The 144,179-nt window shown below is 48.1% G+C and overlaps 1 pseudogene; it reads right to left on the reverse strand.

Annotated features, from left to right (window-relative positions):
* Nucleotides 1-21,710: 21,710 nt before the first annotated feature.
* LOC140485513 (heat shock 70 kDa protein-like) lies at nt 21,711-108,900 on the reverse strand (annotated as a pseudogene).
* Nucleotides 108,901-144,179: the final 35,279 nt, after the last annotated feature.

Below are 144,179 nucleotides of genomic sequence, written 5' to 3' on the forward strand. Positions count from 1 at the left end.
GAGACAAGTGAAATAACCAGAATGACTAATTGTGATTGGATATCGATAACCATAAAATAAGTGTATGTTTTTCATTGGTCTGTGGAAAGCATGCTGACTATTGTATGAATTTATAAAGCAGATGAAATATATTGTTAGAGGAGTCTGTCCCCATGGGAAATGCCTTCGGAACACATGCAAGAAGAAACACTGGGTAAAAGGTTTCTGAGATTCGTCTGCTCGGTAACAGGAAGCTGGGAGTTGAATGACTGAAAGTTCCTGTAACGTGGAGCTGAGAAAACCATCATTTCACCTCCAAACGTATTGAATGTTGGAGCATGTTTGAAGTACTGAATGGCCTCATGATGGATTTCAATTGTGTGTGATTTGAAAAATGTACATCTCTACTCCATCCTCTTACATGTCACACACTGGGGCACAACCGCTTTACTGAAACTGGGAATAAGTTGGAATATGATCTGGAAAATTCCATAATTGGCATTCTCCAGAATATTCTATAAATCTGTGGGGGGCATTAGAGATGCAGAGAGAACGAGAGGGATGATACTGTATGCAGTAGTGAGAGTGGTAGAGCATGAGCCTTGTTTGGGAACCGGTGCTATAACAGACATACAGTGAGTGTGAGGGAGCAGAGAGAATATGGTGACCCTTATCCTAACAGAGTGGGGAAGGTTATTGAAGCTTGTCCTGTTTTGCTGGATATTTACTCAGACCGCAGATACTGCACTGAGCTGGGTGGTGAGCTCAGACCAGGCTCGGTGGGTCTGGTGGTGTGATCCCTCTGGGAAGAGAATGGTCCCCTTTTATACTAGCCCATCCACCAGGACCTCCGTGCCCCTGTCGAAAACCGTGATGTATTTTCCCCTTATCTGCCATGCTCAGGGTAAACTGTGCAGGGCAGCTGCAAACTGAGAAAGCTCAACCATGTGCCCCTTAGCCTTTTAAAGATGGCCCCAGTGTCAGGGGTCATGGAATATCCAGGTGCATCCGGGCGATTTTGAGTACCTCCAGTCATGATGGGTGGGAGAATCTAGCGGGCATTGTATGAGAGGGACACAATGGAGTGGGGTGGGTAGTTAATGAGATGGGTTTGGTAATATAGCACCAGGAAAGTAGTTCAGCCTCGTGCAGACAATCCCTGTCACACTTAATGAAAATGTCACTGAGACAGTTTTTTGTTAGATTCAGCTCAGTGAGGCGAAGACTCTGCTGTCCTCACTCCTAGTTACAAAGCTGCAGAACAAATGCTCATCCAAAAGTCTCCATTGCCTGAACTCACAGCAATATCCCTTTCACTCATCATTCTTCAAAGTACTGACCCGTGTTGCATGATACTATCGAAATGTCTTCATTTCAGCATTCTGAAACCTGTGAACATATCCTTCAATGACATTTTTTCTCAGTCTCCCCCACTCTGTTTCCACTCCAAAACACACTCATTTACAGTCATATTGCACGAGACTCCCAGTATGACTGGACCATGGCAACCAGAATGTCCATCCAGATTCACCCCATTCCCCTGCCCTTATTCTGTATCCCTCTAATCATTACCTATTTGTCCAAATGCCTTTTCAATGTTGTTATTGTACCCACCTCATTCACTTCCACTGGCAGCTCAGTCTGTATGCATACCACACTCTATGTAAAAACGTTACCCCTCAGATTCCTTTTTATATACTTTTTTTTCCTTTCCAAACATTAATGGATGTCCTCTCGTCCTCGATTCCCCAACCTTGGGAAAAAAATTGAAGTATTCACCCCATGCACGTGTCTCATAATTTTATAAGAGTTACACTTAAATAAGAACCCCCTCGGTATCCGACGCTGAAAAGAAATAAGTTCTAACATGTCCAACCTCTGCCTATAACTTAGAGCCTTTAGCCCAGGAAACATCTTTGGAAATTTGTTCTACGCTCTTTCTCATTCAATAATATCCTTTCTAGAGCAAGGTGAACAAAACTGAATACAATACTCCAACTGCAGCCTCACCAACATCCTGTACAACTGCAATATAACGTCCCAACGTCTATACCTAATGCGCTGATGAAGGCCAGTGTGCCAAGAGCCTTCTTCACTGTCCTGTGTATCTGTGACTCAAATTTCAGACAACCGTGCACCTGATCTCCAGCATCCTTTTGTGCCACTACACTCCTTAAGGCCCTCTCATTCATCATTAAATTCCTACATGGATTTGACTTTCCAAAATATAAGACGTCACACTTATCTGTATTAAACTTAAATTGCTCTTTCTGAGCCCACATCCTCAGCTGACAAAGGTACTGCTGCAATTTCTCATAATGTTTCTCATTGTAAATGATGCCTCCTAATTTCGAGTCATGTGCAAACTTACTAACCTTGTGTTGTGCACTCTGGTCCAAATCATTGGTATAAGACAACGAACAGCAATGGGCCCACGACCGAACACTGAGGCTGTTGCTGTGTAACTGGATACTGGTGCAGCATGGCCTACTCTGGGTCCAGTGTTATAGGCTCGAATGGCTGATTGACCTCCTTCTGTAAATGTATATCAGACTCCACGGGCTGAATAGCCTCGTCCTGTTTTAGTGTAACAGGCTCAAAGGCCTGAATATCCTTCTGTTGTTCCTGTGTAACAGGCTGGAGAACATAATGGATTCCTCCACTATCTGCGTAATTCGCTTCACTTGTTGACTCCTTCTGTCATCTATGTTGAAATAAGATCATCCTTAATTTTTGTAAACTCCAATGGCTACTGGGTCAACCTGATCATCCTTTCGTTATAAGCTAGCACCTTCATGCAGGAATCATCTCTGAGCTGCTTCCAATATTACAACATCCTTTCTTCATTGAAGAGACTAAATCAGTACACACTATTCCAGATGTGATCTCACTAAGATCCTGTACAGCAGCAGCAACAATTCGCCAGTCTGTTGTAAGGTTCCCACCCAGGTTAGAGTTGTCTCAGCTCTCTGGGGGAACACAGTGTATTGTTGGAAAATCATTGTCCTTCTCCATTCCACAGCATCACGGGAGATCTGGAAAAATTAATGTTTGAGAAGATCATAAATGATGTGGCGAGATGATCGCTACCATTAATCTCCCCAGAGCCCACATCGCTCAGATTCCACAGAATCTAGTAAGGTGGATTGCAAAAACAGCAAGGAGGAGCAAACATTGATAGGAGTTATATATCAAAGTGAAACCTGCAATACAAATGTTGGGCATGTTATTAAACAGGAAATGAGATATACACATTTGTGGGTACTGCAGTAATAATGTACTGTTTAAATTATATCTAAACTGTGTTAACCCAATTGAATGCTAATGCTGGGAAAAATGGATTTCGGGAGCACGTGTGAGATGTTTTACATAAACATTATGTCGAGCACTGAGATCGAGGTCAGGTTATTTAGAAATTGCTGTTGAATGATCAGAAGAGCTAATTGAAAATTTAGCTGTGAAGGACCTTTTGTGAAGAGTGACCACAATGTATTGGTTTTCTTTTATGCTGTTTGAGTACACGACAGTTTTTGTATTATTTAAAGTAACCGTTATAAATCTGAGTCATGCCAGCCATGAAGGTGTGAGGAGAAAGTGGGTCCTACAGATACTGGAGATCAGAGTCGAAGAGTGTGGTGTTGGAAAAGTACAGTCAGGCAGCATACTAAGTGCAGATAAATCGATGTTTCGAGCATAAGCCCTTCATCAGGAATGAAGCTTATGGGCCAAGGGGGCTGAGAGATAAATGAGAAAGAGGTGTGCCAGGAGGGAGGTAGCTGGGATTGTGATAGATAGATGAAGATGATAGGTGACGAAGGGAGACAGAACGCCTCATCTACTGCATCCATTAAACCCGATGTGGTCTTCTCTACATTGGCGAGGCAGGAGGTCAACTTGTGGATCATTTCAGAGAACATCTCTGGGACAGCCACATTGAACGACTCCATTGCCTTGCGGCTGAGCACTGTAACTTCCATTCCCACTCTACCAAGGACATAAGGGTCCTGGACCTGCTCCATTGCCAAACCTGAGCCACCAGAAGCCTGGAGGAAGAAAGCCTCCTCTTCTGACTTGGGACCCTCCAACCAAAGGGGATCATAGTGAATTTCCCCATTTCCCCATTTCCCCTAATCCCACCTTATCCCACTCCAACCTTCCAAGTCAGCACCGCACTTTTGAATGTTCCTATGTGTCCACTTTCCTTCCTATCAATCTGGTCCACCCTTCTCTCCGACTATCACTTTCAACCCCACCTTCATCTACCTATTAGATGAAAGGAGGCAGCTTAGAAAAATACCACGTGTTGCAGTAAGCCAGTGGATTCAGAGAGATGTAGGACCCAGCAAAGGATGATCAAGAAACTGAGAAGAAAATCAGAAAGAGAAAAAGCGTGCAAACGAAAGAAAAACGTAAAGACAGCTAAAAAACGTCTACCAATGTATGAAAAAAAACTAAAAACAAGATCAAATATGGAACAGTTGGTGTGCGTTCAGGATAAATTATTCCAGAGAACAGAGAAATCGCAGGGAAAAGAAACAATTTCTTTGTGGTGTCTATCTTCATGGAAGAATGTCCAGAAATTCTTCCAGAAATACCAAGTGACCATGGGACTTGTGTAAGTAAAGTCTAAGATCATTCTTATCAGTGTTGGGGTCATCTTTGAAAAGAAAGCTGGATTGAGTATTTATAAATCTGACAGACTAGATGCACATCATACAAGAATTTCAACGGAAACAGCAATAGACATGTTGATTGCATCGCAGATTTTCACTTTATTTTCTGACAGATTCCCGAAAGGCATTTAGCCAATCTGGATAAGGCAAAGGTTATAAATATTATCCAACAGTTTAAGAAGAGATGAAGATAGAGAGTGGTGAACTACAGACCAGTTATCTTGTCATCCGCAGTCGGGTGTCTGTTGGACTCGATTACAAAGAACATGTTACTAGATATTTAGAAGGTAATAACATAACTGGGGAGTGTGAGAATGTACCGATGAAATGAAAACCAGAAGTGGAAAGCATTTTTTTGGAATGGTTTGAAGATGATTCTTGTGGACATAGGCAATGAAGAACCAATGTATAACGTAGAGTTGGATATTCATGAGATCTTTTAAAAAAACATCACGCAGTAAGCTCATAAGAAAAGTTAAAGTGAGACGTAATAGGAAGAACATATGCAAATAGGAAAGTAAAAATTAGGTTTACATTCATGTGAATGTAATTGAAATAAAGAGGATGTCGTGCATCAGTTGCATCGAGTGTTCATGACATTACACTTAGAGTTATTTGTATCGTGCGGAGTCCCAATCTAAGAAAGAATATATTGACTACAGAGGAACTGCAAAAGGTATTATCCAGAGTAATGCCTAAAATGGCAAGATTGTCTGACAGGGAAACTCAGCCTGTGATCTCGAGTGTCAAAACATGAGAGGTGATTGCAGTGAAACTTAGAAACATAATGGGGACTGAATAACAGAGGGACATGGAGAAGTACAAGTAGGCGAGATAAGGGAGAATCCCACGATACTCTCCATGGACAAGTAGAACAGAATAATCAACAAACAAATAGTGTCCATTAGAAACCAAAGGGGCAATCTGTGTGTCAAGCTGGAGAACATCGATGGATTGTTACATGAGACCTTTACATCTATGTCTGAAAGTGTTGTATCTTAGTCGGCTGTTGGGGGTCAAGAGAGGAAAGACCATGACTGAATATTTTAATTAGAATCTGACCATAGGGGAGGTGCCAGAGAACTGGAGAACTGCTAATACGATTCCACTTCACAGTAAGGGTGGGAGAGATAGACCAGGGAACTATAGACTAGCGAGTATTAGGTCACTGTTAAGGAAACTAAAGGAGAAAATAGGGAAGGAGAATATCGAACTCCTATCAGAGTCACAAGGTTTGATCAGGTATAATTATCATGACTTTATCAGAAGGAAGTCACAAGTAATGGGTTTGATTGCATTAGTTTGAGCAGGTCGATTATTTTGTTTTGTAGGAAGGCCTTTGAATAGATTTCCACCTGGGAAACTGAAAAATAAAGTAAAACCTCACAATATGAAGCATAACTTGACAAGTAACAACGAAAATTGTCTTAGTGGCAGCACGCAGATAGTGATGAGAGAAGGCTGTTTGTGTGACTGGAGACCAGTGTCCCCTGGTGTGTCTCTTATTTTATTCATAAAAAAAAGATGTGAATATGGAGGGGGCTGGGTGGAGAGTGGGGGAGGTGTGAAAAGTAAGTGTATGTTTGACATAAAGATTGGCTGGGTGGTTAGCAGTGAGGAGGAAGGCATTAAGTTACAGGAAGATGCAGAAGGAATGGTCAGATGGGCAGATCAATGACAGATTGAATGTAACCTTCATAAATATGAGGTGATGCACTTTGGGAGAAGGAACCAGGCAGGGGAGGACTCAATGAATGGCAGCACCCAGGGAAGCTCAGAGGATACTTCTCCACACATCCCTGAATGTGACTGGACAGGTTAATGGACGAGTTACGAATTGGACCTTGGGTGTTGTGTTTCCTAATCAGGGCGTAGATTATAAGAGCTACACAGGGCTTTGGTTCGGCCAAAATGGGGTACTGTATGTGGTTCTGGGAACCACATTCCAGGAAGGATGTGTTTGTACTGGAGAGGGTGCAGAGGAGATTCACCAGGATGTTCCCTGGGATGGAACATATCAGCTATGGAGAGAGGCTGGATAAGCTCAGGTTGTTTACTTTGGAGCAGAGAAAGCTGAGGGGTGCGTGATTCAGAAGGATAAGATTATGAGGGACATGGACAGTGTGGATAGGCAGCAGCTGTCCCTTTTAGTCAGAGGGTCAAGAACAAAGGAGCTCACTTTTAAAGTGAAGAATTTGAGGTTCAGAGAGGATTTAAATATTTTTTTTTCACCAAGTGTGTGTTGGGTTCTGGGATTACTTCCTGAGAGGGGAATTATCACGAGTAAACTCACGATCGTTAAAAAGTACTTGGACGAGCACTTAGAAATATCATAACATTTCAGGCTATGGGCCTGATGTAGAAAAGTGGGAGGAATATAGATCGTGCTGTATTTCTGTTGGCACAGACTCTATGCACCTGTGAGTGGATAGTGTGGAAGGTTGAGCAGTTTACGGCAGGAATTGATGAGTTTCTGAAGAGTATATTCACAAGGGTTATAAGAGTGAACTGTAATCACTTGTTAAATTATGTCAATGTGAGAAATATGAGAAAACAAGTGCAGCTTCCTTACAAACTGAAACCAGAGAATGGCGAATGGAGAATAGGGAAATGGCAGAACTATGAAACCACTACTTCAGTTCTGTCTTCACAGAACTTTCTAACAATACGAGGAAAACCAAGTCTGGTGTGGAAAAATGATGTAGTACATGGACCATAGAACATAATAAGTGAATGGTTCAGGAGAAAATATTGGGAGTAAAAATAATGGACATAGACAACAAACATAGATTTATGAAATGGGAATTAAGTTACAGAAACAGACTAGGAGACAAATGAAAGAGAAGCAATGGATGTAAAACATTTGGATTTTCAGAAAAGTTTTGGTGAAGCTCCAAGCCCAGTTTACAAAATCAAATTTGAGTGGACTGGGGGCGAATATATGGCCATGTTTCTATCATGGGACAGCTGGCAGGAAACAATGAATAGAAATAAACAGACTCGTCAAGACACAGCCTGACATTGTCTGTAAGGTATGATTATGTGAGTATGGCCATGTCCCAGACTCTCCATCACCTTCCTCAGATATCTCCTGTCTCACCAACAGGACAGACACAGCAGAAGTGACGGTACAGTGGGATACAGTTGGAAGGGAATAGCTCTGGGAGTCCTCAAAAGTGATTCCGTATCTCACGAAGTCTCATGGCGTTAGTTTACACATGGGAAAGGAAAGCTCCTGCTGATTACCATGTACCAGCTTCTCTCAGCTGATGAGTCATTACTCCTCCATGCTGATCAACACTTGGAGGAAGCACTGAGGGTTGCAAGGGCGCAAAATGTACTCTGGTTGGGGGATTTAAATGTCCAACACTAAGAGTAGCTCAAATGCAGCATTACTGATTGAGCTGGTCGGGTCCTAAAGGATATAAAGGCTAGGCTGGGTCCACGGCAGGTCATGAAGGAACCAACAAGAGGAAAATACATACTTGACCACATCCTTACTAATCTGCCAGGTGCAGAAGTATCTGCCCATGTCGGTATCAGTAAGAGTGACCTCCTCATAGTCACTGTGAAGACAAAGTCCTACCTTCACACTGAGAGTGACATCTATCATTTTGAGTAGTACTATTACTGTGCTAAATAAGACCAACTTCAAACACATCTTGCAGCTCAAGTCTGGGTTTCCATAAGGTGCTGTGTGTCAGCAATAGCAGCAGGATTGTACTCCAGCGCAACCTCATGGCCTGGCATATCCCAGTCACAGCAATTACCATCAAGCCAGAGGATCAACTTTGATTCAATGGAATGTGCAGGAGGGCAGTAGCAGCACCAGCCATACCTGACAATGAGGTGTTAGCCTGGTGAAGCCACCAAACAGGACTATGTGTGCGCCAAACAGCATAAGCAGTAAGTGATAGACAGAGCTTAGTGATCCCACAAGCAACAGATCAGATCTAAGCTCTGCAGTCCATCTACTTCTAGTTGAGAATAGTTATGGACAATTAATCAAGTCATTGGAGGAGGAGATTCTACAAGTATTCCCACCCTTAATGATGGAATAGCCCAGCACTTCAGTGTATAAGATAAGGTTGATGCATTCTTTCTTCAAAAGGACATCTTCAGTCAAAAGTGCTGAATGGATGAAATATCTCAGCGTCCGACAGTGATCCTCAGCAATTCAGTCACCAGTCATCAGCTAATTCGATTCAGTCCTTGCAATATTCAGAAACAGTTGGAGGCACTGGATACTCCAAAGGGGACACATGCTGACAACATTCTGGCAATAGTACTGAAAACGTGTACTGCAGAACTTGTCACTGACATAGCTAAACTGTTCCAGTGTCGTTACAACAACATGTCCCTGATTACATGGAAAATTACCCAAGTATCCCCTAGACATCAAAAGCAGAACAAATCCAATTCGACCAATTACCACCCCATAAGTCTACTCCCTGTCATCAGTAAAGTGATTTAAGGTGTCAGTGCTTTCAAGCAGAACCTGTCCAGCAATAACCTGGTCAATGACACCCAGTTTGGGCTCCACCAGGGCCACTTAGCTCCTGACCTCATTACCTTGATTCAAACATGAACAAAAGAGCTGAATTCCAGAGGTGGGGTGAGAGTGACAACCCTTTAAAACAAGGCTGCCTTCGACCAAGTGAGGTATCAAGGTGCCTTAGCAAAACTGGAATCAATGGATATCAGGGGCAAACACCCTGCTCGTTCGAATCATACTTGACACGTAGGAAGGTGGTCATGGTTGATAAAGGCCAGTCAACCCAGCTCCAGGACAAGTCTGTAGGAGTCCCTCAGGCAGTGGCCTAGGCCCAAACCTCTTCACGGCTCTTGATCAATGACCTTCCCTCTATTATAAGATCAGAAGTGGGGATGTTTGCCAATGATTGCAGCATGTTCAGCAACATTTGTGGCTCTTCAGATACTAAAGCAATCCATGTCCAAATGTGACAAGATTTGGACAGTATCCAGGCTGACAAGTGGCAAGTAATATTGATGCCGCACAAATGCCAGACCGTGACCATCACCACTAATATGCAATCTAACACGCCCCCTTGGCATTCAATGGTGTTACCATCACTGACTCCACAGTGGACTGCAGTGGTTCAATAAGGCAGCTCAACACCACCTTCTCAAGTGGCAACCAGGGACAGGCAATAATTGCTGGCCCAGCCAGTCACATCCAGATTCACGAAATAAGTAATATTTTTAAAAAAATAACAGAGGAACGTTGCTGAGATATCACAGAGATCGGTGGTCGGGCCCCAGCTGTTCACAATGCCCTTGAAACATTTGGTTGCGGGAATCAAATACGATATATCCCAACCTGCTGATAGAACTAACGGATTTTGGATTGTGAGTGGGTGAGGAGGTTGTAAAAACGCTTCTAGGTGACTAAGACAAGTGGAGTGAATGGGCAAATACGTGGCAGATGGAGAGAAAGTTGGGTAGAGGTGACGGTGTGTCCTTTGATTTGAAGCCTATCGTTTGAAACGGGATTGTTTGAAACGTGTTGATCTACAAAGGTACGAATGCTCCTTTTTCTTGTTTCTTTCTACGCAGCCTCCGAGGTCCCTGCAGCACAGTGAGGTCTGAACCCAGAAGGCAATACTGGGAATGGCATTGGCACGCTACCCAGTGTACATAGACCCACCAAGTGGGGAGCTGTAACATTGCAAAGGATCTGGATCTCCCTGTAGACCAGTCACTGAAAACAATATTGCAGGAGCAGAAAGCAGTTAGGAAGGTAAATGGGCGTTGACCTTCATTTCAGGAGTAAGGGTGTCTACTGCAGCTGTACAGGGCCTCAGTGAGACCCCATCCCGAACATTGTGCAGTATTGTGTGGAGCTTTGGCCTCTGTGCCTAAGAAAGGGCAATCCTGACATTGAGGGAGAGCAGTGAAGGATGACCAGACTGATCTCTGGGATGACAGGCTTGTTGTCGGAGCAGTGTTTGGGGCGACTGGGCCTGTATTCTATGGGCTTTAGGAAAATGAGTGGTGATCTCAGTGAGATATTTAAAACTCTGACAGGGTGAGACAGATTGCAAGCAGGGATGACAATTCCCCAGGCTGTGGTGTCTAAAACAAGGGATCACAGTATTAGATACAGACAGACTATTCTCCATTGAGATGCCAATAAATGTCTGCCCTCAGAGACTGGTGAACCTGAGGAATACACTCGAACCATGACACTGAATATAAATACGGATTTAGAGACAATAGAGATATGAAGGGAGAGCAGGAGTACGGTGTGGTAATAAAGGGTAAGCCATCATTATATTGAATTGGGAGCAAACCCAATGGAAAAAGGGACTACTGCACTTCCTATTTTATAGCTTCCCAAGATTAATCAAATTAACGGATATATTCATTGCGTGGGATAAGTGCATTGCGGAGATATTTGAACATGAATGAAAATGAGGACGGCTCAATGTCTTGTATGGCCTACTACCGTCCCGATGTTTCTGTGCAGTCTGTGGTAAAGCTCTATAAATGCTATCACAAGCTCTCAGATGTTAGGAAGGCGGTCTCAGAAGGGTCAACAGGACCGTGTTCCCGTTCTCTTTTTCTGATACTGAGGCTGGGGCCGGGTGTTCTGTCTGGGTTTATCCTTTAAGACCTCGGCGCAGTTTGATACAATAGAGTGTCTAGCTTGGCCGATTCAGAGATCATTGAAAAGTTTTATCACAAGTATATGTGTCTGCAGTCATAGATAATCAGAGATAATCATAGATAACAGCCTCCAGTCTGACAAGGAGCCTTCCACTAAACCCTCTGCTTCCTACCATAAAGCCAACTGTGTATCCAATTGGCCTGTTCCCCCAGCATTTCACGTGATGTAACCTTCCAGAGCAGCCTGCCATGTGGAACCTTAGCAAAGGCGTTACAGAAATCCATGGAGATTACGTCTACCGCTCTGTCCTCGTCAACCTTCCTCGTAACTTCATCAAAGAACTCTAACATATTTGGCAAGCATGATCTCCCAATCACAATTTTATGCTGACTGCTCCAAATCAAACCCTGTGTCCGTAATGGGCGCAGTCAATGGTATGCTGTCCTTCATTGTAAGATCCGAGTACATAAGTAAAGCCATCTTCCGGCTGTTGTAGAGCCTTGCTGACAGAGCATTTGGGGCACTCTGTACAGATTTTATCTCGTTTGTAAGGAATGACCTCCTTACCACAGACAAGGGTGTTGGTAACATGAGGGTAGAGTGAGTAAGCTGAGTGATTAATCTGTAGAGCTGCGAGAGACGAAGAAATGGTGATGCTGAAACACGAGGAGTGGCAGCGATCACTTATTTCCAAAAGAGACATTGATAGGGTGAGAAATTCCATACTTTACCCAGGATTGATTGGTTTGATTTATTGTCACGTGTACCTCAGTACAGGGAAACAATTTGTTTATGAGCAGTGGAGGAAGATCATAGTAAGCATGGCCAGACAGATCATAGGGTGGAAATAGACTTGGACAGAGTAAGGCATACAGGATACACTGAACAGGACATGCAGTAGACAAGATCAACATGAACAAGATCACCATTATTTGAACTTAGAGAGTCCATTCATCAGTCTAACGTGACCTTCCGAATAGTTTATATGCCTTTACGAACTCTCCCCATGTTATTCTTCAGTCGGCGAGTGAACCCTGTACTGAACGTCATGTTGCTCACAATCCCCAACATCAGCCACAATACCTTCCATCTGAAACAGGTAGCCATTCCCACCAGTTTCCGCCCTACATAGAGAACACCAGGCTGTCTTCTTGGAGATGGAAGGTGCCTTCTTGAGACTTCACACAAGACATATGGCTTCCCTCCTCACCACTAGAAACCACGTTAAAGTCCCACGTGTTTATCATAAGCAACGGAGCCAGGAGGAACAACATGGAGCAGTCTGTCTGTGCAGCCTCTGCCCCACTTGTTCATCATGTTGGAGCATCAATTAGGAGACCCTTAAGACTATCGATGCTGGAGATCAGAGTAGAGCCTCGATTGCTGGAAAAACACAGCGGGTCAGGCAGCATCCAAGAAATAGGAGAATCGATGTTTCGGGCATAAGGCATTCGTCAGGAATCAGCATCAATTACCTCATTCTGCTCCTGTGTAAGTGCTTTGAGGTGTGAATGGCCTCCTTCTGTTGCTATGTAAGTGACTCAAGGGACCGACTAGCTTCTTCCTCGTCCAATTGGACAGGGCCAAGGGCCTGACTGGGTTACTCCTGGTTCCTGTTTAACAGCTCGATGTACTGACACGTGTGACAATGCTGCAGCTTTAAGAGGTCATTTTTATCCTGGTTTCTTTTAAGAGAGAGATTGAACGATCGTTACCAAGCTGGTTAGTTAAGACCACTTGAGTAAACAGCTAGGGAGGCCTTAGGTTTATTTTAATGCAGCCTGAATGGGTGTGGCCAGCTCTCACAGATTAGGATCTCTGGGTTTTAGTTTCTCAGTAACATCAAAAGCTATTGGGGTCTCCACAGAGTTGGAAGCTTCAGGGACTGTCTCCTGACTGCTACTCTCTCTGAATTTTCTCTTGATGCTGTTTTCTATTCCTGAATGTTCCTTTTTGCCAAGGGCTGTGTTTATGGGAATTTCCTAAGTTGGACTAGTTCATTAGTAATTGCTCCTAGATCTATTATTCTGTTTAGTTGCCCAATAGATTACGTTATTCTAAATTCCTCTTTCTTTGGTTTTGTTTTATCTTTCGTGTTTAAGTAGATGGTGTTTTGCTTCACACTGAGTAGTTTGACCAGTCACATTGCATCTGGAACAGACACTTTACATTTCCTTTAAAATAAGAAAACATTAGAGTCTCGGCTACCGACTTCAAATATTTTCTAGGGGCTCTGGTGTGGACCATCACACTAGACTCCTTCTCTTCCTGAGTAATAGGCTGGAGGCACTGAATGTGCTGTCCCAGTTCTACTCTAATACTATCAATGGGCTGAATGGCTTCCTCATATTCCTGTGAAACCAGCGTTAGGTGCTGAATGAACTCTTGTTTAACTGTGACAATGTGCAGTGTCAGGAAGTGCTGTTACATGAATGTTACTGATACTTTAACAGCACACGCCTCAATGGAGTTTGGGTCTTGTTGCACATGGAAACAGACCAGTTCAGGAACTGACGGGGGTTAAAATGTTCTGAACATGGTGGAATCTTCGGTGACCATCCCCACTTCTGATCTTATGGTGGGGAGGATGGCGGTGGTGGTGGTGGCAGGGAGACATTGATGAAGCAGCTGAAGATGTTTGTGAAGAGGAAGCTACCCAGAGGATCTCCCACAGAGCTGACCCAGAACTGAGATGATGAACATCTTCCTTTGTGCCATGTTTGACTCCAAACTCTGGACAGTTTACTCTGATTCTCAGTAAGTCCGGTTTTGTTAAGCTCCTTGATGTCAATAAAAGTCAATCGCTGCCTTGATATTGGGGCCAGTCATTTTTACCTGAACCCTTGAGCCAACCTCTTTTGTTCATATCAATAGGCCATGGTAGAGGAACAACACGTGTTTTCTTCAAACAAATAGGATTGAATGTCAGGGTTTCTCTTCTCAAGAGGGTTGGGGATCTAGATGACTGAATGTATTTGAAGTGGAGGTAGATGGATATTGACCTGTCAGAGAGGTGAAGGCTATGAGGAATTGGGTATGAAAGAGGATTTCAGACTAAGAGCAGATCAGTCACGATCTTAGTGAAGGGCAAGGCAGGCTTGGGGAGTGAGCGACCTGCCCTGTTTCTGATGTTCTCACATTCTATTATTGGAAAGTTAGTGGGTGTTATTTTCATGGATGTTCTGTTATTGAATGTTTCAATCAGGGTGATCAGAGGATTCTGTGAGCCATCTCTGGGTGAGGTATGGGAGCTGTATTCTCAGTGAATTTGGGTCTAGAACATAACAAACAAATGAATCACAAGTTGCAGAGAGCGGAAGCTCTGTAAAGAGAGATGAGGGGCCTCTTTCATACCCAGCCTGGGCTTTACAATTACATTTCCCAAATCATGTCAAACCGTGTGGGACAGTCTTGAAGGGCCGAATGGTCACCTCTGTTTCTGTGCACCAGGTTATAGGAGTAAGTAGCCTCCAACTGCTTCTGTCTAGTAGGTTTGAGGGGCTGAATGGAACACAGGAACATGGGACTGAGGAGCAGGAGTGGGTCATTAGATGCGTTGAGCCTTCTGCATCAGGCACTAAGATTGTGGCTGATCAGGTTGTGGACTCAGCCCCACTTCCCTGTCTATATCCCATTATGCATGACTCACTTCTCTGTCAAATATTTACCTAACGCAGCTTTCAATCAACATGAACATCAAGGCAAGATAAACTCCCAGCAAAGAGAATTATGACTTGAAAGGTCCTTTCAGAATTTTTGTCATCCCTCTTATAGACTCAGAGAGTCATGCAGAACAGAAACAGACCTGTTAGTCCAATCTGTTCACTCCGATCACATATCAAATCTGATCTAGTCCCATTTGCCAGCATTTGGCCAATATCCCTCCTCTCAGATACTTTTTAAATGTGTGATTGTAACCGCCTTCAGCACTTCCTCTAACAGCACTTTCTGTCCACGCACCACTCTCTGTGTGAAACATTTACCTTCAGGTCCCTTCTAAATCATTCGCCCTCTCCCCTTCAACCTATGCCCTCTTGTTTTGGAACTCCCTATCCTGGTGGAGCAGAGTGTGGCTGTTTTAAATATCCATGCCCCTGATGGTTTTATAAACCTCTATAATATCACCCCTCAAACTCTGACACTCCAGGAGAAAGCACCTCAAACTAATCAACCTCTCACGAAAGCTCAAACCTCCAGTCCTGGAACATCGGTGTAAGTTATTTCTAGAGAAAACCGAGTTAGACGCAGTATTCTTAAAGTGGCCTCACCAACATCCTGTACAGATGTAACATGCCACCACAACTCCTATACTCAATGCTCTAACTGATTAAGACAAATGTGCCGAATGTGTTCTGCACCACACTCTACCTGCGATTCCGCATTCAAGGAACAATATACCTGCAGCCCTATGTCCCTTTTTTCCACAACACTCTCCAGGATCTCACCATTATGTGTATAATTTCTGCCCTGATTTGCCTTCCCAAACAGCAAAACCTCGTATTTATCTAAATTAAACTTCATCTGTCCATCCTTGTCCCTTTGTCCCATCTAATTGTGGTCTCGTTATACTCTGAGATAATCTACTACACCACCATTCTGATGCCATCTGTAAACTTACTAATTATGGCCCCAATATTCACATCCAAATCTTTTACATAAATGATGAAATGCAGTGAACTCAGTACTGATTCTTACAGCACACTGCTGCTCACAAGCCTCCAGTCTGAAAAATACCCCTCTTCCTTCAAGCCAATTGTGACTAGCTTCTTCTGTATCCCACGTGACTAAAACTTACTAATCTGTCTACCAAGCAGATTGAAATACTAGCTATGAAGAGAGGCTGAGTAGGTTAGGTTTATTTTCCCTAGAAAAAAGGAGATTGAGGGGGGACCTGATTGAGATTTACAAAATCATGAAATGCATAGACAGGGTGGATAGAGAAAAGCTTTCTCCCGGGGTGAAGGATTCAATAACGAGAGGTCGTGCTTTCAAAGTGAGAGGTGGAAAGTTTAAGGGGGATACACGCGGTAAGTACTTCACACAGAGGGTGGTGGGCGTTTGGAACATGTTGCCAGCAGAGGTGGTAGAGGCCGGCACGGTCGATTCATTTAAGATGCGTCTGGACAGATGCATGAGTAGGTGGGGAGCAGAGGGATACATATGTTTAGGAATTGACCGACAGATTTAGATAGTACACTTGGATAGGTTCAGGCCTGGAGGGCGAAGGGCCTGTTCCTGGGTTGTAAACTTTCTTTGTTCTTTGTTGTTTGAATGCACACCTTGCTGAAGTCCATATAAACAATGTCTACCAAACTGCCTTCATCAATCTTCTTTGTCACCTCTTCAAAAAACACAATCAAATTAATGAGACATGATTTCCCATGCAGAAAGACACATTGTCTACCCCGATCAGCCCTTGCCTTCCCACATGTATGTAAATGCTATCCCTCAGAATCCCCTCCAACAACTTACCTACCACTGACATCAGGCTCACTCATCTATATTTCCCCGGCTTTTTGGGTCACTGTTTCCTTTTCTTATCCCACTCCTCCACTGCTCACAACAAATGTTAAATGTAACCAGGTTGGTGATATGGCCGATGATATCGGTCTCAGATTGGGTCAGGGTCAGTTTTAGGAACATGTCAGGCAAACTGTTTGGGTTTCGCAAATATATAATCAATATTTCTCTTTCTACACACACACACACACACACACACACACACACACACACACACACACACACACACACACACACACACACACACACACAAAATCTCTGCAATTTTAACTTGAAAGAACTTTGTCCAGATATTATTGGAACACGTGACAAAGGAAAAATTGCAAGATTGGCCAAAACGTTATTCTGCTTCTGAAGATATTGTACTCAAACCGCTGCTAGCAATGGGATTTCATCCTGGGAGAGTTGGATTTGGCTGAATTCCCTTTGCTTTAGGCAGTGACGAGATTCCAGTGAATTGTGGTCAGGGATCACCCAAAGGTTAGCACGGTGGTTAGCACTGATGCCTTACAGCACCAGAGACTTGGGTTCAATTCCAGCTTTAGGTGACTGTCTGTGTGGAGTTTGCACATTCTCCCCTTCTCGGTGTGAGCTTCTAAATGGGTGATCTAGTTTCCTACCACAGCTCAAACTGTGTAGGTTCATTTGATTGGTCATGGTAAATTGTCCGTCGTGTTCAGGGATTTCTAGGTTAGATGCATTAGTCAGTGGTAAATACAGGGAAATGGGTTGGGAAGGTTGGTATGGACTTGTTGGGCCGAAGGCCCTGTTTCAACACTGTAGGGATTCCATAAAAATACGAATGGTAACGATGACTTCAGAGTTTTTTTTTTAGGTTGCACATATTACTGGGATGAGGAACAATGAAGGAGAGAGAGTGTAATAGGCCATTCCTTCTCAGGCAGATTACATTTTCTCCCTCTCTGAGTTGAATCACAGAGTAATGTCATTCTCTCCCAAACTGGATCATGTGAGGTCTCCTTGTACATTGTCCAAACTATGTCTCCATCACATTCCCTGTTCCATGGAGGTGCATCATTGCTGCTGTCATACACAGAGCCATACCCTGAGCAGAAAATGGTCTCGGTCGATTTGAAGATATGTTTATATGTCCCTGTGTCAATAAAAAAATTAAAATGTTTAATTTAATCAGAATACCTGTGTTAAAATGAATTCATTTTTTAAAGAAATACAGAAATTGCTGGAAAATCTCGGCAAGTATGTCAGCATCTAGATGCCTTTTACATGCTGTAGTTGTACCAGCCTCCACCACTTCGTCTGGCAGTTCATTCCATACGCACACCACCCTCTGTGTGAAAAGGGGCCCTTTAGGCCTCATCAAAGCCTCTCACTTTCCACCAATGCCCTCTAGTTTTGGATGCCCCTAATCTGGGGAAAACCCCTGACTACTCCCCCTACCCATGACTATTTTGATTTTATAAACCTTTACCGCTGCGAAATGTGACTCCAATCAACACGAATGGCTGTACTTTCAGTCATCCTGGGCCTAAATTCTGAAATGCAATACTGACACCTCTTCCTTCTCTATCAGGTCACAATTCTACAATCAGTTTAATCAGTTTGTTCAGATGTATGCTGAGACACTTCTGTGGGATTTACACCTTGACCTTTGTGCCCAAAAAGAGGCCTCACCAATATCCTGTCCAACCTCAACATGACGTCACCATTCTGATACTCAAAGGTCTTTCCTATGAAGACATGTGTGTTAAACACTTTCTTAACGACACTATCTACATGAGATGTAAATTTTAAAGAATTAAACCTGACAGCCTAGGTTTCTGTACTACAGCACTGTCAAAGGCTCTACTTTTAATTGTATAGGTCCTGCACTTGGTTGATTTACCAAATCGAATACCTCGCATTAATTCAAACTAAACTCCATCTGCCAACCCTCAGACGAGTGTGTGATATGACTGTCACCTCCCCTTAGCATCACTCAGCAATACCCATAAAGCTGTAACATTATTCTCCTGTGTGTTTGTTCATCAGACGGTACTTACATGCTGGGTCATACCTCTGCAACAGGCAGGACTTGAATTACCACACAAGTCAGGAATTGGAATCAAATCCAGAGTTCTGGCTCAGAGACAGGGACACTACCATACCCAGATTTTGGGTCATACTTTAACTGCCTGCTTTCAGCTCGATATGGATTTAGTATAATCAGGTTTCTATTACTTGTGAGAGGTAATTTCGGTTTAAACTTTAAGATGTGCCTGGACCACAGACTGATCTATAATAAAAGACAAAACTTTTGTTTCTTTTCTAAAACATTTTGTATACTCAAAAGTAGAATAGTTTAAATTGTGCAGAATGCTGACAATTTGTGAGCAGAGTAAAAACAAACAGGCCCTTGATTGATGAAACCATTAACACAGGCAGGGAAGAATGAGGCCTTGACTGATAATACTGCAGGGTGAGAGAAACAACTTTGGAGACTCTGAAGACTTTGTGATAAGGGTGCAAATCAAAGAATAATGATGTTTTTAAGAATGTGAACCTCATGGCTCGTTAGAGCCAGGGAGGGGAGGGTCTGGAGACATTTGTTGCAGACTTTGTGATAAGGGTGTAAATCGAAGAATAATGATGTTTTTAAGAATGTGAACCTCATGGCTTGTTAGAGCCAAGGAGGGGAGGGATTTGTACTGTATATAATGAGATACTTTGTAAGCCTCAGCGCGCCTTTTACTCAGAAGGGTGCCCGACTCTGCAGACTTGCTAATAAAACTTTGTTTTCCTGAATTTGTCTAGAGCGATTATTAAGAAGCGATTTTCGTTTCTAACAACTTGGGGGCTCGTTGTCCGGGATCAACACTCCGGCCGCGGGGGGAGCTGAGGAAGGACATCGGAGAAGGTGCACCCTGCTGATTTCAGCAGTCCCTGATTCCTTGCTTGTCGCCCCGCGCGGCTTGAGCGAGTGATATCCGGGAGGCTCAGGAAAACAAAGGAGGGGTGTGGCCGAGGCAGTGGGGACGGTTAACGATCGAGTAATTTCGGTGCACCGAACCCAGGTAAGAAAAAACTTGCGGGGACCGTGTTTCCGGAGGCCTGGGGACCTACGGGGTGCCTGTGGATTTTTCTACAGAGACGTGGGACTCAGGTATCTAGAGACCGGGGCTTGCCTGTGAGGGATTTTGCAGAGACCGTGTTTGCGGAGGAACGTGTACCTACGGGGTGCCTGTGATCTGTTTCACAGAGACGTAGGACACAGGAATCCAAAGACCGGGGGTGCCTGCAAAGGAACCTGGGCGATCACGGGACTGAAGGTCCGGGAATTGGCTAAATTGTGATAGATTATCACGGGAAAATTACGAAGTCCTCGGCAATGGGAAATAAGGGATCTAAGGCGATTAAGGGATGGGCTGGGGTATGTTTTGTTATTTGTAGATAGAATAAGTATAAGTAGCAGGAAATGATCTTGGAAACATATGTTGTAAAATCCATATAAGTGGGAGCTTATAAAAATAATGGGTAAAGATGCTGCTGGGAGTTGTCCACAGACCCATCAACAGTAGCTTTCTTTGGGACAGAATAGTTCAGGGAGAAAATAAGGTGTGTAAAAAAAACAGGCAGTATATTTATCACTGGTGATTTTAATTTTCATGTAGATTGGGAAAATCAAGTTGCCTAAGGAAGTCAGAAGGACACTTTTCTAGAATCATATGTTCTACATCCAAATGGGAATCAAGCTATTTTGCGTCTGATAATATATACTGAGGAAGGTTTAATACATGATCACAAAGTAAAAATAAACTCTAAAGGTTACAGTGACCATAATATGATAGAAGTTAGCATTCATGTTAAGAGTAAGAAACTTGGGTTGAAAACAACTGTGCTATAAACTCGAAGAAGGTAGGCATTGTGCAGAGTTAACTGGAGTGGACTCAGAAAGAAGTTTAATAGAAAAGACAACTAATGAACAACTGCACACTTTTATGAAAATAGTTCATGACTCCCAGTTTCCTCAGTGAGGAAAAATGATTCCAGGAAGGGAATATCAAAGAATGATTAACCAAGGGAAAAAAAAAACAGACAGAGTTGAAAGAAAAGTCATAAAAATGGAAAAGATTGTGAGAGAATCAATGTCTGGAAGGTATCAAAAAAAAACTTAAATTTTGCTGCAAACAAGAAAACATTTATGACAGCAACAGACACACAATGCATGAAAATTGGTCCTATCCACTTAATGATTCAAATGGTTAAACAAGCTTTTGGAGAACACAAAGGACATCATCTGAAAATTGGTTGTGCACGGAGAGAAATTGTATTATTGATAGCCACTGCTCGGATGTTATGCATTTTCCACCAAAGATATTTAATTGTGATTACTTTCCCCAATAATTGCATACAAATTAAGTCTGCAAAGGCTGCCAATTGTTATAACACCACCTTCTTGTGGTCTGTATGAAAATAGAATCTCTGTTGTATACTATTTATTATAAGGGAACACTGTTCCAACTACATGACAGAAAGGATAGCTGGCTTGCTTAACTGTAAGTATAACCTGTCTAAACAATAACTTCTCAGGATTAGTGACAACTGACTGAATTTCTGAATCATACGGTGCATTCTTGTAGTGTGCAGAAAACTGAGAAAGAACTCCATTAGCAGCTAAAAGGGTGTAAACTACTCAATGTATAAAACATACAGGAAACAGTTTGCAGAAAAATTCACCATTGACACGTTTAATTGCTACCATTCAAACACCCAAACTTCAGAAATGTAGGCCATCATTTACCTAACTGTGCAAATGTCCAAATCAACTGGGTTTACAGAAGCCCCGAGAAATTCTAAAGGACTGTTGCAATTTCAGGGAGGTGGGGGGATGGAATGGTGGAGAAGAGAGACCAACTGAAAATGATATTACTTTGAAGAGAGTTAAAGTTTCAATCAACCTCTTCAATTGTTGGTCCACCAGAAGGGTCCTTTCTGACTTGTTCTGAGAATGGCCCTTCGGGCATACCTCCCGGGTAAAGTTTGGCAATGATGGGCTTGCATATTTTTTTTTCAAATCTTTCAACTGCTGCTCAAAGTCCTCCTTCTCTGCTGTTTGGTTTGCCTCCAGCCAGGAGATGGCCTGGTTACACTTTTCGATGACTTTGTTCTTATCTTCCTCACTGATCTTGCCTTTCGTTTTCTCTTCCTCCACTGAACTCTTCATGTTAAATGCGTACGACTCCAGGGAATTCTTGGCTGTAATTTTCTCACGCTGCATATCATCCTGACCTTTGTACCTCTCCGCTTCCTGCACCATCCTCTCGATCTCCTCCTTACTCAACCTGCCCTTGTTATTGGTGATGGTGATTTTGCTCTCTTTGCCAGTGCTCTTGTCCACAGCAGAGACATTCAAGATGCCATTTGCGTCAATATCAAAGGTGACCTCAATCTGTGGTACACCACGTGGCGCAGGAGGGATCCCACTGAGGTCAAATTTGCCCAAGAGAACTCCGGAGGAAAGGTCTCCTGGCTCACACTCCGCCGCTCGACTTCCTCTTGCATAAGGTGGAGCCCGGAGACTGGGTACTTGTTAAGACCTGGAAGGCCGAAAAACTCCAGCCGCGGTGGGAAGGACCGTTCCTGGTTCTGTTAACAACTGAAGCAGCTGTTCGGACGAAAGAAAAAGGGTGGGTCCACGCGTCAAGGATAAAGGGGCCTGTTCCGCCTGAAGGAGAAAGCACTTGGAAATGCGAGCAAGGGGACAAGCCGTTGGTGGTAAAACTGAAAAGACAGCAATAATGAACTCTACTTGGACTGTATTGGTGGGGATATTGATCAGTTTACTCCTGTATGTGGAGGAGGGTGAGGGGAGATGTGACAAATGTCGAACTATAGTAAGACTTGGGATTTGAATCTACTCGGGAACATTGTGTCCCATTCCAATGTGGACGATTGGTGTTACGATGTGAGTGCACGCCATGAATGTTGGGAGGATGGGAGACCCTATTATCAGGTATATAATAAAGGATACGGTGGCAAAATCCGTGGATGCCCTATAAATGACCGCTGGGTGTCTATTAGCAAAACTGGGAGGTGGGACCTATCCTCCGTGTTGCTCAGGGAGCAGGTTGACAGAGTCAAGGAGACCAAGATACAGATCACTGATCGGGGGTTGGGGAAGGAGCAAGACCGTTAGGGAACGGTCGTGCTCCCTAAAGTGCCATCCGTATACGAAGAGGTAGAAGGAAAAATTGAACTCCCTGATGTTACACAAAACCTGTTTATTGATCTCACCTCTAGAATAGCCACTGTTTTAAATGTTAGCAATTGCTGGGTTTGTGGGGGGCCGCATATGACTGAACAATGGCCGTGGTCTGGTCATAGCTTAGATATATGGGAGTTACATCAGTATAATTGGACACATGTCAACGAAAGAAAAGGACAGAGGTGGAGACTGACTAACAGCCCGGAAGGCCAGTTGTGTGTTGAAGGGAAATGGAAGATTGAGGTGGGTATCAGCCCCTGTCAGAGTGTGTTGAATGCAACCACACAAGTCTGGTGGCGCACGGCGTTGCTGGTGGTTGGGGGGGTGTGATGCTTCTCCTCATATTACCCTGCCTAACTCCCTGTATTCAGTTTTTAATTCAGAAAAATATTTCCCGACTCCAGGCAGTGGTGGTTCCACAACATGGGACACGTGAACTTAAAGTGATGTTGCTGCGAAAGACCAAGGATTTCCCGGGCCCTTGAGGAGGGGGGGCTATATTGGTCAGGCACATCTTAAAGAAAGAAAAGGGTGGAATTGTGAGAGGTAATTTCGGTTTAAACTTTAAGATGTGCCTGGACCACAGACTGATCTATAATAAAAGACAAAACTTTTGTTTCTTTTCTAAAACATTTTGTATACTCAAAAGTAGAATAGTTTAAATTGTGCAGAATGCTGACAATTTGTGAGCAGAGTAAAAACAAACAGGCCCTTGATTGATGAAACCATTAACACAGGCAGGGAAGAATGAGGCCTTGACTGATAATACTGCAGGGTGAGAGAAACAACTTTGGAGACTCTGAAGACTTTGTGATAAGGGTGCAAATCAAAGAATAATGATGTTTTTAAGAATGTGAACCTCATGGCTCGTTAGAGCCAGGGAGGGGAGGGTCTGGAGACATTTGTTGCAGACTTTGTGATAAGGGTGTAAATCGAAGAATAATGATGTTTTTAAGAATGTGAACCTCATGGCTTGTTAGAGCCAAGGAGGGGAGGGATTTGTACTGTATATAATGAGAAACTTTGTAAGCCTCAGCGCGCCTTTTACTCAGAAGGGTGCCCGACTCTGCAGACTTGCTAATAAAACTTTGTTTTCCTGAATTTGTCTAGAGCGATTATTAAGAAGCGATTTTCGTTTCTAACATACTGAATCACAAAAAACACTTTGTATTATTAAACAAATGCAAGATATTTGTCTCAACTGTAGGATATTGAGGGTACATGCTGTGCCATCGAAATTAACTATGAACGTCTTTAATCGCTATTATCTGTAATCTGCAATATTAGAGAATGAAATTCTGCAGACACACTCTGCCCAATGAAGAGTCTCAAACAGATATTTATTATCAGAGACGAAGGAAAAGCTTAATTTCTGGTCCCAATACACCCTCGTCCCCAACTCTCACGTGCAACTCCCCTTTTCCTCAAACCATGAAATGATTACTGTCCAGCCTCTCCTCCCCACTGACTGTGTCTGCAATCTGTTCCTCCTCCCCCTAACCACACAAGGCAAACCAAGCTCAGGGTCTTTGTGAAAGTCAAGGCCGGAGTGTGCAGGCTTCCTGGGGAGAGATGGGCATTTTAAAATTGAAAGTAGAGGGTGAGGTGACAGTAATATCACTCACTGGGCTGAGGGGTGGCAGGTGAAGTTTAGTTTAGATTAATGCGAGGTATTAGATTTGGTAAATGAAACAAGAACAGGACCTATACAATTAAAAGCAGGGCCTTTGGCAGTGTTGTAGCACAGAAACCTAGTCCGTCATTATAATTCTATAAAATTTGCATCTCATATAGATAGTGTGGTTATGAAGGTGTTTAACACACTTGTCTTCATTGGTGAGACCTTTGAGTATCGGAATTGGAACGTCAATGTTGTGGTTGTACAGGATATTGGTGTGACCTCTTCTGGAATACTGTGTCCAGTCTGGTCATCCTGCCCGCCCATTCCATCGGCAAATCACCCTCTGGGTGAAACAGCTGCCCATTAGGTCACTTTTAAATGTTTCCCCTCTCACTTTAAGCCTATGTCCTCTAGTTTTGGGCTCCCCGTAAACTAAGAAAATACGTTGACTATTCACTTTGATATTACTGACGTTGATATTATTAAGCTGGAGAGGGTTCAGAAGAGATTAATCTGGATGTTGCTGGGAAAGGAGGGAGTGAGCTATAAGGATAGGCTGGATAGGCTGGGATTTTTTTCACTGAAGAATATGAGATTAAGCGGTAACTTTGTACAGGTTTATAAAATAATGAGGGGTACAGGTAAGCTGAAGGGCTGATGCCTTTTCTCTAGAGTTGGGGATTCAAAACTGAGGGATATTTTAAGGTGCGAGGAAAAAGATTTACAAAAGTCATGAGAGGTAATTATTTTAGACAGAATCTGGCTTGGGTATGGAATGAACTTCCAGAGGAAGTGGTGAAAGCAGGGACAGTTACAACGTTTAAAGGACATTTAGATCAGTCCATGGATAAGACATCAGTTTGGATGGTGCTGTGAGCAGCTGCCCTCCCCCTCCCCCTCTCTGAATGTATCCCTGTTGGTTTTCACCCTCTGCCAATGCCTGTGCAGTGGCGTGTGGAGGCCAGCAGTGGGTAGCATTGCATCACTTCTAACACCACAGAGACTGCCAGACCTGCCCCACACAGAGACACACAGATACACACACAGCAATTGTTAGGACACAACATTGAGCTCATCTGGTACTTTAAACTAAACATAAAGAAATGCTCAATTTGCCTTGTAAACTGTTAAAATATGAGTGACAGAGATCTCCCAAATTCCACTGTTTAAATAAAAACATCAATTTATTTTTTTAACTCTGAAACTGAACATTTTACATCAACTATTCACAACTCTGAGACCCCCTTTCTCTTAACTGCTTATTACCCCACTCCAACTCTATAGCAAGATACTGTTTCAAAAAGACACTTATTAAAATTACATAAACGTTATTTCAAAACCACACTTCAGCTGACCTCACACCAATATCCCTTTTTCCCATCTTTCCTGGGAAGACTGGCTCATGTTACAGGATGCTATCGAAGTGTCTACATTTCAGCATTCTGCAACCTGGGAACACATCCTTCCATGATACTGTCTCTCAGTCTCCACCTCTCTGTCTATACCCCAAACCCCTCCCATGTGGTGATATTTAAACTGATTCCCCCGCCATCGCTCTCTGACAGTGATGTTCACACCCATAGCACCCTCTTGTCAGGGCAACAATGGAGATATGGAGCTGTAGATGGGTGGGAGCAGTACATTCTGTCATTTCCAGCATGGGCTGCAAGTTTCCCCACACTGGGCAGGGATCTAACATAGTGTTACTGAGCAACGCACAGGGGTGGTGTACACAGTACTCCATGCTGGGAGGGTAACTGCTCCTGGGTTACAGATGAATTCATGGGTGATCACTGTACAGGTTGCTGTGCTGGTCAGACTATCTGGTTGAGGTTTATCGATACTGCAATGATGTGGTCAGTGCAGCTCCCCATGGTGGATGGCTATTTGTTTCAGGTTAACACATTTGTGCCCTGCTGTGGTCTGCACAGCTCCCCGTGCTGGACAGATATCTAGTCTGGGTTTATAGATCAATGAATGGATGTGGTCTGCATTGCTTCCCATGCTGAATACTTGCTGCAGGAACACAGCAATCCAGGAAGCATCAGGAAGTATAGAATTTGATGTTTCAGGTGTAGCCCTCCTTCAGGATTCTTACAGAACGGTTACAACCGAAATGTCGACTTCTCCACGTCCTGATTGTGTCTGGATTGCAGTGTTCTCCCAGCTTCCTGCCTGTCTACTTTGGACTCCAGCATCTGCAGCTTTTCTGTCTCTATCCCAGCTTCCCAAACTGGACAGGTGTCTCGTCTGCGTTTGAAGATAAGTGCCCTGACATGATCTATGCTGCATTGTATTGACCAGTGCAATATATGAATCTGGACAGATTGCTGGCTTAGACTGAGCAGTACACTGACCTGGTCTACACCGTGTTCCACGGTGAACAGATATCTCCTCTGGGTGTATTGTGTCTGGGCTGGTTCTGTGAGGTGGATTGAGAATGTGGTATATCTCACCCTTTCAGCTGATCTGGTAATGCCTTTAATTCCCATTCCTGTGATTGGACCCTCTGTCTCTCACTCCATTAATGTTACAGTGTGTCCAGGTAAAGTACATCATGTTGTTGGGGTGGGTAGGGGGGAAAGGTCATGGACAGGTCAAGGGGTTACCCAAAACATTCTGTCCCTGACATTCTATAACTGACATTAACCGGAACATTCTGTCCCTGACATTCTATACCTGACATTTGCTGGAACATTCTGTCCCCGACATTCTATAATAGACATTCCCCGGAACCTTCTGTCCCTGACATTCTATAACTGACATTCCCCGGAACGTTCTGTCCCCAATATTCTATAACTGACATTCCCAGGAACGTTCCATCCCCGACAGTCTATAACTGACATTCCCAGGAACATTCCGTCCCCGGCATTCTAGAACTGTCATTCCCCAGAACGTTCTGTTCCCGATATTCTATAACTGACATTCCCAGGAAAGTTCCGTCCCCGACATTCTAGAATTGCCATTCCCCGGAACGTTCTGTTCCCGACATTCTAGAACTGACATTCCCAGGAAAGTTCTGTCCCTGACACTCTATAACTGACACTCCCCAGAACGTTCTGTCCCTGACATTTCATAACTGCCATTCCCCAGAACGTTCTGGCCCTGACATTGTTTGTGAACGGCCGGACGTCAGTGAATTGAACAAACGATAAGATCCCGAGGGAAGAGATCCCGTTCCAAGGAGAAGGAGACAGTGTTCCGAAGGCCCCTCTGGCAGTTAAAGGGGTGAATACGTTTTCCCTGCGTTTACTTTTCTTCACGACACAGGATCGACCACAATTTAGACCAAAATACAGAAATTCCCAAACTTCGTTTGTCTTCAGGAAACTTGGGAGAGATTCCTTTAGGACAGCAACGTTTCCACCCTCCGTATTAGGAACTGGGGAGGAGTGACCTGTGTCTGCTCTCGTGTGATCGAAAGTGTGGGAATGTTCAAGAAACCATCTGTCCTTATGGATGTGTCTCTCTGTGTTTGGGGAGGGAGGGTTTCTTGTGGTTTATGTCACATTTTTGTCAGTAATAACGACCTTCCCATTTGTTATTCCAGCTCCAATTATTTTAATAAATCCCTGAATACAGGGACACATTTGAAAATCTCACTGGGTCCCCCATCTAACGGGTCCCTTTGCCTCCAGGCTGATGGATAATGGGTTTGTTTTCCTTCCTCACAGTTAACATAGTGACCATCTACGTTTTGCTTTATAAAGATTGTGGATTGTCTCCATGTGTCAGACGTTACCTGGGGGCCATGGCAGCGGCGGATCTCCTGGTCATTATCCTCGACCTGATCCTGAGACACATTCCCATTGTTTATCGGGAACAGTTTTATTTCCTGAGGGATTCCATCCCTGTGTGTAATATCCACGCCGTCCTGCTTTATGCAGCCACTGACTGCTCTGTCTGGTTCACCGTCACTTTCACCTTTGATCGGTTTGTGGCCATTTGTTGCCAGAAGCTGAAAAGTAAATATTGCAGTGAGAAAACGGCGGCTGTGGTTCTGGGAGCAGTGACTGTGCTGAGCTGTTTAAAGAACATTTCCTGGTATTTTATGCTCACGGCTCAGTGTGGGCTGTGGAACGACCCCTGGTTTTGTGATGGAACAGACGCTGTTCTATTCTCCATTGTCTGGATCACAATCGAGTTCCTCCACCACATTCGAACCCCGTGTGTCCCATTTCTCCTGATTCTGCTGCTCAATGTTCTCACCGTCAGACACATTTTTGTGACCAGCAGAGCCCGCAGGAGACTCCGTGCTCACACCAATGGGGACGCTCAGTCTGACACTGAAATGAGAAACCGAAAAAAATCCATCATTTTACTGTTTGTGATCTCGGCCAATTTCATCCTGTTGTGGTCAACGTTCATGCTGTATTCTTTATGCTACCGGATGTTGTGGATTGTGTATACCCCTCTGTATCTCCATCCCTTTGTGCTGGAATTGGGCTTCATGCTGCAGCTCCTCAGTTGCTGCACAAACACCACGATTTATGCCGTGACCCAGACTAAGTTCAGGCAGCAGCTGAAGAATGTGCTGAAATATCCCTTCACCCAAATCCATCCATCCATCAATTTCCCTCATTAATCAATCCATCCGGGATTTTTTCATTTCAGTTCAGTGTTTCAGCAATGGAGCAGCCTGTCGCTATGGTAACAGACTGAGGGTAGCGTTGGTTTGTTCATCCTTATCCCACAGGGGGGTTACAAGGAACACATTTAAATGTTTCTCACAACTCAGGGGCCAGTGAGAAAAGGCACCATCCCACTGACTGTATCCATCACTTCCATTTGTAAACAATAAAACTGTTCATTAAAGCGTGCTGTGCAGCAGAATGACCGATGTTGTTGTGTGTCTTTGTGTTGGAGAAGCTGAGCTGGAGAGAGACAGACTCAGCCCCACGTCCTGGTCCTCAGGGAAGGGGAGTGCACCGCGCCCTGAGCTCAGCAGCTGGGTTTAACTCCCTCTGCCCTTACTTTCACCTCTGGGTCTCCCACTCCAACTTGGCTCTCAGCAGAATTCACCTTGCTCCCTTTGTCCCTCTCCCTCCATATATCCGTCCCACTCTCACACTGCACTGCTATTACTCTCTCCTTTTCCCACTTACACACTCAATTCCACTGTCGTTGCCTTCCCCCCAATCACATTCACTCTGTCTCCATCTTGCGATTATAACCTCCCACTGTTACTGTCTTCCTCGAATCCTTCGGTGCTGGGGGAACAGAGGAGGGTTGTCGATCTCCAGGCCGATGCTAGGGTACAGAGATTGGGACGACATATCAGGCCATTACCAGGGCAACAGTAAGGAGCTTGGGCCAAATGCCATTGCTCGGGGACATAGTGGGTGTGAGAACATGAGCCGTTACTGGGGGGTAATAGGTGGAGTGGCACCGTAGGCTGTGGCTGAGACCGGTACAACAGGATATCACAAACAGAACACATTGTGTGGGACCAACTGTCTGTTACTCAGGGAATAGAATGGGGACGGGGTTAAAGGCCACTTAGGAGGGATCAACTGTGTCGGTGTTCACAGGCAGGAGCTCAGTTTAAGGTGTGTGAGGAGTGTGATGGTGGGACGCTGCGTGGGCGTGTGAGCGTGATGCTGAGGGAGTGTGCGACGGAGTAAGCATGATGATGGGCGACTGTGCAGGAGAGTGAACGTCATGGTAGGGGAGTATGTGGGAGAATGGTGGATTATGTGGGAGTGAGTGCGAAGGTGAGGGTGATGTGGAGCAATGTGTGGGGGTGAGCCTGATAGTAGGGATTGTGTCGGGCAGTGTGTGTGAGGGTGGTGGATTTTGTGGGGGCGAGCGTGACGGTGGGGGTGATGTGGGGCAGTGTGTGTGAGTTTGGTGGAGTGTGTGGGTGTGAGCGTAATGGTGGTGATTGTGTGGTGCAGTGTGTGTGAGGGCGGTGGAATGTGTGGTTGTGAGCGTGACAGGGGGTGATGTGTGGCAGTGCGTGTGATGGTTTTGGAGTGTGTGGGAGTGAGCATGACGGTTGCGATGGTGTGAGGCAATGTGTGTGATGGTGGTGGAGTGTGTGGGCGTGAGGATGACAGTGAGGGTGGTGTGGGGCAGTGTGTGTGATGGTGGCAGAGAGTGTGGGGGTGAGCGTGATGGTGGGTGTGGTGTGGGGCAGTGTATGTGATGGTGGTGGAGAGTGTGGGGGTGAGCGTGATGGTGGGGGTGGTGTGGGGCAGTATGTGTGATGGTGGTGGAGTGTGTGAGGGTGAGGATGACGGTGAGGGTGGTGTGGGGCAGTGTGTCTGACAGTGGTGGAGTGTGATGGGGTGACCATGACGGTGGGGGTGGTGTGGGGCAGTATGTGTGAGTTTGGTAGAGTGTGTGGTGGTTAGCGTGACGGTGAGGGTGGTGTGGGGCAGTGTTTGTGATGGTGCTGGAGAGTGTGGGGATGAGCGTGACGGGGAGGGTGCTGTGGGGCAGTGTTTGTGATGGTGGTGGAGTGTATGGGGGTATGCGTGATGGTGCGGGTGCTGTGGGGCAGTGTGTGTGATGGTGGTGGAGTGTGTGGTGGTGAGCGTGACTGGGGATGTCGTGCGGGGCATTGTGTGACGTAGTGAGTGTGAGGGGGTCAGGGTGTTAGCGATGGAGTGAGTGTGAAGGGGTCAGGGTGTTGGCAATGGAGTGAGTGTGATGGGGTCAGGGTGACTGCGATGGAGTCAGTGTGAGGGGGTATCAGGGTGACGGTGATGGAGTGAGTGTGAGGGGATCAGTGTGACGGTGATGGAGTGAGGTGTGGGATTGTCAGAGTGATGGTAATGGAGGGAGTGTGAGGGGGTCAGGGTGACAGTGATGGAAAAAAGTGAGGGTCAGGGCGGTAGGGATGGAGTGAGTGTGAGGAGGACTGGATGAGTATAATAGAGTGAGTGTGAGGAAGTCAGGGTGAGGATGATGGAGTGAGTGTGAGGGGGTCAGGGTGACGATGATGGAGTGAGTGTGGGGGGTCAGGGTGACGGTGATCGAATGAGTATGCGGCGGTCTGGACAACGGTGAGGGTGTGTGCGAGGGGGTCAGAGTGACAGTGAAGGAGTGAGAGTGAGGGGATCAAGGTGACATGATGGAGTGAGTGTGAGGGGTTAGAGTCACAGTGATGGAGTGAGTGTGAGGGGTCAAGGTGACGGTGATGGAGTGAGTGTGAGGGGACATTGTAACAGTGATGGAGTGACTGTGAGATGGTCAGGTTGACGTTGATAGTGTGAGTGTGAGGTGTTAATGCTGATGGCGATTGAGAGAGTGTGAGGCGGTCAGTGTGACTGTGATGAAGTGGGTGTGAGGGTATCAGTGTGACGATGATGGAGCGAGTGTGAGGGGTCAAGGTGATGGTGATGGAGTGAGTGTGAGGGGGTGAAGGTGATGGTGATGGAGTGAGAATGAGGCTGTCAAGGTGACTGTGATGGAGTGAGTGTGACAGGTTCATGGTGACGGTGACGGGATGAGTGAGAGAGGTTAACGGTGACGGTGATGGAGTGAGAGTGAGGGCTTCATGGTGTTGGTGATGGAGCGAGTGTGATGGGGTCAATGTGACCGTGATGGAGTGAGTGTGAGATGTTCAGGGTGATGGAGATAGAGTGTGTGGCAGGGGGTCAGGGTGACATTAATGGAGTGAGTGTGAGGGAGTCAGGAGGGTGGTGGGTGTCAGGGTGACGGTGATGGAGTGAGAGTGAGGAAGGCAGTGTGACAGTGATGGAGTGAGTGTGGGGGATGAGTGTGATTGTGTTGGAGTGAGTGTGTTGGGGTCAGGGTGATGGTGACGGAGTGAGTGTGATGGGATCACTGTGATGGTGATGGAGTGAGAGTAACCGGATCGGTGTAACTGTGAAGGCATGAGTGTGAGGGCGTCAAGCTCACGGCGAGGGAGAGTATGAGAGCGTCTGAGTGACACTGATGGAGTGAGTGTGATGAGGTCAGGGTAACACTGATGGAGTGAATATGAGGGAGTCATGCTGACGGTGATGCATTGAGTGTGAGGGGGTCAGGTTGACTGTGAAGGAGTGAATGTGAGGGGGTCAAAGTGATGGAGAAGTAGTGAGTATTTCGGAGTCAGGGTGATGGTGATGAATGAGTAGGAGCTAGTTAGGTTGATGGTGATGAAGTGAGTGTGAGGGGTGCAGTCTGACGACGATGGCGTGAGTGTGAGGTGGTCAGGGTGACGGTGATGGAGCGAGTGTGAGGGGGTCATTGTGACGTTGATTGAGTGAGTGCGAGGGAGTCAAAGTGACGGAGATGGAGTGAGTGTGAGTAGATGATTGTGACGGTGATGGAGTGAGTGTGAAGGGGAAAAGGGTGTGGATGATGGAGTGAGTGTGAGTGGGTTAGAGTGAGGATGATGGAGTGAGTGTGAGGGTGTCAGGGTGATGGATATGGAGTGACTATGAAAGGGTCAGGGTGACGGTGACGGAGTGAGTGTGAGGTGGTCAGGGTAACGGTGATAGAATTAGTGTGAGGGGATAAGGGTGACGGTGATGCAGTGAGTGTGAGGAGTTCAGGGAGACAATGATGGAGTGTAGGGGTCAGGGTGACGGTGATGGAGTGAGTGTGAGTTGGTCAGGGTGACGGTGATGGAGCGAGTGTGAGGGTGTCATTGTGACGTTGATTGTGTGAGTGCGAGGGAGTCAAAGTGACGGAGAAGGAGTGAATGATTGTGACAGTGGTGGATTGAGTTTGAGGGGGAAAGTGTGTGGATGATGGAGTGAGTGTGACGGGGTTAGTGTGAGGATGATGGAGTGAGTGTGAGGGGGTCATGGTGACAGATATGGAGTGACTGTGAAAGGGTCAGGGTGACGGTGATAGAAGAGTGTAAGGGGATCAGGGTGACTGTGATAGAGTGAGTGTGAGGCGTCAGTGTGTCGGTGATGGAGTGAATGTGGGGAGAAAGCATGTGGATGATGGAGTGAGTTTGAGGGGGTCAAGGTGAGGGGGATGGAGTGAGTGTAAGGAGGTCAGGGTTATACTGATGGAGTGAGTGTGAGGGGGTCAGTGTAACGGTGATAGAATGAGTGTGAGGGGATCAGGGTGACTGTGATAGAGTGAGTGTGAGGCGTCAGTGAGACGGTGATGGAGTGACTGAGGGGGAAAGGGTGTGGATGATGGAGTTAGTGTGAGGGGGTTAGGGTGAGGATGATGGAGTGAGTGTGAGGGGGTCAAGGTGAGGGGGATGGAGCGAATGCGAGGAGGTCAGGGGAACACTGATGGAGTGAGTGTGAGGGGGAGAGATTGATAGTGAAGGAGTGAGAGTGAGGGGGTCAGTGTGATGGTGATGGAGTGAATGTGAGGGGGTCAAGATGATGGCGAGGGAGTGAGTATGAGGGCGTCAGGGTGACACTGATGGAGTGATGTGATGGAGTGAGTGTGAGTTGGTCAGGGTGACGGTGAAGGAGTGAGTGTGAGTGGATGATTGTGACGGTGATGGAGTGAATGTGAGGGGAAAGGGTGTGGATGATGGAGTGAGTGTGAGAGGATTGGTGTGAGGATGATGGACTGAGTGTGAGGTGTGCAGAGTGACGGTGATGGAGTGAGTACGGGGCGGTCAGGGTGACTGTGATTGAGTGAGTGTGCCGGGTCATGGTGATGGTGACGGGATGACTGTGAGAGGTTAAGGGTGACGGTGATGGAGTGAGAGTGAGACTTCAGCGTGACATTGATGGAGGGAGTGTGAGCGGATCAGTGTGATGGTGCTGGAGTGAGTGTGAGGGGATTACCTGACGTTGATGGAGCAAGTGGGAAGCTATCAGTGTCAATGTGATCGTGTGACTATGAGGGGGTCAGACTGACGTTGATGGAGTGAGTGTGAGGGGCTCAGGTTGACTGTAATGGAGTGAGTGTGAGGTGGTCAGGGTGATGGTGATGGAATGAGTACGGGGCGGTCTGGGTGACAGTGATGGAGTGAGTGTGAGCGGATGAGAGAGACGTTGATGGAGTGAGTGTGAGGGGATCCGTGTGATGGTGAAGGAGTGAGTGTGAGGGTATTAGGGTGACAGAGATGGAGCGAGTGTGAGGGAGTCAGGGAGACAGTGATGGAATGTGTGGTTAAGGATGACGAAGAAGGAGTGAGTGTGATTGAGTCAGGGTGAGTGTGATGGAGTGAGTGAGAGGTGGTCAAGGTGACGTTGATGGAGCGAGTGTGAGGGGATCAGGGTGACGGTGATGCATGAGTGTGAGGAGGTCACGGAGACAGTGATGGAGTGAGGGGGTCATAGTGAGGGTGATGGAGTAAGTGTGAGTTGGTCAGAATGACGGTGATGGAGTGAGTGCGAGGGAGTCAAATTGATGGAGAAGGAGTGAGTGTGAGTGGATAATTGTGACGGTGATAGAGTGAGTGTGAGGGGGAAAGGTTGTGGATGATGGAGTGAGTGTGAGGTGGTTAGTGTGAGGATGATGGAGTGAGTGTGAGGGGGTCAGGGTGAGGGGATGGAATGAGTGTGAGGAGGTCAGGGTAACAATGATGGAGTGAGTGTGGGGGGAGAGAGTGATGGTGAAGGAGTGAGAGTGAGAGGGTCAGTGTGATGGTGATGGAGCGAATGTGAGGGGGTCAAGGCGTCACAAGGGAGTGAGTATGAGGGCGTCTGAGTGACACTGATGGAATGAGTGTGAGGCAGTCAGGGTAACACTGATGGAGTGAATATGAGGGAGTCATGGTGACAGTGATGGATTGAGTGTGAAGTGGTCAGGTTGACTGTGAAGGAGTGTATGTGAGGGGGTCAAAGTGATGGACAATTTGTGAGTGTTTTGGAGTCAGGATGACGGTGATGAATGAGTATGAAGCGGGTTAGGGTGATGGTGATGAAGTAAGTGTGAGGGACCCAGGCTGATGATGATGGAGTGAGTGTGAGGACGTCAGGGTGTCGGTGATGGAGTGAGTGTGAGGGGGTCAGTGTGACGGAGATGGAGTGAGTGTGAGGATGTCAGGGTGACGGTGATGGAGTGAGTGTGAGGGGGTCAGAGTGACGGTGATGGAGTGAGGGTGAGGGAATCAGTGTGATGGCGAGGGGATCAGTATGATGGTGAAGGAGTGAGTGTGAGTTGGTCAGAGTGATGGTGAAGGAGTGAGTGTGAGGGGGTCAGAGTGACATTGATTGGGCGAGTGTGAGGGGGTCAGGGAAACAGCGATGGAGTATGGGGTTCAGGATGACGGAGATGGAGTGAGTGTGATTGAGTCAGGGTTAGTGTGATGGAGTGAGTGTGAGTTGGTCCGGGTGACAGTGATGAAGCGAGTGTGAGGGGGTCATTGTGATGGTGATGGAATGAGTGCGAGGGGGTCAAAATGATGGAGAAGGAGTGAGTGTGAAGGGATGATTGAAATGGTGATGGATTGAGTGTGGGGGTGAAAGGGTGTGGATGATGGAGTGAGCGTGAGGGGATCAGGGTGATGGATATGGAGTGAGTGTGAGGCGTAAGTATGACGGTGATGGAGTGACTGTGAGGAGGAAAGGGTGTGGATGATAGAGAGAGAGTGAGGTTGTTAGGGTGAGGATGATGGAGTGAGACTGAGGGGATCAGTGTGTTGATGATAGAGTGAATGTGAGGGTGTCAAGGTGACAGTGAGGGAGTGAGTATGAGGGCGCCTGGGTGCAACTGCTGGAGTGAGTGTGAGGAGGTTAGGGTAACACAGATGGAATGAATGTGAGGTAGTCAGGTTGATGGTGATGTAGAGTGTGTGAGGGGGTCATGGTGACGGTGATGGAGTGAATGTGAGGGTGTCAGGTTGACTGTGAAGGTTTGAGTGTGAGGGGTTCAGGCTGATGGTGATGGAGTGAGTGTGAGGGTGTCAGTGTCACGATGATGGAGTGAGTGTGTGGGAATCAGGGTGACGGTGACCACGTGTGTGTGAGGGGATCAGAGCGACTGCGATGGATTGAGTGTGAGGGGGTCAGAGAGACAGTGATGCAGTGTGGGGTCCAGGATGATGGAGATGGAGTGAGTGTGATTGAGTCAGGGTGAGTGTGATGGAGTGAGTGTGAGTTGGTCCGGGTGACAGTGATGAAGCGAGTGTGAGGGGGTCAAAGTGACGGAGAAGGAGAGAGTGTGAAGGGATCATTGGGACGGTGATGGAGTGAGTGTGAGGGAGAAAGTGTGAGGATGATGGAGTGAGCGTGAGTGTGTCAGGGTGACGGATATGGAGTGAGTGTGAAAGGGTCAGGGTGACGGTGATGGAGTGAGTGTGAGGGGATCAGAGAGACGGTGATGGAGTGAGTGTGAGGGGGTCAGGGAAACAGTGAAGGAGTGACTGTGGGGGGATCAGTATGATGGTGAAGGAGTGAATGTGAGGGGGTCAGGGTGACAGTGATGGAGCGATTGTGAGAGGGTCAGGGAGACAGTGATGGAGTGTGGGGTTCAGGATAACGGAGATGGAGTTAGGGTGATTGAATCAGGGTGAGTGTAATGGAGTGAGTGTGAGTTGGTCAGGGTGACGATGATGCAGTGAGTGTGAGGGGATCAGGGTGACGGTGATGCAGTGAGTGTGAGGGGGTCAGGGAGACAGTGATGGAATGTGGGGTTCAGGATGACGGAGATGGAGTTATGGTGATTGAGTCAGGGTGAGTGTAATGGAGTGAGTGTGAGTTGGTCCGTGTGACGGTGATGAAGCGAGTGTGATGGGGTCATTGTGACGGTGATGGAGTGAGTGCAAGGGGCTCAAAGTGATGGAGAAGGAGTGAGTGTGGTGGGATGATTGGGACGGTGATGGAGTGAGTTTGCGGGGATCAGGAAGACTGTGATGGAGTATGTGTGAGGCGTCAGTGTGACGGTGATGGAGTGACTGTGACGAGGAAAGGGTGCGGATGATGGAGTGAGTGTGAGGGTTTTAACGTGAGGATGATGGAGTGAGTGTGAGGGGGGCAAGGTGACGGTGATGGAGTGAGTGTGAGGATGTCAGGGTAACACTGATGGAGGGAGTGTGAGGAGGTCAGTGTGATGGTGACAGACTGAATGTGAGGGTGTCAAGGTGACGGTGAGGGAGTGTGTATGAGGGCGTCTGGGTGACACTGCTGGAGTGAGTGTGATGAGGTCAGGGTAACACTGATGGAGTGAACATGAAGGAGTCAGGGTGATAGTGATGCAGTGAGTGTGAGGGAATCAGGGTGACGGTGACCCAGTGAGTGTGAGGGGTTCAGAGCGACAGTGATGGATTGAGTGTGAGGGGGTCAGGGAGACCGTGATGGAGTGTGGGGATCAGGATGACGGAGATGGTGTGAGTGTGATTGAGTCAGGGTGAGTGTGATGGAATGAGTGTGATTTGGTCGGGGTGACAGTGATGGAGGGAGTATGAGGGGGTCATTTTGATGGTGATGGAGTGAGTGCAAGGTGGTCAAAGTGACGGTGAAGGAGTGAGTGTGAGGGGATGATTGTGACGGTGTTGGAGTGAGTGTGAGGGGGAAAGGGTATGGATGATGGAGTGTGTGAGAAAGGGATAGTGTGAGAATTAATGAGTGTTTGTGAGGGGATCAGGGTGACTCTGATGGAGTGAGTGTGAGGCGTCAGTGTGACGGTGATGGAGTGACTGTGAGTTGGAAAGCGTGCGGATGATGGAGTGAGTATGAGGTTGTTAGGGTGAGGACGATGGAGTGAGTGTGATGGGGTCAAGGTGACAGTGATGCAGTGAGTGTGAGGAGGTCAGGGTAAAAATTGATGGAGCGAGTGTGAGGGGGTCAGTGTGATGGTAATAGAGTGAATGTGAGGGGGTCAAGGTGATGGTGAGGGAGTGAGTATGAGGGCGTCTGGGTGACACTGCTGGAGTGAGTGTGAGGAGGTCAGAGTAGCACTGATGGAGTGAATGCGAAGGAATCAGGGTGATGATGATGTAGTGAGTGTGAGGAGGTCATGGGGACGGTGATGGAGTGAGTGTTGGGGGTCAGGTTGACTGTGAAGGATGAGTGTGAGGGGGTCAGGCTGATGGTGATGGAGTGAGTGTGAGGGTGTCAGTGTCAGGATGATGGAGTGAGTGTGAGGGAATCAGGGTGACAGTGACAGAGTGAGTGTGAGGGATTCAGTGTGACAGTAATCACATGAGTGTGAGGGGGTCAGGGAGACGGTGATGGAGGGAGTTTCAGGGGGTCATGGTGACGGTGATGGAGTGAATGTGGGGGGGTCAGGCTGACGATGATGGAGTGAGTGTGGGGACGTCAGGGTGACGGTGATGGAGTGAGTGTGTGGGGGTCAGGGAGACGGTGATGTAATGTGTGTCAAGGGGTCATGGTGACGGTGATGAACAGAGTGTAGGGGGTCAGGCAGACGGTGATGGAGTGAGTGTGAGGGGGTCAAAGTGATGGAGAAGGAGTGAGTGTTTCAGAGTCAGGGTGACAGTGATGAATGAGTATGAACGGGTCAGGGTGATGGTGATGATGTGAGTGTGAGGGGTTCAGGCTACCGATAATGGATTGAGTGTGAGGATGTCAGGGTGTCGGTGATGGAGTGAGTGTGAGGGGGTCAGTGTGAGGATGATGGAGTGAGTGTGAGGGGATCAGGGTGACTGTGATGGAGTGAGTGTGTGGCGTCAGTGTGTCGGTGATGGAGTGACTGTGAGGGGGAAAGGGTGTGGATGATGGAGTGAGTGTGAGGGTGTTAAGATGAGGATGATGGAGTGAGTGTGAGGGGGTCAGGGTGACTGTGAATGAATGAGTGTGAGGGGGTCAGGGTGACACTGATGAAGTGAGTGTGTGGAGATCAGGGTGACACTGATGTAGTGAATGTGAGGTAGTCAGGGTGATGGTGATGGAGTGAGTGTGAGGTGGTGATAGTGACTTTGATGGAGTGAGTGCGAGGGGGTCATGGTGATGGTGAAGTTGTGAGTGTGAGGTGGTCAGGGTCATGGTGATGGAGTGAGTGTGAGGAGGTCAGGTTAACACTGATGGAGTGAGTGTGAGTGGGTCAGTGTGATGCTGATAGAGTGAATGTGAGGGGGTTAAGGTGACCGTGAGGGAGTGAGTATGAGGGCATCGGGGTGACACTGCTGGAGTGAGTGTGAGGAGGGCAGGGTAACACTGATGGAGTGAATATGAGGGAGCCAGGATGATGGTGATGTAGTGAGTGTGAGGGGGTCATGGTGACGGTGATGGAGTGAGTGTGAGGGGTTCAGGCTGATGGTGATGTAGTCAGTGTGAGGGTGTCAGTGTCAAGATGATTGAGTGAGTGTGAGGGCATCAGGGTGACGGTGACCGAGTGAGTGTGACGTGGTCAGGGAGACAGTGATGGAGTGAGTGTCATGGGGTCATGGTGACGGTAATGGAGTGAGTGTGTGGGGGTCAGGGTGACGGTGATGGAGTGAGTGTGAGGGGGTCACGATGAGTGTGACGGAGTGAGTGCGAGTGGGTCAGGTTGACGGTGATGGAGTGAGTGTGAGGTGGTCTGATTGAATGTGATGGAGTGAGTGTGAGGGTGTCAGGGTGACGATAATGAAGGAGAGAGAGACAGCCAGTGGCCAGGTAAAAGTGTAAAAGTGGCGTGGGGGGGGGGGGGGATAGAAGGTTCAAGGAAACAGTGTCTAATTTGGATGACTTTAGATGCAAAGAAATATTGGAAACGTATGCAGTTGAGTAAGATTCAGCAAAAAAAACTCAGAGTTTTGAAAGATTTCTATTAATATTCCACATGAAGCATTATAAATGGAACTGAGCAGATTTTGTATATTGTCAAGGAAAGCTACTCCATAATGAATAGGAAGTGACCCGTCTCTTCGAGATCGATTTTCTGCTTTAATCCCATAGGTTAAAGATGGGAGGACAATCGCCATGAAGTTGGGTTCATTTGAAACCCAATGAAATCTTCCAACGTAACTGAGACTCAAAACTAGCATCTTGTTTTGTAGTTTAACCTTCTGTTTTTCTCATCAGTATTTTCTTTAAGCTGAAATAAATTCGGAGCCAAATTGGATGCAACATTAAACGTTCCAATCATATAAATTTAATTCACTTCCGATCATTGGAATGAACAGAGTGAAGTTGCAGCAAAATTAATAAAATGAAACGAACAACTCTGCATTTCTGGGAATTTTACCCAGGTCAGGTTCAGCCATATGAGAAAGCCCATCGATCTAAAATATCGCTTTCACTTCTCTCTCCATATATACTTCTTCATGTGAGAGAGAAACTGAAGAAATTATGCGTCAAGAATGAATGTGCGTGCGAATGTGACGGGAATTTCATGTTTGAGACAGTTCCGACTCGGAATGAATCAAGGACAACGTATTCCTTCCAAGAACAAGATCAAATCCTTGGATTTTGCTGGTATTATTATTCTGCTGAAAGCAGAAACATAATGGTGTGTATTCGATTCCACTCAGGGAATTTCTTATCCCTTTGGTGCACCATATATAATCTTGATGTGGTCACATGTGAGCCCCTTTGCAATGGGCTGAAGTGGCCCAGAGGTGAAGACGGCGGGTTGCTCTTCCATTGTGCATGTGTATATTTGAATCCTACTCTCGCTGTTACTTCTATCAAACACAGCTTTGGTTTTCCTTTGTGCCTCGCATCTTCAGTATACACTGGATGGAGAATCTTGCTCTTGCCCTTCTTTGCACCGGAGATTTGTGATAAATCAATACCTCATCAAAGTTGTAATTAAGCAATTTGTTTCTGTTACAAGTTAAATTGGGATTATGAAAAAGAGTGCAACGTTTCTTTCCTCCTTTCATTCCAACTTAATTTTCTATGAATTTACATCGAATGAAAGGGGAACAAATAAGGAGAGATCGGGTGCAATAGTTTATGCAGTTGGATTGTGAATTTTAATGTAACACTCCACACAAGGTTCTGATCAGTATTTTAAACAGTCAATTGAATTGGAACTGCAGAAAACTTTTCCAATGAAACAAATCATTCCTTCTTTCACAACCTTTTGTTGTGTGAATCATACAGCGATCCATCATCCAGCGTGATCACCAAGTTGGCAACAATATAAGATCTCCGAATTTTCTTGAGCAATGACAGCGTCTGCACATACCCATCTGTGATGTGCACATTTCTTGTTCATCGGTTTATGAGCCTAGTTCCTGATCAGTCTGAACAGTTTGATAAACCTTTTATATAACTTCATCCCATCCCTCAGAATTCAAAACTTATCAATAAAATAAAGCGTTACATCAAATGATATAGGATTGGAAGTCGGCCATTCAGCCTATCGAGTCTTCTCCACCATTCAACGAACTCATGGCTGATCTGATAATCTTCAACTCCATTCTCCTGCCTAACCACGATAGTGCATCATCTACTTTCTCGTTAAATATCTGTCTGGCACAGTTTGAAAATACACAACAACTCAGCCTCAACAACAGTTTCAGGAAAGAGTTCCACGGAATCACAGGCCCCTGAGCAAAAAAAATTCCTCCTCATTTCTGAATTAAATAGGCAATATCTAATTCTGAGTTCATGACCTCTGGTGCTCTCCTCATACCAGAGGGCAAACCATCTGCCCGTATCTACTCTGTCAAGATCCCACGAATATTGAAAGTTTATCATTGTTATTATGTGATTATAAAGCTCCATTTTATACAGGGTTGGCACCATGTTTGTAAATCTCTGCTGCCCCTTAGACCGTCCTTACATATTATTAAGGCAGGTGGAAAACTTTATGTGAGGCAACGGTTGAAATTTCAAGTACCGACGAGAATTGGAACTTGAAATCAGCTGGCGATTGGAATCAGATTGGTCCACACAAGGACGAAATAGAGTAATTATAAATCTGACAAATGAGAACCTAATCATATTCCATTGACATTCAATGGCTTCACTGTAACCTAATTCCCCTGTGTCATCGTCTACGGATTGAGACCGGCAATATAAACACTTTCACAACAAAACACATGTCCGTTGGTCGACAGTTTCGGATTGTAAACTCAACTCATTGCTCCGTGAATCCTACATCGCTTGCAAGGTACAAATGAGATGTGGAACAGAACTCTCTCCATTTGTCGAGATGGGTGTGACTTCAAAAACATTTAAGGAACTCGACACCATCCACGACAATGCAGTCACTTGATTGTACCCGATTTAATACCTGAATATTTATTCCTTTCACCGTTAAGGCACAATAGCAGCAGAGTGCACCAACTACGCGATGCACTGGAGTAAGTCACCCGAGAATATTAGACCGAACCTTCAAAGTTGAACAGCTGTACTGACTAACAGGACAAGGTTGGAACATTCAACGGAACGCCACCATTTGCAAGTTCCCCTCCAAGGGCAATAGCAGCCTGACTTTGAAAGGAATCAATGATAAACTCATTGAGTTGTGAATCAGTCTTGATGGGCAAAGTTGCATACTTTAACCCTCCATCTTTAATCTAAAAACTTAATAAATGTTGATTCATGCAGTGACTACACTTCTGCTCAGACCTTTAGCTATTCCCTAAACCGGTGTTTGCTAAAGTTCTACTAGCTGCAACAGTCTGTGGTCAACAACAGAAAAATCCAAAATCCCTCTCCATCAACTTATTCCCCTCACGGTGAAAGTGGTGCTGGAGAAGCACAGCAAGTCCGTTCGCATCTGAGGAAAAATAAACGTTTCGGGCAAAGGCCCTTAATTAGGAATGAGACAGACAGCCTATGGGGTGGAGAGATAAATGGGAGGTCGTGGGTTTGGGGAGTAGGTCGTTGAGAGTGCAGTAGGTGGATATAGGTGGGGGTTGACGGTGATATGTCAGAGAGGAAGGTGGAATGGATAGGTGGGAATGAAAATACACAGGTGGGACAGGTCAAGAGGACGGTGCTGAGCTGTAAGGTTGGAACTGGCGTCAGATGAGGGAGTGGGAATGAGGAAACTAATGAAGTCCACATTGATGCCATGGGGTCAAGGGTCCCAAGGAAGAAGATGAGGCATTGGGTAGTGAGGGAGTGGCGAGGGGGTGGCTCAGGACCTGCATATCTTCAGGAGAGTGGGAGGCAAGTTGAAATGTTTGGCCATGGGGCAGTGGAGTTGATTCTTGCAGGTGTCCTGGAGATGTTCTCTGAAGTGCTCTGTCAGAAGATATCCGGTCTACCCAATTTAGAGGTGACCGCAACTGTAACTGCAGATACAACCAATGACATCTGTGGAAGTGTAGGTGAACTTTTCATGGATGTAGAAGGCTCCAGTGGAGTCTTGGACAGAAGTGAGGGGTACGATGTGGGTTCAGGTTTTGCAATTCCTTCCGTGGCAGAGGAAGGTGCTGGGAGGGAATGGTGGGTGACTTGAGGTCATGGACGTGACCAGGTAGTCGCGGAGGGAAAGGTCTCTGAGGAAAACGAATGGGTTTGGGGAGGGAAATATATCCCTGGTGGTGGGGTCAATTTAGAGGTAGTGAAAATGTCGGCGGATGATGTGATTTTTGCGGAGAATGGTGGAATGGAATTTGAGGACCTTCCTCGTGTACTTGATCTGTCCTTGTTGTGTTTGGAGATATGGGGTTCATGGTTGGACGTGCAGGACATGGATGAGATGCGTTAGAGGGCATATTCAACCACATGGGAGGGAAAGTTCCGGTCTTTAAAGAAGAAGGTCATAATGTTGTGTTCTGTGGTGGAACTGGTCCTTTTGGAGCAAATGCGGCAGGGGTGGAGGAGTTGGGAACACAGGATAACATTGGTGCAGGAGGAGCTGTCGGAGGAGTTGAAGTCCAGATACCTGTGAGAGTCTGTGGGTTTCTAAAAAATATCAGTAACACTGACCTCCAGGGATATGTTTCACTCCCTACCCCTATCCTCTTTCCGCAAAGACTACCTAGTCAAGTCCACGCCCTCCAATGACCCACGCTCCCCTCCCAGCACCTTCCTCTGCAACCACAAGAATTTGAAAACCTGCGCAAACACACCCCCACCTCCGCTCACTGCCCAAAGAAGCCTTCCACATCCATGAAAGATTCACCTGCACTTCCACACATGCCATTTATTGCTCCCGATGCAGTTTCCTCTACAGTGGAGCCTCCGGACACCTTCTCCCAGAGCGCTTCAGAGAACATCTCCAGGACACCGGCAACAATCAACCCCAACGTCCAGTGACCGAACACTTCAACTCCCCCGCCACTCTCCCGAGGACATGCAGACCTTGGGCCTCCTCCACCGCCATTCCCACACCACTCGACGCCTAGAGGAAGAACGTCTCATCTTCTGCCTCATGACAGTTAACCCATGGCATCAATGTTGATTTCACCAGTTTCCTCAATTCCCCTCGCCTCCCCCCTTACACTAGTTCCAAACTTTCAGCTTGGCACCGTCCTACTGACCTATCCCACCTGTCTATCGTCCTATGCACCTATCCACTCCAACCTCTTCTCTGAACTAACACTCTTATCTCCACCTCCATCCACCTATTGCTGTCTCAGCTAAATTCTCCCAAACCCCAACCCACCCATTTATTTCCCCAACCTCGAGGCTCCCAGCCTTATTCCTGATGAAGGCCTTTTGCCCAAAACGTCATTTTCTTTCTGCGACTCGGATGCTGCCTGACCTGCTGTGCTTCTTCAGCACCACTCTAATCTTGACTCTGTTCTCCATCAGCTACAATACGCACGTCCGTCCGACTGATTCCCGTGCCCATTGACCTTCAGCGATCATGAATTTCCACTCCAACATCTCTTTGTCTGTCTAATCCACACAGAATACTCATTGCTATTGTTTCTTCTTCCCAATTTCGTTAACACTCATTGGTCTGAATTCAATGCAATTCGCCATTTTTCCTTTCCATCTTATTGATACATCCCTGCAGTCTCTGACATTCCTCGTCATAGTCAACTACACGACCAATTGTTAAATCATCAGCAAATCTCTGAATCATGGCTCATACAACTAAGTCTACATCATTGGTCTACATCGAAAAACAGTGGAACTCCACTGCAAACAAACATGGTTCATTGCTGGTTGGGATTAACAGCTGCGATAACAGCAGAATCGGCCTCCTGCTGTTATTTGTAAACTTGCTGTTCACTCTGTCAGTTGTTCTCCGGAGTGATCACTTCTCACTTATGTGTGTGATGAGTGACCTGTGCGCATTCTGACGGAGCAAGTGAGTTTACTCCTCAGCGGGTAATTGAATCCCTTCCAGCAGTCTCCCCATGCCCCTGACTTCTTGGCGTTGCGGGTATCCTTGTGTCTATTTAGTTTGATAAACAGTTGAATTCTAGTCCACACAAATACGATTCCCATTTCCCACGTTGTCCATATATTTTTGTGCTTCCTTATACTCCGACGAAAAGTTGTTATCATTGGTCTGAAGACCATTAGTTCTTCATTCTTAATTTGCCTTGAACTGAGTCAGAGAGAATTTATGAGTGAACCACATTGTTGTGGGTCTGGAGTTACATGTTGACAGGACTCGTTATGGTCGGCAGATTTCCCTTTCAAAGGGACATGAATGAATGAGTTTTCAGCATATTAAAGTTATTGTCTCTGTTCCTGAGGTTGGGTTCATTTAACCAGATTTTATTCATCGATTTTAAATAACAGCAGCTGCCACGTTCCAGTCTTCAAAGTTTACTAGCCCAATAGATCGCCACCGCACTAACAACTCCCTGCTGCATTTCTCCATTCAAAGAATGACATTGTCAATTTAGATTATTCCAGACTGAGAGAGAATACTACGCGTAATTGTGTTAGAATGGAAGCAATGTACAATGGATTGGAGTATTTACTGGAGCAAGAGAATGATGTGGAGACGATGTGAGCAAAATTATTTCTTACTGTCAAAGTAACAAAAGACCACTTTGATGAGGAAAATCTCTTAGAATGCTTTCAATACATCGGCCTCTCACTTAAGGCTTCAGTAAGCTTCCTCTGAGCCAAACGTCAGTGCTGGTTACTGCTGCTGCTGAATCTTAATAATATAATAAATTGAGACCAAGATGCCCTTCCACCTCGCCTTTGACCAGACGCACTCCCATCCTCAGCATTTCACACGCTTGAATAGATAGACAATGTTTTTTCACTGGTGGCAGGGAGTTCAGAACTAGGGGGCATAGATTTAGGTTGAGAAGGGAAAGATATAAAAGAGACCTAAGGGGTAACATTTTCATACAGAGGGTTGTGCGTGTATGGAATATGCTGCCAGAGGAAGTGGTGGAGGCTGATTCAATTGCAACATTTCAAAGGCATTTGGATGAGTATAGGAATAGGAAGGGTTTGGAGGGATATCGGCAGGGTGCTGGCAGGTGGGACTAGATTGGGTTGGGATATTTGGTCGGCATGGACCGGTCGGACCAAAGAGTCTGTTTCCATGCTGTACATCTCTATGACTCAATGACTGCACCGTTACCAATCATGTCACTGGTGCCACAGAATAGCTTCACGTGCTCATTTCCATCCCCAACCTCCGGGTTGATATTAGCGGACGTGCCACAAAGTTTGCCTGATTCTGGTTCGAGGAACTGGGATTATGTTACTGACTGCAGCAATGGGTACCTCCTTGTGTGGTACGTTAGTGAAGCAAAAGTTTTAAAGCTCATTGTTATTGAAACATCCATTGCACCAATATCTCGCACTATCCCCTGAAACATTCTGTTTCTCGAAATCCATCAAACTCAGTCTTCAACATGCAGTCCGATGGAACCACCACAGCATCTGAGGATATCGAAATTAAAATACAGCCAATTCTGAATTTCCACATATCTGCTGTCCCTCGCCGAATATTATTGTTGTGCATCTGCTTCTCTTCCTAACATATGTTCTGTCACTGTGATTATTGTTGTTTTTAAACACGTGTCTGCATGACTCAGTAATGGTTTCAATGATAAAATATTCTGCATTGTGGCCGCAGTAAGCTCGAACGAATCCGAGTCACTGCATTTTATTCCTTGTGACTCATGCAGAGGAAACACAGAAAGAAATTAGTTGATTTACATGAAAACATTCTCAGACATTACTTTGCCAACAAACCCCTCTCTCACACACACATCTCTGTGAGTCGTATATCAGGATTCAGACTCACCCCTTCTCGGAGTCTTCGCTCCCTCCCGCAAACACATACCTCCTTTAAGTTCCCCCTCCCATTTCCCTTACAATCACTTTGACATTGACACCGTCCAGTTGGTGTTGCTGCGCTCATTGTTGCTGTGTGACCATGTCCAAGTCTCACCCTCGGGACTTTCAAACCAGTTGATCCATTTTGATACCGCAGTTGTGAGATCAATCCTCATGTAGCACCTTTTACTGACATGGACCAGCGATTATTGAAACATCAGACCCAGGAAAAGGGCACAGGGCAGCATTGAGGAAAATTAACTTTATTCAAAAAAAACCACCAGATTTTGTCGAATTTTGCATCATTTATTTCACTTGTTCATTCGGCTCAAGCGAGACCATTTTGTGTAATTATGCAATTTACATTATAGCAGGGATGTAATACAACGGGAAACGATGCTGGGGAGATTTGATAAGTTATTGTCTGGGCTGAAGAAGTGAGATTGGACAAAGTAGAGTTGTTTTTCTTAGAGCAGAAGAGATTGAGGGGGACATGATTAAAATGTAAAAAGTACTGAGGGATATGGATAGAATGGACTGAAATACATGTTTCACCTTGATGGAGACTTCGACCACGTTTGGCCATCGATTTAAGGTCAGAGGCGGAAAGATTAGAGTGACGTGGAAAAACGTTTTCAAACAGTGGGTGGTTGAAATCTGGAACACAATGTATACAAGGATCGAAGAGGCAGAAATCCACATCACTTGCCGAAATATTCATTTGAATTTGTGATGCCAAGACATACAAATGGGCCAAGTTATTTGAAATTGAGTTTGGACAGTTAAGTGATTGTTATTGAGCAATACAGATACCCCGTTGCAAGGACGCGTTATTAGCACCTGTCCTTCCATTCTCGAGGGGACATATCTCAGGAAGAACTGTTCTGTTTGAATCAACGTGGGGCAGTACTGCTGCTCCCGGGGAGACAGAGTGACAGTGATAGTGCAAGCACGTGACTTCTGTAATCTGTATCTAGTGTCGGTGTTGGAATGAAAATCATTAAATACTTTTGGTCTGTAGTGAGCTGTTTATTTAAAGCAGTTAGCTCAGAAAAATATACATTCTGCCCTTTCCCCACTAGCCCCTACCACTGAATACCAGCACTATCTAGGAAACTTTCTCTCTGTATGCCATCGTCCAATCCTCCTTGACTTCCTGCACTTCCCCATGTGGTACCATTCCACTAAAATCCAAGAAGGTGTAATGCTGATCGTTTATGATGTCTCTCCTCACTGTGTAAGGTTCAGTGATTTATCTGCCCACCACTGAATTTAGCAACCTGCATTTCCTGCTCACAATGTGGTCTCGTCCAGACTGGGAAGAGAAAAACAGAGCGGGTGACAAACGTGTGTGCACCTAAGTTCTGTCTGCAAGCAAAAAAACCATGAGCTTCCAGGTTCCTGTCACTGCAACATCCCACTGTGTTCCCATGCCTCCATTTCAGTTTGGTCTGCTGCAGATCTCCCGCATAGCACAGCGCGAGTTGGAAGAGTGGCACGTCATTTCATGCTGAGACACCGTGCAATCTTCCATACCCAGTGTCCAGTTCAATCATTTTAGACTCTGTGCACCTTCTTTCACGTTCCTTCCCCACCTACACATACCATTCGTTCCAAAGGTGGATCGTTTGGCTCGAAAATCTCTCCCCAGATGCACTAAAACTGCTGGTGTTGTTCCGATATTTCGGCTTTTCTTTGGATAACTTTATTCTGTACTGATTGCCAGCCTTCAGGAAGCGTGTGTCTGCATGGGAGGGTGGTCAGAGGAGATTTACCATCGTGGTGCCTGAGCTAAACCATTCCCCCTGCGAAGATAAGGGAAAGTGAGGACTGAAGGTGCTGGAGCTCAGAGTCGAGAGGGTAGAGCTGGAAAAGCACAACACCTTAGACAGTATGTGAGGAGAAGAGAATCGGTGCTTCAGGCACAAGCCACCGCCATTCCATTTCCAGCCGATGCCTGGAGGAAGAAAGTCTCATATTCCACCTTAGGATCCTGCAACCACACGGGGCAAATGTGTATTTTAATAGCTTCCTCATTTCACCTCCCCCCACATTATTCCAGTGCAAAGCCTCCAAATAGGCACTGCGCTCTGGGGCAACAATCCCCCCTCTGAACTACCACCATCTCCCTCACCTTCATCCACGTATCACTTTCTCAGTTACCTGACCACCAACCCCACTCCCCTCCCTCAACCCCGACTCAAGAGTCTCATTCCTGATGAAGGGCTTATGCCCGACACATCGATTCTCCTGCTCCTCGGATGCTGCCCGACCTGCTGTGCTTTTAAAGCACTACACTCACGCCACTGCAACGATAGATGAGCACGACTGGGGCTCTTTATCTGAGAGCGGAGAAAGCTGAGAGAGAAATTGATAAACGTGAACAGAAAAGGGATAGATATTTGTGACAGGAAATAACTTCTTATGGGAAGGAATAATAACCAGGGATATAGATGAAAAGCTAGAGAGAGCGTGTTCAGAGAAGATTTGGGAAGAATGTGTACATCCTGAGAGTGTTGTTTGTTAGGAACTCACTGTTTGAACGTGTGGTAAAGCGAAGAGTCATCAAAACACTTCAGTTAATTTAGCCGAACACTTGAGGAGCTACAGCATGCACGGATAAGCAGCAGGTACTGGAAGGTGGGGCGAGGATAAACAGAAGTTTGATGAAAGAATTGAACACCGTAACTTTGGGTGCAGTAAAATGGAGGTTCGCGCAGCTCTGCTGCACAATGAAAGACGTGTTAGTCACCTACTGCATTGTTAAGATCGCGATTCAAAGTTTGTGGGTTGAGTCCCACCAGAATCGGAGTGTAGTTCAGATTTCAGCTGAATCAATGATTGTTCTGCTGACTCATCATCAGTTCCCATCGTCTGGGGTTCTCGTCCCCGCTACTGACCAGAGAAGACTGCTCACCTTCTTGGTGGTGAGTTTTGAGGGAATCGTATCATTTGAAACATGATCAGCCAAGAATAGGCTGCTCATTCACAAATCCCAGTGCATAAGCTCACTGTCTCTAAACATATTTTCCTTCAACAGTTGCACAGAGTTTTTCGGTTTATTCAGTGTCTTTTTCCCTTTGGGCGACAGGTTGATGTGGATAGGCTGATGCTCGAATAGTCACAGGTTCCTCCTCCTCTGCCTTAGCTTTAATTTCAGAACCACAGCAAACGTAGAGCAGGTGGGTGGAAGGTCCCAGACGGACCAGTAGGGCACGTTATAGGCTTGCTGCTGCTTGCTCTTGTGGAGCTACTAATCAGCACTCGCTACTTAATAGTGTGGAAAATTGCCGCTGTTGCAAGTTTGATCCTTATTTAAAGCTGGTTTTACTGACGTTGATCAGGAATTATTGGAACATCAGACTGAAGCGTAGTTGAAGAATAATGTCAAATAAAGCAGCATCTATTCTAAAACTCCAGTTTCTGTTTGTGGGATTGTTCTGTCTTTGGGAAAGGTATCAATTATTAACTGTAAAACTGCACATATTCCCCAGGTAACTATCCATCTGTGGATCGAGAAACCGTGATATTTTAGCTTGATGACCTTTTTCAAATCTCTGACACTGCACTGGATTACATTCTTGAAAAGGCTATTAAACTCGTTTCATATCATCCTGTTTGCTGCAAACTCACACAGCTCAATTAACCGTTCGAAAGGAGTTAGATTTATCTCTTTGGGTAGACTGAATGTTGTCAGTGAATCTGGTAAAATCATGATAAATAGTTTTGCTGCTGTGCAAAACAGAGGATTCCAGCAGAAATAAGGACGAATCTTGTCGCTGGATTTTTCGGGAGGAGGTCAGTGAGTATTAAATGGACTCAGTCCCGTTTCTGGTCATTGTGAATAAATGTTCAAGGCAACAGATGGCAAAGATAATGATGTTTGACATCGACAGCTCCATTCCTACTCACTAGAATCACAATTGTATTACAGATCACGTGAGCAATGGAGATGATGATCCTCATAGCAAGCTGAGACAGTGCAGCAATTAATCCCACGTTGTTAGTCTCACTCCATACAATAAACCAGTTAGCCAGCAGACTGAGCTAACCGGCCTCCATTTAATGCAAAGCTAAAACAAAAAACTCAGTACATTAACAATTTGTAGTAGTTCACGTCGAACAAATTGCTACACTTTTCAACACCACCAGCTCTTCTTATACTTAACATGTTCAGTTGCAGGTGTTATGCAATTCCTTTCCGATGAACGCTAAACAATTCGTGAGTGTGTCACCTTTGCCTTCCCATCCAGGCAGCCCAGAATCCCTGTCACTGTTAAATTCGCTCCTTGTGTGTCTGCACGTGACCTTTCAAATATGCTGGAATCATCTACTACAATGTTTTTTTTCCTTCTGAAATATCATCTCCGATTTCAAAAACTCAGAATAAAAAGAAACTGCTTCAAACTTCTTTGTCGTTCGTCGCTCATTTTGAAGCTCTAACCTGTAGTTATACACTCACCTGAACGAGGTAATTTCCCTCTTACTTACCCTTACAAATCTCACATCTGCTGGAAAACCTCCATTAGGACACAACTCAGTCATTCCTGATTTGTGTCGCGTGATTCTTCATCTATTCCACCATCCCATTAAATCCCTTATTTTCTTTTCATTCCTTCTTTTCTTTTCTCCCAGGAAATCTCATTTCCGTCGTCTCTAACGATTTTGTATCAAGGGAACTCTGACCATATCCTTCCTAACTATGTTCCAAACCTGAACCCCCGTGTATTTCATCATGTCTTTATATCCCAGTAAATGTCGTCCTGAGAAATTATGCTGAGTCTAATTCAACTCATGGAAACTTACCACTATACTATGCAATCTCTTTACTGGTACAGGAAAGATGAGGGCTATTTCACTTACAGCTGAATCGGTTGGCAGCAGCAACATTGGGTCAAATTTCAGTCACATAGGCGACTGTTCTCATTTTTATTTCTTCTCAATGCGTGCTCAAGTAACACAGCAAGGAAGCAAGTAATATTGTAAGAATTGCATAAGGGGGCATGTTCAATCTGAGGTTATGAGAATAGGGCAGTTTTGATTAACATAGACCAGAGATTGCTCAAATCTCCCGCTCATGAGATTGACAGAGAGCGATGTTGAGCGAAATAGACTGTCTTGGCAAATGCCAGTGTTATGAAGTTGTGGTTGCAATGTACGTTTAATGGCGCTGAAATGTCTGGCTAGCACAAGGAGTCCAGAACAAGGGAACGACATAACATTTGGTCGAAACAACGAAGAGCTGTGTTACATGGATACAAAACAAATTCGAATTCGGCCAATCAGTTTAAATTATGCCCCAATCAAGTTAGAATTTGGCAATTTAACAATGTTAAAACTAATGAAACGATCAAACGTTTTGTGGGACAAATATCGGACATTTTGAACAGTTACCCAGAGCAGCAACGAACAGCAAAGAGAGAAGCTAAAAGACCAACAGATGTAGAATGTTAGTAAAATCTCCAAGAGGTGCCTATCTGGAGAAATAGATAGCATAGAAAAAAAGCATCAACACCGACCTGAGAAAAATATCTACAGAGGAAGATACAAAGAGAAGATTCGACAACTGTCTGGATTTTAAATTTGAATTTTTTTGTAAATGTTAATGGGGTCAGGGTGAGGGAAAGAATTGTAGAGTAGAAAGTTTAGAGAAAGGAGTTGTAAGTAGTTGTAATTTGATTATTCTCTGTCAAGTGTTAAAAATAACACTAAAATTGTTAATTTTAACTTTAAACAGTGATTTTTGGCATAGTTCTTTGCCTGTTGAATTTTAACAGGACAGTGCACGGGTGAACCCTTTCTGTTTTGCTGGTTTACTTTAGCAGAGGGGATTTACCCCGTCACGTAACACCAGTTTCTGCTGTTGCTTATTTGTTTTGCTCATTTGTGCATTTTGCCTCGTTAACGATTTTGGAATTGTCCCCTCGAAACAAAAGGTCTGTGCTTTTGCACCATTGTACAAAAGGTGCAGTGTGTCTAAGAGACAGGCCTCCCCACAATAACATTCCGCGCTGATTCTATCTATCTATCCTGATATCAACCCATGGAAACAGCACTGCGCACTCTCCATCAGTCTGGAAAACGATCCCAAACCATGTAATGCTACATCCCGCTCTCAAGGGGCTTTTCATTCCATCGGTTTCAATTCCTCACAGAATCCGTTTCAACAGGGTTTGTCAGTGAGTCATTTATTTGTGTTCAAATCCTGTGAGCAGAGGGTCACAGTAGGAGCGTGCTGAGCCCATAACCCAGAGGGCTGACCATACTCTGTGCATTGTAGTCTGCTATTCATCATTTCGCTAAGAGCAGGTAGATGTATCTATGCTCTGCAAATTTTCACGCCTGTTTTAAGAAGCAAGGTGAACAGTTCCTGGTTCCTGCTTTTGTTGTCACACAGACCAAGATTTTAAATGCTGGGAAGATGCACTGGTCGGGACAGTTTGCTCTCCCACATCCGTTTTCTCCACAGCAGGTCTTCAGATGATGGTCTGAATCGCTTTCTTCTGTTCCCTGTCACTCTGGGATGATGTGAGCTGTGAAATCTACTCTCTGATTTGTGGGTAACGTGATAAAGTTTATATGCATCAGGTGCAATGGGTCTGAGCGACAGGACTCGCTGCAGTAACATCCCATACTGATTCAGACAGTAGACCCCTCGCTGTGACTTCGAGAAGGACACAGACACAGATGACTGGGAGAGATTCTCTCTTTCCCTGTAGTTCTGCACATTTCTATCTGTCTCAGATGGCATTATTTGCACAAGGTTCCCAAAAGAATAGTAAGTCCTGAGCATGTGCGATCTCTCGTTTGCACAGCTTTCCAGAATTTCCATAACTCCCACTACCTCTAACCCCCTCCCGCGCTCCACAACCCCGTGTTTGGTAGTGGGCTGAAAAGCACATTCATGTTTCTCTCCCATAACACTCATTGACAATTGAAGATGAGTTCGTCCAGCTGCCAATGATGGGAGCCCGCTCGCAAAAGAATTGGCCAGCACAGCCTCCGGGGGACCGAAAGTCAGAATGGCAAGGAGCTGTTATTAAAACTCAGTGTGGCCTTCCCTCAGAAACAACAGAAAAACCCTATTTTTTAAACAAGGAAACTCACCTGATTTATGGCTCATGCTTCTGTTGCGGTTCTGGCTTGTTGGTCTTGTGTGTGATATCACCTCGGGTGGGTGATGGACGTGTGAGAAGTCACACTTGAGCACTGGAGATTTGCATTTGTTTCTATTTTTGACTCCGAAGGTATAATTCTGATGAGATCGAGTTCAGAACAAGGTACCGAAACTTAAAGATACACAACAGCAACTTCTTGTAGGTCGTTACGAGACTGAGAAATTGATTCTACTGGATTAGTGGTGCTGGAAGAGCACAGCTGTTCAGGCAGCATCCAACGAGCAGCGAAATCGACCTTTCGGAGCACCACTAATCTAGTATTTGCTTTCCAGCATCTGCAGTCATTGTTTTTACCCCTGAGAAATTGATTCCCCAACGGACTGTTAAGCTAGAAGAGATACCTGTTAGGAAGGAAGATGTGTTGGACATTTTGAACAACTTGAGGATAGACAAGTCCCCCGGGCCTAACGGGATATATCCTAGGATTATGTGGGAAGCAAGAGAGGAAATTGCAGTACCGTTGGCAATGATCTTCTCGTCTTCACTGGCAACGGGGGTGGTACCAGGGGACTGGAGAGTAGCGAATGTTGTGCCCCTGATCAAAAAAGGGAATAGGGATAACCCCGGGAATTACAGGCCAGTTAGTCTTACTTCTGTGGTAGGCAAAGTAATGGAAAGGGTACTGAGGGATAGGATTTACGAGTATCTGGAAAGACACTGCTAGATTAGGGACAGCCAGCGCGGATTTGTGAGGGGTAGGTCTTGCCTTACAAGTCTTATTGAATTCTTCGAGGAGGTGACCAAGCATGTGGATGAGGGTAGAGCAGTTGGTGTCGTGTACATGGATTTTTGTAAGACATTTGATAAGGATCCCCATGGTAGGCTTATGCGGAAAGTCAGGAGGCATGGGATAGAGGGAAATTTGGCCAATTGGATAGAAAACTGGCTAACCGGTCGAAGGCAGAGAGTGGTGGTAGATGGTAAATATTCAACTTGGAGCCCAGTTACAAGTGGAGTTCCGCAGGGTTCAGTTCTGGGTCCTCTGCTGTTTGTAATTTTTATTAATGACTTAGATGAGGGAGTCGAAGGGTGGGTCAGTAAATTTGCAGATGATACGAAGATAGGTGGAGTTGTGGACAGTGAGGAGGGCTGTTGTCGGCTGCAGAGCGACTTAGATATGATGCAGAGCTGGGCTGAGGAGTGGCAGATGGAGTTCAACCCTGCCAAGTGTGAGGTTGTCCATTTTGGAAGAACAAATAAGAATGCAGAATACAGGGTTAATGGTAGGGTTCTTAGTCAGGTGGAGGAACAGAGGGATCTTGGGGTCTATGTACATAGATCTTTGAAGGTTGCCACTCAGGTGGATAGAGTTTGTAAGAAGGCCTATGGAGTATTATCGTTCATTAGCAGAGGGATTGAATTCAAGAGTCGTGAAGTGATGTTGCAGCTGTACAGGACTTTGGTTAGGCCACAGTTGGAGTACTGTGTGCAGTTCTGGTCGCCTCACTTTAGGAAAGATGTGGAAGCTTTGGAGAGGGTGCAGAGAAGATTTACCAGGATGTTGCCTGGAATGGAGAGTAGGTCGTACGAGGATAGGTTGAGAGTTCTCGGCCTTTTCTCATTGGAACGGCGAAGGATGAGGGGTGACTTGATAGAGGTTTATAAGATGATCAGAGGAATGGATAGAGTAGACAGTCAGAAACTTTTTCCCCGGGTACAACAGAGTGTTACAAGGGGACATAAATTTAAGGTGAAGGGTGGAAGGTATAGGGGAGATGTCAGGGGTGGGTTCTTTACCCAGAGAGTAGTGGGGGCATGGAATGCGCTGCCCGTGGGAGTGGTAGAGTCAGAATCATTGGCGACCTTTAAGCGGCATTTGGATAGGTACATGGATGGGTGCTTAATCTAGGTTAGAAGTTCGGCACAATATCGTGGGCCGAAGGGCCTGTTCTGTGCTGTATTGTTCTATGTTCTATTTTCAAATGATGCTGATCCTGTTAATGTGGATTTTGCCGAGTGCACGTCCTGTGCGGAGTAACCTGAAAGCCTTAATCTGTCCAAAAGTTTGATTTACTCATGCTATATTCTGCATCTCCTTGATTAGTATGATCTGCCTTAAGCAATTGCAAACAAAAGTTTTCACTGTACTGAGGTTCATGTGACAATCAATCAATCAAATAAAGTCAATCAATCGACCGACATAGACATTTCCTTTTTGTCTGGGGGCTGCATAGCCTCACTTTGCACTGTGACATATTTTGTTATTCTGAGTGAGATCACAGTTAAACCAAGAGAATGTGGCAAGATACGCACAGGTTATATTGACACAGCAGGACACATCTGCGCCACAGAGTGTCACACCGTAATAGTGAAGACCTTTTGAAATCATTCTCTTCGGCACATGCCACACGCCAGACAAAAAGCTGAACACTGTGTGACACTGCTGCGGTCAGCGCTATCAGAGCGGCCCAGCGGGAGCGTATTGGTATCATAGCCATGAAATTAATGGATTGAAAGCATCCTCTGTTCATTGACAATTCCATGTTTCAGTGTGTGTAGTGCACCCACCAGTGTTTCTCTATAATAGATCTCCATTCTACGCATTGCATGTTGTTTCACTTCATCTTCCTTTCATTCAATGTATCTGAAATGAATATTTCATCCTGATACACACAGGAAAATTACACAAGTGAGGAAACACACTTGTGAAGTTCCAGAAGCTCTTTTCCTGTTCCCTGTCGGTGTGCTGTGATCTGATTCGCAAAATGACTTGCCAGAGCTCGGAATACACTGGTGAAGGTGAGATACGTCAGCTGTAGAGTGCTCTATGCGGATGACGCCCTGCAGTTATTCCCCACGCTGTTTCACACAACCAAGGCTCGATGGCGACTTGAAGTCAGACATTCTCACATGTCAGTATTAACACAAGCTACTAAGCGAAGATCATGCCCGAGACACTCTTCCATTGCCAACACCAAAACAGCTGAGATTCGGTCAGGTCCAACTACATCACAATTAAAAGCTGTGAATTACAATTGGATCAAGTTGTTGGAGACAGCATTGCGATACAGGCACAGCTCCGCATTATTAGGACATACATCACCAACTATGAATAACCACAGAGATATACAAGCGTCAGAGAGTTACCCTGGATTCGATGGGCTGAACAGCTTCTGTCGGCGCGTGAGTGACGCCACACGTTGATGCTGTCCCTCTTCCTGTCTCTGGGACAGAGTGGCTGATGGTGAAACAAAGTCTCATTGTTAACCCTATCTTCTGCGTTAGATTGTCTGCAGCCCCGCAGCTCAGGGACGTGGGCTGGCTCTCAGTGAGTGAGACTTTCACTCGGATTGTCTTTATCTGGGACAGTTGGGGCTCAGATGATAACTGCTGCCCGATTGCAGCAAAGAAGCCGATGTTACTGTTACAAAAGCCTTTCTGTAGGATTGCTGTGTGAAGATGGATTTTGAACTGCAAACAGGCTGCACTTAAATGCCCCCACATGAACTTACTTGAGGGTAGAGAGTGCAGAGTACATTTGTGTCTTACCCACCAACTCAACATCTTTATCACTTCTCAGATAAATGATATTTGCAGGAAGCTCCCAATCAAACTTGCTGATTCCCAGCACTTGATGGAACTGGCTGTGCCGATGAGTGCCGAGCTTTAGAGTGTAACCACACTTGCCTCTCCTCACACTGCTTGTCGGTGGAGGGAAATAGCTGAATACTCAGCCGATGGAGGCAACTTAGTTCAAGTAGAAGGGATAAACAGCACTGTCGCGTGAACAAGGAGACGGAATGAGAAGGCAATATTCTTAAAGCACTTTGATGCTTAGAAATCCGAGAGCAAATTGTGATGTAGTTGGACCTGACCGAATCTCAGCTGGTTTGGTGTTGGCAATGTAAGAGTGTCTCGGACATGATCATCGCTTATTAGCTTGTGTTAATACTGGCATGGGAGAATGTCTTACTACCAGTCGCCATCGAGCCTTGGTTGTTTGATTTCACTTTTGCTCGGTCGACCTATCAACTGTTTGATAAAAAAAGATGTAAATCATTAAGTTGCACCTTTTGAAATACCTTTGAGTTTTGGGGTCAGAAGTGTCATTGTAGTTGGCATGGCACAGTACCACATGTGGTGAATGTCAAACAAGTGTTAGAGGATGTTCACCCACAGAGTCCCACTCTGAATAAATACAACATCTGGATATTCGCACAGTTCTGGGTGTGAGACTATAAGAAGTGGGTGCGTTAAATGATTGAAAACAGCGCGGAACAGGTTGATGAGAATGGTGTGGTATATGAGGAATGTCAATAATAAAGGTCATTTGGAAAGTTGGGACAGGTCTCCTTGGAGAGCATTAGGCCACAAGCTGGCCTTGTTAAAACTTTCCAAGACATGAGTGGGTTAGACAGAGGGAATAAGGAAGGGGGAATGTTCCATACGCCTGAAAGGATCGAGAACGATTCGGCAGTTTTAAAGACATTAGTAAAAGAAGAAAAATGTACATGAGGAGAAATGTTTTCACAGAGGGAATGGTTAGGGTCTGACATTGACAAAGACGCAGTTTCAATCGAGTTGTTGAAAAACTAATTCAATGTTCATGTTTTCATGTTGAAAGTAAAAATATGTAGAGTTGCAGGCAGAATGCAAGAGAATGATACGAAAAGAGATGCGCATTTATCTCTGTAGAGAGCTAGCACAGCGAAGGTGTTTTGTTGCACATTTGTGATTCTGACTGGAATCACAGTTCGACCAACAGAATCTAGGGAGTTAAATAACGGTGATATTGGCAAAGCCGGGACACATGACACAACGGAATGTTATCCAGCATGTACATGTGACAGGGAGGATGGCGTTGTCTGAAAATCCTGCAGGGTGCCCTGCGGATCAGACACAGGAAATTTCACTGTTCGAACCGAGTCAGCCCTATGAAGGGTAGCCAAGAAGCCGGAGGCTCCTGCTTCAGAACACAATTACTAAAGAAGCTTAGGCTCGAGTCCTGCCACTGCAATTTCAGTGGCTGCGGCGTGTTCAAATAAAAAGCAGGACTGGGAGTTTGCTTTATGGAGACGGGGGTCAGTGTCTATCTTGTCATGATCATGTTCGCCTCCAACACGGTAAATCGCGGGCTCAAGCTGCTTTATGGTCCGGGCAAGTTGAGGTTTTAACAAATTGGGTACGATTCTTTGAGAGTTGACTGGGGTGTGGGAGAGTGCAGGTTTTCTCAAAGTGTCTGTGCTATCATGGTAGTGCTTGCCTCCCGCAGGGAAAACAGAAAGCAGCTCTACTGCTGCTTTATGTTCCAGGCAAGTTCAGCTTGTACTGGAACCGAATGGAGACTGTTCTTTCATCGCTGTTGGGAGACAAAGTCCTGCGCTGACTCGACTCGTCATTATTTGGTTGTCTGGCGAATGGGAATATCGTTCCAATGAATTTCTGTGTCATATGTTATTGAATTTCTCCCATTTCCTTCATTTCGGTCCTGGAGACATCGGAAGGGAAAGGTAATCTAATCGGGATTGATTGGTGAAATTCATTTTTTATGGCCCATTCTTATTATGTTCTTTCTTTGTCTCTTTGCAGCATTGTCTGGGAAGTGGTGGTGCACTAAGGCTGCAGTATGTTTGAAAGAGGAGTTTGGAATTGCCCTATTGTTAGTTGTGAGATTACTTTATGACTCATGCCCTCGGACTGTCTCATATTTAGCATTCATGCATCTCTGTGTCTGAAAATACATTAGGTATGCCTGTTTTGATTGTGTTCCGTGTTAAATGCTTTCTGTTTTGCGATTCGCTCAATACATTACGAGTTAACAGGGTTTCTGAGGTAACTTCCAGCAGCAAAAATCCTCATCTGACGATCTGGGAAAATTTCACTGAGTATGGTCAATCGGAGCAAAAGTAAGGAAGTCGTTCGTTTCTGCAGTGTTTCACAAATACTACCTTTCCCGTGAGCAGTCGAACAAACTAAATGATTGTGCTACAGACTGCAATGGCAAGCTCCGCTAAAAAGTATTCCTTTAAAGCCGGTGTAAGCAACACAATTTGGGGTACACTGCGTGGAAACAGATACTTCGGTGTATCTCGTCCATGCTCACCACATAGCCAAAATTAAACAAGTCCCGTTCCCCAGCATATGGCCCCAAACCCTCTAAACCCATCCTATCCAGAAACTCATCCGATGACCTTTGCAATTTTCTGAGCCTCCTCCACTTCCTCTGGTAGCTCATTCCATACACGTGCAACCTTCTGTGTGGGAAATGTGCCTCAGGTCCTTTGTCAACTTCAGCCCACTCACCTTAAACCTATGTTCTCGAGTTTTCAACTTACCCCAACTTGGGTAAAACACGTAAATACTCCGTTTACAACCCTTCCATAAGATCATGGCGCAGCCGTTACGCTGCAGGGAAAGTCGTCCCAGCCTATTTCACCTCGCCCTTCGGTCCAAACATTGACGATATCCTTGTCTATATTTTGTCATCAATTTCACGTGTCTTTTTTTTACGTTTTCAAGATGTCAATTTCACTGGACAACAGCGAGCTGTTGGAAACAGAAAGGTGAAACGAAGAATGGCTTCAACTTGCAGTGCTGGATGTCACTGAGCTGCAGCAGGAGCGGCTGAGGATCGTTTCTGTAGTGTAGCGGTCATCATGTTCGCCTCATATGCAAAAGGTCACCTGTTTGAAACTGGGCAGAAGCTGCTTTGTTCTTCAAGTGCATCCTTTTACATGGACAAGAACAGAGCTTTCTTGCTTGCTTTCCCATCTGCAAACCTGCCTTCTAATTTGCTTGAACAAATCTGCTCTCGTAGTGAAATGTAATGCAATTCCATTTAATTACTGTGCAAAACATTGCAAAATTTTTCTCCAACCTGGTTCTGACCATATGCTATTCTATTTGAGAGTGTAGTTACCTCCTTCTGATCCTTCCACAAAAAGCAGTACCGCATTTGCATTCCTTGCGCAGGCGGCCTGGTTCAAAGACAGGGAAGAAGCTGATGATTGGTGTCATAGCGCACCACGGATTCCTCAACTAGTCTGTCTGTCAAATGTACCCCAAAGTCGTCTCTGAAAGACCTCATTTGGAAGGTGTCTGTCGTTATTCAACGTACGAGAATTGGCACCAGAGGTCCTGAATCATGTTTTGGAGCAGTTCGCACGTTAGTGGCTCATTCAGTCAGCAACAGCAATGAAAGAAATTACACTCTCAGAGGAACCTCTGGACCAGTGCTTTCATAGCGTCGCTAGTATTAAGGTGCGCCCCGAGATCTAAGCCACGTTGGAACTGAAACGGAGGAATCGACAGAGAGGCTACAGAATGACATCGCATCCATTTGGTTTTCTTTCAATCATTGACGAGCAGGAAAATGTAAACGGGGAGGGCGAGTGGGGAAGTGAGGCAGTTGCAGCTCTGGAGAAAGTCCTTCTTTGTGATTCACTCAGCAAACAGAGCCGTGAAGGTGAGTCAGGCGTGAGAGCTCTTGACATTGAGAACAAAAAGCACTGAAGGGCAGTTAGCACCTCTTCCGGAGAGGGGGGTGGTGTGAGGTAGTTACCTTTTGACTTCTCTTACTCTGTGCAGAAACTGCCTTTTAGATTGACGTGAACAGAAACTGCATTTCTAATAAGCACCATGGAATTTAGCAAAATTTATTGAGTCGCGTCTCGTCGATTCCCACACAGGTTTCCAACTCAGTTGTTATCCATGTGGCTCATGTCCAGGTGTGAACATCTCTCCAACAAATTGCACGGTTAAGGTAAAAAGGCAAGGAAAGTAGCATCTCGAACTGGTTCCTGAGGTCAGGGTATCTTCACAATGTGATCTGTCGTTCTCGGATTGTAATGCTACCTCCGGGTTAAGTTGAGAGGGCAAAAAATTAAAAAGGATCTAAGGGGCCACGTGTTCAAGCTGAGCTGTGTGGAATGAGCTGCCAGATGAAGTAGTGGTTTCTGATAGAATTACAACATTTGAAAGGCATCCGATTGGGTACATGAATAGGAAGGGTTTCGACTGATATGGACCAATAGCTGGCAAACGAGACTCAATTAGTTTAGGATACCTAGTTGGCATGGACCAATTGGACCAAAGGTCTGTTTCTGTGCTGTACATCTCTGACACTAATAAATGAAAATAACATTTGTTCCTCTTTTGTGGAGAGCCGGCAGAAGCACAGATAATTGTTCAAGGAGCTGAGAAGGTTAAGCAATGATTTCGACCAGGAGCAGATTTGTTTCCAAGGTATTTAATTTGCAGAGAGAGAGAGGAATTGTAAACAACGTCACAATTTTAGTAACTATTTCCAAAAAATTGGCAACTAATGCAGGGTGAATATGTGAACATTATTTTATTCAGTAAGTTCTGAGCATCTGGAACAGTCTGAATGGCGGCTGGACACAGATTCAGCAGTTATTCATAAACATATTTGTAACTTTACTTTTTAAGAAATGAATTTGGGGGGCTATGGGCAAATGGGAGGGAACTTGGGACAGATTTGCAGCATCTCCAGAGGGAGAGTGTATAGCCCCAATAGGCTGAATAGCCCCCAGCCCCGTGCTTTGTGATACTGCCCCATTTACTGTGAATGGTGAAGCTCATCCCAGGGCAGAGATGGAGGATACCACCACTCACCTCACAATGGGCCTCAGGTGATTAATGTTAGGGCAGGCCAATAGGACCAGAGGGTGGGACTGGAGGGCTAGGCAGTGCCAGTGTGTCTTCCAACCAATCGGAGAGAATGAGGGTATCCTTAAGGCTAGAATTAAAGAAAGACACATGTAGTAGAGATTTGAGAAACTGGAGGAGATTGGAGACAGAGAGTGTTCTGTGGCTGGAGAGGAATTATATAAATAAGGAAGAGTTGTGAGGCTGGATGAGGTGACAGTCATCGGGAGAGTTGTGAGGATGGAGGAATTTGGAGATAGTGAGAATTAGAGCCCTATTAGAGTCCTATTAAGAGAATTAGAGTCCAACAAAACAGGCCCTGTGGTCCAACCAGTCCATGCCGACCATAATTCCAAACTGAACTAATTGTACCTGCCTTTGCTTGGTCCACATCCATCCAAATATTTCCTATTTATGTACTTATCTGAATATATTTTAAATATTGTAATTGTATTCACAACTACCACTTCCTCTGGAAGTTCATTCCACACGTGCAATTTGTTTTTAAAAACCCTAATGTCTTTTCTCAAATCTTTCTCATCTCTTCTCGAAATGAATGCACCCCAACTTTGAATTCCCCTCTCTCCCGGCCATTCACCTTTATCTACACTTTTCACGATTTCATAAACCTTTTAATAAGGTCACCCCTTAACCTCCTACACTCCAGTGAAAAAAATCCCAGCCTCTCCTGATAACACAATCCCTCCATTCCCATTAACATTCCAGTAAATCCAGAATAGGAAGGATGTTTAATGATATCCTTCCCATAACAGCACTACCAGAGCTGGGTTTAGAATTCAGGAAGAGGCCTCCCCAACATCCTGTACAACGTAACGTCCCAATTCCTTTACTCAAAGGTGTGAACAATGAAGGTAAGTCTGCTTGAACACCTTCTTAACCACACTGTCTACATGTAACACAAACTTCAAAGACGTGAAGCCCTCGGTCTCTTTGTTCCATATCACTTCTCAACGCCTTACTTTTAATGAGTGTAAGTCCCGCCTTCATTTGTTTTAACAAGATGTAATATTTTGCATTTATTCCAAGTATATTAAGAGTAAAATTAAGTCGTATAATTAGGAGTATAATTAAGATGGAAATCAGGAGGCAAAAAGGGGACGTGAGATAGCTTTGGAAAATAGGGGGAAGGATAATCCAAAGGGCTTTTATAAATAAAAGAACAACAAAAGGCTAACGAGGGAGCAAATAGAGAATCTCAATGATCAGCAAGGCAGCCATTGTGTGGAGCTGCAGGTGATGGGCGAGATAGGGAGACAAATATTTTGCATCAGTGTTTACTGTTAAGAAGTACATGGGAGATATAGAATATGGGGAAATAAATGGCGATATCTTGAAAAAAGTCCATATTGCAGAGGAGGAGGAGGAGGTGCTGGCTGAGTGGCTAAGGAAAAGGATTCACATTTTTGGATTATTGTGATCAACTCTGGAGTAGAGTTGACCTGCATAAGAAGGATGGATTGTACCTGATGTGGAAGGTTTCTAATATCGAGGCAGGGAGATTTGTTCATGCTACTCGGGAGGCAGTAAACTAGCGAGGAGTGGGTGAGATCGCAAATATATAGTGAGAAAAGAGGTATCTCTGAGGCTGGTACAGTTCAGAAGGCAAAGCCAAGGCACAGAACAATGTGGGATTTAGCAGTTACACTGCATTTATTTTAATGCAAGACGCCTGACAGGGAAGGCAAATGAGCTCAGGGTATGGTTTTGAACGTGGCACCGGGATATCATGGGTATTATAGAAACGTGGCTCAGGGATGGATAGGACTGGCAGCTTAATGTTTCCGGGTATAGATGCTATAGGAAGAATAGAAAGGAAGACAAAAGTAGGGGGAGTGGCATTTTTGATTAGGGACAGCATTATGGTTGTGCTTAGGGAGGACATTCCTGCGATTACGTCCAGTGATGTTATTTGGGTGGAACTGGGAAATAAGGAAGGGTTGATCTCCTTATTGGGGTTGTCTGCGTGGGTTTCATCTGGGTGCTCTGGTTTCCTCCCACAGTGCAAAGAAATGCTGGGTGGGTTCGATTATCCTGGCTGAATTGCCCACAGTGTTCAGGGATGTGCAGGTTGGGTGGATTATCCAGGCTGAATTGCCCATAGTGTTCAGGGATGTGCAGGTTGGGTGGAGTATCCAGGCTGAATTGCCCAGAAAGTTCAGGGATGTGTAGGTTGGGTGGCCCTGGGAAATGCAACGTTACAGGGGGAGTTCAGGCGGCTCTGAGGGTCAATGTCGATGTGATGAGATGAATGGTCTTATTACACACTGTCGGGATTCTCTGATAATTCTATTAGTTTTAAAATAGTTACAGAAAATAATAGACCAGATCTATAAGTTAAGGTTCTAAATTAGACAAAGGCCAATTTTGACAGCACAAGGCAAACACTTTCAAAATTTGGTTGCGGGAGGTTATTCCCAGGGAAAGGGACGGCTGGAAAGTGGGAAAATAAGAACATAAGGAATTAAAGCAGGAGTAAGCCATCTGGCCCCTCAAGCTTGCTCTGCCATCCACTAGGTCAGGGCTGATCTTTTCATGGCCTCAGCTCCACATTCCTGCTCACTCACCATAACCCTTAACTATTTTCCTGTTCACAAATTTGCATTTTGCCTTAAAGGCATTCAAGGTGATAACGTCAAATGCTGCACTCGGCAGGGAATTCCACAGATTCACAACCCTTTAGCTAAAGAAGCTCCTCCTGAACGCAGTCATAATTCTGCTCCCCCTTATTTTGAGGTTATGCTCTAGTCTGACCCGCCCCCAGTGGAAATCACATCCCTGCTTCTATCTTATCTACTCCCTTCATAATTTTATTTTTTCCTCTCCAACCTCCCATTCTTCTAAATTACAATGATTATAGAACCAGTTTTCTCAATCTCTCCACATACACCAATCCTCTCAACTCCCAACTCAAAGTAGTGACCCTCCTCTGTACTCCCTCCAGTGCCAGTTCATCCTTGCTAATGTAAGGAGACCAAACCTGTACACAGTACTCCAGGTGTGGCCTCACCAGCACCCTGTACAGCTGCAGCATATCCATCCCTCTAGCAATGAAGGACAATAGTCAATTCACTGTCTTAATTACCTGCTGCACCTGCAAACCAACTTCCTGTGATTCATGCACAAGGACCCCCAATCCCGCTGTACATCAGTCTGCTGCAAGTTTTCACCATTTCGTCATCAGTTTGCTGTTAGTACAACTAAAACGGATAACAAAGTTTGGTAGAAGATTTGTAGTTCGGGTGCTCGTTGTTGTGGTTCTGTTCGCCGAGCTGGGAATTTGTCTTGCAAACGTTTCGTCCCCTGTCTAGGTGACATCCTCAGTGCTTGGGAGCCTCCTGTGAAGCGCTTCTGTGCTGTTTCCTCCAGCATTTATAGTGGCCTGTTTCTGCCGCTTCCGGTTGTCAGTTCGAGCTGTCCGCTGTAGTGGCCGGTATATTGGGTACAGGTCGATGTGTTTGTTGATCGAGTCTGTGGATGAGTGCCATGCCTCTAGGAATTCCCTGGCTGTTCTCTGTTTGGCTTGCCCTATAATGGTAGTGTTGTTCCAGTCGAATTCATGTTGATTGTCGTATGTGTGTGTGGCTACAAAGGATAGCTGGTCGTGTCGTGTCGTGGCTAGTTGGTGTTCGTGTATACGGATCATTAACTGTCTTCCTGTTTGTCCGATGTAGTGTTTTCTGCAGTCCTTGCCTGGGATTTTGTACACTACATTGGTTTTGCTCATGTTGGGTATCGGGTCCTTTGTTCTGGTGAGTTGTTGTCTGAGCGTGGCTGTTGGTTTGTGTGCTGTTATGAGTCCTAGTGGTCGCAGTAGTCTGGCTGTCAGTTCAGAAATGCTCCTGATGTATGATAGTGTGGCTAGTCCTTTGGGTTGCGGCATGTCCTCGTTCCGTTGTCTCTCCCTTCGGCATCTGTTGATGAAATTGCGAGGGTATCCGTTTTTGGCGAATACTTTGTATAGGTGTTCCTCTTCCTCTTTTTGTAGTTCTGGTGTGCTGCAGTGTGTTGTGGCCCTCTTGAACAGTGTCCTGATGCAACTTCGTTTGTGTGTGTTGGGGTGGTTGCTTTCATAGTTTAGGACTTGGTCTGTGTGTGTGTCTTTCCTGTAAACCTTTGTGGTGAATTCTCCGTTCAGTGTTCTCTGTATCATCATGTCTCGGAATGGGAGTTGGTTGTCCTTTTCTTCTTCTCTCGTGAATCGGATCCCTGTGAGTGTGGCGTTGATGATCTGGTGTGTGTTTTCCATTTCTATGTTTATAATTATTACAAAGGTGTCATCCACGTATCTGATACAGAGTTTGGTTTGAAGTTGTGGTAAGACTGTTTGTTCTAACCGTTGCATTACTGCTTCTGCTATGAGTCCAGAGATCGGTGAGCCCATGGGTGTTCCGTTGATTTGTTCGTATATTTGGTTATTGAATGTGAAGTGTGTTGTGATGCACAAGTCCAGTAGTTTAAGTATGCCGTCTTTGTTGATAGGTTCAACGTCCTGTTGTCTGTTATGTTTGTACAGCAGGTTGGCTATTGTTTCTTTGGCCAGTGTTTTGTCGATGGAGGTGAACAGTGCTGTTACGTCGAATGAGACCATAGTTTTTTCCTTGTCTATGTGTATATTTCTGATGTTTCACAATATTGTTTTGATAAGAAGGAGACCAGAATTGCATGCAATATTCCAAGAGTGACCTAACCAATGTACTACACAGCCGCAATATGACCTCCCAACTCCTTTACTCAGTGCTCTGACCAATAAAAGAAAGCATACTAAACACCTTTTTCACTCTCCTATCTACTTGTGATTGCTTTCAAGGAGCTATGAACCTGCACTCCAAGGTCTCGTTGTCCAGGAGCACTACCGAGGACCTTACTATTAAGTGTATACACCCTGCTAACATTTGCTTTTCCAAAATGCAGCACCTCACATTTATCGAAATTAAACTCCATCTGCCAGTCCTCAGCACATTCAACCATCTGATCAAAATCCCGTTGTAATCTGAGGTAATCCTCTTCACTGTCCACTACACCTCCAATTTTGGTGTCATCTTACTAATATTACTTCCTATATTCACATCCAAATCATTTATATGAATGATGAAAATAAGTGGATCCAGCACCAATACTTTCTGACACTCCACTGGTCATAGGTCTCAAATCTGAAAAGCAAACGTTCACCAACAGCATTCCATGAGATCTAACCTTGCTAACCAGTCTCCCATGGGGAACCTTGTTGAACGCCTTACTGAAGTCCATGTAGATCCTTTCCACTGCTTTGCCCTCATCAATCCTCTTGTTGTTACTTCAAAAAAATTGACTGAAGTTCATGAGAGGTGATTTCTCACACACAAAGCCGTTATTAATTTCCAGGACTTAACTCTGCACATTGGGGTCTGCGTCACCCAATTATAAGTGTTAATATTCTGGATAAAGTTCATGTACATCAGCTTTGTGTTAGTGACTATGTATTGAATCTTGTTAATAACACCAATGTCGGTTATTTCCTTTTGAAAGGCAGTCCCTTCCGTCTGCTTGGTCTAATCCATCCCCACCATAGACAGTAAGTGTGAGAAGCTCATGGGGTTTCCATGTGAGTGAAACTGAGAAAATCTTCCCTTCATTCCACTAGCCCACCAGGAAATGGTGGTAGTGTCCTTACCTCTGAACCACGAGGTTTGGGTTCAATGTTGAGTAACAGCATCTTTGAAGAGGCTGATTGGAAAACATGCCCAAGCTCCCAGCTGTCCCTGCCTGAGACTCCAAACAGGATCTTCCTGTAGTTTCTCTCCTGTCAAACTCTCCCATTGCTCAGTTTGTACAGGATCCCCTCCTGCTGCTGCACTGCTCCTGTCCCTCACTGAACTGTCCATCCCCAAGTGTCCTCCACATTCATTCATTGTTTATCATCCCTATGTCCCAGTACTCCAGTCCTCCAGCCCCGCCCCCTTCACCCTATTGGGCAGCAACTGCTGTCAATCACCCAGGCTCCTGTGTGATCTGGAGCATGCTCTGAAGGAGGGGCAACCAGTGCACGGGCGCAGTGCTGGCCAATTGTTGGCATGTGTGCAGTGTGGGTCAGTGTCAGGGAGGGAGGCTGTGGATGTGTGGGATTAATCTGTCATTGGCTGCTCCCTCCCTTCCTCCCTCTAGGACACAGGGGAATGGCCCCTGCCCTGGTAACGTGACAAGTGGTCAGCGTATCAGTGGGGGGAGCATTTTGCAGAAAGTTATCAGAACTCGTGTGAAGATTCAAGAATGTTCTGGAAAGGAACAAGGATGGGCCTGCAATTAAACTTCTAATTTGGTTCATTTTAGTTCAACCAGATATGATTTGGCCAGTGTGTGCAGGATGGTTCTTATCAGAGGGTCGGTGTGGGGAAATAAATAAGAGATTGCAGATTGGGGAAAAAAAAATCAGTTTGGGTCTGACCAGGAAGTAAACCCTGGAAGGTGGGGGGAGGATTCACCAACACCCAGGAGGCTCTAAGCCAGAGTAATAGACTTGATTAGATTAGATTTCCTACAGTGTGGAAACAGGCCCTTCGGCCCAACCAGTCCACACCTACCGTCAGAAAAGTAACCCACCCAGACCCATTTCCCATGGCCGATTCACCTGACTAGCGCATCTTTGAATTGTGGGAGGAAACCGGAGCACCCGGAGGAAACCCACGCAGACATGGACAGAATGTGCAAACTCCACACAGACAGTCACCCAATGCTGGAATCGAACCTGGGACCCTAGCGCTGTGGGGCAGCAGCGCCATCATGCCACCCCTTTTTATTTGGTGCTTAGCCTGCAGGCAGGATCTAGGAAGCTGAATTCAAGGAGAGGAGAGAGAGTGTGAGAACTGGGTGTGGAGGAAAGGAGTGAGGAGATTGCTTTGGCCTTCAGTTAACAAGAGAGAGAAATTGTGAGATTGAGATTAAAAGCTTTGGGGCAACAAGGAAACTACAATTTAATACTATCATTGTCTTATAAAGATCCATCCACTATTAACGGTGGTGACTTGTTTTCTCTGTACGGCACTGAAATGGCGGATTTGCGGATGAGAAATTCAAATTGAACGTTACCTTCGGTTTTGATGGTTACTTAATCCGTACCGATCTGAATATCATTGGCCTTTTCATGTGGAAGGAAAGGTGTGTATTCTGTCCGTGGGCAAATATTTCAAGTGTCAGTGTGACTGGAAAAAAATACTGAGACACAGCCAGGTCCATGTTAGCGTGGTGACTGAGGAGAGAGATTTCAGTTGTTTTTAAGTCTGAAAAACATGGCACATTTCCCAGGAACAATTAAGTTACAGATTTGTTTTGCATGAGGACAAGGTTTTAATGAACCATGCAACCAGAAAGAGACCAGGATACCTGCACCATGGAACAAACCAATGGGAAACAAGGAAGAATCTGACCCATTCTCCCAGACTGAAGGATCCTCTTCTGTCCAGGATCTACCACCTCCCTGTCTGTTTCCTTTTGTTTCATTCTGCTGTTACATTATTGACTTGCAGCAACTGAAGGGAAAGGAAGTGAATCCAGAAAGGGTGCAGAGTCTAACCAGGGTCGGGAAGTGGTGGTATGGATCTGTTTATCAGGCAATCCACGAGAATGTAGAGGGTGTACATTAGGGGGTAGTAGAGTCAGAATGGTGAGAGAGAGTAAGAGGGCTGGAGGGTTACAGCTTCGGGGGAAGAAAGGGGAAAAAGATATTCCAGATAAACTAGAATTGTCTGTTCTGAATTTCTAATCTGTACATATTCCTTTATACAGGGTGCTAGATGGTGAAGATTTGCAGACTCAAATCTCAAAATCATGTGCAGATTGTAATTAACTGAACCAGCATTTGAAGAACCAAAGATATAGAATCACTGGGCCAAAATCCTGCACACTCTCCTCACAGAATTGTCGGTTTATCTGCGCCAAATGGACTGCGAATAGTTCAAGACAGCAGCAGTTACCACCTTCTCAAGGGTAACGAGAGATGGGGAATAAATGCTGGCTGAGCCAGTGATGCCCATATCCTGGAAACGGTTTCTATCTCGAGTTGCTGAAACCCAGTTGATGTTACTGCAGGATGATGAAGGATGCTGAGTGTATCGTCCAGGAGGCAGCACCATCACATTACTCCTGCCTACACCCACACAGTAATACCGCAACGCCACTGGAACAAAAGGCAGTGAACCCAAAGGAGGAATTGGATATAGTTCTTCGAGGTAAAGTCACGAAAGGGGATTGAAAAACAGCAGGAACAGGAGACTGAGCTGGATGGTCAGCTGTTTCCCATTGAATGGTGGAGCAGGATGGAAAGGCTGAATTGTCTCTTCCTGCTGCTATCTCCCAGGTATGTATATAGTCATGGATCCCGGTTAGGAAAAAGTAGGCAGGGATTCTCCAGGAGATTGCACTTTCACAACAGTTTTCAGTGAGGGATGGTTTGATGGATTTTATTTAACATTTATCTTTAACACAAGGTTTGTAAATTTTGGTTAAAAAATTTTGTAAAAGTTTTTTGCACAGCAAATAAAATTAAAGAAAATAACGTAAACTGTCTGAATATAACAGTTTTAAAACTTCCAACCTCTGTAAAACAAAATCCTGCCTGTTTTCGGACATGATCACTTTCCAGATACTCAAACTCCAGGGAAATATTGCCTCCCTTTCTGAACCTTTGGTTTGATTTAACTGCTTTTCAGTTCTCGTTCTGTGAACTGTGAAGCGTTCTTTTTCCCCATTTCTCCTAACCAGAAATGTTATCACAGCAACCTTCCCACCATCAAAATCATCATTACGCCATTTTGTTTCTGGTTAACATATAATCACTAGCAGTGCAAAATTGAGAACTACAGATGTTGGAAACTAGTGCCTAGATTAGAGTGGTGCTGGAAAAGGGCTTTTGCCAAAACGTTGATTTTCCAGCTCCTCGGATCCTGCCTGACCTGCTGTGCTTTTCCAGCACCACTTTAATCTAGACATATAATCACCAGCAGTAAACCATTTGTGTAACCAATTGAATATTTATAAACAAAGCCCATTACAGGCCAAGCAAGCCATTAAAACTGACAGAGTGAGAAGGGACTAAATCAAAGTAGAGTTGTGGGGAGCGGGCAGCAGTGGAGCTAAAGCGCTATATCCCCGACAATGCCCACCTCTATCTAAAGGCATCGAGAGCATTGATGCACACCACATGCTCCTTCTCCAAAGACACCCTGCTGTGTAGCCTTTATCCTCAATCATAGAATAAAATCCCTACAGTGTGGAAGGAGAGCATTGGCCCATCAAACCCCACCGACCATCCGAAGAACATCACGCCCAGAGCACTCTAACACTGTAGCACTTCATTTCCCATGGCTGGGAAATCAAACGACAGAGTAATATAGATGAATCACAACATTTAGTTACAAAGTAGGTAATTAGCTGACCGACAAGTAATAGGTGGTAGCATTTGTTAGTTTACTGAAGTAGCTATCAATTTTATTTGCAATTTATAGCACGAGATAATAATATTTAATGTGTTTTAATTGTTTGGACTTGCCCCTTTGCAACAAACAAAAATCAATCTCATTACTTAGATATCGTAATCTTTAATTCTGCAACATTTTCAAATATTCTCCAGGAACGTATAAGCGACAGAATTAGATACAGGTATCCCCATTATCCGAAAGTAAAGCGTTATTATGAAACCTGACATAAACTGAAAAGGCGTAAATCGAAGAAGCATTAATTTATATGGGAAACACCTCCCCTTTTCTTCGTAAAAGTGAAAATCCTCTTCAGATTTCTTTCTGTTATAGAAAACAGGGACAGATGTAAGTCTTTTGTAAAAGCAAAGTGGCTAAAGCGAATTTTTCAACAGATACTTCTTGGTAACCTGATGCAAATAAGTATCAGATGTTGTGATTATTGATATAATAGATAAAACAGACCGAGTGGAGAGTCAGGCAGGGTGCGTTGTGTGGATGCCAGTGAGGATCAGTTGGGAGTGGTGTGTGGACAGCGGTGAGGTTCACGCTGTGGGCAGTGTGTGGATGGTGGTGAGGGTCCGGCTGATGATGGTGTGTGGACGGCGGGTGAGGGTCAGGTGGGGTAGGTGTAGACGGCATTGAGTGTCAAGCTGGGAACGGTGTGTAAATGGCAATGAGGTTCAGGCAGGTGGCAGTGTGTGCACAGCGGTGAGGGTCAGGCTGTTGGCATTGTGTGGACAGCGGTGAGGATCCGACTGGGGTGGTGTTTCGGCGGCCGTGAGGGTCAGGCTCGGAGAGATGTGTGGATGGCACTGAGGGCCAGTCTTGGGCGGTGTGTGGACAGCAGTGGGGGTCAGGCTGGGGGCGGTGTTGGACAGCGATGAGGGACAGGGTGGGTGCGGTGTTGAATGGTGGTGAGGGTCAGGCTAGGGGCGGTTTGGGGACGTCGGTGAGGGTCAGGCTGGGGATGGTATGTGGACCGAGTGGAGAGTCAGGCTGGGTGTTTTGTGTGGATGCCGGTTAGGATCAGGCTGGGGGCAGTGTGTGGACAGCGGTGAGGGTCAGGTTGGGCAGGGAGTTTAGACTGGGGTGAGGGTCAGGCTGGGGGCAGTGTGTGGATGGCGTAAAGGATCAGACTGGAGACGGTGTTTGTGTGGTGGTTAGGGTCAGACTGGGGACCATGTGGAGACGGTGGTGAGGGTCAAGCTGGGGACAGTGTGTGGATGGTGGTGAGGGTCAGGCTGGGGGCAGTGTGTGGGTGGCAGCGGGGTAAGGCTGGGGGTGGTGTGTTGACGGCAGTGAGGGGCAGGCTGGGGTGGTTTTGAACGGCGGTGAGGGTCAGGCTGGTGGCAATGTTGGACAGCGGTGAGGGTCAGGCTGGGGGCGGTAAGGTCAGGCTGGGTGTGGTGAGGGTCCGGCTGGGGGGCAGTGCGTCCGGGGCGGTGAGGGTCAGGCTGGGGTGTGGTGTGTGGCGGACCAGTGAGGGTCTGGCTGGTGGCGGTGTGTGGACGATGGTGAGGGTTAGTTTGGAGATGGTGTGTGGGTGGCCGTGAGGGCCAGTCCTGGGGTGGTGTTTGGATGGTGGTGAGGATCAAACTGGGGACCGTCTCTTGGCAGCAGTGAGGATCAGGCTGGGGGCGGCGCGTGAATGGCATTGAGGGTCAGTTTGGGGGTGGTGTGTGGGTGGCAGTGAGGGTCAGGCTGGGGACGGTGTGTGGACAGTGTTGAGGGTCAGGCTGGGGGCGGTGCGTGGATGCTAGTGAGGGTCAGGCTGGCGGCGGTGACTGGACGGTGTTGAGTGTCAGGCTGGGGCAGTGTGTGGGTGACATTCAGGGTCAGGTTGGGAGCGGTGTTGGATGATGGTGAAGATCAGGCTGGGGGTGGTGTGTGGGTGACAGTGAGGGTCAGGCTGGGGGCAGTGTTGGATGGCGATGAGGGTCAGGCTGGGGGCGGCAGTGAGGGTCAGGCTGGGGGTGGTGTTGACCAGCAGTGAAGGTCAGGCTGGGGGCAATGTTGGACGGCGGTGAGGGTCAGGCTGGGGGGTTGGTGTGTGGACGGCAGTGAGGGTCTGGCTGGGGTCAGTGTTGGACGTTGGTGAGGGTCAGGCTAAGGGCGGTGTGTGGACGGCAGTGAGGGACAAGCTGGGAGCGGTCTGTGGACGGCAGTGAGGGTCTGGCTGGGGTCGGTGTTGGACGTTGGTGAGGGTCAGGCTAAGGGCGGTGTGTGGATGGCAGTGAGGGACAAGCTGGGGGTGGTGTGTGGACAGTGGTGAGGGGCAGGCTGGGGGCGGTGTGTGGATGATGGTGAGGGTTAATTCGGGGGCGGTGTGTGGGCAGCAGTGAGGGCCAGGCTGGGGGCGGTGTGTAAATGATTAGATTTTTTTAGATTAGATTAGATTACATTACGTTACAGTGTGGAAACAGGCCCTTCGGCCCAACAAGTTCACACCTACCCGCCGAAGCACAACCTACCCATACCGTACATTTACCCCTTACCTAACATTACGGACAATTTCCCATGGCCAATTCACCTGGCCTGCACATCTTTGGACTGTGGGAGGAAACCAGAGCACCCGGAGGAAACCCACGCAGACACGGGGAGAATGTGCAAACTCCACACAGTCAGTCGCCTGAGGCGGGAATTGTCGCCCGGGTCTCAGGCGCTGTAAGGCAGCAGTGCTAATGGCGGTGAGGGTCAAACTGGGCACGGTGTGTAGACAGCGGTGAGGGTCAGGCTGGGGTCTGTGTGTGAATGGTGGTGAGGGTTAGTCTGGGGGCGGGGTGTGGGTGGCAGTGAGGAGCAGGCAGGGGACAGTTTCTGGACAGTGGTGTGGTTTAGGCGGGGACTGTGTGTGGACGGCAGTGAGGGTCAGACTGGGGCGGCGTGTCAGTGGTGGTGAGTGTCAGATTGGGGGCAGTGTGTGGACGGTGGTGAGGGTCAGGCTGGGGGCAGTGTGTGGACAGTGGTGAGTGTCAGGCTGGGGGCAGTGTGTGGATGGTGCTGAGGGCCAGGATGTTGGCGGTGTGTGGATGGCGCTTTGAGTCATGGCTGGGGTGGTGTGTGGGTGGCAGTGAGGGTCAGGCTGGGGGCAGTGTTGGACTGTGGTGAGGGCCAGGATGGGGTGGTTTGTGGGCAACAGTAAGGGTCAGGCTGAGGACGGTGTGTGGGCATCAGTGAGGGTCAGGCTGGGGGCGGTGTGTGTATGGCGCTGAGGGTCAGTCTGGTGGCGTTGTGTGGGTGGCAGTAAGGGTAAGGCTGGGTCGGTGTGTGGATGGCAGTGAGGGTCAGGCTGGGGGTGGTATGTGAATGTCGGTGAAGGTCAGGCTGGGGGCGGTGTGTGGACGGCGGTGAAGGTCAGTCTGGGGACGGTGTGTGGACAGCAGTGAGGGCCAGGCTGGGGATGGTGTGTGGACGGCAGTGAGGGTCAGGCTGGGGACGGTGTGTGGACGGCAGTGAGGGTCAGGCTGGAGACGGTGTGTGCGCGGTCGGTCGTGCTGTGTGCTGCTGCAATCTCCTGAATGGGGAGCAGACTTTGAAAACTCCGAGCCCCAGAGGTAAGGCATTTAAGCAATTCACCGAATCATTGATTATCCAAATGAATTAGTGCCCACCCAACTCGTTCACATAATCGAGGTTCCTCTGTCGGTGGGAACATGAATAGGAAGGGTTTAGAGGGATATGGGCCAGGTGCTGGCAGGTGGGACTAGAATGGGTTGGGATACCTGGTCAGCATCGACGGGTTGGACGGAAGGGTGTGTTTCCATGTTGTTCATCTCAATGACTCTGACTATAAATGGCCAGTTTCCACAGTGATTCTACGAGAAACTCATTTGGACAGGTACGTAATAGGGAATGTTTGGATACATGTGGACCAAGGGGAGGCAGGTGACATTAACTCAGTTTGGAATTATGTTTGACATGGATTTATTGGATCACAGGGTCTGTTTCCATGCTACATAACATTACGACTCTAATTCTTGCTATCTCTGCATTCCTCCCACTTCACATCTCTCCATATCTCTGTCACCTCACCCAGCCTCACAACTCTTCCTTATCTTCAAAGTTTGTGAGAAGATTTGTAGCTCGGGTACTCGTTGTTGTGGTTCTGTTCGCCGAGCTGGGAATTTGTGTTGCAGACGTTTCGCCCCCTGTCTAGGTGACATCCTCAGTGCTTGGAAGCCTCCTGTGAAGCACTTCTGTGATGTTTCCTCAGGCATTTATACTCATTTGTATCTGCTGCTTCCGGTTGTCAGTTCCAGCTGCAGCGGACAGCTGGAACTGACAACCGGAAGCAGCAGATGCAAACCACTATAAATGCCGGAGGAAACATCACAGAAGCGCTTCACAGGAGGCTTCCAAGCACTGAAGATGTCACCTAGACAGGGGACGAATCGTCTGCAACACAAATTCCCAGCTCGGCGAACATCTTCCTTATCTCTAATAATTCCTCTCCAGCCTCAGACCCCTCCCTAACTCTAATCCCCTCCAGTCTCTCAAAGCTGTGCTATATGTGCCTTTCTTTGATTCCAGCCTTGAGGATTCCCCATTTTTATTTCTCACTTGATGACGGTCCTTTCAGATTCCTGCATCGAGCTCCAGAATTTCCTCCTAAACCTCTCCATCTCACTTTCCTCCCAAACACATTGACCAATCATGTGTCATCTATTCTACTGTCATTTTTTCTGACCTGTTTTCAATGGTGGCCTGTCATATTTTTATATTAAGTGTCTTGAGGTTTACAACACAGAAAAAGGCTCTGTGGGCCATTGAGTCTGTGCCAGTAAAGAAAACTATCACCAAACTATCCTGATCCATTTTCCAATACACAGTCATTCGCCCCATCTGTCTTGGTATCACAAGTGTGCACCTAAATATGTCTTAAATGCTATTGGGAATTCTGTGACTCCCACCCTTCCAGACAGTGAGGTTTAGTACAACTAATGCTCGAAAATGACATCACCCACAGGAACACAGAGCAGCGGGGTCTGTGCAAACCAGAGATCGCCCATACATTGGGAAGGATGGCAGGGTCCCTGAGAGGGGCACAGGAAATTTACCAGGATGGTGCAAAGAATGGCGAATTGTAGTAGCATGTTTTGGATATTCTTTTACATTATTCATTGTTATGATATAGTTGTTGCTGATACATTGGGTAGATAATTTCGATCTACAATAGATGGACTCTCCTTCTCAACCTCTCCCCTTGCCGGGCTGGCATAACCTTCAGGGTAAACCATGACCAGTCATCTCTCCCTAATGAGAGAGCGACCCAATGGTCTGGTCGGACAATACTGACTTTGCCTCTTACACATTGATGTCACTGTACCTCAGGGATGGAGAGTGGGAATGCTGAGGGTGGTGGATGGGACACCACTCAGGCACAGCGCTTTGTCCTGGAGGATGTTCATGTTCTTTAACATTGCTGGGAGCTGTACTGATGCAGGCATGTGGACACTGTTCTAACACAATCCTGATGTGTACCTTATAGAGAGCAAACAGACATTGGGGAATCAGGGATTTGGGGAAACCGAGATTGTTCTCCTTGTAGCAAAGGAAATTGCGGGGAGCTGTGACAGAGGGGATTACAAAATTTACCCGTTATAATAATAAACCTTATACCCATCACCTCATTATACAAGGATTACAGGACACATTGAAGGTGTGAGGAGAACTATTGAGAGAATGGGATGATTTAAAGCAGAACTTTTATGCAGTAAATGGGATTGAGCTGGAACACAATACTAACGCACAATGTGAATATCCAGGTCCTGATTAATTGAGTAATGCTGTCAGAGTTTGGCATTACAGTTACTGAGATTACCATCTGAATGTCCACCTGTAGTATCCTCGAATATAAGTTATTAAATCTGTCTCTGTCAGTTCAGGTTAGAAACTCACACCATCCCCTCCTCCTGGGCCTGGATGACTGTACACATTACTCTTTGTGGACATCAGCAGTTAGTTCAGGGGGAAATCTATGTGGGTTTCTATGAGTTTCTACCTTGGGACTTCATGTGACTGAACAGGGCAGATCTTTCATAGATGGGACAGAATGATCCAAGAGGCAGTGAGATGTGGAGAGCAGGATTTCCTTCCTTTTCTTTCCTTCCGTGTTGCCGCTGTGCCTCATCAGTAAGACATGGGGAGTGAAAGGCTCATGCAGCTTGATGGGCAAGTTGTCTCCATTCTGACCAAAGGGCAGCAAGCTCCTCCCAGTAATCCCATAGAGTCTCACGATAAACAGAGCAACACTGCACACTTCCCACTGCCCAGGATTCCCAGTAAACGTTTCGAAGAATTGGGGGGGGGGGGGGGGGGGTGGGGGGGGGGAATCTATCAGAAAAGGCATAACTGTAAAGTTCTAAGAGGATTGTGAAGAGAGAGAGATGCACAGGAGAAGGGGGCAACAATTTGCCAGATGGAAATAATTTGGGAAAATGGGATGTTGGTCATTTTAGAGGAGATAATAAAAGAACAGAGTGTTATTTAAATGGTGGAAACTGTAGAAAGCTGCATCACAAAGGGACCGGGGTAATTGTGCAGGAATCACAGAAAGCTAGCAGATTCTGGGTCAGTCACGGAATCAAGGGTTCTGCTTCAGATTCGTCAAGTTTAAGGCAACACTGACACGGGTAAGGGGTTTCAGTAACAATGGAGCTGGGGCGAGGGGGAGACAAGCAACATTTTAGAGAATGGAATTCCTGGTGTTTGTGATTGTGTGGATGTCTGATCATTAGGTCACCTTGGGGTCAGATATAACAGCAATATTGTAAAGAATGTAGTTCTACTTCAGATATTTCCCAGTCAGAGGGAGGGGCTCAGCAGTAAGGGAAAGTAATTTGTAATAACAACTGAAGGCAATGGTTTTAACCATTACTATGTTTCATTGGAGAAAATTGCAGCTAATTGAGTAGTGGGAGCGAGGTAAGCAGTTTGATAACTGAATAACAGTGGAGTAATGGAGAGGGATGTTGGGGAGGGAGAGCTGGGCTTTGTCAGTGTACATGTGAAACCTAACACGGTGCTTTTGGACAATGTCACCTCCTGGCAGGATGTAGGTGAGAAAAAGGAGGGTCCAAGGATAGATGCTTAGATGCCCTACAGTGTGGAAACAGGCCCTTCGGTCTAACAAGTCCACACCGACCCTCCGAAGAGGAACCCATCCAGACCCATTCCCCTACGTTCACCACTGATTAATGCATATAACACTACAGGCAATTTAACATGGCCATTTCACCGAATCTGCACATCTTTGGATTGTGGGAAGAAACCGGAGCACACAGAGGAAACCCACGCAGAATGTGCAAACTCCACACAGCCAGTTGCCCGAGGCTGGAATCGAACCTGGGTCTCTGGTGCTGTGAGGCAGCAGTGTTCAACACTGAGCCACCGTGGTGCCCAACCCTTGAGGGATACCACATACAATGAATTCAGAAAAGAAATCAGAGAGGGTATCATAGCGACAGAAGTTACCATCGTCGAGGAGGGTCTGCCTACTGAGTCAGTATGGGTGGAAATTAGGAACAGTAAGGGAGCAGTTACCTCATTAGGAGTTTACTACAGGCCCCCCAATAGCAGCAGGGAGATTGAAGAAAGCATAGGTCGGCAGATTTTGGTAAAGTGTGAATGTAATCGGGTTGTTGTAATGGGTGACTTTAACTTTCCCAATATTGATTGGAACCTCCTTCGAGCAGATGGTTTGGAAGTAGTTATTTTTGTAAGCTGTGTTCATGAGGGTTTCCTATCTCAGCACATTGAAGTGGCCGACGAGGGGAGAGGAGATCTTGCGATGGGAGAGCATTTTGGTGATAGTCACCACAACTGTTTCACATTCTACATAGCTATGGAGAAAGAGAGAAGCAGGCACAATGGGAAGATATTTAATTGGGGAAAAGGAAACTATGATACTATCAGGCGTGAGTTGGGAACCATGGACTGGGAGGAATTGCTCCATGAAAAGGCCACTATACACATGTGGAGACGGTTTAAGGAACAGTTGTTGTGAGTGATGCATAAATGTGTTCCTCTGAGACAGGCAAGAAAGGGTAAGATAAAGGAACCTTGGATGATGAGAGAAGAGGAGCTTCTTTTTAAAAGAAAATATGCAGCTTAAGTAAGGTGGAGGAATCAAGGTTCTTGCTCAGCTCTAGAGGATTATAGGCAGGCGAGGAAGGAGCTCAATAATGGCCTGAGGAGATCCAGGAGTGAGCACGAAAAAGGCTTGGCAGGAAGGATTAGGGAGAATACAAAGGCATTTTACACGGAGGTGAGGAATAAGACAATGATTAAAGAAAGAGTAGGGCCGATCAGGGATAGCATAGGGAACTTCTGTGTAGAGCCTGAGGAGGTAGGGGAAGCCCTAAATGAGTTTCTTGCTTCTGTCTTTACTAATAAAAAGGACCTTGTCGTGAATGAAACCATTGAGCAGCAGGTAAGCATGCTGGAACGGATAGAGATTGAGGAAGTTGATGTGCTGAACATTTTGACAAATATTAAGATTGACCAGGGCCAGACCAGATTTGTCCTCGGCTGCTTTGGGAAGTGAGAAATGTGATTGCGTCGCTGCTTGCGAAGATCCTTAAATCCTTGCTCTACAGTGGAGTCGCACCTGAGGACTGGAGGGAGGCAAATGCAATTCCTCTCTTCAAGAAAGGAAATAGGGAAATCTGCGGCAAATACAGACCAGACACACTCACGTCTGTCGTCTGTAAGGAGTTAGAAAGAATTCTGAGGGATAGGATTTATGACCATCTGGAATAGTATGGCTTGATTAAATGCAGTCAATACGGCTTTGTGAGGGGCAGGTCATGCCTCACAAATCTTATTGAGTTCTTTGAGGATGTTACTCGGCAAGTTGATGAGGGTCGAGCAGCGGATGTGGTGTATGTGGACTTCAGTAAGGCATTTGATAAGGTTCCCCATGGTAGGCTTGTTCAGAAGGTCAGGAGGAATGGGATACAGGGAAACTTAGCTGTCTGGATACAGAATTGGCTGGTCAACAGAAGACAGAGAGTGGTAGGAGAAGGAAAATATTCTGCCTGGAAGTCAGTGGTGAGTGGTGTTCCACAGGGCTCTGTCCTTGGGCCTCTACTGTTTGTAATTTTTATTAAAGACTTGGATGAGGGGATTGAAGGATGGGTCAGCAAGTTTGCAGACAAGACAAAGGTTGGAGGTATCGTTGGCAGCATAGAGGGCTGTTGAAGGCTGTAGCGGGACATTGACAGGATGCAGGGATGGGCTGAGAGTGGCAGATTGACTTCAACCTGGATAAATGCGAGGTGATGCATTTTGGAAGGTCAAATTTAAAAGCTGAGTACAGGATTAAAGACAGGATTCTTAGCAATGTGGAGAAACAGAGAGATTTTGTTGTGCAGGTACACAGATCCCATAAAATGGCTACCCAAGTGGACAGGGTTGTTAAGAAAGCAAATGTTGTTTTGGCTTTCATTAACAGGGGGATTGTGTTTAAGAGTCGTGAGATCTTGATGCAGCTCTATAAAACTTTGGGTAGAACGCACTTGGAATACTGCGTCCAGTTCTGGTCACCCTATTATAGGAATGATGTGGATGCTTTGGAGAGGGTTCAGAGGAGGTTTACCAGGATGCTGCCTGGACTGGAGGGCTTATCTAACAAAGAGAGGTTGACTGAGCTCGTACTTCTTTAAGTGGAAAAAAGAAGGAAGACAGGGGACCTAATTGAGGTGTACAAGATAATGAGAGGCATAGATAGAGTTGAAAGCCAGAGACTTTTTTTTCCAGGGCAGAAATTGTTAACACGTGGGGTCATAGTTTTAAGCATTTTGGTGGAAGTATAGAGGGTATGTCAGAGGCAGGTTCTTTACGCAGAGAGTTGCGAGAGCATGGAATGCATTGCAAGCAGCAGTTGTGGAAGCGAGGTCACTGGGGATATTAAGAGACTGCTGGACATGCGTATGGTCATTGAAATTTAAGGGTTCATACATTAGCTTTAGCTTACATGAAGATCAATGGTCGGCACAACATCGTGGGCTGAAGTGCCTGTTCTGTGCTGTACTATTCTATGTCCTATGTTCTATGGAATGTATTTGTATCTTTCGGTCCTGTACTGACAGATAGTGCTCCCTCAATAACTTAGAAACCATCCCCTCAGTATGGTTATCCCCCAAAGCACCTCGACAGAATATTCATGCCCTCAACACCTCAGAAAGCAAACCAGTTGCCCCCTTGGACAGTGTTCATTCCCAAACCTGTTCTCACTGTGATGACCCACTGCCACCCCCAAGATTGGAGCCCAGGGCCCAGAACATTATTTGAGTCTCTGGATTGATCATAGATTCCCTCAGATGTGGAAGCAGGCCGTTCGGCCTATTGGGTTTACACTGACCCTCGGGAGAGCATCCCATCCAACCCCCCCCCCCCCCCCCCCACCCCGCATCACCCCCATCCCTGGATCCCTTCATTTACTCTGGCTAACCCACCTAGCCTGCACATCCTTGGACAGTGTGAGGGAACTGGAGCACACGGAGGCTGACACAGGGAGAATGTGCCAACTCCACACAGACAGTCGCCCGAGGCTGGAATCGAACCCGGGTGGGGTGAGGCAACACTAAGCCGCCGTGACAATCCCACCATCTCCTCCCCGTTGATGACCTTTTGATGTCTATACCCAGGAAGTATCTAACTTGTCTAGCGTTTATTTAAGAAAGATGAGGGAAAAGGTTAATGCCTCAACAAGCTCAAGATGCTTGACCCCCTGGAAAAAATATTTATATCAATCAAAAACAAACTTTATTCACAAAAAAACCTTTACGTACAAACATAGACACGAAAGTTCGGTTCTGTACAGTCTTTACAACATGTCTTTGTCATGACATATATACTCCTCTTGGCTGATGAACTGAAATGTTAGGTCTGAGCTGTTCCTTCTGAATTAACATCACAAAGTTAAATTGAGAAGGATCTTTGTGAAGTGCCTGTGTTCTGTATCTGTTCCCCCTTGTAGGTAAAAACAATAACTGCAGATGCTGGAAACCAGATTCTGGATTAGTGGTGCTGGAAAAGCACTGCAGTTCAGTCAGCATCCAACGATCAGCGAAATCGACGTTTCGGGCAAAAGCCCTTCATCATGAATCCTGATGAAGGGCTTTTGCCCGATACGTCGATTTTGCTGCTCGTTCGATGCTGCCTGAACTGCTGTGCTATTCCCCCTTGTACCCCACCCTCCAATACAATACCTTACACAGCCTTAAACCTGTTTGTTAACTTTCAGCAGAAGCAACCTCAGGGCATTGAACACAGACTGAATTACTCAGTGACGCTTGGATCAGGTCAAATTCTCAAGCAAACAGATGGCTGGGGAAATTCAGCAGGTAGCAACAGTGAAGAGAGAGAGGAACAATTCACATTTCAAGTGACCCTTCCTCAAAACGGTCTGTTCTGAAGGAACTTTCCCGCAGAAATCACTGGATTGAAACGTGAACTCTCTGTCTCTTTCTCCCTCTCCCTTCAGAGATGCTGCCGGACATGCTTAGCTTCTTCAGCAATCTCTGTATTGATGTTTCAGGTCTCTAGCGCGCCCGTACAGATTGATTTTAGTGTTGAATTCTCCAGCTTGCTCTATTAAAGAGATTGAATTCCTCCGCCATAAAGGGGGTCAGTTACCACAGCTAACAGGTTCGTGATGCCAACGTTGTTGGCTCAATCTCTATCATGTCTGAAATTACCATGAAGGCCCCAGCTTCTCAACCAAACCCCTCATCTGAGGTGTGTGACCCACCAGGCCTCTCTCTCTGACAAGACAGCAGCTCTCGGGTCCTCCTGGTCTATATTAACTTCCCAACTTTAAAAAGGCACTCCAGTAAGAGATCTCTTTACATGGCTCAGGTCACAATCCTTGAGCTCCCTCCCTAACATCACTATGGGACACCCAAGGACTGCCGCAGGAGAGTACACCCCACCCCCACCTTCAGGGAACTATTAGAGGGTGTGGGAATCACATGCAAGCCACATTTGAAAATAAGTTTTATAACAGGGTCACGGTGGATGGTCACTAACTCTATTTCTTTACCTGTGTTGAAATCAGCGTAATGAAGAAGCTAAGGGCCGGTTGAAAATGACAATGATAGCCTTTTGTAGGTTGGTGTTTATTAGAGTTTGTATCGACAGTATGAATGTTTGAGCACCTATTCAAGGGCATGCAGGTAGCTGCCAGAGGAAGTGATGGGGGCTGGTATAATTCCGACATTTAAAAGGCTTCAGGATGAGTATGTGAATAGGAAGGGTTTAGAGGGATATCAGCCAAGTGCTAGCAAATGGAACGAAAGAAGATGAGAATATCTGGTTGGTATGGACGGGTTGGACAGGAACGTCTGTTTCCAAGCTGTGCATCTCAGTGACTCTGCCTCAGAATAGTTGATTACAGAGAGTTTCAGACAGAGCTTGGTTTGTATGTCTCTCTCATGCTTCCTCAGAATCTGAAAAACGCTATGACCCTAATTTCCCAAGAAATAAAGAAGGTCAGTACTGAGGGAGTGCCGCACTGTCAGAGGATCAGCACTGAGGTAGTGCTGCACTGTCGGAAGGTCAGTACTGAGGGAGGGCTGCACTGTTAAATGGTCATTACTGAGGGAGTGCTGCAATGTCAGAATGTCAGTACTGAGGGAGTGCTGCACTGCCAATGGATCGGTACTGAGGGAGTGCTGCAGTGAGTGTGTCAGCAGTGAGGGAGTGCTGCACTGTCAGAGTGTCAGGTCTGAGGGAGTGCCACACTCTCAGAGGGTCAGTCATGAGGGAGTTCTGCACTGTCAAAGGGTTATTACTGAGGGAGTCCTGCAATGTCAGAGGGTTAGTCTTGCGGGAGTGTAACACTGTCAGATGGTAAGTACTGAGGGAGAGCCACACTGTCTGTCGGTCAGTACTGAGGGAGTGCTGCACTGTCAGTGTTTGAGTACTGAGGGAGTGTTGCACGGTCAGAGAGTCAGTACTGAGGGAGAGCCACACTGTCAGACGGTCAGTACTGAGGCAGTTCCACACTGTCGGAGGGTCAGTACTGAGGGAGTGCCACACTGTCTGGGGGTCAGTACTGAGGGAGTGCTGCACTGTCAGAGGGTCAGTACTGAGGGTGAGCCACACTGTCAGAGGGTCAGTATAGACGGAGTGCAGCACTGTCAGAGGGTCAGTATTGAGGGAGTGCCACCCTGTCAGAGGGTTAGTCCAGAGTGAGTGCTACACTGTTAGAGGGTCAGTCATGAGGGAGTTCTGCACTGTCAAAGGGTTATTACTGAGGGAGTCCTGCAATGTCAGAGGGTTAGTCTTGCGGGAGTGTAACACTGTCAGATGGTAAGTACTGAGGGAGAGCCACACTGTCTGTCGGTCAGTACTGAGGGAGTGCTGCACTGTCAGTGTTTGAGTACTGAGGGAGTGTTTCACGGTCAGAGAGTCAGTACTGAGGGAGAGCCACACTGTCAGAGGGTCAGTACTGAGGCAGTTCCACACTATCGGAGGGTCAGTACTGAGGGAGTGCCACACTGTCTGGGAGTCAGTACTGAGGGAGTGCTGCACTGTCAGAGGGTCAGTACTGAGGGTGAGCCACACTGTCAGAGGGTCAGTATAGACGGAGTGCTGCACTGTCAGAGGGTCAGTATTGAGGAAGTGCTACACTGTCAGAGGGTCAGTACTGAGGGAGTGCTGCACTGTCAGTGTGTCAGTACCAAGAGAGTGCTGCACTGTCAGTGGGTCAGTACTGAGGGAGTGCCACCCTGTCAGAGGGTTAGTCCAGAGTGAGTGCTACACTGTCAGAGCGATCAGTATTGAGGGGGTGTTGCAATGTCAGAGGGTCAGCACTGAGGGAGTGCTGCAATGTCAGAGGGTCAGTCCTGCAGGAGTGCTGCGCTGTCAGAGGGTCAGTACTGAGGGTGTGCTGCCATGTCAGAGAGTAGGTACTGAGGAAGTGTCACACTGTCAGAGGGTCAGTACTGAGGGAGTGCTGCACTGTCAGAGTGACAGTACTGAGGGAGTGCTGCACTGTCAGAGGGTCAGTACTGAGGGAATGCAGCACTGTCAGAGCAGTCAGTACTGAAGGGGTCCTGCAATGTCAGAGGGTCAGTCTGAGGGAGTGCCACACTGTCAGAGGGTCAGTACTGAGGGATTGCCACACTGTCAAAGAGTCTGTACTGAGGGAGTGCTGCACTGTCAGAGCAGTCAGTACTGAGGGAGTGCCACACTGTCAGAGGGTCTGTACTGAGGGAGTGCCACACTGTCAGAGGGTCAGTACTGAGGGTGGGCTGCCATGTCAGAGAGTAGGTACTGAGGAAGTGTCACACTGTCAGAGGGTCAGTACTGAGGGAGTGCTGCACTGTCAGAGTGACAGTACTGAGGGAGTGCTGCACTGTCAGAGGGTCAGTACTGAGGGAGTGCTGCACTGTTAGAGGGTCAGTACTGAGGGAATGCAGCACTGTCAGAGCAGTCAGTACTGAAGGGGTCCTGCAATGTCAGAGGGTCAGTCTGAGGGAGTGCCACACTGTCAGAGGGTCAGTACTGAGGGATTGCCACACTGTCAAAGAGTCTGTACTGAGGGAGTGCTGCACTGTCAGAGCAGTCAGTACTGAGGGAGTGCCACACTGTCAGAGGGTTTGTACTGAGGGAGTGCCACACTGTCAGAGGGTCAGTACTGAGGGTGTGCTGCCATGTCAGAGAGTAGGTACTGAGGAAGTGTCACACTGTCAGAGGGTCAGTACTGAGGGAGTGCTGCACTGTCAGAGTGACAGTACTGAGGGAGTGCTGCACTGTCAGAGGGTCAGTACTGAGGGAGTGCTGCACTGTTAGAGGGTCAGTACTGAGGGAATGCAGCACTGTCAGAGCAGTCAGTACTGAAGGGGTCCTGCAATGTCAGAGGGTCAGTACTGAGGGACTGCCACACTGTCAGAGGGTCAGTACTGAGGGAGTGCTGCACTGTCAGAGTGACAGTACTGAGGGAGTGCTGCACTGTCAGAGGGTCAGTACTGAGGGAGTGCTGCACTGTTAGAGCGTCAGTACTGAGGGAATGCAGCATTGTCAGAGCAGTCAGTACTGAAGGGGTCCTGCAATGTCAGAGGGTCAGTACTGAGGGACTGCCACACTGTCAGAGGGTCAGTACTGAGGGAGTGCTGCACTGTCAGAGTGTCAGTACTGAAGGGGTCCTGCAATGTCAGAGGGTCAGTACTGAGGGAGTGCCACACTGTCAGAGGGTCAGTACTGAGGGATTGCCACACTGTCAAAGATTCTGTACTGAGGGAGTGCTGCACTGTCAGAGCAGTCAGTACTGAGGGAGTTACTCTATCATGGTAATGCTGCATTTCCCATGGCAACTTTGGGCAGTGGGAGGAAACTGGATCACCCAGAGAGAACCCACACAGATACAGAGAGAATGTGTAAACTCCACACAGACAGTCACCGGGAGTTAGAATGAAACCACTAAAGCACCGTGCTGTCCTCTCTCCTTGGATGCCATCTCATCTAACCTTTTACTAAGCAGTCTCCCATGTGAAACCTTCTCATCTGTCTCCTTGGTCATCCCTTCAAAAGCTCTATCAAGTTGGACACAGCATTTCCACAAACAAAGCCAAGTTGATCATCCCTAATCAATTCTTGCTTTTCCAAATGCATATAAATTGTCTCTCAGAATGCCCTCCAACAGCTTACCCACCACTGCCATCAGGCTCCATAGTTCACTCGCTGTTCCTTGTAGCATTACTTCAATAATGGCACATCATTAATCACCCTCCAGTCTTCAGGCACCTCACCCGTTGCCACTAATCGGTCCATCTGACAAGGCCATCTCCATCCTTCTGTAATCTAAGGCTATCATCCTCAGTATTTATCACCCAACCAATCTTCATATCATTCATGAACCCAATGATTAACCCTCCACCATTCAAATCTAAATCTTTTCTATCAGCCACATCAGCAAGACCCCAACAGTGAGACATGAACGGACAGAGATTTCTAATTGTGCCATCACTGTCTGCTTCCTGCCACTCAGCATTCTGCGCCAAATTCCTTGGATCTTGAGTGTTTTATGTTCACTATCAGTTTCCAGTATGGGTCCTGATAAAAGCCTAACTGACCACCAAGCAGGCGACAGGAAAGCATTGCACTTATTTACACACCTGGTCACGTCCTTAAAAAGTGCAATCCCATTGGTCAGACCCGAGGTCCCCTTAACAGAACCATTCTGACTGTTCTTCATGAACTCCATTCTCTTTAAATGCTGATTAATTCTGTCTCCCAAAATTGCTTCCAACAGACGTCCCACCCACGATATGAGCCGGACTGGCCTGTAGCTGCCTGGTATATCTCATGCTCCTTCTTGAATAACAGTACCACATGGTCAGTCCGACGACACCACTCCTGTGGCCAGAGGGGATTTGAAAATGTTTGCAAGTGTACCTGCTACTTCCTCCATCACCTCATTCGGTAAACTGAGATACATTTCCACCGTCTTTGGAGATTTAGTGGGTTGTAAGAAGGTCAGACCACTCAGAAGCATCTCTCTCTCTATATATGCTCATTCATTTAATTGTATCACAGAGCATCTTCACGATTTCATAACAACCCTGTCCCAATGAGCATTGACAAAATGCATCCAATCACTGTAGCCTCTGGGTCCATGCACAAATTCTCACTGTGTTTCTCTCATTAACAATTCACCCTTAGCGTCACTGTAAGGTACATTCAGAATTCTAATTCCTCTCTTAGCATTCCTCTCTCCCAGGCAATTAGCCTGCGATACGATTTGGAGGAGTGTGGGATGTCAGTCTGGATATGGATTAGCATTGGGAAGCTCAGAAATAAGGAACACACGACTGTGCTGAGTGACGCGCAGTGGGATTCATTTGGGATGAGCAGACGGAAGCTGAGGAATAAAACAAAAACTCGATCCCTGGGAAAAGAGGGTGGTACCTCTTCAGGTTCAATAACCAAATGAAGATGGTCTGTTTGAACACAGTCTCTGGAATCTAGACGTGGGAAACATTGCTGAGCAGGGTATGAAGGACACAGAGGCAGAAATATACTGAACAATTTCAGACATTCCTCTTAGACCACAAGACATGGGAGACGAAACTAGGCCATTCAGCCCATCTGACAGTGTGGCACTCACTCAGTACTGACCCGCTGACAGTCCAGCACTCCCTCAGTAATGACCCCTCTGACAGTGTGGCATTCCCTCAGTACTGACCCTCTGACAGTGTGGCACTACCTCAATACTGACCCTCTGACAGTGTGGCACTCTATCAGTACTGACCCTCTGACAGTGTGGTACTCCCTCAGTACTGACACTCTGACAGTGTGGCTCTCCCTCAGTCCTGACTCTCTAACATTACAACACTCCCTCAGTACTGACGCTCGGGAATGCAGCAGGCCCTCAGTATTGACTGTCCAACAGTGCAGCGCTCCCTCTGTAAGACCCTCCGAAAGTGCAGCACTCCCTCAGTACTGACGCTCTGGCAATGCAGCAGGCCCTCAGTATTGACTGTCCAACAGTGCAGCACTCCCTCAGTAGTGACCCTCTGAAAGTGCAGCACTCCCTCAGTACTGACCCTCTGACAGTGCAGCACTCCCTCAGTACGGACCCTCTGACAGTGCAGCACTCCCTCAGTACTGACCCTCTGAAAGTGCAGCGCTCCCTCAGTACTGACCCTCTGACAGTGCAGCACTCCCTCAGCACTGACCCTCTGACAGTGCAGCGCTCCCTCTGTACTCACTCTCCGACAGTGCAGCACTCCCTCAGTACTGACCCTCTGACAGTGCAGCACTCCCTCAGTACTGACCCTCCGACAGTGCAGCACTCCCTCAGTACTGACCCTCTGAAAGTGCAGCACTCCCTCAGTACTGACACTCTGACAGTGCAGCACTCCCTCAGTACTGACCCTCTGACAGTGCAGCATTCCCTCAGTACTAAACCATTGCCAGTGTAGCGCTCCTCAGCACAGATATCCTGGCAATGCAACAGACCCTGAATACTGACTGACCAACAGTGAGGTGATCCCTCAGCACTGACCCTCTGAAAGGGCAGCACTCCATCAGTATTGACACTCTGACAGTGCAGCACTCCCTCAGTACTGACCCTCTGACAGTGTGGCACTCCCTCAGTAGTGAGGTAAAAAAAATGACTGCAGATGCTGGAAACCAGATTCTGGATTAGTGGTGCTGGAAGAGAACAGCAGTTCAGGAAGCATCCAAGGAGCTTTGAAATTGACGTTTCGGGCAAAAGCCCTTCATCAGGAATTGACTCACTCACATTGCAGCACTCCCTCATCACTGTCACTCTGACAGTGTGGCACTCCCTTAGTACTGACCCTCTGACATTGCAGGACCCCTTCAGTACTGACCGCTCTGACAGCGCAGCACTCCCTCAGTACAGACCCTCTGCCAGGGTGGCACTCCCTCAGTTCTGACCCTCTGACAGTGTGGCACTCCCTCAGTACAGACCCTCTGACAGTGTGGCATTCCCTCAGTACTGACTGCTCTGACAGTGCAGCACTCCCTCAGTACAGACTCTCTGATAGCTGTTGGCCCTCAGGGAGGGCTGAATGGCCTGCTGGACGAAGGCACATAGCAATTCATTTGGTTTGCTCCTCAGCGTCCACTCCGTGTATGACAGACTGTCAGTCAGAATCTGTGCCAGAGACGGGATCTTTTTGGTGCTGCCCACCAGCTGGGTGCCTGGAATGGCTGTTGTGTAAGGAGTGAGACCATAAGCTGCTTTACACTGGGTAACCACATGATTCATGGAATCTGAGTTCGGTTGTGGCTCAGGGCTTGGGGCAAAAGATGCAGTTACCTGGGAGACAGGCAGTGGGAGTCCCCATCTGTGAGCGGGTGTGGATGTGTCAGTGTGGGGCCTGTCATTACCTCCCTGGGGAGGTAGAACCCCAAAGGCACACATTATCCCATTCTGGGAGGAGTCCACTTCCTTAGGGATTGTATTTGCTCCTGGAACCTCCTACTCGGGCCTAATGTGTGTTGCTCCATGTTGAAGGTGTAGAGGACCCATGAAGCTGATTGGAGCTCATACACTGTCCTTCCAGATTGTCAATGTAACCTGAGGCTGCCTCCCCATCCCCAGAGACCCTCCTTTCACTGGTTTGGTCTCTTCCCAATTGTAACTGGAGTAGTCCCATGTGGGTGAGATTTTCCTGCAACCTTCTGTCCTGCTCATTGTGTAGTAGTCCTAGCTCTGTCCCAGCCTGTAGTTTTCCTTGGGGTGACTGGATCCCAGCTGCCTTATCCCAGCCGGGGGTCCCCCAGGCTATCAGCAGTGGAGTGAGCTTTCCAGCTTCCCTCCCCAGTTCTCTATGGACATCTCACCACAGCTCCTGTGCCAGGAATCCTTCACTGCACGGCCAGGCTGGCTTCCTGCCAAATTCTGCAGGACTGTTTGACATTTGTACCGGCTCGGGTTCCAATTGCTTTGCCTGTTTCTGTATTATGGGACACCTGGGTCTATTCATGGAGTCATAGAGTTCTACAGCATGGAGACAGGCTCTTTGGTCCAAACCGGTCCATCCATACGAATGCCGTTTCCCTGCACTTGGCCCATATCCTTCCAATACGTTCCTCTCCATGTATTTGTCCAAGTGCATTTTAAATGTTCTTAAAATGTATCCTCCTCGACCACTTGCACTGGTAGTTCATTCCGTATGTGTACCACCCTCTGGGTAAAAGCATTGTCCCTCAGGTTCCCTTTTAATCTTCCCCTTCCGCCTTAAACTGATGCCCTTTCATCCTTGATTCCCCAAGCCTTGGATAAAGACTGAGTGCATTAACCCTATCCATGTCTCCCATGACCTTATACACCTCTGTAAGGACACCCCCTCAGTCTCCTACACACGAAAGAAAATGTCCTTGCTTGTCCAACCTCTCTCTATATCTGTCTAGTTGAGTTCTGGCAACATCCTTCTGTACTCTTTGCAGTTTAATAACATCCTTCCTGTAGCAAGGTGGGTAAAACTGAACACAATACTCCAAGTGCGGCCTCACCAACATCCTGCACAACTACAACAGAACTTCCCAACTTCGATATTCCATGCCCTGACTGGTGAAGGGCACAGTGTGCCAAAAGCCTTCTTCAATGCCCTGTCTCCCTGAGATCAGACAGCCGTGCTCCTGGAATCCGAGGTCCCTCTGTTCCACTACATTCCCTCAGGCCCTACCATTCACCATGAAATCCCTGTCTTGATGTGACTTTCCAAAATGCAAGATCTCGCCCTTGTCTGTATTAAACTCCATTTGCCATTTCTCAGCCCAATTCCCCAGCTAATTGAGGCCCTGTTGCAATTGCTGAGAACCTGCCTCACTTATTTTAGTGTAATCTGAAAACTTTCTAATCATGCCTTAAACACCCACATCCAAATCATTGATCTTGATAACAAACAGCAATGGGCCTCGAACTGACCAGCTCAGTGGCACAATGGCTCAGTGGTTAGCACTGCTGCCTCATAGCACCGCGGATCTGGGTTCAATTCCAATCTCACAGGATGGTATGTGTGGGTTCGATTTCCGACAGTATGGATACAGGCCATTTGGCCCAACAAACCACACCAACCTGCTGAAGAGTAACCCACGCAGAGCCATTCTCCCTACCCATATCTACCCTTAACGAATGCACCTGGCATTATGCACAATTTAGCCTGGCCAATTCATCTGACCTGCGCATTTTTGGAATGGGGAAGAAACCGGAGCACCCGAAGGAAACCCACGCAGACACAGGGAGAATGTGCAAACTCCACACAGTCACCCGAGGCTGGGGTCCCTGGTGCTGTGAGGCAGCAGTGCCAACCGCTGAGCCACCATGCCATACCAACTGAGTTTGTACGTTCTCTCCATGTCTGCGTGGGTTTCGTCTGGGTGCACCGGTTTCCTCCCAAAATCCAAAGATGTGCAGGTCAAGTAAATTGGGCATGCTCAATTGCCGAGAATGTTCATGGATGTGTAAATAAGTTGCATTAGTCAGGGGTAAATGTAGAGTAATAAAGTAGGGGAATGGGTTTGGGTGGAATAATCTTCAGAAGGCCAGTGGACTTGTTGGGCCGAAGGGCCTGTTTCCACAGAGGAGGGATTCTATGATTCTATGACCGCTGAGGCACACCACAAGTCACAGGAGTCCAGTCTGACTGTTACCCTCTGCTTCCTACCATCAAGCCAATTGTGTACTCAGCTTGCCAACGCCCCCTGGATTACATGCGATGTAACCTTCCAGAGCAAGGTACCATGTGGAACCTTATCAAAGGCCTTCCTGAAATCTGTAGAGTCTACATGTACTGGCCTGTCCTCGTCAAACTTCCTGATCACTTCAATAAAGAACGCTGACAAATTTGTGAGACATGGTCTCCCATGCACAAGGCTTTGCTGACTACTCCCAATCAAAAGTTGTATTTCCAAATACATGTCTATCTAATCTCTCAGCATCTTCTCAAGTAACTTATTACCACGGATGTTAGGTTTACTGATCGGTACTTCCCAGGTTTATCTTTGCAGCCCTTCTTGAATAAGGGCGCAACATATGCTGTCCTCCAGTCTTCCGGGACCTCACCCGTGGCTAATAGTGAGGCAAAAAGATCAGCAGGGACCCCACAAGTACTTCCCTCGCCTCTTGAGGTGCTGTTGGATATATTTGGTCAGGTCCAGGAGATTTATCCACCTTCATACATTCTAATGCATTCAACACATCCTGTCCTGTGATATGGTCTGACCCCAAGGGATCATCACTAACTTTCCCAAGTTCCCAAGCCTTCATATCCTTCTCCAAGATGAACACAGAGGAGAAATAACTCCTGCGATTCTGCACACACATGTCCACTTTGGTCCTTGAAGGGTCCTATTTTCCCTCTAGTTATACTTTTTTTCTTGGGAGGGGGAGATTGCAGTGTTGGGTCGGGATCAGTCAGGGAGGGGGTGGGTGCAGTGTTCGGTAAGGATCAGTCAGGGAGGGGGAGATTGCAGTGTTGGGTAGGGATCAGTCAGGGAGGGGATGGGTGCAGTGTTGGGTAGGGATCAGTCAGGGAGCGGGAGAGTACAGTGTTGGGTAGGGATCGTTAAGTGAGTGGAGATTGTATGCTGGGTAGGGATCAGTCAGGGAGGGGGAGATTGCAGTGTTGGGTAGGGGTCAGTCAGGGAGGTTGTTGGTGCAGTGTTGGGTAGGGATCAGACAGGGAAGGGGAGATTGCAGTGTTGGGTAGGGATCAGTCAGGGAGGGGATGATTGAAGTGTTGGGTAGGCATCAGTAAGGGAGGGGGATATTGCAGTGATGTGTAGGGATCAGTCAGGGAGGGCGAGATTGCAGTGCTGGTTAGGGATCAGTAAGGGAGGGGAGATTGGAGAGTTGGGTAGGGAGCATTAAGGGAGGGGTGATTGTTGTGTTGTGTCGGGATCAGTCAGGGAGGGGATGAATGCAGTGTTGGATCGGGATCAGTTAGGGAGGGGGATATTGATGTGTTGGGTATGGATCAGTCAGGGAGAGGGAGATTGCAGTGTGGGATAGGGATCAGTTCGGGAGGGGGTGATTGCAGTGTTGGGAATGGATCAGTCAGTGAGGGGGATATTGCAGTGTTGGGTAGGGATCAGTCAGGGATGGGGTGATTGCAGTGTTGGGTAGGGATCAGTCAGTGAGGGGTAGATTGCAGTGTTGGGTAGGGATCAGTCAGGGAGGTAAGATTTCAGCCTTTCGTAGGGATCAGTCAGGGAGGGGGAGATGGAAGTTTTGAGTACGGATCAGTCGGGGAGGGGGTGAGTAGGGATCAGTCGGGGAGGGGGTGAGTGCAGTGTTGGGTAGGGATCAGTCAGGGAGGAGGTGAGTGCAGTGTTGGGTAGTGGTCAGTCAGTGAGGGGGAGATTGCAGTGTTGGGTAGGGATCAGTCAGGGAGGGGGTGAGTGCAGTGTTGGATAGGGATCATTCAGCGAAGGGGAGGTTGCAGTGTTGGGTAAGGATCACTCAGGGTGGTAAGATTTCAGTCTTTAGTAGGGATCAGTCAGGGAGGGGGAGATGGAAGTTTTGAGTAGAGATCAGTCGGGGAGGGGGTGAGTAGGGATCAGTCGGGGAGGGGGTGAGTGCAGTTTTGGGTAGGGATCAGTCAGGGAGGAGGTGAGTGCAGTGTTGGGTAGTGGTCAGTCAGTGAGGGGGAGATTGCAGTGTTGGGTAGGGATCAGTCAGGGAGGGGGTGAGTGCAGTGTTGGGTAGGGATCAGTCGGTGAGGGGGAGATTGCAGTGTTGGGTAGGGATCGGTCCGGGAGGGGGTGATTGCAGTGTTGGTTAGGGATCAGTCAGGGAGGGGGAGATTGCAGTGTTGGGTAGGGATCAGTCAGGGAGGGGGAGATTGCAGTGTTGGGTATGGATCAGTCAGGATGGGTGTGATTGCAGTGTTGGGTAGGGATCTGTCAGGGAGGGTGTGAGTGCCGAGTTGGGTAGGGATCAGTCAGGGAGGGGGAGATTACAGTGTTGAACAGGAATCAGTCGGGGGGAGGGTGACTGCAGTGTCGGTGAATCTGTTTTTTTGGTGACAGTACAGATGGATGTACAGTCTGTATCTGGAACTGTAACCCACGAATCCACATTGTTCCAAAGTCAACAGAGTGTATGTTGGCTGCAAGATCGAAAGTACTTTTTGAATTTAACACAGCAACACCTGCCATCTGAGAGAGGAGCTGTTCCAAAATAGATACATGTTCCAATTACTTGAGTTTTGGCTGCTGTTTTGAACACAATTTCAATTTACCCAATTAGTTTAAGTTGTGCCCAGGATACCAGAAACCAATGGCATTTGGTTTGATTGTTTTGACACCTTGAAACTGATTATAAGAGTTTCTTGAGTGTTGGGTGTTATATAAACCCGGTATTTTGAAAGTATGAGGGAGAGCAACTGCCATCGAATAGCGAGCAACTACTGCCGAGCCCGAGAGCTAAATGGCTATCTCACATCTTCATGTCAAAGAAATTAGGAAACAATTTTAACCGAAGTACCTTTTCATGTAAAACCTTCTCACATTAAAAAAAGAAACAAGACGGCCCAGCGAGAGCAGCAGCCAGAGGATTGAATTCAGAGGAACCTGTTTGGTCTTGGGATTGAGTTAATGCAATGCTTAATAAGTGTCAAGTTTAATAATTGGAACAGTGTACTTTTGTGGAGTTGGAGTCAGATACTAAGTAGGTAAAAGAAGGGGACTTGGATTAGTGAACAGTTGTTGTTTAGTATTCACTATTAGAGTTAAGAAAATAATTATAATTTTCTTAATGTATTGGAATTTTAGAGTTCTCTATCCTTATTATTTTAACAGATTACAGAGTGAACCAAGACTCTCTGGGTGTTTGGTTTAATTAACAGAGAGGTTCGACCCCTGCATCGTAATCAGTGGCATGAAATTTCTGATGAGACTGCAATGATAAGCAGCCCAAAGAAACTGGAAGCTTGATGCTGAAAAATAGAGGCCAGCCATTTCTTTGGTGAGTGGGTTCCAATAATATCATGTCACGGTTTCTCACTTCAAAACAGCTCATAGAAATCTATTTGGGACATTAGTGTAGGGTTGTTTGACATGGAATATTTACAGATTAACTCGTCTGTTTAACTGTATCAGTACCCGCTGAAGAATTTGATTTTTGATGGGCACTTAGAGGGTTCCAACCTGATAGGACTTAGCCAGTAGGAAATTCCACTTTCCTGGACAATTCCTTTGGATTATGCTAAGATGGGGAATCTGCCGGTTCCCAGCTCAACCCTGCCTCTACACTGGGATAAGGACGCTCTGTCGGATGTGATGGAATATTCTCCACTTGCCTGTATGAGTTCAGCTCCAATAAACACTCAAGAAACTTGACACCATCCAGGATAAAGCAACCTGCTTTGTTTGGCATCCCAACCACAAATATCCACTCCCTCCACCAAAGATGCTCAGTAGCAGCAGTGTGTACTACCTACAAATGCAGTGCAGATATTCACCAAAGATCACCAAACAGCACCTTCCAAACCCACAGCCACTTCCAATTAATTCAATGGCAACAAATACATGGGAACACCACCTTATGCAAATTGCCTTCCAAGCTTCTCACCATCTTGAAGTGGAAATATATCCCTGTGTCAAATTCCTGGAATTCCTTCGCTAACAACGTTATGAGTTGACCTACATGGACAATCGCAGTTCAAGAAGGCAGTTCACCACCAACTTCTCAAGGGGCAACTAGGGATGGGTAATAAATGCAAGGCCTGGGCAGTGACGCCAACGTCTCATGAATGAATTTTAATTTTTTTTTAAATATCTGGAACAACAGGACTCTCCTCTAGCTTCACTAAGGAGTTTGTTTTTATTCATTATGCAAGGAATTTGTGTAAGGTTTTACTTTGCTGTGTTAGTGATCTTCACTCTGAACCGTGATAATGTTGCTGCAAAAATAATCTTGTTTGTGCACCAACTTAGGGTCTGCAGTATACAACTAAGTTTTGTGAATTTATGCAGGAAAAGCGTGCAATCCTTGAATAACATAATGTAAGATACTTAAAACATAAATGAACAACAGGAGGATGAAGCTCCAAGAGACGGTGAGGAGCAAAATCACAGACTTCCTGCTGCTCTCCATCTTTGGGTCTCTGTGCTGTAGATACTGCACAGAATGCAGTTTTGTTTGCCACCGTCATTATTGCTGGGACACCCTGTGCAGTATCTGCAGGAACAGGATGAGGGAGGAGTTCAGACAGGCCAGCCAAGGGAAAGCCCTATAGCAGATTTGTGACAAACAGTGTAAACATTTGTTCCAGGAGGCCACCCATCCCAATATCTCTCACTGTCAGTTTAAATTACATTCCCTATAATATGGAAACAGGCTCTTCAGCCCAACAAGTCCATATCAGCCTTCTGAAAAGGAGCCCACTCAGACCCATTTCCCTACCCTATAGTTACCCCTGACAAAGCACCTATCACTGTGGGCAATTTAGCATGGCCAATTCAACTAACCTGCACATCTTTGGCCTGTTGGTGGAAACCCATGCAGACACGGGGAGAATGTGCAAACTCCACACAGACAGTCGCCCAAGGCTGGAAATGAAGCCATGTCCCTGGTGCTGTGAGGCAGCAATGCTGACCACTGAGTCACCATCCACCCCAATTACAGCAGCTCACCAAGGTCTGGATTACTGGCAACTGCAAGGGCACTCTCAGTGTTAGGGATTCCAATTATCCCAAGTGACGAAGTTAGAATGATGTCCAAATTAACGGAATTGTATAAACATAATGTATTTAGATGATTATCATATCTTCCTCCCACATACTGTGGAGATAGAGGGGACCTTGACAGGGACCACTCTTAAGTAAATGTGAAGGATAAGGCCATATGATCACATGCCCATAGCCTGTCTTCCATGAATTTGGCTCCTCTCACATCAAGCTGTGGTCCTAACTGCACTCACCTTGATATATCCTGGGATACCGGTGGTTATGATTGTAGTTTTGAAAAGGCACATATCCCCACATATGGGTATGATCCTAATGAACACAGACCAGAGGCTATAAGGTAGATCGAACTCCCAGTGTTATTATCGCTTTATTCTTATCCATTGATGGGATGTGGGCATCACTGGCTGGGCCATTGTTTATTACTCGTCCCTAGTTGCCCCTTTGGGAAGGATGAAGAATGACAATAACAGTGACATCAGTGATACCTCCATTGTTGGAAGCTTAACTTGTTCACTCAATCCCCTTCCTCCAGGAAAGCCCTTCATGTACCTCTGGAACCTGTGCCATTAGTTTTGTGGAATAAATGCTGACCTCGGCAGTAATGCACACATTCAGTGTGTAAGAAGAACCACATTTCAATCAGTAAGTGAAATGCTCTTGTTTAAAGAGGGCATCTCCTACTCTAGAGAACAGAAGAACAGCTCTGAGATATATTTTCACACATGGAATAAACTGGCTCGATGCTGCATTGGTTGAAATTATTTGTGATCTCGTGATGGGGATCACAGCATTTGTGTGGGCAGCGTTATTGCTGAGAGATCCCAGGTTCTGTTTTTTGTTCTTTTATTATGATATACTAAACAACAACGCTCCTTCATATTTGGGATTAAACTTGTAATTGTAATTAGTTTGTTCATTGTCGGAGTTTTGACACAAAGCTGAGCAATGCTGTCGTGTCAGTCTCCCAAAGAAGCTTTCAGACAGTATAAGGCAGCATCTCTGGGAATGCATCAGCCCAGAGTTTCAAACAAGGAGCTTGTCAGCTGCCTGAAGGGACAGATCACCTCACATGGAAAAATGCATTGACCAACTCAGCAGGTGGAAAAGGTGTTCTACACCATCCGTGCTATTATTGGCGTTCGTGGTGTGGCATAAAGACATTTGGACTTGGTTTAATATGTTGCTAATCTGCTCTCTGGTTTTACCTTTTGAACAACAACGTCACCATCTCATTGACTGGTCAGCCATACCCAGACCCCAGAACAGTGATAACAATCCAATGAGCAGCATTCATGGTACAATTTTCCATTGACAGAGACTCCCAAAGTCACTGCTGCTGCAGAATTTCCTGACTTTAGTATTCTGTCATCTGTTCTGGTTTCATATGTTCTGAAGGTATGAAGAAAGATCATGCAACTTAGTTCTGAATAAGGGTCTCCGAACTTGAAACATTTACTCTACTTTCTCTCTCACAGATGCTTACCAGACCTGCTGAACAATTTCTGTTTTTTTTATATATATACAAAAATTAAGCCTGTGTTTGCAAGAATCTTGAAGGTTAAGGGCTGATCTGAGTGAAGTCCTCCAAGGCATTAACAGAAAAAGATAAATGATTTCCATTGGCTGGCAATTCTCTACCGAGGGGGCACAGTCTGAGAATGAGAGACAGAGAGTTCAGGAGAAATGTTAGGATGCACATCTACACACAAACGATGGGAGAGGTTTGGAACTCTCTTCCACAAACGACAGTGGATACTGGAACTGTCAGTCAGCTTAAATGAGGAAGTTTCTTTTTAAACAAAGGAACTGAAGGATACACGTGTATTGCTTTGTGAAGCGACATCCATCTATCATGTCCCCCAGAAATGTTCTCGTTCTCATAGTCTCTGGTCAGAGAATTCAAGTCTTGACAATTTGCCCTCCTGGTCTCTGTCCGTTGAGGTGTTTGTCATGTACAGATGTGTATATTTAGAGTGCAAATATCACCACAGTGCAAACACGCCCTTGTTGTCACTAAGGGAGCCCTGAATGCTCTGTTATACTGCACTTAGTCATAGAGATGTACAGCATGGAAACAAGCCCTTTGGTCCACCTCATTCATGCCAACCAGATATCCTAACCTTATCTAGTCTCTTTTGCCAGCACCTGGCCTGTATCCCTCTGAACCTTACTATTAATATACCCGTCCAGATGCTTTTTAAATGCTGGAATTGTACCAATCTCCACTACTTCCTCTGGTAGCTCATTCCATACACACACCATCCTCTATGTTAAAAAGTTGTCTCCTTAGGTCCATTTTAGGTGACATCCTCAGTGCTTGGGAGCCTCCTATGAAGCACTTCTGTGATCTTTCCTCCGGCTTTTGTAGTGGTTGGAATCTGCTGCTTCCGGATGTCAGTTCCAGCTGTCCGCTGCAGTGGCCGGTATATTGGGTCCAGGTCAATGTGCTTATTGATTGAATCTGTGGATGAGTGCCATTCCTCTTGGAATTCCATGGCTGTTCTCTGTTTGGCTTGACGTATAATAGTAGTTATACTGACAACCGGAAGCGGCAGAGACAAACCACTACAAATGCCGGAGGAAAGATCACAGAAGCGCTTCACAGGAGGCTCCAAAGCACTGAGGATGTCACCTAGACAGGGGACTAAACGTCTGCAACACAAATTCCCAGCTCAGCGAACAAAACCATTTCTGATCAAATTAGTTGTGGCAGGAAGAGAATAGGAACAGTTGAATCTGGATATAACAAAGGTGCAGATGATGGTTTATTCAGCAGCTAGACTGAAACAAAATGGTAGACCTAGGATATTGCGGAGTTGATAGTGAACAGGATTGGTGCTGGAGAGAATATGGAAATAGATATCAGCTTAGAGCCGAAGTACATGTTGGAGTTATACGCAGTTTGAATCCACTTCAGATATTGGCATTGAAATTGCTTGGTTAGGAATGGAGTTTGTGAACAGAAGTCATGGCAACAGCTTCCTTTTTTTCAGTATTTAAATTATGAGGACAGTAAGTTAGTTCAACAATGATTATTGCATTCATAGTCAGATAGAAAGATTTACCAGGAATAATAGTGAGGAGAGGATAGAAATCAGCTTGAATCAGCCAAAGCACACTTAAGGTCCACCCAATCTTGAGGAAGATTGTGAAGACCCAAATGTAAATCCCGGGTCAGTATTGGAACATTCCAGTCTATTGTTCCCATATTCTGGTCCATTGTTGGAACACTCTCGTTCATTGTTCTCAGACTCTGATCTCTTCTCTCCCTCACTCTTGAACTGTTGATCCAGGTTAGTGCTACAAGTGAAGTTCCTACTGATACTATGTGATAGTATTGTAAGACCCCCCCTTATTAATAGGAAGTAAACCTTTTGGTGAAATAATTTGATGCATGGAGACTGACATTAACTACAATCACTGAACGAGCAGGTTCACTTAACCTCATTCAAACCAATTTGTTTTATAACATGGTAAATTAATACATTTGCTCAGTCTGGATGGGATGTCTGATTGTTTCTGAGCAATGGACACAACAGCAAAGTGATTGATCTTAACTATTTAATGCTCCATAGATATGGAAGTGTGGTCAGAGGACTGTAGAGTTTTCAATTACCATCTCTTTTCATTGAAGAAGAGACAAACCCTGTAATAAAGAATAGCCAATATAATGTAATTAAAATATTGAGGAGACTTCTAGAGTCTACCATTTGGGGAGAATAATCTGTTCCTCAGAAACATTGGATTTACACAAAGCAACTGGAATAGCGACGCAAATGGAAAACACATGTATAGACAGGAAAGGTCAGTTTATTAAGCTAGTATCAGAGCAGATCAATGAAGATGGTCCTGTAGATTTTCTCAACTAAAATACAATCAAGGGTCATTGTTGTGGAAATTAAATCTACTCAACTATTAGCAGGAGCAAGGAAAGGATCTTTATTTTGAATCCTGCAGGATTGACTCACTACACTAAACCAGATGCCTTCATGCAAAGAGCACTGAAACATTTTACAGATGCTTGCCTTATAGTGTTCCTTATCACACTCTCAAGGACAATTCCCTGGTCTTTCAGACATAATGGTTCTTCAGCCTTCACTGAGTTCGACGATTGCAACGTCAAGTAGAATGTTTACAGAATTCGCACAGAGTTTCACTGACGGCAACCCTTCATCAAAGCATCGTTTACAAAGATCAGTACAGCATTGAATTAAAGAAAAGCATTCTCTTTAAATTTCACAGTAAATGGATAATTAATTTCACAGTAAATGGATAATTTCCCATTTCATTGTCCCCCTTTTTGTCATTTTATGGCAACAAGCCCAACTACAGCAACAACTCCAAAGAAATACAGAGCCGTAATAGCTATACATCCAAAAAAAATGTTTAGGAAATACCAGGCCTTTCCTCAGATACCACCTAACCGAAACACAGCTTTGTGGTGGTATCTTCACTTGCTCTGGTGTGCCCTGTACATAGCCCATGTGTGAGCTGCGGCAGCTCCATAACCATATGAAGCTTCTAATCACTACTTGCACTTAATTGGTTCTGGTACTGTCAGATATCTCCTCAAGCCCAGCTACACGCTTGTAATAGCTGGTGTGTACCCACGTGGCTCTTTTTGCGATCTTAACTGCTGTCTGTTACAAGGAGCACTTGAAATGGTCCATCCCACCTCTTCGCCTTCCAGTTGTTCCTCCTGAAGTCTTTCACCACTATGCAGTCTCCAGGTTCTAGATCATGCAGCTTCCCTCCTGCTGGTTGGGGTAGTGCTGTTTTCACTTGATTCTGTATTTGAGACTAAAGTGCAGTAACACAGTAACACAACATCTCATCCTCACAGCGGCCTGTTATCTGTGTTACCTGAGGTCTTTGGCCCATTCCTGTGTTGGGCGGTCTACCAAACAAAATCTCAAACGGTCTAGGATTAACTCTTCCTCTCCTCCTCAATCTCATATACATTAGCACAATCGGAATTGCCTTTGTCCATGTCACCCCGAGTTCCTCACAACATTTTGTCAATTTATTTTTTAGGGGAGCATTTTCACTTTCCACTGCCCCACTACTCACTGGGTGGTAGGCACAGGGTTGTCTCATATGTTTTACCAAATAATCACTGATCTTCTGTAAGGCATTATTGGCAAATGGTGTTCCATTGTCACTATTGATCCTTTCAGGGATGTCCCATCTCGGAATTATCTCAGTTTGCAAAGCCTTGACTACTGCACTGGCATCCTGTTTAGACGTGGGGAACGCTTCCACCCATTTGGAAAACATATCAACTATTACCAGACAATACCTTTTCCCTTCGCTGGGCGTTAGTTCAATGAAATCCATCTGTAAATGTACTAAAGGGTTTTTGGGGTTGGGGGTGTGCTGTATGACTTATCTGTATTCCCCTTCCCATATTATTAGTGACACCGATAAAACAATATTTCTAGGATTAATGAGTAAATCCCTTAGTGTACCAGTGTGCCAAAATACTGTCGTATGCCAACCCTTTGGACACATGGTCCTTACCGTGTGTCAGTTTGGCATATAATGGAAATAATGATAGTGGTAGACAGGGTTTCCCATTGGGACCACACCATACTCCTTCCCTCACACTGCATCCTGCTGTCGTCCACTCACGATTTTCTTCTGGTGTGGCCTGTGAGTGTAACTCCCATACATCTGCTGTTGGAGTACAAATTTTTCTCATAAACATGTCAATCTGCTCAGTTGGCGGATGCTGGGCTGCCGTTCTCGCTGCTGAGTCTGCCCTTGCATTGCCTTGGAAAATAAGATCATTATTTTTTGTGTGAGCTTCACACTTACACACAGCGATTGATTTAGGCAACAGGACCGCTTCCAGGAGGTCGGAAATCAGGTCGCGGCGTGTGATGGGCATTCCGGTGGAGGTCAAGAACCCACGGGGCTCCAAAATCATGTACAACTCCGAATGCATATCTGCTATCGGAGTAAATATTCACTGTCCTTCCCTCAGCCAACTAACAGGCCTCAGTCAAGGCAATCAGCTCCGCTGATGGCACTGACAGATGAGAAGGGAGTGATCCCACTTTGACTACCTCGTAGATAGTCACTGCATCGTAACCAACACAATTCTGGCCTGTCCCCTTGCTCCTGAATGTTGACCCATCCACAAAAACCTCCATATCTGGATTCTGACATGGTCAATCCTGCAAATCTTGTCTGGGGCCGCAAATTTCATTCGTTACAGCAACACAATCGTGTGGGTCTCTGTCTCCTTCTGTGGGGAGAACCCTAGCAGGGTTAAGCGCGTTACATCGCTTTATTGTAATGTTAGGCGTCTCCAATAACACAGTATTGTATTGGAGCCAACGTGCTGCTGACATGTGTGTGGTCGTTTGCTCGGAAAGCAGTAAGGATACTGCATGTGGGACCAGGAGGGTTAATTCACCGCAGCCGACTATATCCCTATATGCTACAACAGCCTTTTCAACTGCATGCACAGCTCACAGGCATTGAGACAATCGTGCCACTACGGGGTCAAGTTTAGCTGAAAAATATGCTACCAGCCTCAACCTTCCCCAATGGTCCTGGAACAGCACAGATGTCATGCAGCCACGTTAATCATTTACCGTTTGTACAAAAGGCTGGTTTGGCTTCAGAATCCCCAGTGTCGGTGTAGTTTGGAGAGCCCCTTTTTAATTCAGCAAAGGCGTTCTCGGCCTTTGGGGTCTACTGCAACGGACTCTGGTTCTGCAACCCTTTTCCATGGGCTATGTTACTTAGGGAGCCTCAAGGGTTGTGTAATGTGTGAGAAACATCCTACAGTAGGAGCACATACCCAAAAAGGATAGCAATTGTCTCTTCGTATGAGGATTTGGAATTTGCTGGATTGCTTGACCTCTGTTTTGACCAATAGCCTTCCCTTATTCTGATATTAGGTGACCTAAGAACTTCACCTGTTCTTGCACAGATTGTAGCTTTGCGAGACTGACTTTGTGCCCTTCCCGCACTAGATGGCAGAGCAACGGAAGGGTTTCCTTCCACATTGTTCCTTTGTTGGTGCCGCAGTCAAGCAATCATCTATGTACTGCAGCAGCACTGACCCCGGGGTTTGAACAAGAGTCTCCAGACTCCTGCGTACAGCCCCATTATATATGGTGGGGGACTCACAGTAACCTTGCGTGAAGGTATATGATTTCCTTTTGAATGAAAAAGCGAACCAGAATTGGGTGTACCGGTACACTAAAGCATGCATTTGCTAAATCCACAACAGGGAACCATTTCCTGTCCGGTGGAATTTGAGCCAATATAGTATAGGGATTGGGAACATTTGGGGCACGAGGAACAACAGCGTCATTGACAGCCTGCAGGTCTTGAACAAATCTCCATTCCTCCGGTTCACCGGAAATATTTGTCTTTTTGAACGGATAAATGGGGTTCTCACCGGTGAGTTTTCACAGGGGATTATCACTCCAGCCTTTAGGAGGGATTCAAAGACTGGAGTAATTCCTTCTATGGCTTCGGGTTTTAACAGGTATTGTGCTCTGCAAGGACGATACTCAGACTTCGTGGTTATCCTTATGGGCTCACAGACCCATATGAGCCCCACATCATGTTTGCCCTTTATCCAGAACTCAGTAGGGACCATTTTTAATCTTGGGTTTGAGACTTCTATCTTAGGGAAACGCCAGGCCATCCCCCTAGGCTTCTCAGGGCTAGCGGGCCTTCCCTGGACTGTTCGATCTGCCTGGGTTAACTAATTTAGTTTCTTCTTATATGTCTGCATATCTGCATTTAATCAGATACCCACAACGTCCCTGAAGACCCAACCTTTCATTCTTTGTGCCTTTAGCACCCATGCTCCTAAATCCTACCACCTGTCACTGGACACCTTCACCAGTGACACGTGAGTGCGGAACCTTCCACATCAACAAAAAGGGTCTACTTGCCGTCACTGATACTTTAGGTAAGTTCACACTGACTGCGCATCTGTGATCACTCCAATAATATTCACACAATAACAACTGATCTGGTTTCACCAATCTCCTGAACCAATCCTTCGCATATGGTTCATCAGGATCAACGTGATGTATGTGTGCTGTGCAGTGTAGCATGTCTCCAGCAAGAAAATTGGTGTTAATAGGATTAACATAGTTACTTGCTTCCAGGGCGAGTGAATTGCTCACTGAACTTCTCGCTCTCCGGATTAATTGCCACTCATAGATATACATCAGGGGTCGTAGGTCATATTTAACAGCCTGTACTGGTAAATCGTTTCTTTGAATTATCTGCAAGCTCGTCGGAGTACTGACCAAATCCAATCCCAGTCTCTGTATGAGATCCCGGCCCATCAAATTTAAAGGACAAAATTCCGATAACAAGAAGTAGAATTGGAATGTTTCCCTTATCCTAGTTTTGCTTAGTAAAGGTGCAGAAAATCTCTCCCGCACCATGACTCCTGATGCACCCTTTATGTTCAGGAACCTTTCACTCATCTTTATTTGTGTCGATTGTCTAAACTGGCTTAATGTAAGGACTGAGTATGTTGCCCCTGTATCTACCAAAAAGGTAACTGATGTACTTCAACATATAACATAGAGGTGGGCATCGATTAATAAGCATCATTGTGATACAGGACATGCTGTCCACACTTTGAAATCTCAGCGCTGAACATTGAGGTGAGATATGTCTCAGTGTGCGAAACATTAGTAGAAGAGATTAGCATAAGCGAGTCTTCATTGCCAAGCATAAAGGAAAGAGGCTTACCTGTACCTTGTGGGCTGATCCTGTTCCCCTGTTAGTCACCCTGCTGTCCCACCTCCAGGGCCAAGTGAGGCTGTCTGTGTGGGGCACCGTCTCAACCAGTGGTCCATTGCTCTGCAAAAAAATCACCCGCCAGCTCTCCCTCTATCAGTGCCTCTTTTGTGACCTCTTCCTCTTCCGCGACCTCCCCCTCTGCCTCTCTCTCTTCCTGCAGCACCTCCCTCCAACAGCTGGGTGACCATTTGCATCAGAGTAAGCTGAGCTTTATGTGTTTGCTGTTCCATCTTTAGTTTCCGCTTATCCTTCTCTTGAGTAAGCAATATTTCAGCACGTATTGCATGTAGTTCTATCAAATTCAGCTTTCCCGTGTCCCAGGTAATACATCTGTCTTTTACCTTTTTCGCTATTTCTTCCTTCATTCCATTGATGAAGCTGTTCCTCAGGTGTGCCTCATACAGTGTGGTTTCTGCCGTCGTTATGTCCTCATGTCGTCTCAGTGCACTATGGGTGTTATAGACTTCAGTGAGGTGCGTAAGGTACTGGGACCCTCTCTCACATTCCCATTGTTTTCACATTGCTGTTTTGGTCAAGTCCATTCGCACTGGGAATGCGTCCCTACAGGCAGTTGCCAGCGCTGCAATAAAAGCATTAAAGTCTCCCTTCACTTCCACTTGCGGGTTGGCTGCTCTTGCATGGACGTTTGCAGCTGGTCAGGTATACTTGTGTTTGGTGACATTGGCACCGAGTTTTCATCCCAGGAGACGTCTCATCTCTTGTGACGTGGGACGGAACTCAGTACAGAACTTTGTCACTTCTTATTACCTCCAACCTCGCGTGGGTCAGGCAACTGCCCACAGGCACTTTCCAGATCCTTCATGGTCCATGGCTGGTGGGCCAACACTGGGCGCCCTTCTGGACCTGCAACTTCAACCATTGGGTCTTGCAGAATGACCTGGTGAGATGACCGTATGCCAGTACCCTCACCGTGTGACTCATCATCCGTCGGGGCGTGATCACGGACAGGCCTTGGATGCCTTTCCATCTTGGAGTGGTCGTCCTTCTTTTGGCCTTCTTGCTTCGGTCTGTTGCGGGTATGGTGTGCTATCAGTGATCTACCAGGCCCTGAGGCGGTGGTCGCTGACATGGAAGTTTCACCAGGCGGATCTCGTGGAGGGGAGGGAGCGGCAGGTCTCGGAGGGCAGTCATCAAGGTCAGGGTCTGAAACAAATTTAAGACACTGTACAGCTTCGTTAGGTTGTTTCCCACATGTGCACTGGTGTTTGTAAGTGTATTTGATCTATCCTTTCCTTGAGATTTCCTTTCTCTGATATCAGCCTCAGACTTCCACATACAAGAAGCACTTCAATTCATAGATTCGATCTTTCCGTCCCTTTTCTCCTTCTCTCTCTCCTCCTACCTGAACCTTAATATTTCCAGCTGTCTTTTACTCAAACCTCCTCCCTCCGGGAAACCACATTCCTCAATCCACAATTGTAACTGCTTTACACATTCTGGGTGGTACTTATTTAGCATGTATTGTATTTTTGGGTGGCCATTCTACATTTTGTGTGGGCTCTCCCTTTGTTCGCTCTTGCCAGAACCCATTTTTAGTGCAACATCAAAAGTGCTCAGCTGTCTCTCTCTCTCTCTCTTTCTCTCGCTCTAGTGGTACAGTTATCTTTTCCCGTTTGACTTGCTTTTCCCTCCAGAGGTCCCGTCTCACATTGGGCGCGTCCGCCTCAACACAGTGTGTTTCAGGGAGTGTCAGAGAGAGTCAGGGAGTGTCACAGTGTGTCACAGACTGTTAGAGAGTATCGCAGTATGTCTCAGAGAGCGTCAGAGATTATCACAGTGTCTTAGAGAGGGATACAGGATGTTTCTGAGAGTGTCAGAAAGTGCCACAGTGTCTTAGAGGGTGTCACAGTGTGTCAGAGATTGTCATAGTTGTCAGATAGATTCAGAGAGTGTCACAGTGTGTCAGAGAGTGTCATAGTGTGTCTCAGAGAGAGTCAGAGAGTGCTTCATACAGAGTCAAACAGTATCACAGTGAATCACAGTCTGTCAGAGAATGTCACAGTGTTTCTCAGAGAGTGACAGAGAGAGTCGGAGAGTGGCACAGTGTGTTTCACAGAGTTTCAGAGAGTCAGAGACAGTCAAAACGTGTCAGAGATTGTAACAGTATGCTTCAGAGAGTGTCGGACAGAGCAGCAATGTGTTTCAGAGAGTGCCACAGTGTGTCTCAGAGAGTGTCACAATGAATCAGAGTTTGTCACAGTGTCTCACAGTCGGTCAGAGAGAGTCAGAGAGTGTCACAGTGTGTCGCAGACAGTGTCAGTGAGAGTCAGATAGTGTCACAGTCTGCCAGAAAGTTTCACAGTGTGTCTCGGAGATTTTCAGAGAGTGTCTCAGTGTGTCACAGTCTGTCAGAGAGAGTCAGTGTGTCTCAGAGAGTATCAGAGAGAGTCAGAGAGTGTCACAGTATGTCTCTGAGAGTGTCAAACGAGTCAGAGTGTCACAGTGTGTAAACGACTGTCAGAGAATGTTACAGCGTGCCTCAGAGAGTGTCAGAAAGTGTCACAGTTTGTCACAATTTGTCACGGAGTGTCACAGTGTGTTGTGTTGTGCCTCAGAGAGGGTCAGAGAGAGTCAGAGAGTGTCACAGTCTGTCTCAGAGAGGGTCAGAGAGTGTCACTATGTGTCTCAGAGAGTCAGTTAGAGTCAAAAAGTGTCACCGTGTGTCTCAGAGAGTGTCACAGTGTGTCACAGTCCGTCAGAGAGTGTCACAGTGTTTCAGAGAGTGTCAGAGAGTGTCACAGTCGGTCTCAGAGAGGGTCAGAGTGTGCCACAGTTTGTCACAGCCTGTCAAAGAGTGTCACAGTCTGCCTCAGAGAGTGTCAAAGAAAGACAGAGAGTGTCACAGTCTGTCAGAGAGATGTCACAGTGCGTTACAGAGTGAGTCAGAGAGTGTCAGAGAGTGTCACAGTCTCTCTCAAAGCGGGTCAGAATGTGATACAGTGTGTCACAACCTATTAAAGAGTGTCATAGTATGTCTCAGAGAGAGTCAGAGAGAGTCAGAGAGTGTTACAGTGTGTCTCAGAGAGTGTCACAGTGTCACAGTCTGTCAGAGAGTGTCACGGTGTGTTTCAGAGAGTGACAGAGAGTGTTACAGTCTGCCTCAGAGAGTGTCAGAGAAAGACAGAGAGTGTCACAGTTTGTCACAGTCTGTCAGAGAGATGTCACAGTGTGTTACAGAGTGAGTCAGAGAGTGTCACAGTCTATCTCAAAGCGGGTCAGAGTGTGTTCACAGTGTGTCACAACGTGTCAAAGAGTGTCATGGTATGTCTCAGAGAGTGTCAGAGAGAGTCAGAGAGTGTCACAGTCTGCCAGAGAGTGTCACAGTGTGTCTCGGAGATTTTCAGAGAGTGTCACTGTGTGTCACAGTCTGTCAGAGAGAGTCAGTTTGTCTCAGAGAGAGTCAGATAGAGTCAGAAAGTGTCACCGTGTGTCTCAGAGTGTGTCACAGTGTGTCACTGTCTGTCAGAATGTGTCACAGTGTGTTTCAGAGATAGTCAGAGAGTGTCACAGTCGGTCTCAGAGAGGGTCAGAGTGTGACACAGTGTGTCACAACCTGTCAAAGAGTGTCAAAGTATGTCTCAGAGTGTGTCAGAGACAGTCGGAGCGTGTTACAGTGTGTCTCAGAGAGTATCACAGTGTGTTTCAGAGAATCAGAGAAAGTCAGAAAGTGTTAAAGTGTGTCTCAGAGAGTTTCACAGTGTGTCACAGTCTTTCAGAGAAGGTCACAGTGTACTTCAGAGTGTGTCAGAGAGAGTCAGAGAGTGTCACAGTGTGTCATACTGCGTCTCAGAGAGTGTCAGTGTTTGTCTCAGAGAATGTCACAGTCTGTCAGAGAGTTTTACAGTGTGTCTCAGAGACTGTCAGAGAGGGTCAGCATTTGTCTATGAGAGTGTCAGAGAGGGTCAGAGAGTGACACAGTGTCTCTGAGAATGTCACTGTGTGTCAGAGTGTCGCAGTGTGTCATAGTGTGTTAGAGAGAGTCTGAGAGTGTCACAGTGTTTCATACTTTATCTCAGAGAGTGTCCGAGAGGGCCAGAGTGTCCCAGTCAGAAACTGTCACAGTGTGTCTCAGAGAGTGTCACAGTGTCGCAGAGAATGTCACAGTGTGTCAGAAAGTGTCACAGTTGTCACAATCTGTCAGAGAGAGTCACAGTGTGTCTCAGAGAGTGTGAGAGAGAGTCAGAAGATGTCACAGTGTGTCACACTCTGTCTCAGAGCGTGACCGAGTGTCTCAGAGAGAGAGGCAGGGAGTGTCACTTTGTGTCTCAGAGAGTGTCACAGTGTGTTTCTGTGGGTCAGAGAGAGAGACAGAATGTGTCACAGTGCGTCTCAGAGAGTGTCATAGCATCTCAGAGAACGTCACCGTGTGTCAGAGAGTGTCACAGTGTGTTACAGAGATTGCCAAAGAGGATCAGACAGTGTAACATTATGTCCCAAAGAGTGTCACAGTGTGTCTCAGGGAGTATCAGAGAGAGTCAGGGAGTGTCACAATATGTCTCAGAGAGCGTCAGAGATTATCACAGTGTCTTAGAGAGGGATACAGTATGTCTCAGAGAGTGTCAGAAAGTGTCACAGTGTCTTAGCGAGTGTCACAGTGTGTCAGAGATTGTCATAGTGTGTCAGAAAGATTCAGAGAGTGTCACAGTGTGTCAACGAGAGTGCCACAGTTTGTCTCGCAGAGTGTCAGAAAGTGTCACAGCGTCTCAGTGGGTGTCACAGTGTGTCAGAGAGAGAGAGAGTCAGAGAGTGTCACAGTGTGTCAACGAGTGTCATAGTGTGTCTCAGAGAGTGCTGCATGCAGAGTCAAACAGTATCACAGTGTTTCACAGTCTGTCAGTGAATGTCACAGTGTTTCTCAGAGAGTGACAGAGAGAGTCGGAGAGTGGCACAATGTGTTTCAGTGAGTGTCAGAGAGTGTCAAACCGTGTCACAGTCTTTCACAGCCTGTCAGAGAGTGCCACAGTGTTTTTCAGAGAAAGTCAGAGAGAGTCAGACAGTCAGATGCGTGTCACAGTCTGTCACAGTCTGTCAGAGAGTGTCGCTGTACGTTTCACAGAGTGTCAGAGAGAGCTGCAGTGTGTTTGACACAGTGTCACAGTGTGTCTCAGAGAGTGTCACAGTGTATCAGAGATTGTCACAGTGTCTCACAGTCAGTCAGAGAGTGTCAGAGAGAGCCAGAGAGTGTCACAGTGTGTCTCAGAGCGTGTCAGTGAGAGTCAGATAGTGTCACAGTCTGTCAGAGAGTGTCGCAGTGTATCTTGGAGATTTTCAGTGAGTATCTCAGTGTGTCACAGTCTGTCAGAGAATGTCAGAGAGTGGCACAGTGTGTCTCAGACAGTGTCAGTGAGAGTCAGATAGTGTCACAGTCTGCCAGAGAGTGTTACAGGGTGTCTTGGAGATTTTCCGAGAGTGTCTCAGTGTGTCACAGTCTGTCAGAGAGAGTCAGTTTGTCTCAGAGACTGTCAGACGGAGTCGGAAAGTGTCACCGTGTGTCTCAGAGTGTGTCACAGTATGCTCAGAGAGCGTCAGAGATTATTACAGTGTCTTAGAGAGGGATACAGTATGTCTCTGAGATTGTCAGAAAGTGTCACAGTGTCTTAGCGAGTGTCACAGTGTGTCAGAGATTGTCATAGTGTGTCAGAAAGATTCAGAGAGTGTCACAGTGTGTCAAAGAGAGTGCCAGTGTTTGTCTCGCAGAGTGTCAGAAAGTGTCACAGCGTCTCAGTGGGTGTGACAGTGTGTCAGAGAGAGAGAGAGTCAGAGAGTGTCACAGTGCGTCAACGAGTGTCATAGTGTGTCTCAGAGAGAGTCAGAGAGTGCTGCATGCAGAGTCAAACAGTATCACAGTGTGTCACAGTCTGTCAGAGAATGTCACAGTGTTTCTCAGAGAGTGACAGAGAGAGTCGGAGAGTGGCACAATGTCTTTCAGTGAGTGTCAGAGAGTGTCAAACCGTGTCACAGTCTTTCACAGCCTGTCAGAGAGTGCCACAGTGTTTTTCAGAGAAAGTCAGAGAGAGTCAGACAGTCAAATACGTGTCACAGTCTGTCACAGTCTGTCAGAGAGTGCCGCAGTACGTTTCAGAGAGTGTCAGAGAGAGCTGCATTGTGTTTCAGTCTGTGTCACAGTGTGTCTCAGAGAGTGTCACAGTGTATCAGAGATTCTCACAGTGTCTCACAGTCATTCAGAGAGTGTCAGAGAGAGCCAGAGAGTGTTACAGTGAGTCTCAGAGAGTGTCAGTGAGAGTCAGATAGTGTCACAGTCTGTCAGAGAGTGTCGCAGTGTGTCTCAGAGATTTTCAGAGAGTGTCTCAGTGTGTCACAGTCTGTCAGAGAGAGTCAGAGAGTGTCACAGTGTGTCTCAGACAGTGTCAGTGAGAGTCAGATAGTGTCACAGCCTGCCAGAGAGTGTCACAGGGTGTCTTGGAGATTTTCCGAGAGTGTCTCAGTGTGTCACAGTCTGTCAGAGAGAGTCAGTTTGTCTCAGAGAGTGTCAGATAGAGTCGGAAAGTGTCACCGTGTGTCTCAGAGTGTGTCACACTGTGTCACAGTCTGTCAGAAAGTGTCGCAGTGTGTTTCAAAGAGTGTTAGAGAGTGTCACTGTATGTCTCAGAGAGCGTCAGAGATTATCACAGTGTCTTAGAGAGGGATACAGTATGTCTCTGAGAGTGTCAGAAAGTGTCACAGTGTCTTAGAGAGTGTCACAGTGTGTCAGAGATTGTCATAACGTGTCAGATAGATTCAGAGTGTCACAGTGTGTCAAAGAGAGTGCCACAGTTTGTCTCACAGAGTGTCAGAAAGTGTCACAGCGTCTCAGTGGGTGTCACAGTGTGTCAGAGAGAGAGAGTGAGAGAGTGTCACTGTGTGTCAGCGAGTGTCATAGTGTGTCTCAGAGAGAGTCAGAGAGTGCTGCATGCAGAGTCAAACAGTATCACAGTGTGTCACAGTCTGTTAGAGAATGTCACGGTGTTTCTCAGAGAGTGACAGAGAGAGCCGGAGAGTGTCACAGTATGTCATACTGTACCTCAGAGAGTGCCAGAGACAGTCAGACTGTATCACAGTATGTCTCAGAGAGTGTCAGAGATTGTCACAGTGTCTAACAGAGAGAGTTAGAGAATGTCAGTGAGTCTCACAGTCTGTCTCAGAGAGTGTCAGAACGGGTCAGAGAGTGTCACAGTGTGTCTCACAGAGAGTCAGAGAGAGACAGAAAGTGTCACGGTGTCTCTCAGAGAGTGTCACAGTTTGTCACAGTCTGTCAGAGAGTGTCCCAGTGCGTCTCTGTGAGTATCACAGTATGTCTCAGAGAGTCAGAAATGACACAGTCTGTCTTTGGGGCTGTCACAATCTGTCACAGTCTGTCAGAGAGTGTCACAGTGTGTTTCAGAGAGAGTCAGAGAGTGTCACAGTGCGTCTCAAATCGTCACAGAGAGTCAGAGAATGTCCCAGTGTGTCGCAGCGACTGTCAGAGTGTGTCACAATGTGTCACAGTTCCTCAGGGAGTGTCACAATGTGTCACAGAGAGTGTCGCAGTGTATTTGAGAGAGTGTCAGAGAGTGTCACATTGTGTTTCAGAGAGTGTCAGAGAGTGTCACAGTGCGTCGCAAATAGTCACAGAGAGTCAGAGAGTGTTCCAGTGTCTCAGCGACTGTCAGAGAGTGTCACAATGTGTCTCAGAGAGTGACGCAGTGCGTTTGAGAGAGTGTCAGAGAGTGTCCTACTGTATCTCAGAGAGTCAGAGAGTATCACAGTGTGTTTGAGAGAGTGTCAGAGAGTGTCACATTGTGTCTCAGAGAGTGTCATAGTGTGTCTCAGAGAGTGTCACGGTGTGTCTAGAGTGTCAGAGAGAGTCAGAGAGTGTCACAGTTTCTCTGAGAGTTTTGGAGAGAGTCAGAGAGTGTCAGATTGTGTCTCAGTGAGTGTCACATTGTGTCTCAGAGAGTCAGAGAGAGAGAGACAGAAAGGGTCACAATCTGTGTTGAGAGTGTCTCCGTGTGACACTGTCTGTCAGAGAGAGTCACAGTGTGCCTCAGAGAGTGTCACAGTGCATCTAAGAGAGGATGACAGTGTGTTTCAGAGAGTCAGAGAGAGTCAGAAAGTGTCACAGTTTGTCTCAGAGAGTGTCAGATAGGATCAGAGCGTGTCACCATGTGTTTGAGGAAGTGCCAGAGTGTCACAGTGTGAGTCGGCGTGTGTCAGAGAGTGCCACAGAGAGTTTCAGAGAGAGTCAGATGGTGTCACAATGTGTCTCAGAGATTCAGGGAGTCAGAAAGTGTCACAGTCTGTCAGCGAGTGTCACATTGTGTTTCAGAGAGAGTCAGAGAGTGTCACAGTGTGTCTCAGAGAGTGTCAGATAGGATCAGAGAGTGTCAAATTGCGTCTCAAAGTGTTAGAGAAAGTCAGACAGTGTCACGGTGTGTCTGAGAGTGTCAGAGAGAGTCAGAGAGTGTCACAGTGTGTCTGGGAGTTTTGGAGAGAGTCAGAGAGTGTCAGATTGTGTCTCAGTGAGTGTCACAGTGTGTCTCAGAGAATCAGAGAGAGAGAGAGACAGAAAGGGTCACAATCTGTCTTGAGAGTGTCTCAGTGTGACACAGTCTATCAGAGAGTGTCACAGTGTGCCTCAGAGAGTGTCACAGTGCATCTAAGAGAGGATGACAGTGTGTTTCAGAGAGTCAGAAAGTGTCACAGTTTGTCTCAGAGAGTGTGAGATAGGATCAGAGAGTGTCACAGTGTGTTTGAGAAAGTGCCAGAGTGTCACAGTGTGAGTCAGCGTGTGTCAGAGAATGCCACAGAGAGTTTCAGAGAGAGTATGATGGTGTCACAGTGTGTCTCAGAGATTCAGGGAGAGTCAAAATGTGTCACAGTCTGTCAGCGAGTGTCACATTGTTTTTCTGAGAGAGTCAGAGAGTGTCACAGTGTGTCTCAGAGAGTGTCAGATAGGATCAGAGAGTGTCAAATTGCGTCTCAAAATGTCAGAGAGAGGCAGAGTGTCACAGTGTGTCTGAGAGTTTTGGAGAGAGTCAGTGAGTGTCAGATTGTGTCTCAGTGAGTGTCACAGTGTGTCTCAGAGAGTCAGAGAGAGAGTGAGAGACAGAAAGGGTGACAATCTGCCTTGAGAGAGTATCAATGTGACACAGTCTGTCAGATAGTGTCACAGTGTGCCTCAGAGTGTGTGAGTATCACAGTATGTCTCAGAGAGTCAGAAAGTGACACAGCCTGTCTTTGAGAGTGTCACAGTCTATCACTGTCTGTCAGAGAGTGTCACAGTGTGTTTCAGAGAGAGTCAGAGAGTGTCACAGTGCATCTCAAATTGTCACAGAGAGTCAGAGAGTGTCACAGTGTGTCTCAGCGACTGTCAGAGTGTGTCAGAGTGTGTCACAGTCCCTCAGAGAGTGTCACAATGTGTCTCAGAGAGTGTCGCAGTGTGTTTGAGAGAGTGTCAGAGAGTGTCATAGTGTATCTCAGTGAGTCGGAGAGTGTCACAGTGCGTTTGAGAGAGTGTCCGAGAGAGTCATCGTGTCTCAGAGAGTGTCACGGTTTGTTTGAGAGAGTGTCAGAGACTGTCACAGTGTGTCTCAGCGTGTGTCAGAGAGGGTCACAGTGTGCCTCAGAAATTCAGAGAGAGTCAGAATCTGTCACAATCTGTCAGCGAGTGCCACAGTGTGTTTCAGAGAGAGTTAGAGAGTGTCCGAGTGTGTCTCAGAGAGTGCCAGACAGGATCAGAGAATGTCACAGTGCATCTCAAAGTGTCAGACAGAGTCAGAGAGTGTTACAGTTTGTCTGAGAGAGGATGACAGTGTGTCTCGGAGAGTCTGAGAGAGTCAGAACGTGGTACAGCTTGTCTCAGAGAGTGTCACAATGTGTCTCAGAGAGTGTCACAGTGTGTCTCAGAAATTCAGAGAGAGTCAGAATGTGTCTCAGTATGTCATACTGTACCTCAGTGAGTGCTAGAGAGAGTCAGACTGTATCACAGTGTGTCTCAGAGAGTGTCAGAGATTGTCACAGTGTGTAACAGAGAGCGTTAGAGAATGTCAGTGAGTCTCACAGACTGTCTCAGAGAGTGTCAGAACGGGTCAGAGAGTGTCACAGTGTGTCTCAGAGAGAGTCAGAGAGAGAAAGAAAGTGTCACAGTGTCTCTCAGCGACTGTCAGAGTGTGTCACAGTGTGTCACAGTCCCTCAGAGAGTGTCACAATGTGTCTCAGAGAGTGTCGCAGTGTGTTTGAGAGAGTGTCAGAGAGTGTCATAATGTATCTCAAAGAGTCGGAGAATGGCACAGTGCGTTTGAGAGAGTATCACAGAGTGTCACATTGTGCCTCAGCGTGTGTCAGAGAGGGTCACAGTGTGTCTCAGAAATTCAGAGAGAGTCAGAATGTGTCACAATCAGTCAGCGAGTGCCACAGTGTGTTTCAGAGAGAGTCAGAGAGTGTCCCAGTGTGTCTCAGAGAGTGCCAGATAGGATCAGAGAATGTCACAGTGCATCTCAAAGTATCAGACAGAGTCAGAGAGTGTTACAGTTTGTCTGAGAGAGGATGACAGTGTGTCTCGGAGAGTCTGAGAGAGTCAGAACGTGGTACAGCTTGTCTCAGAGAGTGTCACAATGTGTCTCAGAGAGTGTCACAGTGTGTCTCAGAAATTCAGAGAGAGTCAGAATGTGTCACAATCTGTCTGCGAGTGCCACAGTGTATTTCAGAGAGAGTCAGAGAGTGGCCCAGTGTGTCTCAGAGAGTGCCAGACAGGATCAGAGATTGTCACAGTGCATCTCAAAGTATCAGACAGATTCAGAGAGTGTCACAGTGTGTCTTAAAGAGTTTCAGAGAGAGTCCGAGAGTGTCACATTGTGTCTCAGAGAGTCAGAGAGAGTCAGAAAGAGTCACAGTTTGTCTCAGAGACTGTCACATTGTCACTTTCTAACTCTCTCTGACTCTCTGAGACACAATGTGACACTCTCGGACTCTCTCTGAAACTCTTTTAGACACACTGTGACACTCTCTGAATCTGTCTGATTGTGACAGTCTGTTAGAGAATGTTACGTTGCATTTCAGAGTGTGTCAGAGAGAGTCAGACAGTGTCACAATGTGTCATACTGTGTCTCAGAGAGTATCAGGGAGTGTCAGCATTTCGCTCAGAGAGGGTCTCAGTCTGTGAGAAAGTGTCACAATGTGTCTCAGAGAGTGTCAGAGTAAGTCAGAGAGTGTCACAGTATGTCGTACTGTGCCTCAGAGAGAGTCAGTGAGTTTCACAGTGTGTCTCAGGGAGTCAGAGAGAGATGGAAAGTGTCACAGTGTTTTTCAGAGAGTGTCACAGTGTCGCAGAAAATGTCACCGTGTGTCAGAGAGCGCCACAGTACGTCAGAGAGTGTCATCATCTGCCTCAGAAATTGTCAGTCTGTCAGAGAGTGTCACAGTGTTTCTCAGAGAGTGTCAGAGAGCATCACAGTTTATCTCAATGTGTCAGGGAGAGTCACATTGTGTCTTAGAGAGAGGCAGAGTGAAACAGTGTGTCTCAGAGAGTGTGAGAGAGTCAAAAAATGTCACAGCGTGTCTCAGATAGTGACCGAGTGTCTCAGAGAGTCAGAGAGAGAGACAGCAAGTGTCACAGTGTGTCTCAGAGAGTGTCGCAGTCTGTCGGAGTGTGTCACAGTGTGTCTCAGAGAGGGACAGAAAGTATCACAGTATATCTCAGTGTGTCAGGGAGAGTCACATTGTGTCTCAGAGAGAGTCAGAGAGTGAAATAGTGTGTCTCAGAGAGTGTGAGAGAGAGTTAAAAAATGTCACAGTGTGTCTCCGAGAGGGACAGAGAGTGACATAGTGTGTTCCAGTGTGGCAGATAAAGTCACAGAGTGTCACAGTGTGTCTCAGAAAGAGTCAGAGAGTGTCACAGTGTGTCTCAGACAGTGTCAGAGAGTGCCACAAAGAGTTTCAGAGAGAGTCAGAGAGTGTCACAGTGTGTCTAAGGGAGTCAGAGAGAGACAGAAAGGGTCACCGTGTGTCAGAGAGTGTCGCAGTGTCGCAGAAAATGTCACCGTGTGTCAGAGAGTGTCACAGTAGGACAGAGAGTGTCATCGTGTGCCTCAGAAATTGTCGCAGTGTGTCAGAGTCTGTCAGAGAGTGTCACAGTGTTTTTCAGAGTGTCAGAGCACGTCACAGTGTATCGCAGTGTGTCTGAGGGTCACATTGTGTCTCAGCGAGAGTCAGAGAGTGACACAGTGTGTCTAAGAGAGTGTGAGAGAGAGTCCAAAATTGTCACAGTGTGTCCCAGAAAGTGACCGAGTGTCTCAGAGAGTCAGAGAGAGACAGCAAGTCTCACAGTGTGTCTCAGAGTGTCACAGTGTCTCAGAAAATGTCACCGTCTGTCAGAGAGTGTCACAATGTATCAGAGAGTGTCTCAGTGTGTCCCAGAAAGTGTTGCAGTCTGTCAGAGTATGTCACAGTGTGTCTCAGAGAGGAACAGAGAGTTATATAGTGTGTTCCAGTGTCGCAGATAGAGTCACAGAGTGTCACAGACTTTCACAGTGTGTCTCAGACAGTGTCAGAGAGTGCCACAGAGAGTTTCAGAGAGAGTCAGAGAGTGTCACAATGTGTCTCAGAGATTCAGGGAGAGTCAGAAAGTGTCATAATCTGCCAGCGAGTGTCACAGTGTGTTTCAGAGAGAGTCAGAGAGTGTCACACTGTGTCTCAGAGATTGTCAGATAGGATCAGAGACTGTCACAGTGCATCTCAAAGTGTCAGAGAGAATCAGAGACTGTTACAGTGTGTCTCAGAGAGTGTCAGAGAGAGTCAGAATGTTTCACAGTGTGTCTCTGAGAGTTTCAGAGAGAGTCAGAGAGTGTCACAGTGTGTCTCTGAGAGTTTCAGAGAGAGTCAGAGAGTGTCACCGGGTGTCTAAGAGAGTGTCAGAGAGTGTCACAGTGTATCGCAGTCTGTCAGAGAGTGTGACAGTGTGTCTAAGTGAGTGTCAGAGAGTGTCACAGTGTGTCTAAGAGAGTGTCATAGTGTTTCACAGTCTATCAGAGAGTGTAACAGTGTGTCACAGAGAGTCTCACACTGTGTATCAGAGAGGGTCAGAGTGTGTCATTGTGTGTCACAGTCTGTCAGAGAGTGTCACAGTGTATCATAGTCTGTTAGAGAGAATTATAGGGTGACTCAGAGATAGTCAGAGAGTGTCACAGTGTGTCTTAAAGAGTGTCACAGTGTCACAGAGAATTTCACCATGTCTCAGAGTGTGTCACAGTCGGTCAGAGACTGTTTCTGTGTGTCAGGGAGTGCCACAGTCTGTCACAGTCTGCCAGAGAATGTCATTATGTGTTTCGGGGAGTGTCAGAGAGAGTCAGAGAGTTTCACAGTATGACTCAGAGAGTGTCAGTGTGGTCTGCGAATGTCACAGTGTGTCTCAGAGTCTCAGAGGGAGTCACAGAGTGTCACAGTGTGTCTCAGAGTGTCAGAGAGAGACAGAGTGTGACACAATCTGACAGAGTGCCACAGTGTGTCATTGCCGGCCACACACCGGCGCCTGCCTGACCACACACCAAACACAGCCTGACACTCACCGACATCTACACACTGCACCGAGCCTGACCCTCACTACCATCTGCACACCGCTCCCAGCCTGACCCTCACAGCCATCCACAAACTGTCCTCAACCTGACACTCACTGCCATCCCACACCACCCCAGCCTGACCCTCACCGCCATCCACACACAGCCACCAGCCTGTCCCTCACCGCCATCCCGCACAGCTCCAGCCTGACCCACACCACCGTCCACCAATCCCCACAGCCTGACTCCACCGCTGTCCACCAACCGCCTCCAGCCTGACCCCCACCGCCGTACAACACTGCCACAGCCAGACCCACACTGCCGCCCAAAAACCACCCCTAGCCTGACCCTCACCACCGTCCACACACCGCCACCAGCCTGACCCTCATCGCCACTCACACACCAGCGCCAGCATGACCCGCATTGCTGCCCGCACACTGCTCCCAGCCTGAACCCCACTGCTGTCCACACACCACACCCAGCCTCACCCTCACTGCTGTCTACACACTGCTCCCAGCCTGATCCTCACCACCGTCCACACACCGCCACCAGCCGGACCCTCATCACTGCCCACAAACTGACCCCAGCCGGACCCTCAGCATCGAGCACACACCATCCCCAGGCTGACCCACATTGACGCCAAACACACCACTCCCAGCCTGACTCTCACCACCATCCACACACCACCCCCAGCCTGATTACTGCCGCTGTCCACTCTCTGCGCCAAACCTGATCCCCACCGCTGTCCACACACCGCAACCAGCCAGACCCTCCCCGCTGTCCTCACACCACCCTTAGCCTAACTCTCAACGCCATCAATGCACCACCCCCAGCCTGACCCTCACCGCCGTCCACACACTGCCCCCAGCCTGAACTTCACCACCATCCACACGCCGCCCCCAGCCTGACCCGCACCATCGTACACACACCGCCCCCAGCCTGAACCTGACTACTGTCCACACGCCGCCCCCCTGACCCGCACCATCATACACACACCGCCCCCAGCCTGACCCTCACAACCATCCATTCAGCGCCCGCAGCCTGACCCCCACCATCGTTCACATGCCAACACCAGCCTGATGCTCCCGTCCGAACACACAGCAACACCTGCCTGACACCCACTGTCACACAACACCGGCCACAGCCTGACACCCACCGCCACCCAACACTGCCTCTAGCCTGAACCTCACAGCCACCCACACACCACCCAAAGCCTGACCCTCACTGCAGACCACACAACGCCCCCAGCCTGACGCTCACCGCCATCTACATACCGCCCTCAGCGTGCCCCTCACCGCTGCCCACACACCGCCCCAGAATGATCCTCACCACCATCCAGACACCGTTCCCAGCCTGACACTCAACGCCGTTTACACACCGCCCCCAGTTTGACCCTCAACGCTGTCTACACACCATCCCCAGCCTGACCTTCACTGCTGTGTACACGCCGACCCCAGCCTGACCCTCACCGCTGTCCACCAACTGCCCCAAGCCTGACACCACCATCATCCAACACTGCCACAAGCCTGACGATCACGGCCGCCCACACACCACCCACAGCATGACTTTCACCGAGAACACACAATGCCCTGAGCCAGTCCCCTCACCACCGCCCACACGCCGCCCCCAGCCTGTCCCTCACCATCATCCAGCACCGCTCCAGCCTGACCCTCACTGCCATAAACACAACGCCACCAGCCTGTCCCTCACCACAATCCAACACCGTCACCAGCCTTTCCCTCACCACCATCCACACACCGCCCACAGCCTGTCCCTCACACTGTCATTCATGCATTGACCACAGCCTGACCGTCCCCTTCAAACACTCACCACCCCCTGGCTGACACCCAACGCCACCCAACACCGCCCCCAGCCTGAACCTCACTGCTGCCCACACACCACCCCCAGCCTGAACCCCACCGCTGTCCACACACCGCACCCAGCCTGACACCCACCACCACCCAACACCACCCCCAGCCTGAACCTCACAGACACCCACACACCATCCCCAGCCTAATCCTCACCACAGTCCACACAACGCCCCCAGCCTGAAGCTCACTGCTGTCTACCTACCGCCCCCAGTCTGACCCTCACCGTCGCCCACATACTGCCCCCAGAATTACCCTCAACACCGTCTAGACACCGACCCCAGCCTGACACTTAACGCTGTTCACACACCGCCCCAAGCCTGACCCTCAACACCATCTACACACCACCCCCAGTCTGACCTTCAATACCGTGTATATGCCGACCCCAGCCTGCCCCTCACCGCTGTCCACCAATCGCCCCCAGCCTGACACCACCACCGTCCAACACTGCCACAAGCCTGACCCTCACGGCCGCCCACTCACCACCCCTAGCTTTATCCTCACTGCCGTCCACACACCACGCACAGCATGACCCTCACCAAGAACACACAACACCCTGAGCCAGACCCTCACCACCGCCCACACTCCGCCCCGAGCCTGAGGCTCATGGTCGTAGAACACTGACCCAAACCTGACCCTCACCACTGTCCACACACCGCACCCAGCTTGACCCTCATCGATGTCTGCACGCCACCTCCAGCTTTTCCATCACCGCCGTCCACACACCGCCCCCAGCCTGACCCTCACTGCCGTCCACACACTGCACCCAGCCTGACCCTCACTGCCGCCCACACACCGCACCCAGGCTGACCTCACTGCCGTCCACACACTGCACCCAGCCTGACCCTCACTGCCGTCCACACGCTGCCCCCAGCCTGTCCCTCAATGCCATTCGCACACCGCCCCCAGCCTGACCCTCATTGCTGTCCACACACCGGCCCCAGGCTGATTCTCACTGCCGTCCAGCACCACCCCAGCCTGACCCTCACTGCGTCAACGCACCGCCACCAGCCTGTCCCTCACCGCAGTCCAACATCATCAGCAGCCTCTCGCTCAGCAACATCCACACACCACCCACAGCATGACCCTCACCACCATCCACACACCACCCCCAGTCTGACCCTCACTGCCACCGACAAACTGTCACCAGCCTGTACCTCACCATCACCAACACACCGCCCTCACCCTGAACCCCACCGCCATCCACACACCGCACCCAGACTTACCCTCACAGCTGTCTACACACCACTCCCAGCCTGACACTCTCCACCGTCCACACACTACCCCAGCCTAACCCTCACCACCACCCACACACAGCCCCCACAATGACCCTCAGTACCGTCCACACACCACCACCAGCCTGACCCTCACCGCCATCCACACACCACCTCAAGGCTGACCCTCAGCACTGCCCACACACTGTCTCCAACCTGACCCTCACCACCATCCACACACCATCTCCAGTCTGACCCTCTCCATCGTCAACCAACCGCCCCAGCCTGACCCTCACCGCCGTCAACCAACCACCCACCTCCTGATCCTCACTGCTGTCCAATAACGCCCCAGCCTGACCCTCATTGCCGCCCACACACCAGCTCTAGCCTTATCCTCACAGCCGTTCATACTCCACCCCCAGCCTGACCCTTAGCTCCATCCACACACAGTTCCCAGCCTGTCCCTACCTGCCATGCACACATCGACCCAGCCTAACCCTCACCACCGTCCAACACCATCCCAAGCCTGTCCTCACCACTGGTCACCCCCCGCCCCCAGCCTGACCCTCACTGCCATCCACACACCGTACCCAGCCTGACACTCACCACTGGCCACACGCCACCACCAGTCTGTTCCTCACTGCCATCCACAAACTGTCTGGCACCGCCCCAGCCTGACCCTCACTGCCGTCTGGCACCGCCCCAGCGTGACCCTCACCACCATCCACACACCACCACCAGCCTGTCCCTCACCGCCGTCCTGCACTGCCCCAGGCTGACCCACACCACCGTCCATCAACCACCCACAGCCTGACTCCACTGCTGTCCACCAACCACCCCCAGCCTGACCTCCATTGCTGTCCAACACTACCACAGCCTGACACTCAGCCCCGCCCATACACCTCCCCTAGCCTGAGCCTCAACACTGTCCACACACCACCACCAGCCTGACCTGCACCGCATCCACACACCACCCCAATTCTGACCCTCACCACTGCCCACAGCCTGACCCTCACCACCACTCACACACCATCTCCAGCTTGACCCTCACTGCCACCCACAGACCGCCCCCAGCCTGAACCCCACTGCCATCCACACACCACATCCAGCCTGACCCTCACCGCTGTCTACACACCGCCCCCAAGCCTGACACTCTCCACAGTCCACACACCACCCCCAGCCTGACCCTCTCCACCATCCAATAATGCCCCAGCCTTACCCTCACTGCCATCCAATAACGCCCCAGCCTGAGCCTCACTGCTGCCCACACACCTGCCCTAGCCTAATCCTCCCAGCCGTTCACACTCCACCCCCAAACTGACCCTCACGGCTGTCCACACACCACCTCCAGCCTGTCCCTCACTGCCATCCACACATCAACCCAGCCTGAGCCTCACCGCCGTCCAACACCATAACAAGCCTGTCCATCACCGCCAGCCACACGCCAACCCCAGTCTAACCCTCAGTGCCGTCCACACGCCGCCACCAGTGGGTCCCTCACTGCCATCCGCACACCTCCCCCAACCTGACCCTCACTGCCATCCACAAACCGTCCCCAACCTGACTCCCACCACCATCCCGCATCGCCCCAGCCTGACCCTCACCGCCGTCCACACATCGCCACCAGCCTGACCCTTACCGCCATCCAACAACCATCCCTAGCCTGACCTCACCGCTGTACACCAACCGCCCCCAGCCTGTCCCCCACTGCCGTCCAACACTGCCACAGCCTGACTCTCACTGCCGCCCACACACCGCCCCGAACGTGACCCTCACCACCGTTCAGAAACCGCCACCAGCCTGACCCTCACTGCTGCCCATGCACCACCCCAAGACTGACCCTCACCACTGCCCACACACCGCCCACCGCCTGACTCTCACCACCACCTACACACTGCCGCCAGCCTGACGCTCACTGCCACCCACACACCGTCTCCAGCCTGACACTCATTGCCACCTGTGCACTGCCTCCAGCCTGAACCCCACCACTGTCCACACACCACACCCAGCCTGATGCTCACCGCTGTTGACACACCGCACCAGCCTGACACTCTCCACCGTCCACACACCACCCCGAACCTGACCCTCACCACCGTCCACACACTGCCACCATGCTGACCCTCACCACCGTCCACAAACCACCCCGACCCTGACCCTCACCACCGTCCCCACACCATCTCCAGCCTTACACTCACTGCCGTCCAACAATGACCCCAGCCTGACCACCACCACCAACCACACACCATCCCCAGCCTGACCCCCACCACTGTCCAACACTGCCACAAGCCTGACCCTCACTGCCAAGCACACACTGACCCAAGCCTTATCCTAACAGCCATTCACACACCACCCCCAGCCTAAACCTCATCGCCATCCACATACAGCACCAACCTGTCCCTCACTGCCATCCACACACACAATGCCCAGCCTGACTCTCATCGACGTGCAGCTATGCCCCAGCGTGACCCTCACCACCGTCCACATTCCGCCACCAACTTGACCCTTGACGCCGTCCAACATTGTCCCTAACCGCAGGCCACATACCGCCCCCACACCTAACCGTCACCACCGTCCACACGCCGCCCCCAGCCTGTCCCTCACTGCAATCCACAAACCCTCCACAGCTTGGCTCTCACCACCGTCCCGCACCGCCCCAGCCTGATCCTCCCCTCTGAACTATCACCAACCCCTGCCTGACACCCACTGCCACCCAACACCGCTCTCAGCCTGAACCTCACAGCCACCCACACACCACCCCCAGCCTGACGCTCACCACCGTCTACATTCCGCCCCCAGCATGACCCTCACTGTTGCCCACACACCGCCCCCAGCCTGAACCTCACCGCCGTCCACACAACGCCCCCAGCCTGAACCTCACTGCCGTCCACATACTGCCCCCAGCATGACCCTCACTGTCGCCCACACACTGCCCCCAGCATGACCCTCACTGTCGCCCACACACTGCCCCCAGAATGATCCTCACCACTGTCCAGACACGGCCCCCAGCCTGACTCTCACCGGTGTCCACACACCACACCCAGCCTGAACTTCACCACCATCCACACATTGCTGCCAGCCTGACCCTCACTTCCATCCAAACACCGCCCCCAGCCTGACGCTCACTGCCATCCACACGCCGCCCACAGCCTGAACCTCATCACCGCCCACAAACTGCACCCAGCCTGACCCTCACCACCGCCCACACACCGCACCCAGTCTGAACCTCACCGCCATCCACTCACCCCTGCCAGCCTGACCCTCACTGCCATCCACACACCGACCCCAGACTGACACTCATCACTGTGCACACACACCAATATGGCCCCCTGCCTGACCCTCACCACTGTCCACAGACTCTCCGCAACCTGACCCTCACCACAATCCACACACCGCCCACAGCCTGACAATCAACGCCGTCCACACACCGCACCCAGACTGACCCTCACTGCCGTCCACACACCACACCCAGACTAACCCTCACTGCCATCCACTCACCGCTGCCAGCCTGACCCTCACTGCCATCCACACACCACACCTAGACTGACCCTCACTGCCATCCGCACACTATACCCAGACTGACCCTCAATGCCATCTGCACACCGCATGCAGACTGACCCAAACACCGACCCCAGCCTGACACTTATCACTGTGCACACACACCACCTGCAGCTTGACCCTCACCGCCGCTCAATACAGCCCCAGCCTGACCCTCACCACCGTCCACCAACCGCGCCCTGCCTAACACGCAATGCCGTCCAACACTGCTACAAAACTAACCCTCACCACCGTCCAATATGGCCCCCTGCCTGACCCTCACCACTGTCACAGACCACCCACAACCTGACCCTCACCACCATCCACACACCGCCCACAGCCTGACAGTCATCGCCGTCAACACACCGCACCCAGCCTAAACCTCACTGCCTTCCACACACTGCACCCAGACTGACCCTCACTGCCATCCGCACACTGCACTCAGACTGACCCTCAATGCCATCTGCACACCGCATGCAGACTGACCTACACTGCCATCCACAGACCGCGCCCAGCCTGACCCTCACTGCCTTCCACACACTGAACCCAGACTGACCCTCACTGCCAAAACCCACCACACCCAGACTGACCCTCACTGCCGTCCACACACCACACCCAGACTGAACCTCACTGGAATCTGCACACCGCACCCAGGCTGAACCACACTGCCGTCAACACACCGCACCCACACTGACCGTCACTTCCGTCCACACACCGCACCGAGACTGACCCTCACTGCCGTCCACACACCGCACCCAGAATGACCCTCACTGCCATCCTCACACCGCACCCAGACTGACCCTCACTGTCATCCACAGACCGCACACAGACTGACCCTCACTGCCATCCACACACCGCACCGAGACTGACCCTCACTGCTGTCCACACACCGCACCCAGACTGACCCTCACTGCCATCCACACACTGCACCCAGACTGACCCTCACTGCCGTCCACACACCGCACCGAGACTGACCCACACTGCCGTCCACACACCGCACCGAGACTGACCATCACTGCCTTCCACACACTGCGCCCAGCCTGACCCTCACTGCCATCCACACACTGCACTCAGACTGACCCTCAATGCCATCTGCACACTGCATGCAGACTGACCCTCACTGCTATACACAGACCGCCCCCAGCCTGACTCTCACTGCCATCCACACACTGAACCCAGACTGACCCTCACTGCCTCCACGCACCACACCCAGACTGACCCTCACTGCCGTCCACACACCACACCCAGACTGAACCTCACTGGAATCTGCACACCGCACCCAGGCTGAACCACACTGCCATCAACACACCGCACCCAGACTGACCCTCACTGCCGTCCACACACCGCACCCAGAATGACCATCACTGCCATCCACAAACCGCACCCAGACTGACCCTCACTGTCATCCACACACTGCACCCAGACTGACCCTCACTGCCGTCCATACACCGCACCGAGACTGACCCACACTGCCGTCCACACACCGCACCGAGACTGACCATCACTGCCTTCCACACACCGACCTCAGCCTGACCCTCACTGCCGTCCACACACCGCACCCAGAATGACCCTCACTGCCGTCCAGACACCACACCCAGACTGACCCTCACTGCCATCCGCACACTGCACCCAGACTGACCCTCAATGCCATCTGCACACCGCATGCAGACTGACCCTCACTGCCGTCCACACACTGAACCCAGACTGACCCTCACTGCCTCCACACACCACACCCAGACTGACCCTCACTGCCATCCACACACCACACCCAGACTGACCCTTACTTGAATCCGCAGACCACACCCAGGCTGAACCACACTGCCATCTACATACCGCACCCAGACTGACCCTCACTGCCGTCCACACACCGCACCGAGACTGACCCTCACTGCCATCCACACACCGCACCATGACGGACCCTCACTGCCTTCCACACACCGCACCCAGACTAACCCTCACTGCCATCCACACACTGCACCCAGACTGACCCTCACTGCCGTCCACACACCGCACCGAGACTGACCCACACTGCCCTTCCACACACCGCACCGAGACTAACCCTCACTGCCATCCACACACTGCACCCAGACTGGCCCTCACTGCCGTCCACACACCACACCTAGACTGATCCTCACTGGAATCCGCACACAGCACCCAGACTGAACCTCACTGCCGTCAACACACCGCACCTAGACTGACCCTCACTGCCGTCCACACACCGCACCCAGACTGACCCTCACTGCCGTCCACACACCGCACCCAGAATGACCCTCACTGCCATCCACACACCGCACCCAGACTGACCCTCACTGTCATCCACACACCGCACCGAGACTGACCCTCACTGCCGTCCACACACCGCACCCAGACTGACCCTCACTGCCATCCAAACACTGCACCCAGACTGACCCTCACTGCCGTCCACACACCGCACCGATCCTGACCCACACTGCCGTCCACACACCGCACCGAGACTGACCATTACTGCCTTCCACACACTGCCCCCAGCCTGACCCTCACTGCCATCCACACACCGCACCCAGAATGACCCTCACTGCCATCCACACACCGCACCCAGACTGACCCTCACTGCCGTCCACACAACACCGACAGCCCGACCCTCACTGCCGTCCACACACCGCACCCAGAATGACCCTCACTGCCATCCACACACCGCACCCAGACTGACCCTCACTGCCATCCACACACCGCACCGAGACTGACCCTCACTGCCGTCCACACACCGCACCCAGACTGACCCTCACTGCCGTCCACACACCGCACCGATCCTGACCCACACTGCCGTCCACACACCGCACCGAGACTGACCATCACTGCCTTCCACACACTGCCCCCAGCCTGACCCTCACTGCCATCCACACACCGCACCCAGACTGACCCTCACTGCCGTCCACACACCGCACCCAGAATGACCCTCACTGCCATCCACACACCGCACCCAGACTGACCCTCACTGCCGTCCACACAACACCGACAGCCTGACACTCACTGCCGTCCACACACCGCACCCAGACTGACCCTCACTGCCGTCCACACACCGCACCCAGACTGACACTCACTGCCGTCCACACACCGCCTCCAGACTGACCCTCACTGCCGTCCACACACCGCACCCAGACTGACGCTCACTGCCATCCACACACCGCACACAGACTGACCCTCACTGCTGTCCACACACCGCACCCAGACTGACCCTCACTGCCGACACACACTGCCCCCAGCCTGACCCTAACTGCCATCCACACACCGCACCCAGACTGACCCTCACTGCCGTCCACACACCGCACCCAGACTGACCCTCACTGCCGTCCACACACCGCACCCAGACTGACACTCACTGCCGTCCACACACCGCCTCCAGACTGACCCTCACTGCCGTCCACACACCGCACCCAGACTGACCCTCACTGCCATCCACACACCGCACCCAGACTGACCCTCGCTGCTGTCCACACACCGCACCCAGACTGACCCTCACTGCCGACACACACTGCCCCCAGCCTGACCCTAACTGCCATCCACACACCGCACCCAGACTGACCCTCACTGCCGTCCACACACCACACCCAGACTGACCCTCACTGCCATCCACACACCGCACCCAGACTGACCGTCACTGCCATCCACACACTGCACCGAGACTGACCCTCACTGCCGTCCACACACCGCACCCAGAATGACCCTCACTGCCATCCACACACCGCACCGTGACTGACCCTCACTGCCTTCCACAGACCGCACCCAGACTGACCCTCACTGCCATCCACACACTGCACCCAGACTGACCCTCACTGCCATCCACACACCGCACACAGACTGACCCTCACTGCCGTCCACACACCGCACCCAGACTGACACTCACTGCCATCCACACACTGCCCCCAGACTGACCCTCACTGCCATCCGCACACCGTACCCAGACAGATCCTCACTCCTGTCCACACACCACCCCTAGCCTGACACTCACCACCATCTACACACCACCCCCAGCCTGACCCTCACCACTGCCCACACAAGCCCCCCAGCTGAACCATTACCACCGCCCACACACCAACCCAACAATGTCACTCACCACCATCCACACACCGCACCCAGCCTGTCCTTCACCGCCATCCTCACACCACCTCCGCCCTAACCGTCATTGACATCAAACACACCACCCATAGCCTGACTCTCACTGCCATCCACCAACCGCCCCCAGCCTGACCCCCACGACCGTCCACCAACTGCCCTGGCCTGAACCCCACCGCCGTCCAACACTGCCACAAGCCTGGCCCTCACCGTCATCCAATACCGCCATAGCCTGACCCTCATCACTGCACACACACTGCCCCTAGACAGACCCTCACAATCGTCCGCACACCACCCACAGCCTGACCCTCACCACCGACAATACACCTCCTCTGTCCTGACCCTCACCGCCACCCACACACCGCGCATGGCTTGACGTTCTCTGCCATCCAACACTGACCCAAGCCTGACCCTCATCGTCATTCACAGACCCTCCCCAGACGGACTCTCACCGCCGTCCAGCATCGCACGCGGCCTGACCCTCATCACCGTCCACACACTGCCACCAGCCTGACTCTCCCTGCCGTCCAGCATCGCACCTGGCCTGACCCTCACCGCCATCTACACACCGCCGTCGGCCCTATCCTCACCATCACCCACACACCACCCCAGACTGACCCGCATTAATGTCAAACACACCGCCCCAGCCTGACCTTCACCGCCATCCACCAATGACACCAGCCTCACTGTAATCGATGTCAAACACACCGTCACCAGCCTGACACACACCACCATCCACACACCGCCCCAGCTTGACCCTCACCATCGCCCAAACACCGCCCTCCGCCTGATTCACATCACTGCCCACACACGGCCCCCAGCCTGACGCTCAACATCACTGACACACCGTACCCAGACTGACCCTCATTGAGTCTGACCCTCACCGCCATCCACCAATGACGCCACCCTGACCATCTCCACCATCCACACACATCACCTCAGCCTGACCATCATCGACATCAAACATGCTGCCCACAGTGTGACCATCACCGCTGTCCACCAACCGCCCCCAGCCTCACCCCCTCCACCGTCCACCAAACGCCCCGGCCTGAAACCCACTGCTGTTCTACACTGCCACAAGCCTGACCCTCACTGCTGCCCAATACCGCCCCAGCCTGACCCTCACCGCCGTCCACCAATGATCCAGACCTGACCATCTCCACTGTCCACACACAACCCCAGCCTGACCATCATCGACATCAAACACACTGCCCTCAGCCTGAACCCCCACCACTGTCCACCAACCACGCCCTGCCTGACACCCACTGCCGTCCAACACTGATACAAAAGTGACAATCACCGCTATCCAATACTGCCCACTGCCTGACCCTCACTGCCGTCCACAGACCGCCCAAAGCCTGACCCCCACTGTCAGTCACACACCGACCCCAGCCTGACCGTCCCCTCCGAACACACAGCGCCCTCAGCCTTACTCTCACCACAGTCCAACAGCACCCCCAGCCTGAAGCTCACCACTGTCCACACACCACCCCCAGTCTGACCCTCACCGCCGACGACAGACCGCCTAAAGCCTGATCCTCACCACTGCCCACACGCAGCCCCCCGCCTGACCCTCACCGCCTCAACCCTAACCCTCACTGCCGTCCACATACCGCTCTCAGCCTGACTCTCTCACCAATGCCCACTCACCGCCTCCATGCTGATCCTCACCTTGCACAACACCGCCCCCAGCCTGACACTCACCGCCATCCACACAGCACCCCCAGCTTGACCCTCACTGCCGTCCACACAGCACCCCAAGCTTGATCCTCACTGCAGTCCACACACAAGCCCAAGCCTGAACCTCATGCAGTCCACATACCACGCCAGCCTGACACTCACCGCCATCCACACACTGCCCCAGCCTGACTTCACCGCCGTCCACACATATCACAGCCTGACCCTCACCGCCGTCCAACATGAGTCCTGCCTCCCGCACTCAGCACCACACCCCACACCCAAACTCATGCCCGCTGCTCCCATCCAACACTGCTACCCTGCCACGAATTCACTCCCCAACCCCGTCCAACACCGCCACCTCCCCTACCCTTTCCAACACTGCCCCCTCCCCCAACCCTGTCCAACACCGCCCCCTCCCACAACCCTGTCCAACACCGCCCCCTTCCCCCAACCCCATCAAACATTTCCCCCTTCCCCCAACCCCGTCCAACACCACACCCTCCCCAACCCAATCCAACGCCACGTCCTCCCCAAACCCGGCCAACACCGCCCCCTCCCCAACCCCATCCAACATCGCACCCTGCCTCAACCCCCTCTCTCACATTTCCTCTCCCCTCTCTCTACCCCCTCTCGCTCTTCACTCTCTCTTCCCCCTCTCTCTCCCCCTCACTCTCTCGCCCCCCTCTCTCTCACACACTTCCCTCACCCCCACTCGCTCTTGCCCTCACTCTCTCTCTCAACCCCCTCTCTCCCTCTCTCTCAACTCCCTCTCTCTCTCTCGCCCTCACTCTCTCTCTCACTCCCCCCCACTTTCGCTCCCCATTTTGCCCCCTCTTTCATCCCACTCTTTTGCCCCTCCTTTCGCCCCCTTTCTTTCGCCACACCCTCTTTTGCCCCTCCTTTCGCACACTCTCTCTTTCACTCCCCCTCTCTTTCGCCCCCCTCTTTCGAGCCCCTCTCTTTTCCCATCCCCTCTTTTGCCCCCTCTCTTTCTTCCCCGTCTCTTTCGTCATTCCTTGCCCCCCCTCTCTCTCGCCCACTCTCTCTATCATCCCCCTCTCTCTTGACCCCTCTCTCTTGCTCCCCTCTCTCTCCCCCTCACTCTATCTCTCCCTGCTCATTCACTCTCCCTGCACATTCTCTCTCTCGCCCACTCTCACTCTGTCGCACTCTACGCACCATCTCGTCCCTCTGTCTGTCGCTCTCTATCTCTTTCTCTCTCTGTCACTCTCTCTCTATTTCTCTCTCACTTTCTCTCTCTCTCTGGACCCATCTCCCCACTTGGTCACTCTCTCTCTCTCTCTCTCAAGTCACTATCGCCTCATCTCTCTCTCCCCTTCTCTCTCTCGTTATCGCCCCCTGTCTCGCTTTCACTTGCCACCATCCCCTACCTCTCTTGCCCCCCCGTATTTCTCAGCTCCTCTCTTTCTCTCGCTCAGCCTCTCTCTCTCAATCTCTCTCTCTCTCATTCTCTGTCTCACCCTCTCTCTCTCTACTGCTTGCCCTCTGTCTGTCCTTCTGTCTCTCTCTCCTCGCATGTCTCTCTCTCACTATCTCCCTCTCTCAGCTCCTCTCTCTTGCCCCACTCTTTCGCTCCCCCGCTCTCACCCTCTCTCTTCCGCTGCCCCCCTCGTCCCTTCTCTCTTACTCTCGAAAACCCTCTCGCAGACTTCTCTCCTTCTCACCCATCCTCTCTCTTTCCTCTCTCTCAACATCGCTCCATCGTTCTCTCACTCGCCCTGTCTCTTTATCTCTCCCCGAACTCTCTCTCTCTCTCTCTCTCTCTTTACCTTGCTCTCGCTGACTCTCTTCGGTCCCCTTATTCTCTCTCTCCCGTTTCTTTTCTCCCTCTCTCTCACTCTGTCTCTCTCTCTCTTTCTGTCTCGCCCTGTATTGCCCCTGCGCTCTCGCTGTCACCCTTTCTTTCTCCCACCCCCCTCTCTGTCAACCCCCCTCTCACGGAGCGCTCTCTCCTTCTTGACCTTCCTCTCTCTCTCTCTCGTCTCTCTCGCCCTCGCTCTCTACCAACAAAACACTCTCTCTCTTGTCCTCTCTCTCTCTCGCCCTGACTCTCTTTCTTGCCCTCACTACCTTTCTTGCCCCCGTGCTCTCTCTCTCGACCCCTTTCTCTCTCCCTCGCACCCTCTGTCTTACCCCCTCTATCTCTCTTTTGCCTCCATCTCTCTCAAACCCCGTTTCTCTCTCTCTTGCTCATTCTGTCTCTCTTGCTCCCTCTCCCTCTCTTGTCCCTCAATCTCTCTTACCCATCTCTCTTTCTTGATCTCTTAATGCCTCCCTCTCTCGCTTCTTCTTTCTCTCACCCCCTCTCTCCTTCCCCCTCATTCTCGCTGTCTTGCCCTCCCCTCTCTCACTACCTCTCTCTCACCTCTATGTCTCTCCCATCCCGTTTTTCTCTCTTTCACTCACCTAATCATTCTCTCACCCACTCTAACTCTCTTGCCCATTCTCTCTCGCCCTCACAAACTCTCTCTCACTCGCCCTCTCACTCACTCTCCCGCCTGCTTCCTTGCCCCTCTCTCTCGATCCCCTTCTCTCTCGCTCTCTCGACCCCCTCTTTCTCGACCCTCTCTCTTGCCGCCTCGATCTCTCTCGACCTCCCGCTTTTTTTGCCCCTCCCTCTATCTCTCACCCCTGCCTCTCTCTCATTTCCTCAGCCATCATTCTCTCTCTCTCTCTCCCCTCTCTCCTCTTCTCTCTCTCTCTCGCCTCCACATCTCTCTCATCCACTTTCTCTCTCCTTTCCCCCCTGTCTCTAAGACTTGCCCCCTTTCTTTCTCATTCCCTCCCTCGCACCTCTCTGTCTCTGTCTCTCTCTCTCTTGCCTCTGCCTCTCATTATCTTTTCCCCTGTCTCTCTCTCTCCCTACTTCACCCTATCTCTCTCTTGCCCCCTTCTCTCTCTCTCTGCTCCTTCACTCTCTCTCCCCGTTATCTCACTGTCGGTCCCCCTCCCTCCGTGTCTCTCTCTCCCCACCTCCCTCCGTTTCTCTCTGACTGAATCTCTCTTCCTTCTGTCCCTCCCTCTCTCTGACACACTCTGTCTCCCTGGTCCTTTCCTCTCCCTCTAACCCATAGACTGGGGGCTGCTTGTGGGGAGTGGGGTGAGATGATAGAGAGATGTGGGAAATGGGAGGAGGTGAAAATAGGGTAGAGACAGAATTGCGGGAGGGAGACAGAGACGGCAGGAGAGAGAGAATAAGGGTGAGGGGGAGAGGGAAGAGTGGAGGCAGGTGGAGAATCTCGTATTGGGGGTGTGAGAGGGAGGGGGAGGGGGAGGGAGAAACAATAATGAAGGCAGGTGGAGAAATCGGGGTTGAGTGGTTTCTGAGAGGGGACGAGAGAATGAAAGGGAGATGAGGTGAGAAAGAGACTGTGCAGAAAGAGAGAGAGAAGTGATGAGAAAGAGTAGGGGAGAGGAAATGGGGAGGCCAGGTTAGAGTGGGAGGGGGGCCGAGGGAGTTAAACCCAGATCCTGAGCTCAGGGCGCGGTGCCCTCCCCTTCCCTGAGGACCAGGACTTGGGGCTGAGTCTCTCTCTCTCCAGCTCAGCTTCTCCAACACAAAGACACACAACAACATCGGTCACTCTGCTGCTCGGCACGCTTTAATCAACATTTTTATTGTTTAAAATTGGAAGTGATGGATACAGTCAGTGGGATGGTGCCTTTTCACACTGGCCCCTGAGTTGTGAGAAACATTGAAATGTTTTCCTGTAACCCCCCTGTGGGATAAGGATGGACAAACCAGCGCTACCCTCAGTCTGTTACCATAGCGACAGGCTGCTCCATCGCTGAAACACTGAACTGAAATGAGAAAATCCCGGGTGGATTGATTAATGAGGGAATTTGATGGATGGATGGATTTGGGTGAAGGGATATTTCAGCACATTCTTCAGCTGCTGCCTGAACTTAGTCTGGGTCACGGCATAAATCGCGGTGTTTGTGCAGCAACTGAGGAGCTGCAGCATGAAGCCCAATTCCCGCACAAAGGGATGGAGATACACAGACCGATACCCAATATCATCCATCCGGTACCATACAGAATACACCATGACCGTTGACCATAACAGGATGAAATTGGCCGAGATCACAAACAGTAAAATGATGGATTTTTTTCGGTTTCTCATTTCAGTGTCAGACTGAGCGTCCCCATTGGTGTGAGCGCGGAGTCTCCTGCGGGCTCTGCTGGTCACTAAAATGTGTCTGACGGTGAGAACATTGAGCAGCAGAATCAGGAGAAATGGAACACACGGGGTGAGAATGTAGTGGAGGAACTCGATTGTGGCCCAGACACTGGATAATCGAACAGCGACTCTTATTGAACAAAACCGGGGGAGGTTCATCAGCAAATACCGCGGCTCGAGCATAAAATACCAGAAAATGTTCTTTAAACAGCTCAGCACAGTCACTGCTCCCAGAACCACAGCCGCCATTTTCTCACTGCAATATTTACTTTTCAGCTTCTGGCAACAAATGGCCACAAACCGATCAAAGGTGAAAGTGACGGTGAACCAGACAGAGCAGTCAGTGGCTGCATAAAGCAGGACGGCGTGGATATTACACACGGGGGCGGAGTACACCAGGAAATAAAACTGTTCCTCATAAACAATGGGAATGTGTCTCAGGATCAGGTCGAGGATAATGACCAGGAGATCCGCCGCTGCCATGGCCCCCAGGTAACGTCTGACACAAGGAGACAATCCACAATCTTTATAAAGCAGGATGTAGATGGTCACTATGTTAACTGTGAGGAAGGAAAACAAACCCATTATCCATCAGTCTGGAGGCAAAGGGACCCGTTTGATCGGGGACACAGTGAGATTTTCAAATGTGTCCCTGTATTCAGGGATTTATTAAAATAATTGGATTTGGAATAACAAATGGGAAGGTCGGAATTACTGACAAAAATGTGACATAAACCACAAGAAACCCTCCCTCCCCCAACACACAGAGACACATCCATAAGGACAGATGGTTTCTAGAACATTCCCACACACTCGATCACTGGAGAGCAGACACAGGTCACTCCTTCCCAGTTCCTAATACGGAGGGTGGAAACGTTGCTATCCTGAAGGAATCTCTCCCAGTTTCCTGAAGACAAACGGAGTTTGGGAATTTCTGTATTTTGGTCTAAATTGTGGTCGATGCTGTGTCGTGGAGAAATGTAAATGCAGGGAAAATATATTCACCCATTTAACTGCCTGAGGGGCCTTCGGAACAGTGTCTCCTTCTCCCTGGAACGGGATCTCTTCCCTCGGGATCTTATCGTTTGTTAAATTCACTGACGTCCGGCCGTTCACATACAATGTCAGGGACAGAACGTTCCGGGGAATGTCAGTTATAGAATGTCAGGTACAGAACGTTCCAGGGAATGACAGTTATAGAATGTCAGGGACAGAACGTTCCGGGGAATATCAGTTATAGAATGTTGGGGACAGAACGTTCCGGGGAATGTCAGTTATAGAATGTCGGGGACAGAACATTCTGGAGAATGTCAGTAATAGAATGTCAGGGACAGAACGTTCCAGGGAATGGCAGTTATAGAATGTCGGGGACAGAACGTTCCATTGAATGGCAGTTATAGAATGTCGGGGAGGGAATGTTCCGGGGAACTCCTTGACCTGTCCATGACCTTTCCCCCCATCCACCCCACCCTCCTCTCTGACCTATCACCTCTCCCCCTGTAAACCGGGAGCCATTCCCCCACCCCCCGGCAGCATGTAGGACTGAGTACACCGACACAGTGCGTTGATCTGTAACCCAGGAGCAGTTACCCTCCCAGCATGTAGGACTGTATACACCACCCCAGTACATTGATCTGTAACCCAGGAGCAGTTACCCTCCCAGCATGTAGGACTGTGTACCCCACACCAGTACATTGATCTGTAACCCAGGAGCAGTTACCCTCCCAGCATGTAGGACTGTGTACCCCACCCCAGTGCATTGATCTGTAACCCAGGAGCAGTTACCCTCCCAGCATGTAGGACTGTGTACACCAGCCCAGTGCATTGATCTGTAACCCAGGAGCAGTTACCCTCCCAGCATGTCGGACTGTGTACACCACCCCAGTGCATTGATCTGTAACCCAGGGGCAGTTATCCTCCCAGGATGTAGGACTGTGTACCCCACCCCAGTCTATTGCTCGGCAAGACTGTGTTAGATCCCTGCCCAGTGTGGGGAAACTTGCAGCCCGTTCTGTAACTGACAGGATGTACAGCTCTCACCCATTTACAGCTCCATATCTCCATTGTTGCCCTGCCAAGAGGGTGCTGTGGATGTGAACCATCACTGCCAGAGAGAAATGGCGGGGGAATCAGTTTAAATATCACCACATGGGAGGGGCTTGGGGTATAGACAGAGAGGGGGAGACTGAGAGACAGTGTCATGGAAGGATGTGTTCCCAGGTTTCAGAATGCAGAAATGTCGACACTTCGATAGCATCCTGTAACAAGAGCCTGCCTTCCCAGGAAAGATGGGAAAATGGGATATTTGAGCATTTGTACTACAGCTTTGTAAATGGGAGTTGTTTCAACAGAATCTATGATTCACTGGGCTGAATCAAACAAAAGACTGTCTCAGTAACGTTTTCCCTTAGTCTGACAGAACGATTATCTGCACGAGGCTGAGCTAGTTTCCTGGTGCTATCGGATCAAATTCACCTCATTAACAACCCAGCCCACCCAATGGTGTCCCTCTCATTCAATGGCAGCCCGATTCTCCCACCCATCATGGCTGGAGGTACTCACCATCTCCCGGTTGACCCTGGATATTCATTGTTCCCTGACACTGGTGCAATCTTTAAAAGGCCAATGAGCACACGGTTGAGCTTTCTCAGTTAGGAGCTGCCCTGCGCAGTTTACCCTGAGCATGGGGGATAAGGGGCAATTCCACTGCGGTTTGCCGACAGGGGCACTGAGTTCCTGGTGGATGGGCTAGTACAGAGGGGGACCATTCTCTTCCCAGAGGGTCCACACCACCAGACCCACCGAGCATGGTCTGAGCTCCCCACCCAGCTCAGTGCAGTATCTGTGGTCTGAAGAAATGCCCAGCAATACAGGACAAGCATCAATAACCTTCCCCACTCTGTCAGGATAAGGGTCACAAATGCACCCTCACCCTCACCGTATAACAGGTAAAGCACCTTCTCCCCCCCCCCCCAACCGTGATCTCTCTCTCTTCCCCCTCTCTCTCCCACTCTCGATCCCTCTCTCTCTCTCTCTCTCTCTCTCTCTCTCTTTCCCCTGTCTTCCTCCTCCCTCCACTTTACCCCCCCACGTTAATAACACTGCATGGATACAACACTGTGGACTGATTCCCTCCGGACCCCTCACCATGTCCCCGTCCCCTTCACCTAAACCAGCACTAACAGCAGGGCCACCCACTCCCACTCTCACTCCCTCCCTCCCTTTCTCCCATTCCAGGAGAAACAGCCTGGAATAGTTCAGAAAGGGCCAAGTTGGGTGGAGGAGTGCCCGATATCCGTTCCCTCACCTGCTCCCCCCGCTTTTGGGAAGGACCCTGGTACGAGTCGAGAGGACCGGGATGCCTCGTGTGGAGATTCTGAATCATCCACGTCCCACTGGCCGAGTAAGGAGCAATGTTCAGCGAAGGGCAATTCTCACTTTAAACCCACTGGCATCTCTGTTTCCCCCTGGCACAACTTAGAAGCTGTGGCCCTGATGTCATCTCCCTTTTGTGTCGAGCTGGTACAAATGGAATCCCCACAGTCTCGGTGGGCAGGAGGGTGGGCTCACAACACATCGTCACCACCACCTCCCAGGAAGGGAGCACAGAGACTCCCTCCTACACCTCACTCTGTAAACAGCTCAGATACTGAAACTAATCTGTGATAGTTACTGCTCTCCCGACTTGTCCTGATATCTTCAACAATCTGTGCTCATATACACCCAGCGCTCTCTGATCCTGCACCCCCTTTATAACGGTATGGCCTGTATTAAACTGCCTTTCAATGTTATTCCTACCACAGTACATCACCTCACACTGCCCTGCATTGATCCCCATCTGCCTTATAACTGAACACTACACCAACGTGTCATTGTCCTGTTAGAGTTCCACACAGTCTTCCATAGACTTTACAATTCTTCCAGGTTCGGTGCCATCTACAAACATTGAGATTGTTATAGTGTCACAGTCCCCATGAAACAACTGAAATCCTGCCCCACACACATGAGTCTGAGCAAGTGAAATACTGATATACTCCCACGGACAGAGTCGAATAATGACATGCTATCAATGGAGCAACAGAAGTCCTGACACATACGAGACAGAGTAGATGAATTATTGACAAACCACAGAGCAAGAGAAATCCGGTTAGGTCCCACTTATCCACTTCATCAGGGTATAATGTGATGAAGTTGAAAGTGTGTAGTGTATTTTTAAGAGAGGGTAAAAGCTGTTCTGAACTGAGAGCTGACAAGCTCCTGTGATATGAGAGGATGGCAGACCCAGAAACAATATATTGCTATAGAGCTGGAGTCGGGTGATAAGCAGTTAAGAGAAAGAGGGTCCCAGAGTTATGAATAGTTGATGTAAAATGTTCACTTTCAGAGTGAAAAAAATAATTGATGTTTTTATTTAAACAGTGGAAGCTGGCGGATCTGTCCCTCATATTTTAACAGTTTACGAGGCGAATTGAGCATTTCTTTGTGTCATTTAAATTACCAGATGAGCTTCACGCCATATCCTCACCATCCCCGTGTGTGTATCTGTGCACCTCCACACACATCATCTATGCCATCCGCTACACCCGATGTGGCCTCCTCTATATTGGGGAGACAGGCCGCCTACTTGCGGAACGTTTCAGAGAACACCTCTGGGACACCCGGACCAACCACCCCAACCACCCTGTAGCCAACACTTCAACTCCCCTCTCACTCCACCAAGGACATGCAAGTCCTTGGACTCCTCCATCGCCAGACCATGGCAACACGACGGTTGGAGGAAGAGCGCCTCATCTTCTGCCTGGGAACCCTCCAACCACAAGGATGAACTCAGATTTCTCCAGTTTCCTCATTTCCCCTCCCCCCACCTTGTCTCAGTCAAATCCCTCGAACTCAGCACCGCCTTCCTATCTTGCAATCTTCTTCCTGACCTCTCCGCCCCCACCCCATTCTGGCCGATCACCCTCACCTTGACCTCACTCCACCTATGGCATTCCCATCGCCCCTCCCCCAAGTCCTCCTCCCGACCTTTTATGTTAGCCTGCTGGACACACTTTCCTCATTCCTGACGAAGGGCTTATGCCTGAAACGTCGATTCTCCTGTTCCTTGGATGCTGCCTGACCTGCTGCGCTTTTCCAGCAACACATTTTCAGCTCTGATCTCCAGCATCTGCAGTCCTCACTTTCTCCTCGGGTAATAAGCAGTTAAGTGAAAGAGGTTCTCAGAGTTGTGAATTTTTGATGTAAAGTGATCACTTTCAGAGTGAAAAAATAGATTGATGTTTTTATTTAAACAGTGGAATTTGGGAGTTCTCTGTCCCTCATATTTTAACAGTTTACGAGGCAAATTGATCATTTCTTTATGTTTCATTTAACTTACCAGATGAGCTTCACGCCATGTCCTAACAATTCCTGTCAGTGTATCTGTGTGTCTCTGTGTGGGGATGGTCTGGCAGTCTCTGTGGTGCTTAAAGTGATGTAATGCCACCCTCTGCTGGCCGCCCCCGCCACTGCAAGGCATTGGCAGAGGGTGAAAACCAACAGGGATTCATTCAGAGAGGGGGAGGGAGAGAGCAGCTGCTCAAAGCACCATCCAAACTGATGTCTGATCCATGGACTGATCTAAATGTCCTTTAAACGTTTTAACTGTCCCTGCTTTCACCACTTGCTCTGCAATTTCATTCCACACTCAAGCCAGATTCTGTCTAAAATAATTAACTCTTATGGCTTTTGTAAATCTTTTTCCTCGCCCCTTAAAATATCCCTCAGTTTTGAATCCCCAACACTAGGGAAAAGACATCAGCCCTTCAGCTTATCTGTACCCCTCATCATTTTGTAAACTTCTGTGAAGTTATCCCATAACCTCATCCTCTCCAGTGAAAAATGTCCCAGCATACCCAGCCTCTCCTTATCGCTCACTCCCTGCATTCCCAATAACATCCAGGTTCATCTGTTCTCAATCCTCTCCAGCTTATTAATATCAAGGGCAATAATATCAAAGTGATTGGTCAAGGTATTTTCTTAGGGTAGGGGAGACCAAAACTAGAGGGCATAGGTTTAAGGTGAGAGGGGAAACATTAAAGCGACCTAAAGGGCAGCTTTTTCATCCAGAGGGTGGTGTGCCTAAGGAATGAGCTGGCAGGATGACCAGACTGGACACAGTATTCCAGAAGAGGCCTCACCAATGTCCTGTACAACCTGAACATGACATCTCCATTCCGATACTCAAAGG

The sequence above is a fragment of the Chiloscyllium punctatum genome, chromosome 14 (assembly GCF_047496795.1).
Source record: "Chiloscyllium punctatum isolate Juve2018m chromosome 14, sChiPun1.3, whole genome shotgun sequence".
NCBI classification, from domain to species: Eukaryota; Metazoa; Chordata; class Chondrichthyes; order Orectolobiformes; family Hemiscylliidae; genus Chiloscyllium; species Chiloscyllium punctatum.